Source organism: Coffea arabica, chromosome 2c, assembly GCF_036785885.1.
Source record: "Coffea arabica cultivar ET-39 chromosome 2c, Coffea Arabica ET-39 HiFi, whole genome shotgun sequence".
NCBI classification, from domain to species: Eukaryota; Viridiplantae; Streptophyta; class Magnoliopsida; order Gentianales; family Rubiaceae; genus Coffea; species Coffea arabica.
Window position 1 is genome coordinate 12,279,355 of NC_092312.1, and position 104,563 is coordinate 12,383,917.

The window sequence follows — 104,563 nt, forward strand, 5'->3', positions numbered from 1 at the left end:
GGTAAATTTATCAAATTATATTTTACATAATCTCATTTATAGTCCTCTACATTTTATAAAATAAATTTTTACGTCCCTCACATTTTATAAAATGATTTTTTTCATCCCTCACATTTCACAAAATGAATTTCTCCATCCCTCACATTTCAAAAAATGAATTTTTCATTTCTCACTAATTATGTGTGTGAATACATTTTTTTAAACACATGTATATGTTTATTTGATTTTGCTTAATAATAATAGCATAAACACATGTATGTAATTGGGCCCAACTTGTGGGCTATCTTCTCTTTTTGTATGATTATGACTAATATTTACCAATAGAACCTTAATTTGCATATTCTTATTGTATTTTGACCGAAAATAGCTTTATTGGCCAACTTGACAATGAATGCAAGATTATTTACTAGCTAATATCGGATGAAATCAAATGATCACGTATAATATATGGTATTCGTATTGTTAAGTGAAATCAAATAGACACATATATATTTATGCTATTTGTATTATTAAGCAAAATCAAATAGACATATACATGTGTTTAAACAAAATGTATTCACACACATTTTTTTAGGGTTTCCCTCACATATATAATTAGTGAGGGATGGAAATATTCATTTTTTGAAATGTGAGGGATGGAGAAATTCATTTTGTGAAATGTGAGGGATGAAAAAATCATTTTATAAAATGTGAGGGACGAAAAAATTTGTTTTATAAAATGTGGAGGACTATAGATCAGATTATGTAAAATATAATTTGACAAATTTACCCTTCAAAAATGATCACGTGCCTTGCACGTGATGGATTCCGGCCAAAAAATGATCGGAAACCTAGTTAGGGACTAAATTTGACCGATGTGAATATGTAAGAGATATAAAATTACAATTTTAAAAGTGAGGGACGAAAAAAGTCATTTTACAAAATGTGAGGGACGTTTTGGACGATTTTCCCTTGATTTAACTGAAATCCTCGATGATAAGCGTTGCTAAAGCTCTATAGGCCATAATTTAGCATTAATTTGTTCCATAATTGCTACTATTGGTTAAAGGAAATAGCCAATGGGTTTTATAATCCCAACCAAACAGGCCGCCATGCATGCATGTGGAAGCAAAATCTTACCATATGCTTCTGTGAGTGATAGTGAAATGCAGAGATTTGAATTGGAAAAAATATGATCATTACCACTATTTCAACTTTTTGTTTTTTAGGGTAAAAGCTTGAATAGGTAAAATTGAATTTAAATTCGTACAATTTTGACACCGCATATATACGTGTATATATATATATATATATATATATATATATATATATATTCGATAATTGTCTTTCTCAATACAGTGTGATGATAGTTGGATATTAGGCCCCATAGAGAAGAGAATTTTAGCAGTCCTCAACGCAAAAGGACGTGAACAGTACCATCTATTCCTTTCATCATAAGATGCCTTCTTAAATGCAATGCTACCACCGAAGCAAAATGGCGCGCTTTGCCATACAATAAATTTCTTCACTTTTTGGTTGGTGAAGTTAGACTGCCTTTAGATAAAGCATTGTGGATCATCATTAACTACACTTGTACATGATGGCCACTATTATATTCTTGTTTCTTTTCACTTTTTTTTCTTCATATATATATATATATAGTTCAAAAGATTTGTGTGTCTGACATTCGAATAAATGTGGACTATATATAAAGCCTTAAACTTGCGATTTGAATATTCCAATTAGTTTGGTATCTAAATTTGCCAAAGCCAACGGAATTTCTTTGATCCAAGGTTCACTTCAAGGTAATTAATGTACAATTTATTGAATTGCCCAATATCATGGCCAGTTACAGAATCATACTCCCACACTGTAGTTTTTTCAAAGCATGAAATTAACTATAGTAAAAAAAAAAAAAAGAAAACCCCATAAATAAATCTATAACAATGTAAACATTTTTATGCTAATTAGGCATAATTTAACTCTCAAAACACCACATGCAATGTAATCAAAATCATTCTCATCTTTGCTGACACAAGGCTGGGATATCTCAAGGCATGTCATCCTCGTCCTGGAAGTTCTGGTACTGCTCCTGGTCCTGATAATTGTTATAAGAATTCTGATTATCATTCCAATAGTATCCTCTGTTGTTTGCTCCATATAGGCCACGGTTCAAAAGCTGTTCCATGCTAATATCATAAAAGTACTTGCCATTTTCCAAAAACCTCGTATCACTCATCCCTTGCTTCTGCGCTCCACCGTTAGCATTTCCGCCATTGTAACTGTAGTAGTTGTTGCTGTTGGATCTTGTATCACTCAAACCTTGTTGCTCTCCATTGTAGTAACTGTTGCTAGCACCATAGTTGTTCTTGTTGTTTTGGTTGTTGTAGTAGTTGTTTCTGTTGTTGCTTGGATTGGTGTAGCTATTGCCCAACAATTTAGTCTCACCCAAACCTTGTTGCTCATTGTTGTAGTAAGTGCTTTCACCCAAACCTTGTTTCTCGTTGTTGTAGTAGGTATTTTCACCATTGTAGAAGTTGTTGCTGTTGTAGTTGCTGTTTTGTGGTCTGTAACCTTCCGGTTCAGTCACATAGGACTCGGTGTTGTAGTTCTTGGGCAAGTACTTGGGGTAGGATTCCCTTGGTTCTTTGTTTTGTGGTCTGTAACCTTCCGGTTCAGTCACATAGGACTCGGTGTTGTAGTTCTTGGGCAAGTACTTGGGGTAGGATTCTCTTGGTTCGTTGTTTTGTGGTCTGTAACCTTCTGGTTCAGTCACATAGGACTCAGTGTTGTAGTTCTTGGGCAAGTACTTGGGGTAGGAATCTCTTGGTTCATTGTTGTATGGAATGTTAGTGGTGGCTTTGTAGGGTTCACCACTGGGGTTGATGGTTGTGGTGGTGGACGGAGGGAGTTGGCCTGACTCATGGCCATAAAGACCATAGCCACCATTTTCGTTTTCGGGGATGAAGTTTGGCTCTTGTTCTTGTTTGTTGTTCAATGTCTCCTCACTTCTTGGTACTGCCACTTGGGTCTCTTTTGCACCATTGTTGCTGGGGATTTTGTTGAAAAGTTGTGGATCTCTGGCGTGAATCTGCAGAGAGGATAAGAGGGTGAGGAGGAAGAGGATGAAAAGATTTTTGGCCATGATGGGGAGCTAGGGATGGAGAGATGGAGGAAGAGAAGGTGCTGTGTAGTGAGTTAGTCTTGTGTGACTTGGTAATGGTTCACTTCTTATATAGGGAGGGTTTCTGCTTGAGGCTAAACCTAGTGCGTGAAAGAGAGTGTGAGAGATGGAATCGAGATTAACTATGTTTACTTTGATTCGCTAATTTTTTCCTAGACATTAGGTGAAGTTGGGACAGCAGAACAGGTGATTACAAGACTGTGGTCCTTTTCATTATATATATGTCACTTCTGCTAAAGAGTGCTTTCTCTTTCTATAGGGGTGCTTTCAACTCTTGTTTACTAATTTTCCACTGTTTAATTTCTGTCTCTTGATATTTTTTTTATTGTTAATAATGAAATTGTTAATTTTCCACTGTTTTCTGTCTCTTGATTTCCAAACCCCATTGATCTATGTGAAGGCAATTTCCAAAATTTGTATCCAAAGTAGAATGAATATATCATATCATTATTTGCTACGTTAATTTTTTTTGGCAAATTAAACCCGTGATTAAATGCTAGTTTTCCTAACGGATTGGATTAGCTTAGGATTGTGATTGAATCATCGATCAGTTCATCACCATTAGTGTGGTAGGTGGAAAGGTGAAACACATAAATCTTATTTATTGCTACCCTTTTCCCAATTCGGCATATATTTATATTCCATCCCTTTTTATTCGAACCTAGGCTCTAGGGAGACGGTAAAATACTAAAGGAAACTCCTCAATGACCGGAGGACCAAATTTTGGCATAAAAATAAATAAAAGGAGGACAAAATCAAAGAACTAAAGAAAAAGCGAATGAGAACAGAGATTTGATAAGGGCATACCAAAGGAGTAATTATGCGGGCGGGGATTGTGCAGCGAGTGGGGCATTGTGTATAATGGCATTCGGCACTAGCTGTGGCATGTGCCCCTAATTTTGTCTAACGTAATGGACACACGTTCCTTTTCGTTTCCTTTTTCTACTTCTTGTTCACTTCATAATTCATGTACATATATATTGCTGGACCATCAATATATTCTCGCTCTTTTTCTTTCTTCCATGCCTATCTTTTTCAGTCCTTCAATCGTAATATGGCAATTTCCAATTCCACCGCTCTTTCTCACTGTTGTTTTCTATCTTTCTCTTTCTTCTCAATCGCACAGGGTGTCCTCCAAAAGGGAAAAGCAATGCATTCATTGTCCCTTGGAAAGAAATTTCAACAAAATAACCTTACTGTGTATGCAGAAAGCATCGATCTCGACTCACCGTTTTGTTAGTTGGAGGGACCTGCACCGTCCCCCGTATTGGCCATGCCTAACTTTTCAAATTTGTCCAGTTTTAGCTCTGGCCTCTTCCAATTTAATAATTGAAAGACAGCATTTATTTATTTATTTATTTATTTTAAGCCCTTAAAGATAAATGATCAATTTTTTATGCACTGGCAACTACGATTGTATGTCATGAATTTCAAATTTGAATTTATATTAGGTGGAATAATCTAAATTCACTAATGTATAAATATATATATACACACACTGACAGTGTATAAAAAATTTACTCAAACAACGAACTTTTGAATTGGGATATGTTGAAATCATTTATTTGCGCCTTCTTTTCTTGTACATAAATACCTAAAATAAAGCAACATAGGCCTTGTTTTCATTTGGTCTAGATTTTATAAAATTTGATTGTAGAAATTGATTATAGAGAATAATGAAAATCAACAAAAACTACTCCTTAGGTGATTACAGGTTTAATTTTAAATCATTAAAAAAAATTTATAATCAGAATACAAGAGTAAAAACGAGAACATCGAGAACAAGCTCGCAAAAGTCTACGTAGTGTATTAACTAGTTAGACAATAGACTAAGATGAAAGGAAGAAATTAAAGTAATCTTAAACCAAGACGATTTTTCTACTTCAATAACATATGATAAAATCAGCTGATTGGTGATTTACTTGCGGTTTTTAACCGGGCAATGGGCATAGACCCGGTTGGAGAGGAAGGAAATTATACATACGTTTACAGACAAATTATACGTACCCTAGACGCGTTTTTCACCATTTAAGAAGAGACTCAAAAATTACCGTCCTTTGAAAAATTAATTTAAAAACTTCCACTTTTTGGAAATTTACTCAGAAAATTATACATACGTTTACAGACAAATTAACTGGAGTTGGTACCATCTGACAAACGTTGACAATACAAATGAATCTACTAAAATCAAAATGGCTCATCAGCGGCGTTGATTTGCCAAAGGACCCAAACCATCATATGACTCATCAGGGAAGAATACCGTCAACCATGGTGTTTGACCAATCAATTGCCTTTTGTTTTTGTCCTTCCTTGGATTGAGTTCAATTTGCTGCGCGATTAGCGGAAGGGAAGTTTCCGAGCCTTTCAAAAAATGCTAATCCCAGAGATTTATGAGGTTAAAAAAATGGAAAAAGATGGGCTTAAACTAAGTAAAAAAAAGTTGTCACCAAACAAAAGTAGAAATGATGGGAAAAGAAACAAAAGAAAAAGGACCAAAGGCTCCAATCTCTTTTGTCCTTTTTGACTCTGTGTAGAATGGGAAATTGGGAATATGGGAATGGGCGGCAATCCATCCTTCATTCGCTATTTTTACCGATCTTACAAATTACTTGCATTAGTGGGTACTTTTAATTTTTTTTTTTTTTAAAGTAGGGAAAGAGTGAAATTTAAGAAATCAAAAGGGAAGGGGAGATATGAATCTAAAACTTCTAATTTTTAAAATCTCAACTCATATACTGGACCAAAACTTCCTCGATTATTAGTGGACAATTTGTAATAACTTCAAAGGCTATAATAAAAACACCAACTTCTGTTTGTAATCAAGTGTGCCATGTGCTTATCTTTTATTATAACTCATTAAAAGAATAGAAAAACTCATACGGCATATTAGCAGTTAAACTATCTTTAAAAGGCAGAAAAATAATTTTAAATGGTAAAGCACACTTGTATCTAATTGAGAAACAACACTACTTGATGGAAGTCCGCATTTCTGACAAGGATTAACTATAAATCACTTACAAAGGTTAGGTACAATGGCCCATTCAAGTTTCATAAGCTTCATAGAGACGTTCTCCCACCTTTTTTGGTGCTAAAGATCATAGAATTCATTCTTCCGAACAAGGGTTAATAACATTTTGCCCCCTTCAAATTGGGAGCTATTGAAACTTTGACCCCCTTAATGAAAACAGTAGGCGTTTTACCCACTTGATAATATTTTATTTGGTATTTATGGCAAGTATTTTGTTTAAAAATGTACAAAAATGGACTGCTTAAATATTTTAATAATTCTATCCTAATACTGCTGATTAATTATATACCGTTATACTATTGATAAATAACAGTAATTTATAAAGGATATTTATGGAGGAATCCAATTCATATATATTACCAAAAGTTTTTTTTTTCAGAAACAACAGACATTTTGGGGTGTTCATACTTCCAAAAAAATTGAGAAATTGGTCTATCCAATCTAGATATAAGATATTAAAATTCGGATATTAAAATTTGATTACTGGATTCTCGATCATCGACCAAATTTTTGAATTATATATAGCATGGACTAATCTATTACACAAATGGTGCGCTAACTTATGCTTCTATGGGATCAATTTGACTAAAGATAAAATTACAAGATAAGAGTAGAAATATTAATATATTTAAGTAGTCTGTTTTTCTATTTTTTTGAAATAGAATACTTGACACAAATACCATACATAATCTTTTTCAAGTGAATAAAGTGCCTATTGTTTTTATTAAGGGGGGCAAAGTGTTATTTTTAGTGGGGCAAAATGTTACTAAACCTAACTAAAATAAGTTTACTAATGCCATCGTCCTCTAGGGCTACAAACGAGTTGAATTGAATCGAATCGAATCGAATTTTAGTTTAATTTGAGTATAAACTCAAATTTACCAAGTTTGAGTTTGAATTGAACTTTCAATGTAAAACTTGAATTCAAGTCTAACCTCAAATTTGAGTCTAGTCAAGTTCGAGTCTACTCGAACTTAAAAACTTAAAAATAATTATTTTTATTTAAAAAATGAATAAAATAGTAATTTTTCATCAATAAATAATAAAATATTATGAATATATATATATGTAATTTTACACACACACACACACACACACACACACACATATATATATATATAATCAAGTTGACTTGCAAATTAACGAGTTAAGTTTCTTTACGTTCGAACTCGACATGGTCAACTCAAACTCAATGTTAATTGAGTTCAAGTCGAGTTTTGATCCAATCAACTCACGAGCATTCTCGAGCGGGTTAATTGGTTTGTAATTCTAGTCACCTACAATAATATTCAAAGTCTAGCCACTTCATAAGGTTTACAAGTTAACAAAAACAAAAGATTCAAACAAAAAAAAATTCCAAAAACAGAAGAATCCATTTGTTTCGCCGCCCATCTTTGCAAAAGAATCAGCAAAATGGTTGTCTTGTCTATAAATATGCTTGATATTAACCTCTTGAAATTATTTATCAAGATCCTGCAATCATTATCTTCTAAAACTTCAGCATTAAGCCATTAAGTTCAACTTCTAAATTTTGCAAGGAATAGCCCATCTCGCGGAGCCCTAAGTTCTGCAACTAGATTACTGGCCCAGCCCACATGCTCGAGAATTCCAATCGCCTCTCCTCTGCGGGCCTGGTTTACCAAGAGAGAATGCATCAGAATTTCTGCTACAAGAATAGCAGAACCCCAACCCAATGGAAACAATTGTAGTACGACTTTGGTCCTCCTAATCATAAGTTCTTTGCATTTATCCTATGAACAATTTCATCAATTTTCGAGTTGGTTTCAACATAACATAAAAAATAGAAACTGTATTTCATGAGAAAGAGTACAATTCAAGAGTAAAAGAAATTCACAACAAGAAAGACATTCCGTTACATCTATAACTTATCTTCTAAGTTGTTACTGGGCACAATCCTGATCACACAATGGCTTCTCATAAAGAGATTTTTTTTTTTCCCAGTTCTTTATGTTTTGCCATTTTGGGCCATAGTATATGTGTATTTTTTAATCTTAGTTTAAGGGGCATTATATTGCAGGAAAAGGAGGAATTAAAGGATTTAAAAATTCATTAAAATCTTCTTGGTCACTGACGAGGTGATTTTTGGACAGACGAATCAAGTCGACAGCACAAATACACCTATCAAAATAGAGACACAGCCGAGGTCTTGTCATCCGATCTAGTTTCGATACTAAAGTCAGTTGTGTAAGAAATTACAAGTAAAAGCAAGACTAATTGGACTGGAGTTATGAACAAGAACCAAACTAAAGGACTCTATCTCCCCCCCTTTTCACAAAAAGGGAGGAGAGTATTTATAATAGAGAGACTTACAAGAGGAATGATGAAACCTACTTCCTATCACCTATAGGGCGTTAGCCTAGGACAATAGTGTCAGAAGTAAGTTTAGGCAAGACGACGGTGACGATCATGTCAACCTGCCTGACATTAATCAATTATGCCTGTAGGTGTTAAACGTTGAGTGATCAGACTTGGAGGTATAGCTGAGGAAGGAAACATCTAGTACTAACGAACCACACGCATGGCTCAGACGCCACCGGGCCTGGCAGTTCTTATTGCACAAGCAATCTACTCACGGCAAATCTAAGGTGTGCTACAGTGTAATCAGGAACAATTTCAAGCAAATTCTACAAATCCTTTTAAGCTGATGCTTACATTTATAGGCTGCTTTCTTGTCAACAGCAAATCCTCTGTTACGCAAGTGAGTATTACACTCCTTAAATTGATGTAAATCTTACACTACTTGTTACATTAGTGTATTGGATTGGTTTAAACTAATATTTGATGTAAATTAATGAATTTTTTGTCAATAATGTAAGTTAATGAATTGATACATCAAATGTTGCAAGATTTACAATGTAAAAAGAGTGTAACAAGTAATTATGTAACAAAAGATTGAATGTCCTTGTTGTCCCGAGTAAGTAATGACTTTAGATAGACCGTATTATATTGAATCTTGATACACAGATACACCTGGTATGACTTCTGAAATGTTGGGACAACTTGCAAGACACAGAGATGTACCTGTTGATACTTGACACTCACCTACTAAAAACTTAACTCCATATACAAGTAAAAGATTGTCTTACAAACATACTAATTAGAACCAATTGGCTTTCAGTGATAATTATGTAGTCTTTGGCCTTACTTATAGTCTGAATGAAGTCCCCGCGATTTGTTGGACCCCCGGTTTAGGCAAACGATAATCTTGTGTCTAATAAGCTCCTCTGAATTTTGTACATGAGGATGACCATCCCGGCTCAGTCATACCAAGCCAATCCTTTATTATTCGGGACGAGTCACTGCCAGTTTCGGTCACCTCGCGTGCGGATAACCAAGGTGACCCCCACATCTATTGGTACTTCGGATTGGTGCTATGCTTGACACGACATCTGACACGATATCTGAGGTATTATCAGAAAACCTGATATCTACATGGCAGACAAGACATCTGACAGAACCTGTCTACTGTTTTGTCCTGTCAAATCAGACTGGACACGCTCAGTCCCAGTCAGGTCTTAGGAAGTTGAAACCCACTATTCCTTCCTCCAATTTGCCCCCTATAAACGCTACTCCCCCTCATTTGAAGGAGGGAGAAAAAAAGATAGTAAGAATTCTACTGTTTCTATTTCCCATTACTCCTTTTCAGCAGACTAAATTTAGTCATCGGAGATGACTCGGGAAAAAAAGCCCCGTCTAATGTAGGAAAAGTACATTACAAAGTCACCCCATTCAGAAAGAGGACGTAACAGGTCAGGGCGGCTCGGCTGTCCAAAAACTACCTCTTCAGTATACATGAGTATAACTGCTGCGGATATCCAAATACAATCTTTTTTGTCAGATTAGTCATCCATGAATAATTATATTTGTTTGCATGCACAGTTTAGAGACATTCCTATGGCGTCCATTTGGAACTTGAGGCGCCCGAGACCCCTTCCGAGGACTACTACTCAAGCAAGATCGCATGCTTACAGTTCGAATGGCCTCATGACTACAGCACGCGGTTGGTATGAAGTAATTGACATCACCCTCTAACTAGCTAGATACTCTAACCTATAGTCGACCTGTAGTCGCACCCTACCTCATTAAAGCGGTCAGAAATCTAATAACCTACCAATCATCATACTATATATAAATACCTCCCTCGCGGATCCCTCAAGGTAACTGATCACAAAACCTAACTCCTACCTTTGCTAACTTAGGTATCGAAGTTGAACCGGGGACCAACCCCAGCCCTGCTTCGTTGTTTCATAAGAACCTCTGTCTCGGGAACCTTTTTTCCCTCCTTGGGAACCTCAATCCCGGGATTTCGTGCTCTTACAGAACCCAAAAAAAATGCAATGAAAAAGAGATCCGTTTTTCGTTTGTTTACCTATTGTTGACTTGAAGTTAAGTACTAGTTTAATGGGTTGTTTGCTACGAGTCTATAGTAAAGTGACCAAGAGGCCCCTTCCAGATTAGAGATGTAAAGAATTTCATTGTCATGTGTTGTGAGAGATAAATCAATCAGCACCATAAATAAAACTCTTCCTTTTATTAAGTTAATGGAGTAACAGATGAAAATTCATATCTATGGACATGGAAATTACAAATTTTTCTCCCTGGACAAGAACCAGCTCTTAGCTGACGAAAACAGCCTTTGCTTTCACTATATTTGAGTAACCACTCTCAAATATGTAGATAAACATCAAACGAACTTTTCCAGAATATTTATAACAAAATGTAAATACAAATTAAATCACCAATATTCATTTTGAACCTGGAACCCAGACCCACTCCAACCCTGGCTGTGAAATTCCAGTTCTGCCCTCATTCAAAACTCCCAATTTTACTTTGTCACCTTTTATGCTGACATGGCAACCATTGATGCTGGAGCTGGAGCTGCAAGCAGACGTGGACTCAAATACACTTTCAGACCATGCTTCATGAACAAGGTCAAAGACATCTTTTGTTCAACCCGGTGACCGGGGACCAGTGATAGCCGGTAACGAAGAAGCACTGCTGAAGCCACAGACTTCATTTGGAGGTAAGCCAAGTCCTTGCCTAAACAAGTTCTCGGTCCACCATTGAACGCGACAAATTTGTAAACATCCTTAGGTTGCTCGAACCGGTCTCCAGCGGTGGAGAGCCACCTCTCCGGTTTAAACTCCATGCAGTCCTCTCCCCATACAGTCTTCATCCTTCCCATCGAGTATATCGAATAAGTCACCGTTGAACCAGCCGGAACATGCGTCCCGTCCGGCAAGACATCGTCGGAGACTACATATTTGAAGTCTTCAGGCACTGAGGGGTATAAACGGAGGGTTTCAGCTAATGCAGCTTTAAGATAGACTAACCTGTCGGCTTCATCAAACACCAATGGCTCTTCAATCCACTTTTCTATGTCATCGCCTCGAGAATCTTGTAAAACGGTGGATAATTCGTTGACGATCTTTTGCTCAACTCGAGGGTTGTTCATGACAAGCCAGAAGAACCAGCTGAGAGCTACAGAGGAAGTGTCGCGGCCTGCAAGAACAAAGTTGAGCGCAATGCGTTTGAGGACTGAGCTTGGGAAGAGATTTCCGTCGACATCCCTCTTTTTCATGAAGCGGGATAAGAGATCATCGGACGGAGTTTCTTTACGTGCGTCTAAAGCATCAGTCATGTAGGTTTCCACGACCTCAAGGCTTTTCTTTAGTCTCATTTCAGCTCCAAAACCGAAGATTTTCTTCAACCTCCATAAAAAACCGGGGTAGAGCAATCTTTGCAGTGTTGCTTCAGTCGCTGAATCGAAGGCTATGGCGAAAGGATTTTCGGGTAATTCAGGGGAGAGGGTTTCGGGATCTTTACCGAAGGTAAGGCCACAAATGTTATCGAATGTCAAGCGTAGTAGCAAGTCCTGCAAGTCCACTGCAATGTGTTCTTTGGAAGCCTTCTCCAGAATAACCCACAACCGGGTTCTGATGGTCCGGTTCACCCACCTATTCATGGCTTGACGAAGAGTCCTGGTTGTAAACTCGAGGGCAGCAGTTTTTCTCTGTATAAGCCATGTTTCACCATCGCTGTTGAATATACCTTGCCCGAGAAGATCATGGAAGGCGGTTTGCCATGTGGGCCCTTTGGGATAGTTATCGAACCGGGTTCGGAGAATGTGTTCGATGTTTTTAGGGTGGCATGTGACCGTATAGAACCCTTGTCTACGTGCCAGAAATGGTATACAAATGGTGCTTGTTTGGTACGTGGCAGCTGCGCCGGTGGACCGGAGGTTTCCAGCTATCCAGTCGTGAAATCGTCTACGGTTCAAGAATAAAAATGGAAGGCTGCCAAAAAATGGCCAAACTTTTGGACCGGTAAGCTTTCGAGCTAGAAGATAGAACCATAGGAGATAAGTTGACGTACCAATGGCTATGGTAAAAAGTAACACTGTTTCCATATTATGATCCGTGATCTAAGTATATTGTTGATGATGATCAGTGAAGGATAGGACTTGAGGGAAGTAGAAGGAAAAAGATTGAGTTGGTCTCCCTTTTTTTGACAATGAAGGATTGGTAGTGAATGAGTAGTGAGATGGAGACCAGTGTTATATATAGAGAGTGATATTAAGAGAAAGATTAGGAGGGAGTTGTTAGGAAAATTGGTAATGGACAAAGAGGGTCACTGTTTAGGTGATAGCGGCAGTGCAATACAATGAGCCGATTTGTAGAAGAAAACCGTGGAAGCAGATTTTTTTGAAGGATGTAGACTGTAGAATACTTATGACTGAATGAGCTATACCAACTGTATAAAAATTACTAAAGATCTGGCAATGTCTCTATTGACACGTATAACAGCATTCTAGAAATTTTTAAGTGTACTTCTCTAAATTCTAACGCTCCAAAGTAGAAGTACTCATTATCATTGCGAATTGTAAGAAAAAAACTTATTCTATTGTTGATTTGATCCTAGACCAATTGTGTGTTCTTAACCTACATGACAATGGCATCTTGATTTCCATTACAGAACTCACATGAAGGCAATCTCAACATTTTTTCATATGCATCTTGTCATTTTTTAGTTCTTAGTTTCTTGGGCAACTTGTCATTATCATATATCTAGCATGTACTGCAAATCAAGGAGAGTTTTAATGTAAGACGTGCTTTTTACCTCTCTAATTGTGCATTTGTCTCATTTACTTATCATAGTTTAATTTCCACGAACTAGTAATTAGAATTGTATACTTTCGGTCAATAAGCTTTCAGTCAAGACTACTACTATACAAATTAGGCATAACGTGTTTGAACCTATGTTTATACTACAGTCTACCACATATTTTTTTGGGTGTTAGGCGTATGTTTTGAGTATGTTTTGTAGCTAATCGCTTCAATCAACTAGTTCGCAGACATTTATAATTTGATCAAGGGAGACAATAGATGTTGTTCGAGGGGCTAAATTAACATGTAGCCCCAAAACTGGTATAGGTGGTTTCTGTTTTCTCATTGGCTCTCATCGTTCTAAATTATGGGATTTTCTTTATATTTTCGCACCTGCAACCAAGAAGATTTTAGTTGCTTGAGCAATGGTTCATCAAATTCGGCAAGAATACGAATACAGCTGATACCTACGCTACAGCCGACTATCCTGTCTTGAGAGGTTAAGATGTGGCAATTTCCTCAAGATTTGTTGTGGTGAGAAACGAAGGGTTGGTTGGAACGGTTTAACCAAGTTGAGAAACTTTAGGGGCCTTGTTCCAAGACGGAGAAACTTTTGGGGCGCGTCATGTAGAAGGCTCAAGAAGCTGGAAGGCCACGAGTCAGACGACGTTTGACTCTGTCAATGAGTAGTTTTCAGTGCTAGAAATCTTTCAGCGGAAGAAAAGAAAATTAAGCACTATTACCGGTTTGGCCACGTTTTCTTTTGCACTTTCTTGAGGAAACAGAAAATTCACTTCAACCACCAAATATTTAAAGGTTAAATTCTTTCTTTTAGACTCACTGAAAATTAAGCACTATTACTGGTTTGGCCCCGTTTTCTTTTGCACTTTCTTGAGGAAACAGAAAATTCACCTCAACCACCAAATATTTAAAGGTTAAATTCTTTCTTTTAGACTCACTTCAACCACCATCTATATATATATAAATTTGAGAAGGGTTTTTTAGCAACAAGTCTCCACGCATCTGCTTACTACCAATTCAATTTTTCTAGCATTTCACATTTAATTTAATTTAATTTATAAAATATATTTCTCTTAACTTCCACATCTACTCTTCACATTTGATATTGTTGGTTACTTTTTAAAATCATTCCATTTTAAATCGTTGGTTAATGTGCATGTTATCCTATATGAACTTCAACCGATCACGTTTCCGATTGCCTTGCGTTATTTATGATTCTATAACAATTAAAACTTCTATAAGACCATAAGAAGAGATAACAAATATAATATCCTTTCATGCTTTCTTATTAATTTAAATAAGTATGATTATTTACACTCTATTTTTGTTATTCACACTTCAATAATCATTTTGATCATATAATTTTCAGTAATTAGACTATATGATAAAACAAATGATGGAATTGCAAATAATAAAAAATTAAGTGCAAATAACATTTTCTTAAGTAAGAAGTGGCTCCCATGCCTTTCTAATTTAAAAAAGTAGTGGGGCCGCCTATATAGAAATTTGGTTTGAAGTTTATTAGTGGGAGGGTAAATAAAAAGAAAACATTGCCAAACTTAGTAAAAGTAAAAAAGTAAATGATAATATTTTATCTTTAAACTTAGTAATCCTAAGTAAAAGGGCAAAATTAAATAGAAAACAAAAAGGAAATAATGTCATGGACTTAAAAAATCAATAATGGTACCATTCATGAAATCCAAATTATGAAATCACTAAATAAAAAACAAAGTACTTTTAGCCTTTTAATGTCGAAATTTTTTTAAAATATTCATTTTTGATTAAAAAATTATGATAATAACAACACCAATTCTACCAAAAATTTTTAAAAAAATAATATTATAGTTTAAGAGAAAGATATAGAACATTCAACCATAAAATGCTACTTAATTTGTATATATCTGGCCCAAATTTGACATTAGATTTGAATAAGAGTGCAAAACTCAAACACTAAAGATAACTTTTGGTATCATTAATTATTTTATGTATTCTTATTGCTCTCTTCATATGTAAATATGTATTTGCCATGTTAAAATATAAATATATATATATATATATATTGATTGCAGTACTTGAGAATATTATAGATATTATCAGTTTTTCATTTTCATTTTAAATACTAATAATTGCAACCATTGCAATTAATTTTTAATTTTATATTTGCATTATGATAGGTAAAGTTAAATATATTGGGTCGCAGAGATATGAATTTAAAAGTTAGGTATAGGGGGAGGAGCGAGGGAAGAAAATGGTGAGGTGTTGAAAAGTAGCAGGAAAGGTTGAAGAACAAATATGGGTTACAAGAATGGGCAAAAAAGGGAGAGAAGAAGAAAGGGGATTGCAGGAATATGACAGAGATGACAAAAAAAAAAAATAATAGAGAGGGTGGTACCATGATAGAAGATATGAAAGTCGTAGAAGGCATCTGATGACTAACTGGCGAATAAAAGAAGAGGGAAATGATGAATTTTTAATAATTTTGAAAACTCTAAAAGCACATATTACGGAGAATTTTTTTTTTAAAAAAATATACGTTAAAGTTTATGAAAAATGCTAATCTAAATGCAATCAATAATTTTAGGGGTACAAGATAGGAGAAAGATTTTTTTTTCTAAAAATGAAAGAAAATAAATTGGTTATAATTTATTTTTTTATATTATAAGTTTTGATATATGGGTATAATATAATATATTTTGTCGGATATTGGTAAATTGACTTTTTTTTAGAAAACTCTTCTCACCTTACCACCCAACCTAACCCTCTCATTAAATGCGTTAACAATTCTTTTATCATGTAAATCATTATATATTAATTTTTTTCCCAAGATATTAAGCATACACTTCTTTAAAATTTTTAGTCTATATATATTTATTATTTTGTACCACAATATATAAAATATTATTTTGATTTGAAATACAACCCGTACTAGTATATTTAAAGGTTAAACTTCTTTCTTTTAGACTTTGTAACCGGCAAGATAGAGGGGAAGGGTTGGGTTGGATGGTAAAAAAAGAAAAATTATGAGTAGGAGATTATGAATTCAAAATTAAACTTGTGTTTCACCAAAAAAAAAAAAAACCAAAAAGCAAAAAGGGTCTGATATCATCAAGGAACCAATTCTCGTGTTTCACTTTACACTTATGTTCAAGTCACTTTAGAAAATTCATCCAACTAATTGTGTCTATATAGTTCAATCATAGTAGTATTTATTAAGGTTATTTGGAAATTAAACTTGCTTTTTGTCGATATCAAAATCTAATAGTAGTTTAGTTATCTATATCTATATAAATTTGAAAAGGGATTTTTAGCAACAAACCTCCATGCATCTTCCCACTATCAATTTCATTTTTCTAGCATTTCACATTTAATTTAATTTATAAAATATATTCCTCTCAACTTCCACATCTACTTTTCACATTTGAAATTGTTTGTTACTTTTTAAAATAATTTCATTTCAAATTGTTGGTTAATGTACATGTTATCTTATTTGAACTTCAACCCATCACTTTTCCGATTGTCTTGCGTTATTTATGATTCTATAACAATTAAAACTTCTATAAGACTATAAGAAGAGATAACAAATATAACATCCTTTCATACTTTCTTATTAATTTAAATAAGTAAGATTATTTACACTCCAGTTTTGTTATTCACACTTCAATAATCATTTTGATCATATAATTTTCATTAATTAGACTATATGATAAAATAAATAGTGGAATTGCAAATAATAAAAAATGAAGTGCAAATAGCATTTTCTTAAGTAAGTAGTGGCTCCACTTATATAGGAGTTTGGTTTGAAATTTATTAGTGAGAGGGTAAATAAAAAGAAAACATTGCCAAACTTAGTAAAAGTAAAAAAGTAAATGATAATATTTTATCTTTTAACTTAGTAATCCTAAGTAAAAGGCTAAAATTAAATAAAAAATAAAAAGGAAATAATGTCGTGGATTTAAAAAATCAAGAATAGTACCATTCATGAAATCCAAATTATGAAATCACTAAATAAAAAACAAAGTACTACTAGCCTTTTAATGTGGATTTTTTTTAAATATTCATTTTTGATAAAAAAAATAATGATAATAACAACACCAATTCTACCAAAATTTTTTTAAAAAGTAACATCATAGTTTAAGAGAGAGATATAGAACATTCAACCCTAAAATACTACTTAATTTGTATACGTCTAGCCCAAATTTGACATTAGACTTGAATAAGAGTACAAAACCCAAACACTAAGGATAACTTTTGGTATTATTAATTATTTTATGTATTCTTATTGCTGTCTTCATATGTAAATATGTATTTGCTATGCTAAATATATATATATTGATTGTAATACTTGAGGAGAGAGAAGAATGGGGGAATGTAGGGATATGACAGAGATAATAAAAAAATAATAATAACAGAAAGAGTGGTACCATGATAGAAGATATGAAAGTCGTAGGAGGCATCTGATGATTAGCTGGCATATAAGAGAAGAGGGAAATGATGGTGATTTTTAATTATGAAGATTTTTTTTAAAATATACATTAAAATTTATGAGAAATGATAATCTAAATGCAGTCAACAATTTTAGGGGCACAAGATAGAAGAAAGATTTTTTTTTTCTAAAAATGGAAGAAAATAAATTGGCTATAATTTATTTTTTTATATTATAAGTTTTGATATATGTATATAACATAATATGTTTTGTCGGATATTGATAAATTGACTTTTTTTTAGAAAACTCTTCTTACCTTACCACCCAACCTAACCCTCTCATTAAATGCATTAACAATTCTTTTATCATGTAAATCATTATAGATTAATTTTTTTTTTCAAAATATTAAGCATACACTTCTTTAAAATTTTTAGTATATATATATATATATTATTCTATACCACAATATATAAATATATATAATATTATTTTCATTTGAAATATAATTCCGTCTATAGCAAGGGTCAAAATACTAGTATAACAAGTTTGTGAAACTTGAATGGGTCTTTTGGGAGTTGAGTTGACGACAGAAAAGAAAAGAAGAGAAATATTAGTTACCAGAGAAAATAAAAGATGAGAAAAAAAGTGAAGGTACTTTAATATTATTTGGGAGTTTATGAAAGAAATGAGATGATTTTGGATATAGATGTTATTAAAATTTTAGTTCATAAGTCATTCAAGGATAAAGTTGGTATTTTAAAAAATTATACAAAATTTTCTCTCAACTTTCCATCCAAATTCGGCCATAAATGGGCGGAAAACATTTTGGCTTTAGAAGGAAAACGAAATCTGTCCAACCCTTTTGTCTTCACGGTTTCTCCCAAACGACAGAAATTAAAAAGTATCCGTCCAAAACGACAGAAGATCACACTAGTGGTCTTGTTTTGAAAACAAAGCAAAAATTGATGCTGAACACATTTTTCAATTATTTTTTATCTCATATATATATCAAATTATTACATTAATTTTTTTATAAAAAATTCAGAAAATGCAATCCAAACATGGACCCTTCTTTTAGCCACAACCTTGACTAGTTCCGCTTATTTAGATAATAGGATGGTATTATTCTCAAGAAACCCAAAGAATGTGAAGGAGAAATCACAAGAGAATTTGGTGATTCTTCCGCTGTTCGAGGAAAAAAATAGAGAGAATCGCTTTTTATGATCTTGTACTGCGTTTTTTTTTAAGGAAAAAAAAAAGATTTTTATTGATGATAAGCACTAAGCAATGACAACTACACACAAGGGAACAACTGACTGTTCACAGACCATCCAAAAATCTAGCACAACTGATCCAGTGAGGGCCCTGTCGTAGTGCCAATCCACAATTCTCCTTGCATCCTGGAATTTTTGTCCCTAGTTCTGACCACATTCTACACCATATCAATGATGGAATTCATAATCCCAGTAGCAGTTGTATATTTAGCTTGAAAAACCTCACAGCATTCCTAGCACTCCACAGTTTATAGACTGTAATTGCAAAGGTTACCCTTTTAAACTGATGCCTAAATGAGTTGGATGCCCAAGTTATCTCTTCCTCCCACTTTCCCAAGCTTCTGGAAACTAAGCACATATCCAAACAGCTTTCAAAGGAAAATGAAGAATGGCAGACGCTCAACAGAGTTTAACAAATTTTCCTGCTGAATTTTCCAAAGGAAATACTTCCATTCAACTAAAGTAGATGATTGGCAAAAAATTGATCAAGTAATTGCAATTTCTTCGTTCCATAATACTATCTAGGGATTAACATAACAACTGCAAGTGACAGCACAAGCAAAGCCAGATGTTGCTGCTTGATAACAATTCCCAATTTCAAGTCCTGCTCAATATAGATTAGCGACAATAAAAGTCAAAATACACAATAACACCCAAAGGTACGTTGTTGGTCTCACAATATCCACAAATGATGATGATGATAAAACAGAAATTTACCTACAAAGTGTGCTCTGGTACAGGATCCCAGAACAGAAGGGCAAACAACAATAGATTTGGTACAAGAATTGGAATCAAGGGATGAACATTGCTCCCAAGTCGTTTCCTTCTCAATCTTTTCCTCACATATTCTCTCTTCTCAGCATCACCCCACTGAGCTTCCTCCACTCCTTTAGCAAGGATGATCGGTGGGGGCAGCTGAAACGGGCATTTGGACCTCCAAGAAGTCCGGGGAAGACCCAATCTGGAGACCTTGTTGAGGAAAAGAGAGATAGCCCATTTGAGATGCAGAGATGGGAAAGTGGAGGAGGGTTTGGTGCACAGAATTGGCGGGTAGTCCCAGTGGATGTAGCAGGGAACTTGGGTGGCTATGAAGAATTGAGAATGGAGGGGTGGTGTGGTTGTGGGGTCGGTTATGATATGGGTCAAAGCATGGATTCTTTGTTCCCATGTCGTGTCTTCTTCCATTTTCTTGGCATCATTGGGGTCCTCTCTGCGTTTGTTTGCTGGATCGTTTCTATCATCTGTTACTGATAGGCCTAGAAGAAGAAGACAGCAAATTAAAGGATTGAAGGGAGGGGAAAAACAGAAAAAAGAAAAATAAGAAAGATTGAGCGAGAGATGGATTCAGTGAAATTGCATACAAGGGTCTGAAAAATCAGAGTATCCATAATTTCTTCCCCCAATTCTTTGGATCTTCCTTTCTGGTTCAAGTGCAAAACGTCGCAAGGATGGAGTTAATCGTGCGAATCCATTTGTGCGAAGGATAAAAAGGCGAACAGAAGAGATGTTACTTGATATGATTGATAACTAGGATTAGACCAAACATATATTCTACTTTTTTTTTTTAAAAATTTTTTTTAATCCTCTCACCCCCCCCTCCTTACGTCGTTCTCATTTTTAATTGTGACAGAATTTGAATTCTGAGGCAAAAAATGATAATAATTAAAAACAAAATAGGCACGGTGGCCTTTTGTCAGCTCTTTCCTTCATTTATATGCGTATGTTCTCGTCATATCCCCAATCCTTGGCCCCAAAAATCCCTATTCATGCCCACATTTCCTCGTTCCTTGATTTTACAAAAGCAAAAATCTTTAATCTCCACGCGACATTAAAGTAAATGATAGCAGAAACAAGACAATGGCCACAAAAACCAGAATAACATTTGACACTTCCACATTTCTTCCAAGTGGATCTTTGACTCTGATGCCTAACGAATGAAAAACTTCGCAGACATACCAAATCTAAGAAGTCACTTTGTTAAACATTAGTGGAATTGACTTGATGCACCCCTGAAAAGAGGGTGGCATTACAGCGAGGAAACATATCCATTTAGCTGATGCACAGAAAGGGAAGTTATAATCGTTCCAACTCTTATGTTGATGCAGTAGCTACCACAACCCTTTCTGTCTGCAACTGTATCAGGAGAATTAAACTTTCTTGAGTAAGGATTTTGATGAAGAGCGTGCCAGCTCCCTTCAAGACTGAAGAGCATGCCAACTTGTGTTCAATAGAAGAGATTCATCCCAACTTATATAAAACGTGATGAAAATAACATGCAGATGCTTAATATTGGAAAGGTGACCAATGCTGAAGCCTGCATTGTTTCAGATGAGTAGATTAACAAATTACATGTCTACAACGCACCGTCAAACTTGAAAACATAGAAGCAAAATGAACTACCAGAAAAAACACCACTTCGTCGTTAGCAAGAACTGCAGTAAACTCATTCCTCAACATTGACTGCTTGATACAACCTTGCAACTAAATAATACACGTGTTAAGATCATCCAAAAATCCCTCCCAGTCAGTCTACTGCAAGAAATTAAGCCATTAGTCTGTCCAAAATGCGCCACTGTTCGTGTATAGCAAGTGGACATGAAAAGAGTACAAGCAGAAAATCAGCTTGAGAACCAGCCAAATCACTTGATTTCAAGCCACTTACATCAATCAAAGAGAATAAATGAAATCTTGTGAGGAAATGTCGATTGTAATGGTTTTTAACACAATTCATTTTGATAGTACTCCAAGTCCAAGTCACAGCAAGTTCACCACGTATACTTGAGCAAGAAAGCAGGCTTTGTACAAAACAGGATCAAAAGAAAAATAATTTACGATGAGTGATATCAAGAGAGCAAAAACTGTGTCTCAAGGTGCCAAACCATCCATTACTATCAGTAGCCGAATACTAAGAGGCAAAACAAAAGCAAAGATCCAACATTATTGGCCTGACTTGCAAGTTCGCAGGAAAAGAATTTTCTTTATGGTTGATTGATACTTCATTGGTAACCACCATCCAAAATCAGATCTAAAAAGAAAGGGAAAAGAAAAAAAAACCAGATAGCAGGGGGGGGGGGGGGGGAGGGGGGAGATCAGCAATCAGTATATGAAACACGAGACGGAAAAATAGAGGAAGAACTAGTTTCTTAGAAAATGCAAAGTGACAAATTATCTCATAAAAATTATAATTCTTCATTAATTTGAAAATTACTTAAAAGTTTTACCTCAAAAAATCTATAGGGAAGAAGGGGGCAGAGCATACCCAGTGATGGTAATATTCTACTGTTGAAAAGGTTCTCCGCAGATGATGTGGAGCCCTCTCCAAAACGGACCTTCCTGTGGCTATATATGGGTCTAGAATCCCCTTGAGCATTTCAAGGCGTTCAGCAAATAAACTTCTCACAAACTACAACAGTAAAGGTCATTAGGTTCTTGTATTGTTCAAAGTATGCAAGAAAATCATGAATAAGAGATCTTGCCAACATTCACTGGTTTGATAGTACATTATTCACTAGTAATAAATCAGAGCAAGGTGTAAAATATAGAATCGCAACCTTCACAAATGGACATCTTGCGGTCCTCAGCTGCCTTCTAACCTTCAATGCCCTCACCTGAATATAAAAGTTTGAAACAAGTCAAATATGAGTTGAGTAATTTGTCAACATTGGTACAAAACTTGAACTGCAGTGAGAGACACCTGTGTCATTTGAACAGCTTGTTCAAGTTGCTGAATTTGAATCCACTGTTCAGATACAATATCAGCCATCTGTACGCACAAAAGAAAAAGTTGAGAGTTAGTTATTTACACTTCTGATTAAATGAAACTGATGCTGAGCAACATAAACATTATCATCAAATACAAAACATGGGATAATCCAAGTTCGGAACTACATTTTTTCTCATAGTTAGATGTTGTTCCCTTTTCACTCTAATATTTCAACAAACAATCCTCTAAGAACTGGCATATCCTTTAGATGATACCACCATATAAGTCATAGCTGATAATGCCACACTCCACTAAAACATGCAAGAAACAAAACTTTAACAAACAGAAAAGGACCAGCTGCATACTCCACAGATATCTCAATAAGAAGACGAAATTTTTTTTCAGTATGAATACAACCAAAACAAATGATTACTCATCATTCTTCCTCTCAAGAAAGACATGAAAATACCAGCAACCAAAGACAAACCATGTACAACTTTTTCATTTTACTGCTGTAGTCAATTCCATCTAATCTCTTTGAAGGATGTTGTTACATTTCCACAGGGAAAATTAAAGACAAAAGTTTTAAAGTTTAATTTAGTTAATAAGACATATCTTTTTCCCCTAACAGACCAGAGAGATAGCTATCAGTAATGAGCATCAGATCTATGAATAAAAGTTCTCTGCCACAATCAGGCTTTACTTGATATTCATATCGAGCAACTTCTCTACTACTACTTTCTTTCTCTTACCTTATAGATCCTAAACTTCTACACCTAATAACGAGCCACCACAACTAGAGAGGAGGCCCTTCGTGTTATTACAAACTTACAACAAAATGAATTTTATGGTGCCAAAAAAGAACAGTTTGAGAAGGAAAGATACAGAGTATGTATGCTGACTATAAATACATTATTTTCAGATGGAACTCAGAAGTAATATTTTTTACGCCAGATGTTTTCTGTCTTCTAGACAATAAACATAACAAACTCACAAGTTTTGAAGAAAATAGGCATTATTTAGGTAATTCCTAGAGTAGTTCCCACAGTAAATCTTCAGTAAGTAACTAGATCATCAATGACATTACATACCACTGACCTTTTCCGCTTTTGATGTAACTGCATTTAATCTCTTTTCAGCATCATGTACTCTATGCTCAAGCGTGTGGATCTCAAAATTGTTTCTCCTTGAGACAGACCAAAGAAGTTTAAGCTGGAAAATCACCAATTCTACTCTTTATACATGTTCAACAATTGAACAAATTACTTATTTGGAAAACATAAGTGGATTTAAAATTCCATGCCTCTCCTTCAAGAGCAGAAAGCTTTTCCTTTGCATGTGAGGAAACATCCTGCAATCAAATCAGATATCTAATCATGTATTTATCATCATCTTTCAGCAAGTACTTTTCCCATTTTATTCAACGTTTCATTTAAAAGGGTAAGAAAAGTTTCTATTTTCTTCTGCCACAAATCATTATCTCAGTCTTGACAATCATGTGCAGTTTAACAACGTACAATGACTAGATGCATATTAACCACATCAACATCGTACTACCAAATGGATGAACAGCTAACAAGAACTATGCTCAGAACAAGAAAATTAACCTGTAAAAAACAACGGAAAATGTGCAGGCAGAAAAAAGAGACCATAGTTGCTGTCAACTACCTCATCATTCCCTATGACAGGTCTCTCCCTCAAACACAAATTTCTGCCCCGGGGGGGGGGGGGGGGAAGTGTTGTTCCATATAAAGAACTAAATGATTTTTGTCTGAGACCAACTAATTTGTTGATTACTAGCAAAAACACACTTGTCCGTTCAAAAAACACCGAGTGCAGCAACTTGTCAAGCTTGTAATAGAGGACCAACCTCAAAGCTTTTTAAAGCAGTCTTTAGAAGATCTATCTCAAGGTTCAAGTCCTCAATTTTCTTCTCACATTCTCTGGCATGTAGACCTTTAGCATTCAAATCCTGGGAGCTTTTCACAAGTGCAGACTCTGCATTGATACTACCACATTGTCAAGATTCTCTTTGTCCAATGAATGCGTCGCTGTCAGTCAATAAGAGTACTAGTACTAGAGACAAAATGCAAAAATCTATCCCATCCACATAATAATCTTATTTATCATGTTCCTCCTGACAGAAACAATGGTTAAAATTGTTCGAGCCACATATTTCAGAAGAAAGGAGAGAAATTCACAGGATTAAAATCTTATTAACACATCCTAAGATTGGTTCATTTAGCAAATACATAAAATCTAAAATGACTAAATTCAAATTCTTCGGAATACCGTCTGGTGATGAATAGAGTTTAAAGAAGTGACCTAATTGAGCGAGCTTAAACTGGGCTTCCTTGACTTCGCAGAATAGAGAGTCGCATGTCGTCGGCGAGTCTCCGGACAAAGCAGTCCGAGTGCTGACTTGAGAAGTCAAAGCCGTCGTTGATTCGAGGAATGAGACAAGAGGCGTGAACGTAGCCACAAACAAAGCTAAGAGAATCGACATTCCAATCCTACTACCGCTTTCAGCTTTTGCTCTTTAGAAGTTTGAGTCGTACGAGGAAAGATTTGATCGTCACTTGTCAGATGACCCCTCCCTAACTAAACTAACTACTACTTTCAACCGTTACAACGAGTCGGGTTATTTAGAGATAAAATATGAAAGAAAAGAACAAAATTTACGAAGCTAAGCCGAAGCGTATTAAAATATATCTGGGAGCATAATTCCATTTTTAGCATTTCTCTTTAAATATTGGACATCTTGTTGATCTTCAAATGCACAAAATTCACGCTAATTCCCCCTTCTTCTTCTTCTTCATTTTTTTTTGGGCACCTTGTTTTGGTAAATATGAAAGCTACTGTTTCTTTTCTTTAACAGTTTTAGAGGAAAATTCATTTCTTCATTTATATCTGCTTTTATTCCCCCTTTCTTTTTCATTTGAAACCCTGGCAGAGTTAGAACGTTGTTAGAAATTTATAAACTTCCTTTCCCCATTGAAATTGTACATTTTCAGGTCCAAGGTCAATAAGAATGGGAAGAAAATTAGCAACTATAAACAATTCTGCAGAAACAATAAAGTAGCAAACCCACTCAAATCTATAGATATCCATCTGCCTATTAGTAAACCTGGAGGTCCTTGACAAGGCTATTGCGAAACTGCATTGAGTTGGTGTTTGCTACTATCTAGTACCTGCCAAAGTTAAGGAGCTCGAGGCCTTACCCCCATCTGTTACCCAGGCTAACCGAGACCTTGCTCAATCAGGGGGCCGTCTTTTGACATTATCATCTATTGGGGTTCCATGGATAGTATCATAAAATCTATTAAGACAAAATGAGAGATAAAAGTTGCATCCCACATCATGGACGAAACCATTTATTGCAGCTTCTAACTTCAGCGATGAATTTATCTTGATGTAAGAGAGGGCGCACTTTATTGCATTTCTGATGCTGATGCAACCATTTCTGCAGCTTCTACCAGGGAATGAATAAATTTCCAGTGTCTAAAGCAACAGAGAAGAAGCATTGCGGTGATGTGATCACACACCCTTGCCACTGATTGTACTTTAGAGAGCATAGATCATGACAGGAAAGACAAGGTAGTACTTTGCCCATGCAAACAGGCTGCTTCTGCCTATCAATTCAGGACGGCTCTCTAGATACATTATTGCTGCTATTGGAACTCTCAATGTTTTGCATCAAAAAGGGCATTTACAAGGTTCAATTCCCCAGGTATGCTTTGCGTATTCTTCTATTGTTTTGTCACTGCTGAACTTTCCAGAGCCAGCCGTACTCAGGATGCTCATATGAATCCACTTCTCTGGATCAACAAATGTTCTATCAGCAGCAGCCTGCAACAATATCATGTTGATTTAGTCCTACCACAATTTTAAGGAAGCAAAACAATTGCCCAAGGCCAGAACACTACCTGAGCCTCTAAATAACTAGCAAAATCATATCCCAGGAGATAAAAATCTTTCCCATCCTCCAAAGTGTCGCATAATGACTTGAAATAGTCTTTGAAGCCAAAATAACCATCTCGGACCATTCTGCAAATCATGGACACACTGATTCAGTAAAAAGAAGTTTAATGATGAGTTTGAATAGTCATTGCACAAGCACATATTGGGACGGCAAGGCACAGAAGATATAATTCACAAAGAGGGTGAATATTAGGATTTGCAGCCAACCTCTTACATGGAAGTTTACAAATATGCATAATTTTTCAGATGCGCTATAGGAATTTATGGTTTTCCCCTCTAGTTGGAGCCAAAGGTTCTAACCATACATATGTCAGAACTCAGCAGGAAGGAAAGCAAAACACAGAACTACAACAACAGAGCAATCATTGATGAGAACAGTAAGATTGCTTAATGACTCTTTACCTTACAACTCTCAAAAACTGAAGGGGTGCTTTGAGTGAAGCTCCCTTCTCACGCAATGCTGGAACTTCATTCACTTTTGCACCAAATAAGAACTGCCAAATTTTGAGGAGTGAATTCATCATATAAGCACGAGTAAATGGCAAGACAAACAATAATTCAATGGTGAGGATGCCTTAAAGCTAGAGCACACCAGTAAAAATAAATTTGCATAAACACATATCCAAAGAACTGCAAACCCAATAAGGTTAAACTCCATATGCATTAACAACACATCTTTGGATATCAAGTCAAAGTTGCATTCTTCCTGCTAGCACATTCTCAGATTGTATTTTAGTAGCTTTCAGCATAACAGCTCATCAGCTTAATAGAGATCCATTACTTGCTATGGCCATACAGTGGCAACAGAACTGTTACTATTGTTACAATCGATATAAATAGGTGCCATGTCACAAAATACTGGTTTAAATGCTCAACATGCTGACTAAATTCAGTTGACAAACCACCATGCAAGTGCATTGCAACAATGTATACGCATCATATCAAATTAAAAGATAAGGCATACACACATGCGCACATACAAACACAAACAATCCAAGGACAAACAAATTACCATTTTCTTGCACTTCTAAAAGAACAACAAATTGCAAAACAAAGGAAACAAACGAAGGTATCTAGACCTTTGTTCTTTTATAAAGCCCGCTCTTCAGAGCATCATAACTTACATCCTAATGGAAGAAATCATTCTGAATGCATTAAGAAGCTTTTGGATGCTACAGTTGGACAAGGTTTTAAACCTTCATAAAACCAAAGCATAAAATGAGCAAAAAAAGTAACTCAATTCACATGGAATTTTCTTTTCTCATTTTATAACTTTTCACTAGCACATCAAAAACAACTGCTTTCCATCCTAGCATTTTCTTTATGGTGTTTTCACCACATGTCAAAAGCTGTCAGAATCTTCAGCATGCATGCATTTTTGCTAAGGCACTCACTCTTGAGCAAACTTCAAATGAAAATTGCCTTTCACCATGCAAAACTATCAAAAGAAAATCTTTTTAAAGCAGATCAATCATTTTAATGGTAATTACCATGTTATCTGCTCCTACTTCCTCCATTATTTCAACTATTGCCCCATCAGCAGTAGCCAGCAGCAAACAACCATTCATCAAAAATTTCATGCTCCCAGTTCCAGATGCCTCATGTCCAGCCGTACTTCAAAAATATAGAACAAATTATAGACACAGAAAGTAGCATAACATCCAAAAAACCATAGTGAATCATCCTAAATACACCGCATTTAGTTGGCAAGCTGCAGTTCAGGACTTTGTTCATCAAGCTAACAGTACAAACATTACATATAATCTTTATCCAAGCACACCTAAAATCCCAGTATGGACAGCCACATAAAGTCATCCCGGGGTCTTGATCATCAGTTGACATCAACAAGCTCTAAAAAATTTGTCAAGAACTAGTATGACGGTTTAGGTTTGAAACTTTATGGCTCTCGTTAAATTTCTTGGGTTTTACATTGTTCTGAATGACCTTATGGGCAATTAATGCTTTGATGCCATGATAATCCTAAAGGAATTGGATATACTACTAGTTGCTCAAAGCCTTTATCCACAGTCATAGAAAGGATAGATCACACTTTTTCTAAGTCATTTACATACCGTGAATGCTTGTAACAAGAAGAAACTGAATATAATTGCCAGAAAAGGATCAATTTAGGTATGCAGCTTCCCATGCAAAAGTTTGATTTGAATAGAAAACATGATATATCAGTAGCAGTCAACCACAATAAAGTAACGAAAAAGATTAAAGGCAACGAATGATCAACATAGACAGGAGAAAAGACCTACCTTAAGTGCTGCGAGAGGTCACTTCCTGGAATAACCAGTTCAGCCACAGAGACATTATAATCGGGTATAAAAACCTGTTGTACTAATGAATGAGCCAATAACTCCAGCTAGTTCATGTAGACTGAAGAGAATTTTAAAAAAATAATAATAAAGAATAATGTCTTTATATGTTCCGTAATTAGTGAAAAGAAATCACAGTAGGCTAGTTACATGGTCCCAGCCCTCCCACTACCAACCCAGTAAAAACTATAGTAGGTTTTTATGCATCATTTTCACTCATTCTTAATAGTTTTTATCTTACAGACTAAGAATAAGAGCACAGGCAAAGAAATGAGTTTTTTGCTCTACCAATTTCAGGAGATCCCCAATGTCAGCATCATTGTTAATTTTCTCTGCTACCACATGACAAAGTTTGATAATCTTCTTTGCAATATCGTAGCCAGGAGCAGCTTTCCCTCCTATTATGCAGACACGAGGTACAACCTTCCTTCTGTCACTTGTCTCCATATTCTATCAGAAATTGGGAGAAAGAAAAAAGAAAAAGAAAATATTACCCAGACTAGTATATCATCCCTCAGGATCTAGAAGTTCATTAGACTAAGGAATAAAACTATGCATCTACTTTCAAAACTGAAACATCTCTAGTCATCCTTTATTATTCTTTGAAGATAAAGATTAACCTTCGTAATGATGTAAAACATCGACAAAGTAATGATGTTAATCACCTATACTACACCTACAAGAAAGGGACACAGGGGAACCATCACCTAAACCATGTTCAAACTTAGGAGCTTTCAACTCCCTTCTAATAAAAGAACTTTTGGGGAAAGAAGCCGAATACGTTAGATTAAAGGTAAAGTAAAAACCAGTTTCAAGATGACAAAGAGCTGCATAAAATCTTATGGGCATCTTTCTGCTGGTTGAACATGAAATACAGAAATAACTAGTAGTCGCATTTTGTAGTAATACAATCCATCTATGACACATCCAAGTCTAATCAGGTTCCGCTACTCAAAAGGACATAAGGCACTTTGTGCAAGAGGAGCAGAATCCTTTCCATGATCTTAAACATCAGAGAACTCTAGAACAAATTAGGACAAAATAACTGTTTAATAGTCAGGACTGAAGTCTGCTTACCCCTGAAGTAAACTATCTAGTTCTGTTGCTTCACATAACATAATTAACGCAAAATATCCTAACAAGTAAAACAGAGTTAAAACCACTGCTATTTATGGTTATAACCTTCTCTCGAGCCATTTGATTCAAATGGCTCATTGGCTACAAGATTTTCAACTAACAGCAGTCATATCAAGACATGGTGCCCAATGTATCTATATATGGTTAAAAGCTTTAGATACCTTTATGCAGTCGTATCGATGGATGATCCCCAATATATTTAACAGTTGCCTTTTGTACTCATGAATTCGTTTTATCTGAACATCAAACATTGCATCTAAACTGACCTGCAAAGTAAAACAGCAAAAAACCTTTGCATGAAATACAAGCTTTCGAAAAATGCAAGAGTGTAAAGTTGGCAGTCAGCAAACAAAGAGACTTAACACTTCGAACAAATGTAGATATCAGTAAACCTTTATTCCACTAAGTGTTTCAATATATTCTGCGAGCCTCGCTTTATTAACCTTCTTCACCTACGCAAGTCAATGAACTAAAATTATTTCCAGCATTATACTCAAAATGCAATAGCAGCACCATAAATAGTTCTTTCTAGATCACTACAAAATGCAAATAAGTTCAATGTTTTACCATCTTCCATTCACGCTGTAGATCAGGATCTGAAACATGTTGTCGCAAACCAGCTAAGAGATCAACATTGCGTATCCAGGATTCTGTTCCAAGCCATTTTGAGATAAGTGAAGACAAATTTGGATTGCTCACCACTACCCATCGGCGCTGAAAAACAATGTACAGAAGTTAGAACATTTACTACCAGGACAAACTACTATGCCTTGTATAATCACATATTAGAAGTTTTAAAACAATGCAAATATCAATGTGTTTTGACAATACTACACAACAAATTCCTTTCCAAAATGACTAAGAAATCACAGATTGAGAAAGTAATACAAATCATCTTGTCTGAGTTCTTGGTGAGAAACCACAACTTCAAGAGAGGTATACATTAGGGGAAAACAATTTTATTTTGTTTACCTGGGTAACTCCATTTGTCTTGTACTGGAACTTCTGAGGCCATAACTCGTAAAAATCCTGCAAGACGTTATAACAAATATTAGTTTTCTGTTCCCTACATATGGCTTCTAAAGCAATCCTTGACATTAAAAGAAACAGAACAGTAGGTGTAGAACAAACAAAAAAGAAACTTCTATCTTGTCGTGCAAATCAAATTGATACAAATCTTGCTCCAATAATTAAGACCAAAGTCTTAGACAATCAGGATTAATGATGAAAATGTACTGGATTGAAGCACTAAGAAATGTCTACCAGTAAAATTTTTTAGTGAATGCGACCAGGATTTTGAGACAGAACAATATTTTGTAGACTTGCCATGTGGCTCAAATGTGCTCGGTGCTTTTGGCCAATTTGCAAACTATTTAACTATAAAGAGAGAGACTGACTACTACTTATTAAGCCTATCACTCAGCTTGTAAAAATAAATACCAAACTAAAGATCAAGATAAAATGGCTTGCACATCATTCTACGAAATGTACAAAGGTAAAATAGAAAACTGTGGAAGTTAAATATGACAGTGTACTCTCTGCGTTGGACGATTTTTTGATAAATTTGAGGAGCACAGAAACAGTATATGCAAGTTTCTTCTACAGGACCCTCATCATTTTACTGAATGCTCCCATGGGGAATATCCAATTTCCATTCTGGCAATCATTCATTGTCAATCCTTTCCATTTCTCCAGAAAGATGGGAAACAGAATCATGAAATCAATCACACTTCAATCTTCTGTCCTGTAATTTCATTATGCCTATTAAGGTGGATTGAATTTGTTTTCCAGTCATGAGATTTAGGTTGACTGATACAATAATAATATTTCAACTTCTTATGATTTATTTTGTATGGAAAAAAGATATACTTTGTGTGATCATAAAAATCTTACTGCTAGTGTGTTCTTGTCCACCAAGCACTTCATTCTAAAAGCTTTGTTTCGCCAATATAATGAGGATGGTGGATAAAATATGGGCAAAAAGAGGCCTAACTCAAATTTCAGCTTAACAACATCTGGTAATTTAAATACTGCTGAAGCAGCAGCTGTCTTAAGAGAACTTGAGAATCTCATCAAGCACTAACTCCTATGCATCTGAGGAGGTAAAAAATGAAAGATATGCTACTTGACAAATTAATTTGTTCAAAATTACCTTGAATACCCTCTCTTTAAGTAAATCAAGATGTACTTTGGAGACGCCATTCACAATTTGACAACAAACAATTGATAAGTTTGCCATTCGAATGCTCTGTCAACTCAAAGAAGATTATCATGAATAAGTTCCTGCACCATAATTTGTCAGGTAAAATCAAGCAAATACTGGCAAACCAAAGAGAAAGCCTTCAAGATAAAGACTAAAAATTCATGCTTTTCTCTTCTCCAAATTATTCAGCTAAAGACTAATCCACATATGGTCCAAAATACATAACCTGAAAACAAGCATCAGACCAAATGTAGAAGAGCAAACACAAAGAGTGGAGGGAGTCAAAAGGGAAGTGTAGATAAACATTAATAACAAGCCTACAAGAAGTGCTTCGCAAAAGATGAGCAAACAATCTGCTGGATGCAGTGAATGCAAGGTCCTAGTAAAAGGATTCTGTATAACTAGGCTAAAAATTCATAAAATCAGCAATTATCAAGCAACTTGCACAAGGGGTATTTCATTTTTGCGTTTATAATGTATAATTTCCTCCACCTCAGTTTGCACGTTTGATTTACTCAGTCAATTGAACTTTATTTGAAGCAATCCAACTTTAAGTCTTTTAAGTGTTTCGGAAGTCCACAAGAAGAAACAGGAAGCTAGATGGTCATGTAGAAACTTTAAATAACCAGACAGATTAGTATACGGAACTTTTTTGATAATAGCTTAACCAAAAGAAAAGGAAAAACAAAGAGGAATTTCAATTTGGAACCAAGAAAGCAACAGGCAATTATTGCAAACATCCGATAGAATTGGAGATTTTCTTTAGTACCTTCACTGCACCTTCTTCAACGATAGACATCCGAGAAAGGCGATCATAATCTTGGCCAATCATACTTTTCAACTCTTCCATGAACTTGTAGTTTATTTCATATATGATCTGCACCAAAAAGATAAATAATATCTGGTGAAATTTGGAGTCAATAAGTCACAAAGTATAATGTGCTTGAGTTTGAATGACATTTGACATATTATCCTTATTGCTCCTTTCACACTTTCACCCCACTGTTGAAAATTTCCCAAAAGAACAAAAGAAAACAAGCTTATGGTTGATCAACAAATCTTGTCATCAAGGACATGATTCAAGAATTGGAAGGGAAAAAACACAATAAAATAAAGTCATTGATGCATTTTAAAGGTTTCACCTTTGCATGTAATGTTAAAATTTAATTATGCCCAGAGCACAAGTAGCTGAAGGTGCATAGTATGTGAGTTCTGTGAAAGACAACTTACTTGTAAATGCCTTGGAAGAAGATTTCCTAGAAGATCAACAGGAATTTTCTCTAGTGCTTCAACATGAACGGTATGGGTAGTAAAGGAGAAAACTCTACTTGTGATATCCCATGCTCTACTCCAATCCAAGTGCTCTTCATCTACAAGCACTCTCATGACCTCAGCTATTGCAAGCGATGGATGGGTATCATTTATCTGAAGAGCAACCTGAGCGAAAATTCCAGAGAATAGGCTAAGTATATTAGAGAAAAGAAAAGATCCTAATCACAGAAGAGATTACAGATACTACATTTTATCAAAGCCTTTTCTTTTTTCCCTTCTAGTCTATGAGCATGTGCACGAGTATGTTTTGTGTGTATATATCATTGGCTGAAAGTGCTAAATGTGATCAGCCTTTGGCAGTTTAATTGATGATCCAGAGCCTATCTTATACGCACTTACGTTATTTTCTTTTTCTTTTTTTTTTTGGGGGGGGGGGGGGGGGGGGAGGGGGGTGAGGGAGCATGGTGTTGGGGAAAACTGTTCATTTATTTATGTTTTTTATTTAAACACCACCAGGTAAGTACAACCTTTTCAGGAAACTCATCAAAGTTATTGTGATCATCTCTAAACCTCCGAATGATATCTTGTAGTGATGCTGAGACAAAGAAATAATGTTGCTTCAATCGTAGTTCCTTCCCCTGAAGTATGACAATTATGATAAAGAGGATTATGTTTGAGCTTAAAAGAGAGAGAGAGAGATTATATTTGAGCTTAAAGACACACAGGATTATGTTTCCAACAATTTGTAGATGATAACCAAATATAGTTTCAAAGACCCTGATGATGATAAAAGATACCAGCCACATACAAGAAAAAGAGAAAAAGCTAGGTGATGGCATAAGATAAGCAGGTGCACCACCAAAAATATGTGACTGCCCAGTAGCATGATTACAAGTGAAGGTATAAGCCAAGCCAAGCAAACAAGTAGTGAGAACCTTTCATGCATTAAAAGAGGCATCTACACAAACTTGCACACGAGAAATGATAACTTCATCCAAGGTCCCACCTATCAATAGATAAGCAACAATTAATATAAAGCATTTAAAATTTCAATTGCATAATGTCAACCCATGATAGAAGCTCCAACCCAAATCAAAGTTTGTTCGCAGCTAATAGCCATGTATATGCTTTTGAGGACAATGTGGCTTGCCAGCTAAAATTATGTTCTCATAGATCAGGTAACGATGACTATCAGGAAATTAGTAGTAAGGTATCATAAGTACAAGTCATCACACTAACAAAGCAAAGCAGTCATTCAATCTATCCTGTCCTTAAAAGCAGTTTAGATTTACGTTGAATGATAGTCACAATAATTTTTAGCACCAATACAATGAATTGATTCCCAAATACAGTAAAACATAGGATGTACCTGATAGGAACGGTCATCTGGATAGAGTACATTGCTTATTGTTTCAGCCTTTTGTCTGTCCATAATTGCATTAATATAGTCACCAGTGTTATAAGACTCCTGAAAATACAAAGTTCAGAGCAGAAAACAAGGTGAAGGTTAGGAAACACACTAACCCATTGAATTATGAGAATCTAAAATCTGATAGTGTTCAAACATAAAAATCTGTTTTCAGGGATCCTGAGATGTAAAAGGTTACATAGTTGTAACATCTTACAAGGGAACAAAATACACTACCATATCATATTGATCACTTGGTTTAGCAGCCCATAATCGGAGGTTTATAGCATTCCGCGTTCCATAACCAGGTATGGGATTGTCATAAGCAACAGCCTCAACCTAGTGAGATAATAAAAATTAAGCGACACAAAAAACAACTTGAAAAAGTTACTTCTATTCAGCATTATGCAACACTAGAGCTTTCTAATGAGAAAAGACCCAGCCAAAACTAATATGTACATCAAAGACGTACTGTAATCTTGAATGTAATAATGGAATCATCAGCTTACTGTTTCTCCAGGTATCCAAACTTTAATTGTCTGTCCCTGAATACCTTCCTCTTCAACTGTTCCATAGAACTTGTTATTGAAGAGCATCGCCAGCAAAAGAACAGACGCAGACATTTTAGACAAGGATAGATAATATGACCAGCAACCAAGAAACCAACTTAAAAGATCTGGCAATGTTAGTAATTTCAAACCTTCACAGGATATGATACATGAACCCTCTCTATTTCCCAGGGGTTCCCAAAGTTCAACCAATAATCAGGTTCTTCAAGCTGGAACCCATCCAATATGATCTGTCGAAACAAACCATACTGATAGCGTAGCCCATAACTGGAGATTACAACGAAAAGAAATATATAAAATTTGTTAAGTTTCATGTATGCAAATATGTGGTTATGTACCTAGTCAGAAAAAAGGATATCAATGAAAAATTCTGGAAGAAGGGTGCCACCGCAGGCTTATCTTTTGCTCAACAAAAATATATATATTATATATATTTGCATCATTGTCTATTAAATTATCTTGAACATTTTTTATCCTTCCTCATTGCAATCCACATTACCCCTCCAACAACTAGTGGAGATAGTTCCAGATCAATTTAATCACTACTAAAACCGTTTCTGCTATATCATGAGCTTTATTACTATATTGGATGTTCCCGCATATATAGTTTTACTTCTCAAGAGAAATTAGAAGATATAAAAATAGATTGTGGGCTCTGACAACCTCTAACCAGAAAACAGGCTGCCATGAAGGCTCTGCTCTGTTTGACAGTCTCACAGTGCCTCTCAAAAGGCAAATCCTGAACAAGGTCCTGATCACCTAGAGATCTGGAATGGATTAGGGTATCTCCAGCTTTTCCCTAACAAGCAGAGAGGCTGTTTCTAAGGTTATGATTTCCATCGAGAAGCTAACCAATTTGCCTTGAGTTAAAAAGCAGTTCTAAAATTAAAGGTAATCGAAAGGGATTCGGAGGTTGACATTGAAAAAAATGATAATTAATTTTAAAGATGACATAATCATGAAAATCATACCCCCATGCTGGATAATCTAGAGTTGCTAAAGAATCCATTTGGCAAGCACAAAGGCGAGCTAGGCCACCGTTGCCAAGAGCTGCATCTCCTTCCTTTGGGGAGAAGGAAACAAGAAAAGCCTCAAATGAAAGTTAAGAATAAGCACAAGAGAAAGTAGAGACAAGGACCACATAGAAACAATTTACTCCAAATGCAGGAATCAAGGGTTAAAATGCAATTTGAGTAATTCTTTTCATCATAAACAATTGCCAAAACAATCTTCCCAACCAAAAATGCCTAAAATTTTTTGAGCAACCATCTTTATCTTCTTTTCATTTTTACAAAGTAAGACATCTAGTACATTTTGTACTTAGATAATGGACTAAAATGATGAACAGACAATGAAACAAGCAAACCTGCTCTGCCACAACTTCAAACTCAAAACCAAGCTGGTTCAAAGCATCAGCATATTGGTCACGGATACCGAGGTTTATGACACTATTTGACAATGATCGACCTGATAATCAAAGAAGCAATTGTCAGTCAAAAGAACAAAAATCTTACAGCTACGTAAGCATGCCAGTGTCAAGGTGAGTGGGTATGTGGGTGTGGGTGTGCTTGTGAGCGTGCGGGTGTCGGTGTAGGTGTATGTGTGTGTGCCTGCATGTGTGTGCCTGCATGTGTGTGTGTGTGAGAGAGAGAGTGTGTTTGTGTGTGTCATTTGCTTTCCTATTGCATGGCCTTTAGGCTTTACTAATACTTTTACTGAAAGATACATTCTACAATCAATGCAGCAACTAGTGAAGAAAAGTCTGTTATTCCATCTCCCAGTTTTAAAAAAGCACGAAACTTGTGGCATGTATGATAGGCTCAAGAGAAGATATGGCACATGTAGCACTAGCTAATTACTAAAGCACATGAAGAAATCAACCATCGCAGGGCGCAACTTAAAAACAGAATGTACCCATAAGAAACTCAAGTGAAAGAAAGTAAAGGCGCTTGGGATCCTTTTTCTTAAAATATCGGTGAGTGTCATGCCACCGTTCAATTAGTCGATCTCTTACACTGTAAGACAATCCCTGCGCATACCAGTACAAAATGAATGGTCATGAAATGTAATATGAGAACTCAAGAATCAAACAGCTTTAATTGCTCTTTAAATGTGCAAACTTGGTGATGGTGCATTACATCAAGTCAAACTAGAATGATATTTTCTTGGTCTTCTTCATTGATATAAGAGGAGTATTGAGTCTAAACTCCGCTCCTGACAAGAAGGCTGCATATAACCCTAAGCAAATATAAAAATTTATATGCAGAACCAGGATTTTTTTTTTTTTTTTTTTTTTTTGTTCAGTAGACTCGCATGGCATATGTTAATGAAAAAATAGAATTCATGTCGCTACTAACTGTAGAGGTGTGTGCTTAGATAGGTAAATCATCTCCTTTCCAACCATTTAACTGATTTTATGAGATGGTAATTCAACAAGGATCTGAACTTCAATGCACAGGACCACCAGTAAGGCGAAAGAATAGAATCCAACATTCCAACCAGTACCTAAGAGTTTTAGCGTTCATAATGATAAACAATCTTTCCATCACCAACAGGTTATGCTTCAAGCTTTTAGGATTCAAAAATTTGTGAAATTACACAAAGATCATTCATTTGAGCATGAACTTCTACTAGACTTGCAACAAATTCATATATTACGGAAAGAAGACACTTAAGACGCCTTCATTGTGCATCCCAATTCTCCATCTATCAGGGCACTGTGCATTATATTTGTGGCATCGACCACCAACCAATGAAAACTCTAATAGAACCACAGGAAGGGGAGGGAGGAGCGCTACCTGATAAGCCTCAAAATCATCAAAAATAAACCTTGACCTGGCCACAGTATACTCAACGTGATCAAGAATATCTTTCTGTAAACTAAATGAATCATTCTTTAGAAACGCATCCATGAACCCAAACATTTTCTCCACCTTGGCTTTCCTCTCCCCAGATTCCATCCCCAGCCCAGCTTTCCTCACCACCACCCCCCTTCCACTCACCAACCCCACTCCACCACTCCCACTCACGCTGCCATCACCGTCAATAGCGTCCGCTAATGCCTCCTTAATCCTCTCCAAGCTCTCAGTATCTTCAACCTTCTTCCCATCAGAATCAGTCACAAAAAAACTCTTAACAAAGTACTCTCCTTCCAATTCAACAGTGGCTCTTTCAATTGTGAGGCCAAGGATTTTGAAGGCCCGAGTAATGACCTGGAGAAGTCCAATCCTGTTCCGGGCTCTGATCAAGAAAAGGGTTGAATCCAAACTATCCTCGTTTTGCACAGTGATCATGGTCGACGAGTTTGAGGGTACAGCTGAAGGCGTGGTTTCAGTGAGTTGCCGGGGTTCATTAGTGTCATTGGAGGCTCGAGGTGGGATCAAGTGGCGACCATTGGAGGTGCGGAACCGAACTGAAAATGGGCTGCGTAGATTGCACGGTGGAAGAAGGGAAAAGGGTCTTTGCTGGAGTGATGGCGTGGTGAGAAAAGAGACTGAAATTGCTGCTGACATTACCGTTGTTGAGGTTTTAATGAAAATGGAGGATTTGTTCAATTTGTGATTGACAAATTGTCTAAATAAAGCCTACATTTGGTCTACGGTTGAGTAGAGAATAGGACTGAGGAACTAGTAGAAGCTGCATCCTCCGCTTCTTCCGTTTTCTTTCGTGAGACTGTTTTGGGAACTGGCAAGAAGGAAGGAAGTAGAGGTGGAAGTGAGTGAGATCTTTTTGGTTTTCCGAAGAAGAAACTTCTTTTAGTTAAAAAATCATGAAAAAGGAAGAGGTTTCACGAGAAACTACAAATCTCATCTCACGTGGAGCAAGCGTAACTACTCACCGAAAAGGCTTTTGACTATCGCTAAAAATCAATGAAAGGAAAAGATTAATTACCCTAAGGTCCCTGAACATGACCCGCAGTTGTACTTTGCCAGTTTGCCCCACTCAAGAAAAACTTTGGCACTTAGGTCCTATAGTAAGTGATTTTCATATTTTTTTTCAAGTGATTTCCATCAAAATACCTGATTTAGATATTATTTCACTCCAAGCTGCCCTCTGTTTGAATGTTAAAAGTTTAAAGACAAAATTTATCCTTCAAAATACGGTGTATTAGCAACTTCCAAGATCTTAATTTTTTTAATCTTGTTTCTTTATGGACAAGAAAAAATTTTTATTCTTATAATTTTATGCCATGACAAGTTTTCTATGGTAGTTACTTCATATTTCAATTTCTCAGTTATAGAAATACAATATGGAGTCTAATTTTAGCATCTAAAAATATTGATCAAAAGAAAATAAAATAGCGTAATATTATAGGATATACGCATAAAATAACGTATATTATAAAATAACATATATTATAAAATATCTTTTCATCAAAAATATACCTTCACCTCCTATACTATTGGTCTTCAAGTCCCCTCATTCCGGCTAATTGATTAAAATATAGATACTTGGCAAAAAGTTCTGTCAAATGTGGTCCATCAGCTCCGTGGTATCATTCTATGCCCGTCGCTCCTACATGGCGCGACGGGCAGCAAATTTTTTTTTTTTAAAGTTGTTCTGGCCGTCGCGCCATGTTGGAGCGACGGTCAGAGCTGTCAGAAATTTTCTGACCGTCGCGCAAATATGGCGCGACGGTCAGGAATTTTTTTTTTTTTAAATCTTCTGATATTATTTTGTTTTCGACGATGTTTTATATCTCATCCATTTAATGCATTTCACATGACATTTAATTTAATTTTGTTGTCTACTTTTTCTGTTTAATCCAATCACTTTTAATTTGAATAACATTAAACATTTTCAAAATAAAGAAGTACAAGTTATTTTATTAAACCCTATAATTGGATAGAAGGGTCCCTATACGATAATACCTACAAAACAAATAAATACTAGTTGTTTTACAGCTATTTTAATAGATTAAATTATTAAAACTAATTATCGTATATCAAATAATGACACGCAAATAATTCTTCATTTCTACAAATATGCTATTAATCGTTTTATACGATTACATTTTATATGAAAATTCAAATATATAAATCGTAATTCATATTATAATTTTTCATTTTTTGATACAATTACGGTTCCTTTAACATTCTGTGTGCATGATACATAATAAAGTTAAAATTAACAAATCATAATAATATTAAGCAATACTTTCATCCATTATGCAATCACTTCAATTTAAATCATATTATTAAATCATTTTTTAAATTTAACAAATCATAACAGTTACGCATGTTATATAACTTAAACTTGATAAAATGGTAAACATTAATTCTTTAAGAATTCCCTAAATCCTTTAACAAATGGATCAAATATTTTAAACCTAATCTCCTTTAAAATGCTCAAATTCTTGTGAGCCCAATGTTTGTTTTTAAAATTTTGTCAAACTGTATGCATTGTTTTTAAAACTTTTCATTTTAAATAATTTTTACAGAAAAATTTTTGTCGAATTCCCAATTGAATTGGACAAAGATTAAAAAAAAAGAATTTCTAAATCGCCTGGCTGAAGGATGTTTTATTAAAACAAATTCTAAATTATCTGTAACCGTAAACCCTAACCCCTAACCCCTAACCCTAACCGTAGATGTAACCGTACGAAAAATTTTTCTTTTTTACTGAGGAGGAGGATTTAAAAAAAAAAAAAAAAACATTTCTGACCGTCGCGCCATGTTGGACCGACGGTCAGGAGATTTTTTTTTTAAAAAAAATTCCGACGGTCGCTCCAACATGGCGCGACGGTCAGAACAACTTTAAAAAAAAAACATTTGCTGCCAGTCGAGCCATGTAGGAGCGACGGGCATAGAATGATACCACAGAGCTGATAGACTACGTTTGACGGAACTTTTTGCCAAGTATCTATATTTTAATCAATTAGCCCCTGATTCCCACCCTTCTAGTACTAGTCCTCAACTATCCTATGGCATCGCGAAGTTTTACGTCGATTCAAAGCAATTACTATGCATTGAAAAGTCTTATGTTGGTTTGGATCAATTATTAGACATGTTCGATGGTTAATTAAAGATCAGTAGAAAAGTTTCATGTGAAAATATATAAATACCTTTGTAAGTCACATTTAAATGGAATCCACCTGATACGTTATTATCTCCCCGTAAAACTCCTTCATTGGTTGGAAAGTAACCTTTTCTGCAGTTGCTCCGACTGACGTAAATTTTTCTAATTGTCAGAGCCGCAATACTCCGGCTGAAAAGACAGACTCCGCGTCTGGAAACTTCGATAACATTCTGGGCTTTTCCGGACTCGTCTCTCTCCTTCTTCTACCCTCCTCCTCACCTTTTAATTCCCCCATCAACTCCTACTGATATACTTGCAATGCAAAATACACCTACTGTCTGAAAGCAAAAGTTAATCATTCATACGCCAACCTTTTCTTCTCGTTCTTCACAAACACTTGTACACAGAACAAGGGAAGTGAAATGGGTGTGGACTATTACAAAATCTTGCAGGTGGATAAAAGTGCGAAGGATGAAGATTTAAAGAAAGCTTATAGAAAGCTGGCGATGAAATGGCATCCTGACAAGAACCCCAACAACAAGAAGGAAGCTGAGGCCAAATTCAAACAGATTTCAGAAGCCTATGAGGTAGTTTACCGACAACATGCAACACACTCCTCTGTTTAATTCCTCTTCAAATTTAATTTCTTTCTTTAGCTTACTAAAGGGCATCCGCACGACATTGGTGGTGTCTTTGAATTGTCTAATAATTTCATTCTCTTAGCTATACTTTTGTTACTGAATTCTGTCTATTTCATTTGGGTTTTAAATTTTAATGCTTCTTGATATGAATGTTCTCATTTCGGAGAAAAGTGCCAACATTTCTGTCTTCAGGATTGCTTTTGTTGACTAATTAATAATGCCACCTTCTTCAGAGTGCTCATGGCATTGAAATTTGATCATGTACCATAGGTTCAGGATTTGGCTCTCCGTTTGTTGAAGATTATTCACAACAATAATGACTCTAGACCACATAAAAATCTACTCTTGGCTGACGTCGATATGTCTGCTTTTCATTTCAAAGATAAGGATGCATCTGTGATTCTGTGTGATTGAATAAGATATTGATCTAGTTGATTCTTTGGGTTTAGGTATTAAGCGATCCTGAAAAGAGGGCCATCTATGATCAGTATGGGGAAGAAGGCCTAAAAGGGCAAGTGCCGCCACCTGGTGCTGGTGGGCCTGGCCGGGCGACGTTCTTCCAGACTGGAGATGGACCAAATGTGTTCAGATTCAATCCCAGAAATGCGAATGATATTTTTGATGAATTTTTCGGTTTTTCGACTCCATTTGGTGGGATGGGAGGTGCTGGTGGCATGAATGGTGGTGGTACAAGGTTTCCTAGTTCAATGTTTGGAGATGATATATTTAGTTCATTTGGAGAGGGTAGAACCATGAATTCGGTTCCTTGGAAAGCACCGCCAATCGAGCAAAATTTGCCTTGCAGTCTCGAAGAGCTTTCCAAGGGAACTACCAAGAAGATGAAGATTTCAAGAGAAATAGCTGATGCAAGTGGGTAAGTGTTAATCTAGGCATTCATCATAATGTTACTAAAAGTCATATTTTATGTTGCCAGCATATCTTTCGTGATCAACAACTCAGTTGCTTCTGTTGATGGTCGGGTCGGGGTTTATGTCATAGTAACTTAGGCTTATCCTATGGCTTATGCCTGAAGTTGTGCATCGCTAAAAGAGCATTGCATGGAAAAAACTCTCTATCTTGAATACTCTTGCAACAGATGTTCAGCTAGAATTGATGTTGTCGTAGTTTATAAGTGTGATTCCTCTCTGGTTGGGGCTATTGTGCGTCTTAACAGCTGATGTTATTCTTCTGCAGGAAGACGTTACCAGTACAGGAGATTCTGACCATTGACATCAAGCCTGGATGGAAGAAAGGAACTAAGATTACATTTCCAGAGAAGGGGAATGAACAACCAAATGTTATTCCTTCAGATCTGGTATTCATAATTGATGAAAAACCACACAGTGTGTTCAAAAGAGATGGCAATGATCTTGTTGTCACACAGAAGATATCACTTGCTGAAGCATTAACGGGGTGCACAGTCCATCTTACGACGTTGGATGGGAGGAAATTAACTGTACCTATCAACGCTCCCATTCATCCTGATTATGAAGAAGTCGTCCCAAGAGAAGGGATGCCTATTCCAAAAGAGCCCTCAAAGAGGGGTAATCTCAGGATCAAGTTCAACATCAAGTTCCCAACCGGGTTGACGGCTGAGCAAAAGTCGGGAATCAAGAAGTTGCTTTCTCCTTGAGGTTGCGCTCCACATCTTCCTTTTGTCCATTCTTCCTACCCCTGCCCTTCTCTCTTTGTACCTTTGTATGATTGCATTGCTTGCACGCTCCACTCGAGTTAAAAGGGAAAATGCAATGTATGAGGCAGAAGATAGTGTAATATATCTATCGGGTTTTTGGTATCTTTCTTAGCGGTAGTTTGAAAGGGTTGTGAGCTACCTTGTATTGAAAGACAATTCTAGGGTCATAGATGATGCCTTGATGTTATGCACAACGAATGTGTACATGAGGTGATGGCAGTCGACAGGTTAAAAGTGTAAAATGAGAGTCAATCATTGGCTACTAAATGTGCGTGTTGAACTACTAAATGTGCGTGTATGGTGCCACCTGATTGCTAGCTTTCGGTTAATTTGTTTCGCCTCGTGTCTTTCTTCCAAACTGTATTTGATGAAAGATGTGCAAAAGGTGATCTGACGATGATTTGGACGTCAAAGACATCAAATGCAGCAGCATTTCTGCATTCCTAGGTAGTACCACCTACAAAGCTGGACAAAGAAAATGGTGATTAGGAAAGCATCGAAACTTGCTCAGACCGATGCAACTGATCAGAGCAATCTATTCACCTCCTGAGAGGATGAACCACGCACGCCTAACTAAATTTTTTCATTGCTCTGACTTGTTTGAAGTAGCAGATTTTTAGTAGCATATATTTTTGTTCGATGACATGGTTAAGTTCCTCGAACTTTTTACATAGTTATGTTGACTTCAAATTCATCCACTAATAAATGAATTTTTACGCCTCTATGCATACGAGGATAAAAATGAAACCTCTGCGCATACGAGGATAAAAATGAATAGAAGAGAACATTTTCTCATTATGACCAACACGGTGGGATTTGGCAAATGCGGCCACAAAGAAAGAAAGAAAGAAAAGCTAATGGGCTGGCCAAACACTCGGGTACTAATTAAACTTTAGTATTGATGTACGTTCTTGTAACCAGACCGACACTCTCGGTTAGATTTACTATTGCTTTACGGTTATACACAATAGAACAAAAAAAACCTAAATCTGCCCTCATCAAAGAATACAAAAGAATTTAAAAGAATGTGACCGAGGAGGACCTTTCTGATCTACAACCGTCCGTCAGACTGGCCACCTCCCTAATTGGGTCACCAAAATTTGTTAACCTCAATCACTGTAATCTCCAGACACCAAGGAGTCGGAGCCTTCATCATCAACATTATCGTCGCCCTGTCTATCAGAATCATAATCATTTATGCCTATATCTCCTTCACCATCTTCATCACCGCCATTATCATCCTCACTATCATCCCCCTCCTCGTCACTCATTTCCATCATTTCACTGTTTCTGTGAGGAGCAACAGTAAAACCAGCGTCCCATTTTCCGAAATCATATGTAGTTTCAGGTGCATTGTCATCCGAATCAACACCGTCATCCGTGCTGTTACTGTTGTCTTCTGTCTCTCCGACGTTTTTATTTACAACTCTCTCTGCACCAGCTGTGTGTCTTGGTAATCCTGACACAATTCTAATGCTGCCCCTATCACCTAAACGACCTGGCAACGTCTCCTCAGAGAATTTTTTCTCAGTCCTCCTCTTCCTAACAGTTCTGCGACCTCGTCCATGTTTGTGTCCATATGATCTCTCTCCCTGCTGCATTAGAGCCTCGGTCAATGTCCCACCATGTTTTAAACTTCGTCTTCCGGATTCCGATACAGATCCAGCAAATCCTTTCGGCCACCTTCCACGAGGACGACCACTTCCCCGCCCACGAATGACTTGCTTATAATCAGAGCTGCCAGATGCATTGCCTGTATAGTCCCAAGTTTCTTCTTTCAGCTGCTGTTTATCCCGCTTCGAATCCGTTGTTGGAACTTTTTGAGTATCCCCTGTATTTGAATATTTTGAGGGAACCTTCTGTGCGTCGACAAAACACTACAAAAAGTGAGTATACAAAAACTTCCAGCAAACCGAGAACAAACTCTGACAAAATACTGACATGAATAGTTCAAAACATGAGGTAGTCCAATGCTCAAAAGGTAAAATGTGGAGGACGCAGAAAAGATGCAAGGGAAGATAACTCAACTATCAAATTCTCCACTTTCTTTTCATCAGGAAGCTTGGGCTTCTCATGTTGACCGTGTAAAATTGAAGTGTCAAGCTCCAATAACCTGAGAGCCACAGCAGAAGTGGTTTGCGGTATCCAAGGAAGTTGAGAAACTGATCCACGATGAGCAAAATCATAGCCAGAAACTTTTGATGAGGCACAATAACACAACAACTCCTCTGTTGTCTCAAAACTTGATGATAAATAATCACGTTTTATGGCACCCTCAAATTGTGTCAGAATCTGCACAAAAGATGTACCCTTTCAGAAACCATATTTATCCCACAGGGAATTTAAAATACCAAGCTTCAAAACTAAACATGACATGCCATACTGGCACTGCAACTTGCTATTGGTTAAACAGAGTACTATACGATGAAACTGCAACAAGACATTCACCGAATTAATAGCATCCAGAACTGCACATTGAATGATTCCTGGTTCAGTAGAATATCAGGACCAAAGATGAAATCAATTTTCAAAAAATAACTACTTTTTCTGGACAAATTCCAGTATCACATTTATGGATCCATCTACAAAGTTAAAAAAATCTGAACTTGATCTTTCATCTTTTGCTTCCAGGAATTTTAGTAGAAAGAATAAAGCAGATTCAACACTTAGCAATTAGTCAGCCTTGTTTGACTAAGTCCTCAAGTAGTTTAGATGAAGTTCTCAGCGGAAAGTTTTCAACAACCTGTAAGAGATCATCAGTGCGTGATGCATTTAGAAGCTTTGCGGCCCAGATCTTCCTCAAGTCTCCTGTCCAAGAAGATTGAAGGGCATTGTGTGGAACAGAAGCCTAACATAAAGAACATCAAATTTTTAATGCAATAAGAAAGACCTGTAAAAGAGTCAATCAACAATGCAGAGACTAACAAGAGCAAATTTGTACATGTTAAGACACACTAATCATTCTCACCTCAAGGGAATTTAACAACACCTTGATCAACCGGATTCTGAGAGGATGAGAAGAATTTGAACCACCAAAATTCAATGGCTCAACTTTCACTTTTTCTTCATGAATTGTCTGTTCGACTAAGCCTTCTTTATTACCAACCTTACTGGTTGTATGGCAGGAATGGCCATGGCACTCTACATTCATGTAAGAATCAAAACAGAGGTGGCATGTTCCTAATAGCGGTGTGCACCTATTCTTTCCATAAGTCAAGGAACGCAAAACAGAGGAATTGAAGCATTCCCTCCACATCCAAATTTGAAAATCTTCATACCTTTTCAGTGCATTCTCTCTCTCTGTTTCATTTCTCCCTAACTCAATTTTGAATGAGGATGACGGTTCCAATGAATCGGAGTTCATACCACACACTGTACTACTTGGACTGTCAAGACCAGAATTACAACCTGGACTAGAACTTACTTCAGCAAGTTCATCTCCAGTTTTCATTCCTTCTTTCCCTTCAATACAATTAAATGACAAATTCTTCCGGACACGTTCACGGAAAGGAACCTCAATCTTCTGCAACATTATATGCAGATGAGATTCCCTAATGCCACGCATATCCAACGATGTGGATAGTGCATCAAACGCCTGCGTATATCAGACAAATGTAAAAGTCAATCAATGGAAAAATGCTTTGCCTAAGGTGGCCAATTGCATAGGTGCTTAAAACGTAATTAACATAACAAAATATTATTAACCTCTCGCCTTCTAAGAAACCAGTCTTACAATAACACAAACAAATTTTTTTCCCCTTTTTGGGTAGGTATAACACAAACAAATTGACACAAAGCATTTCTTCTTTATACGATCTTTCCCTTAAAACTTGTCCCTATTCAATTAAATGTCATCATTTATGCCTGTGAACATGCAATGTAATGTACCAAAATGCAGTCTCAAAATCTCAAATACTGCTTTACACACAACAGATGCCACTCTCCTTTGTGATAATTAACAGAAAGGCATTCGGATATTTTGACTTATTATCACCACCAGAGATAATCCCACAAAATTGAGAATAACAGAATTCATGAAAAACATACATCATATTTCCCTGTTTGGCAAATGCTAAATCGCATTGCAAACCCACCCACCCAGCACCCCCCAAGAATCTAAAGAAAAAGAAACAAAGAGTAACGTGTGGGAGAGAAGTATGAAAAGCAATAGACAGGAAAATGGAAACTTCAAGTCAGAAGGTAAAAGCCCCTTACAATCTAGTATGTGCAAAAGACAGAAAATAGAATTAGCAACCCACTCCGACCAAAAGCAACATAACAACCAAGAGATAAGAATCCAAATGCTGAATAAACAAACAAGTTGGAAACACATTTCCCCACTCAGGAAGAAGAAGCGGTGGGGAAGAAGAAAATAACATTAATCCTACCTCTTCAGAATCCAATAGCCTCCAAAAGCCATCAGGAGATTCCACAAAAATCCTACCAGAACCAGGATCATGGCTTGAAGGAGACGCAACAAATAGCCAATAACGGTTACGCCTTCTATCTGAGCCAAGAGGTAGGGACCTGTAAACATACATCTCTTCTGCTATATGTCCAATAAAAGCTTTCATCTGCATGCGTGACCTCTCTGCTGTGAAATTGTTTTGCTGGATTGAGTTACTAATCTGGGCAAAAGAAGCGTCATTGGTGAAAGAACTCTTTTCTATGGCAAGAGTGTCAACGTGATTATGAGCATTGTCCAACCCACCAGCAGGCTCATCCTTCTCCATGAGATCTAGTGATGCTTCACCATTTCTATTATCGACTAAACCTAATGGGCTTTGGCTGCCCTCCATGGCAGTAGCACCATAATTAGATTCACTAAACTTAGTTATAATCTCTTCTTTCATGCGCCTCTTATCCAACTGTGCTTCAGTCCACATCTGCTTCTTGATCGCATTGGCTGCATCCAGTCGATCCTGCAAGATTATCATCAGCCAACATTAACCTCATTTCTTTCTATGAAGCTGCTAAGGATATTACAAAATGGTCAGATATATGACCTCAAGGATTACACGGATAGAATTCCCTTCGTTTGCAATGCCAACCAAGATAACAAGAGCATTGAGGCGCTCCTCCACAGATAATTCAGAGTATTCTCCTTCAGTAAGTCCTTGAACCCATGGCTCCCCAGACCTACTTTCATCAATCTCAGCTGCCTGGTCAGAATTACTTGCTCCTGCAGCTTTATCAAAAACCAGTAGATCATCAATATACTTAGTGGAGAATCCATGTTAACCAACAGAGAATACAGGAATATTACAAAGCATCAACAAGTAAAATAACAAATCTCTATTACCATCAGAACCAAATTCATTTTCTACAGCGATGTCATCCGAAAGGTTATCCTTTCCATTCCCAGAGCAAGTTCCAGCTTCATTGCAACCCTCACCAATTTTGTTTGCCTCGGATGGAGTACCCAAATCATCAACTTCTGGACCCTCAGCCACATCACAATCAGAATCATCATCTCTTTCTTCATCCTCAGCGTTTTGCCCGGTTAAAACACCATTCACAAATCTCTGTATCTTCTCCCTTGCTGCTGAAATTATAGCCTCAGCATCAGCAGGGTCCTTCCTATAAGCAGGTCGCACATTATAGGTTGAAGGAGCAATTCTTTCAAAAAGTATTGGGTCCCTTGACAGGGCAACGGAAATAGATGCCTCCGGTGTCTTGCTTGTTGTTAGATCACGAAGTCCAGATTTCTTCACACACATCAACAAAAATAATAATAATCAGCACCAGGAGACAAGGGCAAACAGAATAGGAAAACTTCCATAGCCCCATGGCAACACTTTAACAGCTTTAACTAACGTTTACCTGAATCTTGTCTGCAAGCTCTAAAACATTCAATCCCTTGCTTCCCTCAAGGGCAAGCACATGGTAAGCAGCAAATTTCACCGTTCCAGGAGTTAACCGATGCCTAGATTTGCGCTGAAGGGAAAACCCTTTTTCTTGCATAATTGCAACAGCATTTTCAGCTGCTGATCCATTTCGAAGAGCAGAAACTATGTCCTCACAACCTTTGGTCTGTTCGGAGAAAGAATCACAGAAAAATCTATAATACAATCCCAGAATTCATTAAAAAGCCAAAAAAGAAATTATTTGTAGCATTTAATATGACCCTTCGTTTTCTTCTCTTGTCATTGGGGTGGGGTGGCAGGGGAAGCCTGAAATTAGTGTTATTTCAGTTATGGCTACTCTCTGATGGTCATACATGGGGATAGGAAGGAAGCAAACACCTATATGCAAATAATACAGTCAACTAAACCTTCTCAGTGATTTACAGCCACAAGGAACGGAATTTACATGAGTTACAGACATAATAATGGGGATTTACTCTGTACAAATTCACTGTCTTGAACAAAAACTCCAATCCCCAAAAAGGGCTCAATCGATTCAAAACAATCATCTTTGGAGCTTGAACATTATCTTTACATGCATGCAAAAACTGTATAATAACGATAACAGGTAAGTTGTGAAGACATACCTCACTGTCATTCAAGCCCCCACGTTCTGTACTCTTTTTCTTGAGTTGTGGACCAAATCCAGCTGAAAGTGCAAATTGCCGCAAAATTTCAGGCCACGTAAGTGGATTCAAGTGCTTCTGCCAAGTACGTATGTCAAAACCCCAAACATATGCCTGCTTTGTGGAGAATCAAAATGAGACTCATCATTACAAATAAATATTCAAAATTGAGCTCAAGAAAATGCAAAGTTTAAGTCTCTGCAGCAGTAATTACCCCTTCAACTATGTGGGGATGTCCGCCTTCAGGATTAACAGCACTATACTGATTTGTTCCAGGCCCACCAGACGGTGTTCTTACAACATCTTCGATATCTTTTATGATCATTCTCAAAAGAGCAATGTGTATCTCACCCAGCAGCCTTGAATCCTGGAAGCGTAAAAGCAACACGAATTTATGAACAGACTTTCCCTCCCAGTGAGATGGTTAATGACCCAAAAAAAAACACTTGAAAAGTAAAACCTGAGAGAATTTAAGAAATTATCGCTTAACCAGGATTGCCTGCAGAAAACCAAAGGATTCAAAACTCACATAATCATGTAAAGCCTGGATAAATTCATCAAGGGTAAAGGGCCAAAGTCCTAGAACATCAGCAAAAGTAATGCAGAATCTCCAAACCTGCAAAGGAAAACAAAACATTAAAACTCAAAATAAAGTGTGCTACAGTGAACCAAAGACGAGATCCGGTTCAACCTTTACATATCTGAATTCTTCCCAAATACATTAAAAGAAAAACCAAAATATATTGTAAAAAATGCAAATATTAAATGGCCTAGAGAATAGTCTCACACAACCCAGATAAAATATCTAAGCTAACAAACTCAATCTATAAAGCTTTCAAAGCTCAAAAATCTACAGCATGCATAATGTCATTGATACAATACCAGCTTGAGCCAAATACACAGATATGCAGTAATACTAGGAGAATCCAAGGACAACAGACATACAATTTCAGCAGCAGCAGCAACAAGAGTGACATCATCCAATTATGCTTGATATTTAAGTAAAATAATGATCAAGTAAATAACAAACAAACCAACAAATCCCAACACTAAAAAGAAACGCAAAAACATCAAATAAGGATCAGAAAGTACATAATTACTGAAAGGTCTAAGAACAAAACATCAAGCTAAAATATAAAAAATATGAATTTAGGATAAAATCCCAATCATCATAGAAGGTAAAGGAAAACCAGTCACCAACACACACCATGAGTAGTTTCCCCACATTGTCCTCTGAATCAATCCAAGGTCGAACAGCAAAAGGCTTCTTCAATTTCACAGACTCAGGAGGAAATTTACATAAAGATTCTGAAACATAAAAACATTTATCTCAGCAGGTAAAATTTTCAAATTAACAACCCAGAAATGATAAGTGAAGAAAATTTTAACAAAGAAACAGAAACAAGTCATAGAATTAGCAAAAGTACGACTACATTCATCCAGTTAAGCCAAGGACCTATTGTAAGATTTCTACTAAAAAATTCAGCAGAGAGTTGCAAGATAAAACAAATATCCCATGGGACTTGTTCCTAGGAGGCACACCTCGGAATGACTCAAGGCCTTGCAACGTGTCATAATCAAGAGATACTATCGAGGATAATCCTTTGCTACTAGCAGCCAACTCCATTAATTCTAACCGCTCATCCTCAATTAGCTCCAGAGACTCTTTAGCAATTCTACGGGCTGCTGCCCTCTCCATTGCAGCTTTTTGTCTTGCTGCTTCCTTCTCTCTCCGAAGCTCTTCTTTCTGCTTCTTCCTCTCAGCCTAAAGAACATAATAAAGAACAGATGTTGGTTTTTCTATGCCTAATGTCATAAAAAGCTAATCTGGAAAGCATAATAAAACTTACCCGCAAAAGTTCCTTCTGCATAAACTTCTCTCTTCGTTCCATCTCACGTTTCTCTTCACGCTGACATCTTTCCTCCTTCCTTTGCTGCTCTCTCATCATCCTCAGTTCTTCTTTCTTTCTTTCACGGTCTTGTTTTTCCATTTCCTTCTTCATTTGTTCCTCTCTCTTGAAGAAAGCAATAAGTCAATTTTAAATGAATTACTCCATTATTTATACCTAACTTCCATCGGATTCTAGTGGAAAATAGTTGAAAATATTATTTAAAAAATTTTAAATTTGAAACCTTTCTCCTTAAAAGATCTTGCTTCTCTAGCTCTTTCCTGATCCTTTTTTCCTGGGCTTGAACTTCCCGTTCAATTCTGGCTTCATCACCCTGCAAGGGGTTATCATGCATTAAAAGTGTCTAAAGCCTTGGTCAAACAAAAGTTCTAAAGACTATAAAATACATAAACTTTACAGTACCTTGCGCTTCCGCTCCATCTGCATAACATCTTCATTATTTGAAATGAAGGCATCATGCGTCGGAGGCGAAGGCAAATGTCCCTGCCTGCCTTGCTGAGACAAGATGCTAGCACTTGATGCCTGACCTTCCAGACCATAATCCCTAGACAAATGTCCATTTCCTTGCATTAATGGCAAGGTTTTGCCAGCTGGACCAGCAACTGGTGAATCATAGAGGTAAGGAGGGGCAACTTGTCCATAAGCATCAGATCTAATCTTAGGCTCAGCAGATTCTTGATGACTACTGGGTACAGCCTGCAACATAGCCAATTCCAAAATTAACCAGACACTAGTAGTAAATTTGCTTTGTTCAACAGAAATAAAATCTGCAAAAAAGAAGTACTTCCCTCCCAACACACACCCCCCCCCCCCCAAAAAAATCCCAACAAAAAAAAAAGAGGATCTAATAATGATAACAAAACTACCTATCAAAATCTATTTCAGGTTGGAAATCATAAACTATTACTACTATTACGCCAATTTTGCAACTCTTAGAACCCCCAAAAGTACACATCTGGAAAGCTCATCTCAAGATAACATGACTCAATGGTTAGTCATTATAGATAATGTAAAACTTGAGTGCTGTTGATTCTACAACTTCTAAATGTACTCAAATCCACAAATCTGTGGCTAACACTCACAGAGGTATGAAACTAGATCTTCATGTGCAATGAGTTGTTTAAGCAAGGTATTATCGCTGCTCAGTCAATAACTCACAAAATCCAGATTTTTCAAGTATGTAATTATTCTGACATATTTTCTCATAGATAAAGAGCAAAATCATTGTTATTGGTAATAGAATTAGCAATGTAAAAAAGAAATAGCCACACAAACCAAACTGAGAGAAAATTTCTGAAAATAATGTGTTGAGAAGCAATCACGAAAGAGGAAACATTTGAGTCAATCAAGATCTACCACAAGTTCGAAATTTTTGTACAGAAGAGTGGAGAACCACATGAAATTCAGGTTTAATTGCAAATGCAATATGGAATTTGCAAAATAAAAGTTTCGAATAAAATGAAAGAGAGAACAAACTTTGATTTGCTTCGTGTCATATGACCCATATGGCTTGTTATCATAAGAATGCCTGTACCGCTCCCGATGCTCAGCTGTCACTGGTCCACATGTGACATCACAAGTTAGTATAACATGTTACAAACTGAAACTCAAGAAGCAAAGAATCTATCTTCCAAGTTATGCAACCCTCGCTGAGCAGTTTTAAATAATGAAGCATATTTTTCCCCCCCCAGATCGTACATATAATGGCCAGATGGAGACAAATATGCAGAGAAGCTTTGCACAAATTTATGCCACAGAGACACTCACAAATATATGGGCCAGCATCTTGCAATGCAATGTGTTACATTGTTTTCATTTAGCAGTATATCCATAACTTTTATAACAATAGATCCTTGGATGCCACCTCAAAGGAGAAATTTTTGGCTTTTCTTTAATACCTTGTGGATATGTGTGCATCATCTTATTCCCATTTTCAGATATACATATATACATATACATACAACCAACCATAAACATATGCAAAAATGCAGAACAAACATTGAGGCCAACCAATTCAGGAAACAAATCCCCAAAGTATTGACAGACTTGACAACTGCAGCATAATCAAACCCACTGAAAAATGTCAGGCCTAATTGTTCCAATCAAAACCACATGCATATAAGGCTCCGTGTCCTTGCAAAATACTACATATCAGCAAGTCACACCAAAAATGCATAAGGATTCATACCAATGGGTGCCCCAAAGGCACCAGGAGGCAATTCATCAAACTCCACGCCAAGAATTGGGCCATCTTCCCGTAATGGTTCTCCCAATTGTGCCTCTACACAAGCAATTACCCTGCGCTCCAATACAGTCCTAGGTGATTCAAAATATCTTATTGGCACCATTGGCATTTCATCCCCATTATCAAATTCGCTGGATCCTGACCCCGAACTTGACAAATGCTCACTACCGGGCTCAGCTATCATCATTTCATCCCGAGGTGAGTCCATCAAACCCCTTTTCCCAACTGAACCAGCGGCAGATCGCGGTTTCATTGCTGCCATTCCTGCTGCCTCCTTCTTGTCTTTCAATCTCCTGTGACAAAACCACATTTGCAACTGCCTGTCTGTTAAACCCAGCTTTTCCATTAGCACTGCTCTCGTCGCCTCTGATGGGTAAGTCTCATCTGCAGAGGCCAACAAATATAAGCAGCAAGCAACACCAATCCACAATTACAGAGTACAGCATCTATCCACTAACACCATAATTATACACCTCCCAACGCAAAGCAATTTCAAAATCCACCCCGAAGTTGACACACCTAAACACTCAATTTCAGAGCAAAGTACAAGTAACACGCTTAGAAACCAGAATTACCGTTCACTTCACAAAAAATTAGAAAATCTGAAAACTAAATCCACAAATTCACAGACACTCGATGAAGAAAAAGCAACCTTTATACACCTAGAGACACATAAACACCAACGCTGGCATCTGTTCCTACGCATAACCATAATTACTACTACATAGATATCAAGAAATTTAACAACATTAACAACAAATCAAAGAAAAAAAAATTGAAGAATCAAAATCAAAGAAAAAAACACATTCAAACAAAAGGAAAATTGCAAAATTTCTGGAAACAAATAAACAAAAGAAACATACTTTCATAGGTTTTCTCGAGGACTTCCAATTGAAAAGGGGTCTTCATCTGACGTTTAGGCTTCTTCTGCCCCTCGGATGGACTCTGATTCAAATTCCTAATACTATTACCCTCTCCATCGGAACCCGCATCCATTGCCGCTCAACCAAAAAGAAACAAAACCCTAGAAATCAATCGGCCGTCTCCTCCAAAAAAAAAAAAAAAAACTAGGGCTAATCCTAATCCTAATTCTTTATCCTTCTAAACAAAAATCTATACTTTTCTTGCTCTCTGAATCTAACAAGAGAGCGAAGGAAACAGGAAGAAGAAATCAGGGCGGAAATCAACCGAACCCATGAGATTGGGATGCATAAATATGGCAAGGATAACAACAACAAGAATAAAAATAAAAATTGCAAAATTGAAAAATAATCAAAACGGCAGGAATAATATAAGGATAGAGATAGAAACAGGGACGGGTGGGATTGCGGAGAATAAAGAGAGAGAAACAACAAACGAAGATAATTATGAGCGAAGAATGAGATTGAAGAAAGAAAGAATATTACTACTCCTCCTTCTACTACTACTCCTTCTACTGCTTCTAATAATAAAAAAGTAAAATCACAATCAATACTAAAAAGAGAAGAGGAATAGTAATAGTTGAAGAAGGTATCGTTAACGTTGTAGGCATAGTTGTTGGTTCTAACGTTGTCTAGAACAAATTCCATTGCGTTATTTTGGGGGGGTTTTTAATTTCCAACTCAACTCGGTGGTGTTTTTTTTCCCTTTTCTTTTTATTGATGCGTGGGAAAGTTTTAACTTGGGATTGATTTTGGGTTTGGGGGGTTTTCTTAATTTGTTACTAGTATTTTTGGTAGTTTGCGTCTCGAACAATGCAAGCAAGAAGCGGCAAATAAGAAGGGCGCTGTGGTGTTTTTCTTTTTTCTTTTTTTTTTTTTTTGCTGTAAAATTAATTTTGATTGAATTGATTTGATTTGATTCATGTGGGGGGGGGGGCGCGGGGGGTTTGTCAGCGGGTGTTTTGGTTTTGGATTTTTTTATTTTTATTTTTTTTGCTTTTAGTTAATTTTTGGGGAATTTTTTTTTGTTGGGTGTGATGAGAAAATGGGAAAAGCTTTAAATATGTTTATTTTTTTTCTGGGTTTTTTGGTACTTTTGAGTTTCTTATTTTGACTTGCGTGATCTTTCGTTTCTTGGCGTCGAATCTGTTTTTAGTGGAAACGATCTGATTGAAGGGTGTGTGGTTTTTGTTTAAGTGGGCTCCACTCCCTTTTGGGCTGCCCTTGACTCAGTCCTGATCGGGCTGGTTCGATTGACCCCAAATTGGGCTTCAATTGACCCTCCTGTTTTATGATGCTTTATTTGGTGTGCATTTTTCTTGTTTTTTTTTTTTATAAAAAAAATTACTATAACGATTTAATATATTTGAAGTAAAAAGGTGATTGAAAAATATGTTCACGAAAAATATATTCTAAGCTTAGTAACTGTTGGATAGTTTATCATTTATACAAATTTATTTGTTTGTATCATAAATACATTTTCAATTATTTTTTTATTCCAAATACATCACTAAAAAAAAATGATACAGTATTTTCTATCAAAAAATTATCCCAAATAATCTCTTTTCCGAACACACTCCTGGATACTTGAAATGCTTGTCCCACAAAAGTCTTTTGCAAAAATTTTCTTGAAAATGTAACAAAATTCATCTGTTACGAGGAGTCTGACCGTGTTGACCTTTAGAAGATGTCTACACAAAATTAATTTGAGGTGATATTTTTGGGACCATTGAGGTTATTTTTATAGGCATAACAAATGTCAATCGACGTCAATGTGACTTTTTCATCAACAAATTCAATACTGAATTTCCTGGTGAGTTCCTTTTTCTACGGAGGCAGTCGAAGGATGAAGATGTGGAAGATTAATAATCAAGCAATTGGGATTCAGGACCAACACTCATTCAGAGGCAGAAAATAACTAGTATAATAATTTACTCATTCAGAGGCAGAAAATAATTTATGCAATTCTCTAAAACATTTTACGAGAACATGTACTGTATCATGTGTCATTACGGAAGAGTTCTTCCTGCATGATTAGGGTATGCTTCATATTCATTTGTTAGAATTATTACAAATAAAAAATCTGGCCCACCCATTTTAATTTCCAAATCCTTATACTATATAAGAATGAGTTTCGGACTTGAATTTCAACCGCAAGGATGGGGCTTTTTTGAAAATGTGTGAGTGTTTGAAGTGCAATTAGAGTATTGAATATGAGTCATTATAACTAATTTAGTTTTGTTGTAATTACTTGGATGTCCTTTTAAACATTTAAAACTAGGGGTAAGTTTGATATGTGACATTGTTTGATATCCGATTAAATATTGGATACAACTGAATTCAGCTTGTGTTTTAGTGAAATTACATAAAAGCCCTTCTAATCATTTAATTGTATTAAGTCTTTTAATTTCTTAAAGTCTTTCTCATGCAAAGTTATGATATATAAATGTTAAGACACAATTAATGTCAATTAGTAGAGAAGTTTGGTTTTTTGACCGTTATCATAGATGTTAATTCAGATGTTGTTACATTGGCTATTCTTCTTCCCTATTTTGCAACACCTTTTTCAATGGATATGTTTTCTTTAATCAATTTACTTTTTGGTTGTAAAAAAACTGTAATATTGCAAGTTGTATGTGCAATAATTTTTTAGTATTTTAATTCAATTGCCCATGTTAAACAAGCTTGATAAGGAAGAGACCACATTTGTTAATTGTTATTTATGGTTTAAAATAAGTTTATCATCATAAATTTTCCCATTTATAGATTACATCTACTTCTTTTGTTGTTTTAACTATTAGTTAGGATAATTTTCAAATCGTTTGCTACTTTATTGACTATTCCATTTAGACAATTTTTCACTTCATCTGATTTGCCAATATGTTTAACTATCTACTTAAAGTTATTTGGCTACAAATCTAAAGCATGTACCTCATTACTTTTAATTATTTTTTTTAAATTGAGTGGATTGAGATGCTTTAGTACTTTTTTGACGTAATTATTCCTCTAAATTATCATGTTAGTTGTCGTATATCTTTGTAACTAACACAAAACTGATATTTCGTGATTATAACCCCTATCGAGAAAGAGATGCTTTGCTATATATCCTAAATCATACAATAAATTATAATTAATTGCTTGCTCAATGTGAAAGCCTCATGATCATAAGAACCGAAATTCTACTAGCAATGATTTTTTCAAGTATGCTAATTGTTCAAATCTCACTTATATGATAAGATAATGTGGTGAATTGCCCTCATAGCGAGATCAAATTCAAACTAAATAACAAATTTTAATATCCCTAAAGTGCATGAGCAGATATAAATAGGTCTTTTATTATACTAGGTTAGATGCAAAGTAGTTGATCGTATCTTATAATTATGTTTTATTGCATATTATATTTTTTTAACTCAAAATGTAACTTATGATTTTTTAAATTTAATATCACATAATAAAATTATCATACTTCAATTCTTATACTAGAAAACGCCAAATAATTATTATTAACCATCTTTAATTATAGGCATTAAACTCCCACGCGTGTGCTTTTCCCCCTAGTTCATACCTATATAATGGTAAGTAGTAATTGCATGGGCAATTACATGCCGATTAAGGCTCAACATATTGAAGAGTTAGTACTGAACTAAGCAGAAGATCAAAGTTTATCAGAAGCTAATTGATTTGATTCATGTGGGAGTTTTGCGAGTGCATGCTTTGGTTTTTGGTTTTTAACTATTTTTGGTGATTTGTTTTTTGGGGAATTTTGGCTTCTATGACATGAGAATGGGAAATTTTGAGAAACTTCCAAAAAAAAAAATTTTTGTACATATCTCAATTTCATTTTTTTTGGCTTATGAGATTTGTTTCTTCACATTTCAAAGCAATTTCTTGACCCCCTGTTGTCCTTTTTAGCATCCAAAGTCTATCCATGGTTGAAACAAGCACCATTAATTTAGGCAAGCTCCACTCTGGGAATTTTTGTGAAAAAATATAGTACAACACTTTTTTTTAGGATGCAAAGTCTATGAGTTAAAACAATAGTTGAGATCCGCATGAAAGGAATATTCTTCAAATGCCCATATAGTTCTTTCGTAGAAAAGAAGGCCTTGTACAAAATAGAACTCTATTAACATACAAATTCTGGCTTCCTTTCCGAGCTTGTCATCATAAGAGTTGGTAACAAGAGACAAAACGCATTATTCCCAGGTGATATCAAGTCAGCAATTGTCTGAACTCTAGATAAAAGATAATTGATTGGAAAACTAACTACGAACGATTGATGATTTCAGCTTTAGCAGTTTAGGTGAAAGAAGAAAATTATTCTACACCATCTTTTCTCCCATCTCCACATTCTTTGCTCCGCCGCTCCCTTTATGCCCGCTGCCCTCAAGCTGCTTTTCCTTTCTGAACATTGCAAACAACGAATAAGCATAGATAAACAATTATGTGCTTCCAGTAACCTTATTTTGTTCATATTCTGTAACAACAAAAAAAATTTATTTTCTGACTCAATCATTGTCTCTCGTATTGACCTTGGAATCATGAACGACCAAAGTTGTGAACTAAAAGATATATCAAAAGTTGTGCCAGTAGGAAATCAATCTGCACTTTCTAGCATGTATGCACGTATGTTCATCCTACTGATGCCTATGTTTGAATGGTACTGTTGGACTCACTCGTTTCTCTTCTTCCATCTGGGCCTTAATGTAGGAGTAAATCGCAACTCCAGTAATTGCAATTACAGTTCCAATACCAGTTTGTGTGGAAATCTTGTTACCTGCATTTACCCATCAAAGTTAAGTTTTGGCCATGACATTTACTTAAGAGGATCAAGTAAGGCCAAATTTGTGCTTATAAATTACCAAAGACCAAGATTGTGAAACCAATCACAAATACACGTTTCAACACATTTCCAACTGCATGAGTGAGCGGTGCCACTCTCTCAAGGGTATTTGTTGCTATCTGGAAGTGAAAAAGAAAACCAAACAGTTATTCCTCATCAGAGAAAGGATAATCGTAATACAGAGCAGAAAATCAATGGTTTGCTACTTGCTAGCTTGGACAGCCCAAAATCAGAATTTATACCTGATTGTATAGGTGGTAAAACATTCCCACCCAAAAGAGATCTGAGATGAACTTTGTCAGTCCCACTTTGGCAATTGCATCACTAAACCCAGTCTTAACCAGCGTAGGCCCCTCAAGCTGTTAACAATATAACAGGGTGAAGGGGAGCAAGAAAAGGGGTATATATGATGAAACAAATGCTTCCATTATTCTCTAGTTATAGATGAACTCACGATTATGGCTGGTGGTATGCAGCAAATAAGCGCAATGATGGAAATGTAGGCATACAAATTAGTACTGTCCATATCAGTCTGCAAAAAATGAAGCAGTTCTTATCAAACAACCCCAAGAAAAGAACACTAATTGGCTTCCTGCTTTACGAGCAAGTTGCCGTCTAAATTAGAGGCATAGCAAGAAACACAACCATAGCTTTCTTCGAATATATGCTCCTGTAGGTGAAGGAAATGTTAGAAATCATAGCACTGATGAACCCAGTCCAGTTGAAAGACAGCTCAGTCAGTGATGCCATTGACACACCTGCACCAAACCATAACTTAGATTTCAAGTGATAAGAAAAAGTTGCATAGCTCTAACCTCATATCTTTGAATATTCCAAGTCAAGAGACGGAACAAATTAAAGATTCTAAGGACAATATGATCCATTCCTAACCCATTTCAGAGACTTTAGTACTCTCTACTGAATCCATTTGCCTTAGTGTAATCTGTAACATTGACTTGGTTGGGAAAGAAGTGATAGTTGACCATTAAACAGGTTCAATGACCAGAACAACTCACACTAAACATCTGGCTTCCAAAGCACAGAATGACCATTCAAGTCAAGAGCAGGGCTTACCAAGGACAACTGGAGCCAATGACAGCCACAGCGTTAAGGGTATCTGTTGCCCAAGTACAAACTGAGAAGCAGCAGCATTGAAGAAAGGCTCAAGTGCTAAGACAAAATAAAACAAAACCGACAAAAAGAGATCAAAACAAAGAAATTCATTCAAGAAACAACTGAAAATCCCATGTAATATAATATGTGTTTAATATTAAATATCACCTTTAATGGTATGGGTAAAGGAGACAGCAACTGCTGCAAATGAAACATTGCTCGTTATGTGGCCTATTGCATGACAAATAGCAACAGGAATGAGGAGCTTCAGGAGGTTCGAGTCAATAGGCTGCAAGCACAGTGCAATACTTAATTATGAGAAAATTTGGAAGCAAAATTTACATTAAATTTATCTTCAATCAGTGGCAGCAAGTGTTCCATAATAAAAAATTTGAATGGAGATTGTGATAATACAACCATCCATAAACATGATCAAACAGTGCAAGATGGAAGCAGATTAATGAACATATGATCAAACAGTGCAAGATGGAATACAAATTGTGAATGCATTCAATTATTTTTGTTCCTGATAGGCTATCAAGAGAAAATAGCATCTTCTGTGGCATAGTTCTTAAACAAGTAGTTACTAGTTAGAGACACCAATATATCAATTCAATCCGTAGTCTAGCTAATTATGCCAATAAGAGTTAATTGGTTAAAGGACAAATTTTGATGCATTAACGAAACTCTATTTTAGTTTACACTTATCAACGTGAACCCAAAGATAAAATTTAAAACAAAAGACATGGGTAACGAGGACTTGTTTCCCATAAAAAAAATACGAAAACAACTAGAAATACCAAGAAATCACAGTAATTAAGGTTATAATCACAAATTCAATGAAATATACAAATATTATTGCTACTGTCAAAAAAATTACGAACCATATTACGTTCTTTCTATGAATATTTACATAAAGTGAGTAAAAAAGAGAGAACTTTCTTGAAAATGAGGACCAGTATGAATTTGTGAGCGACCCCGGATATTAAAATTTTTTTTTTTTAAAAACAAGAGTAACTAACAGAAAGAGACCATAGACTAAATTTTTCAATGCCATTTATAGTACGACAATATCAAAAAAATTAAATCAAGTTACTGGCAACAATTAATTTTTTTCTGGTCATAAATCAAAAACTTTAAACGGGTGGATCACTTACAGCTCTCTTAGGAAGTCCCACGCCCCAGCTCACCAAGCAGTACACCACCCCAACAAACAAATGTATAACCGAGACGAAACTGGTTAATTAAAAAATGTTAATGCCCAAATTAAATTTTTTTTAAAAAAAAAAAAAGAAGAAGAAAAGAAAAGAAATAAAGAACTGCTAGATCAATTAAATTATGCAGAAAGTAACTATTGAATAACAAAGTAATTCAAGCTACAAAATACTACGTACTAAGGATAAGGGAAGTAATTGTAGATCTTCTTGTTGAGAATATTGAATATCACGTTGAGGAGATACCTACAAAAGTCGAGGACAATTAAGCCATTTCACCAGGAGCAGTTGACAGTTAAAAAAATCACGGGCAGTTAGTTAAACATGCGCGGGCACTCCCGGCGCACGTTAGAGTAGCATACCACATGAAGAAGAAAAAACCGGTGACAAGAGCCGGGTATTTCTGCAAGAATCCCACCTTAGCTTCCCTGTAGGCGGTAAAATCGGGTCAGAATAGAAGCAACTGGACGCAATTCGGGTCGGGTTAACGGGTTTGGGGAAATATTATTAGGACAACGGACCTCACCCGCCGGAATCGCTGCCCTCGGCCGGAGAAGAAGCAGCAGTGCGACAAGGACGGAGGAGAGTCTCCCGTTTTGTCACCGGAGATAGTGCCGTCGCCGGCGAAGCTTCGAACAGAATACCTGGGCGGAGTTGTCTTCCCCAAACTAAGTTCCCGCCATCTGCAACTGCTCCGGTGGTGGGTCGAGTAGTGGGGAAGCAGGCGGCGACGGGGGAGGTAGTGGTGGTGGTGAGCCTCCGCAGCCGTGGAAGGCCGTGAATTGTGGTGGAGCCGGAGAGTACGCGAGACTCCATAACGTTTACAGTGAGAAAGAAAGAAAGAAAGAGAATGTATCCTTGTTGTCGAGTGATGGAAGATGATTAATGAGAGTTTTTTGTGAGTTGAAGTGTGTAAGGAGGGGCGGGGTCTAACATGCGCCGATGGGGTGCTATTTCGCGCGGGGAGAAGATGGAAGATGAGCGACACTTAAGTGGTTGCGGTCAGGTGACGAATGAGCGGTCCTCATAATTTGGATTTTCTCTTGGGCTTCAAAATTAAAATAGAATATTACTACAATAACAGCTGTCTTATTTTTATTGCTGTTTAAAGAACTTTTTTTTTCTATATATTAATAAAGTAGCCGGCTGCAGTTGTTTTTTAAAATCAATTGATTCTTTACGAGTACTTTTCTTTATTTAAAGGATTACCCTATAATTTTTAGACTTGTGCTATACTAGTACCATTTGTATGCCTTTAGAGTTTTTTCAATGACTGTCAATTGAACACTTGTTATTGTATTTAGTTCGCGTAAAGTTATTATATGAATGCATAGACTCAAATTCATTGTCTAGAATAGTATTTAAGCACTTTCCCTGTTTATTCAAAAAAAATTTCATAAGACTAAAAGCTTGAGACTTCTCTAAATGAGTAGCTATTTGGTACAAGTGAGAAGTTAAACCCTTCTTTTATTACTCTTTACTTCAAGATTTTTGATTTTTTTTACCTGAAAATAAAGTTGTTATTTTCTCCCACATTACCATCTATTACAGAGACAAATGTATTTGGTTTAACGAATTATTGGAAGGACAATTTTAGACTACAAATTTAGGAGCTGATTGTGAAAAGTGAATGTCATTATAGTCTGATGATGCTTTAGCAAGCTAAATAAATACACTTTGTCTTATACTTGTTCTATTTTTCATGACCACATTTTTCAATTATTTTTCTATCTCACATGTATTAAATTGTTACAGTACATTTTTCTATAAAAATTTCAAAATATAGCAATTCAAACTAGACCAATTTTATTGGCATAATCTTGTATAAGAAAGATACTCAATGAGCTCTAAATGTAGTATAAGAATTGAAGTATAACAATTTTATTATGTGATATTAAACAGAAAAATCATAAGTTACATATTAAGTTAAAAAGTATAATATGCAATGAAACAGAATTATAAGATACAACCAACTACTTTGCATCTAATCTAATAAAATAAAAAACTTACTTATATGTGCTCATGCACTTTATGGATATTAAAATATATTGTTTAGTTTGAATTTGATCTTGATATATGGGCAATCCACTACATTATCTTGTCATATAAGTGAGATTTGAACAATTAGCATACTTGAAGAAAATCATTGCTAGTGGAATTTCGCTTCTTGCAAATCAAATTATTGAATTTATATTGATTTCAAGGACATATCATTACGAGACCTCCACATTGACCAATCAATCAATAATGATTTATTGTATAATTTATAATATACATTAATTGTGTCTTAATATTTATATATCATAAGTTTGCAAATAACTAATGAGAAAGGCTTTAGAAAATTAAGAGACTTTGATGTTAATACAATTAAATGATTAGAAGGGCTTTTATGTAATTTCACTAAAATACAAGTTGAATTTAGTTGTACCCAATGTTCAATTGGGCATTGAACGCTGGCATGTGTCAAATTTGCCCATAGGTTTAAATATCTAAAAGGACATCTAAGTAATTACAACAAAACTAAATTAGCGATAATGACTTGTATTCAATGCTCTAATTGCACTTCAAATACTCCCATATTCCCAAAATAGCCACACCCTTGCGGTTGAAATTCAAAGAACATCTTTGCCTTAAACTCATTCTTATATAGTATAAGAAAATATGCATAATTTGGTAAAAATCATTGTATTTTTCAAACAATCCTACTTAAAACTCAAGAAACATATGTGGTGATTTAGCTTTCTAAATTTAGTCAGAATGCAAGTGGTGGTCGATGATTTAGGAATATATCTTTCATACAAAGTTAAAAATAAAAAAAAATACCGAGCAATAAATCTTTAAGGGGATAATTTCACAAATCTCCCCTGAGATATATGACAATTGCGGATAGTATCACCACGTTTAAAAAATTACACCTACCTCCCTTCATGATGTAAGATGACAAAAGTAACTTAATGACTTACTCAAATTAACACGTCTATGAAGTGATGCAATATTAAAAATAAAGTTAACAAATTGTTAAGAGAGAGAGAGAGAGAGAGAGAGAGAGAAAATAAAGAAGAGCAAGAGTGATAGATCCTTTCTTGTTCTAACCACTCAAATCACCTAAATCCAATATTACATAATATTGCATTAATTTGGAAAAGAATTGTAAATTCCTACAAAATTGGGGTTACTTACTCAATTGGTACACAATATATTTTTTGGTTCAACCATGTGAATGTTTTTTTCATCTAAAGGAAGAGATATGAATTTCATAGATAATTTTCTTAAAGTATGTAGCAATATATCAAGTTCAAAATTACACAAGAATTTTATTTATAAGGGGAAAAATTGCCTAAGGCCTATATAGGATTATCAATGAGGATATTTTGCTTACATCAGCAAAGTTAACCCAACCTATTTTTTAAGGGAGGTTTATTTGATATTTTATATCTAGAGGGTACTCTCTGTAATCTTTGTAAACCATAGGGGAGGTTTGTGAAATTATCCCATCTGTAAGAGATCGAGGGTATCAAATGGCCGTCCACAAGAGAGACGAATAATTGAAGGCATGGCCTAAAGTGTACATGCTTGGTTTATACAAAAAAATGACGAAATAGGAAGAGTAAAAGCTTGGACTTTCATTTCATGAATTTGCAAATTGAAATGAACGAGTAGGAGATTGGGTTAAGAACCAACAACTCTAGTGGCTATCAAAAAAGTTTTAAAACCCTACTTGAGTGTAGATCAAATGATCAAATTTCTTGACCTGAATTTTTTTGGAGATTTGGTCAGCATGTGCATAGGCACTCATTTGCATCGGTGATAGTTCAATTCCCTTTAGGACTGTTAATAAGGTCAGATCAGCCCGAATTCGGCTCGAGAAAGAGCTTGATGAACTCGATCTTTTAGTGAGTTAGTCTGAGTTTGAATCTAAAAAATAGGTCCGAATTAAATATGAGTCGAGCTTGAATCTCATTAGGTTCAAACCCGATATAGGTTCGACATTTAAATTACCTATATATATATAATGATATATATAATATTTATATTTTGATATTATATATAATTATATATCCAAATATATTATTACTAAATACTAAATATATACATATTATAAAATACAAAAAAACATTTCAAAACTCTTCTACTAGCTTTCTTAATAGTCAATATTGGTAATACATAACTAAACCTTTAACTTTTTTTATTAGTTAAATACATTGTTGTATTTGCATAATATTTGTTGATTTTTTTTTTGTCTAAAAATATAAATTATCAAACATATTTCGATTCAAGTCATAAAGTTAAGAAGAACTTCTAATATTTGAAGATTTATTAACTTATGATTGCATTTGTTATTACTATTTTTCATGTATTTTAAAAGAATTAGATATAAATATTATTGAAAAATACTTGATTTACATACTTTTTAAAACCTATTACTTGTTCATGTTTAGTTTTGTTTTGTAGTCTTGTGAATGTTAAATTAGTCATACAACTCAATAGTTATAGTAATTACATTAAGAAAATTGAGGAGTAAGAAGTGAATTTGGGCTAAACCCGAATAAGGTTCAAAATCCGAATATTTTGTGTGTTAAGTATGATTATTACATTTATTAACCTGAATCTGATGGCTTGAAATCCGAAAGTGTTACAAATTAAATGAGTTAAGTATGAACTTACGAAAGGCCGACTCATATGGGCTGATTGATAGGTCTAATTCCCTTCAAGTTCTTTTTGAATACATCTGTTTGGATCAGTGGTGGTTCAATTTTTTTCAATTTTTTTTTGAACTTTTTCAGGTCCCTCCTCTCCTAGTATAGAGTAGGAATGGGTCTAAAATAAATTCTAGCATGTTCGGAAAAAAAAAAAAAAAAAGAGAGAGAGAGTCGGAGATTGGGTTGAGGAGCTGGTTTTGGATTGTGGAGGGACCTTATCTTATCCTCAACCAAGAGCGAGAGGTTTGTATGGGAGGCCTCGTCCTGTCCAATCCTTTTTTAGCTCCCATTTTCAGCACCCTTATCAACACCTCCTCAAATTTTCCCCTTGGAATTGGAATTGTGATGCCCCACAACGCTCGCCGGTCACCATTAGCTGGGATGATGAAATTGTTCAGACTAGACTTTGTTAACAAAAGGAAATGGCTACTTCACGAACTAGTTCATGAAAATTCACCATTAGGACTACAGACCTGATTTTTTTTAAAAAAAATTTTCTGCGCGCCATTATCAATCTAATTGTTAGACACAGATTCGAAATGTGAATCTGACAGCGAGAAGGACTTTAAAAATCTCATTTGATCGTTGGTCCAACTCCAGTGATTATAAATTTGAAATACTTATTTCACAAGAGTTTGATATGTGAGGATAAGAAAACTGATTTTACAAGAGTTTCTGTTTTTTTTTTTTTAGCGCAAAGAACTATATCTATTTTCTTGTTTAGATCTAAATGGTTAGGAAAAAGTCCTTGTCTTTTTTTTATGTCATGTATTTCCTCCGAATACAGGCTTGCATCTACATTGATCTGGTCCATGAATTTGGTATCTTGTCAGATTTCTCTCGTTCAGCATTTACTGGATAAGATTTTGTGAGCCTCTCTTAGATTTTTCTTGACGTGATTTCCTATATTATAGACCACATGCTTATTGTCTTAACCTGTCAATATCTGATCGAGCTATATATGCGGTGCATTCCGATTAACTTGAGATCCTCGGTGACATGTTTTCTATGCCAATCCAATGTCACCAATAGTATTGTGCCAAGTGTCATGTTATTATTTACCCTTGTGTTAAATCAAGCCAAATTAAATTATTAGAAAATTAAAATGTAAATAATAACATGACACTTGGTACAACATTATTGGTGGCATTGGGTTGGCATAGAAAATATGTCACCGAGGATCTCAAGTGATTCCGATTTTACTGCATAAAGATCGGATGAAGTACATATGCATCTGAAAGATTTTACTTTTCTTTTTTTTTTTTTTTTTTGAGGTGGACTAAGGTTTTAATAATTGTTATCACATAAAGTGCATCCTGGGGAGAGTAACATTTATTATCTGCTAATATTGCAGATAAGAGCATGCTACCATACTGCAGCAAAGATATATGTGTGTGTATGTATATATATATATATATGTATATGTATATATATATATATATGTATGCGCGCGAGCCCGCGCGAGCCAACTTTTGTTTCCTTGGAAATACAAATTGAAAATATGGGGAAAAGTTAATTGATAAATTACAATTAAGCTGGAAAAAGGGGAAAGTCTTCAGCCATTGGATGATGGAGCTACTGAATCTAACGACCTTAGAACCTTCTCCCATGGTGCACCACTGCAGAAGCAATGTCGTAAAAAAAATTTCAAGCCCCCGTTCAGCCATGAAAATTTGCTAGACGCATCTTTCCATATGGCCACGAGTAAAAGTGACTGGGCCACTTTCTTTAAATTAACTGAAAGTATTTTAGAAGAAGAACAAAATAAGAAACTTTAGAAAGATTAGCCAATTCGGGAGAAGAGAAGAAAGAAAAAGGAGAAGAAACTCTTACTTGTTTTTATTTTTGACTAACTGACTATTAAGTTCCCCATTGGAGTGATTCAATCTTATGTTCTCCATTGGAGAAGATTCATCAGTTGTTGTTTGGATTACTTAATTAAAAGTGTTATAGTTTAATTAAAAGTGTGTTTAAATGTAACAGAAAACCTATTGCCTTTTCATATGAACTTATTCTTATTTTCAACAATGTTTGAGAAAATTATGGAATTGAACAAAAATTTGCAAAATCAAATTGCTTTGTTCAGAAATTTTGAGTTCACATGTAAGTTACTTCAAAAAACCAAAAAGATAAAAATTGAAGAATACCTATAGTTGAACTCATATCAGGGTGCAACTCTATGAAAAAGGATTACCATTTTAAAGTTAAAAATAGTAGTGTAATTGGCATACACAGAGAGAAGAGAAGAGGCTTGGGTTTTGGGCAGTTGGTAGTTTTCTTTGTTGCAAGAGACGATCTAGTGGAGGCGGATCGCGATCCATAACAAAATTCTCTTGCTACGTGCTACAGCGAAGATGAAATGCCCCAACATTCAACATTGTCATCAAAATTGCCTAATATGTTAGGCATTAAGCGCAAAAAATGCTTAATCAACTCGTCTTAAGCAAATCAACCACCAAAAAGGACTTAAAATACCTCTTGAATTGTAGGTTGGGGATTCAAATATTACAAAAATTAAAAAAAGGGTCGAGCCCAAAACGCTTGACAATAATAAATAAAAAAAAAACTAGAAACTTTTGTAATAATTAAGGTAAAATTGAGTTTTTTTTTTTAAATAGAAATGTGACGAAACGCCGTCGTGCAGCATTCGAAGTCCCGTAAGCGAAAATTGACAGGCTCGACGACGCCGTCCTCAACCTTTGCCTTGTTCTTCTCTATAAATAGTAAATCCAACATTCTTCTGAAGTAGTAAAACCGTCGGCTTTCTACCCCCTAAAGAATCCGTTACCGCCAGCCGTTCGTTTAAAAGCAGGTCTGCTTCCAACTTTCAATTTTTTTTTTTTGTTTTTTTATAAACAAAGCTGACAATGGAATAATTGTGCGCGCGTTACACAACAATGATCTGCCTTCCATTTGTTCGACAAAATGCCCGAGATAGCTGTCCGTAGAAAATCTATGACTAGTGGTAGTATTTCTACAATTAATTTTTGATCTCCTCTAGTATCTTTCAAATGGCTTCTTCTATGGATTTTCAAGTTTTGTATAGGGGTGAATTTTCATGTGGGCTTGAAAAAATTGGATTGTAAGTGACCAAGTTATTGCTGATAAAGTAATGCGCCTGAGGAGAAGAATATACAGGCTAAAAAACTTATAGTATTTGTCTTTCTCTTGATGAAATCTAGGATGCACTTTCTTCTCTTCCCTTTGAAAAATACGGTAGTAAGTATATGGTCGAATTACTTGTGATTAGATGATAGTGAATTTAAAATTTTCAAGTGGATGAAAGTGAATTGGAATTAGAGAAGTGCTGTACAGATTTTGAGTGAGCTGGTTTAAGATATTTGAGTTAGTATTCGTTTTATGGAATTGCTAAAGAAGCCCTTTATTTATCCCATTCATTACATAAATAATTCGATAACTTAATTATATTCAGCTCATACGGAATCATTGGTGATGATGTCAATTTGAAATAGGAAGCTCTTTAGTCAAGTCCATTGACTACATTGGTTAACAAATAATATTTTTTTTGTTAGGACCATCAGCTGTTGAGTCATGAATGAGCGTAATTTTCTTTCTATTGACAAAATCATCTTATTGCAAGGCAGTCTCTGCCAAAATGGTGGACTTCAGGCTTATCAGAAAAGAGATATGTTAGAGACATAAGGCAAGTGTCCAAAAGTATAGATTGCAGTTATGGGTACCAAGTTAATGATGAAATGGCCAAAGCAAATAACAGCATCCTTTGTTGAGCAGCTGATTCTAGCAGAAAAGGATTTACAGAAAGCAATAATGATATTTGATGCAGCAACTGCTGAGTACAGTCATGGATTTAAGCATGACAATAGTACTTTTGGCATCATGATTTCTAGATTACTCTCTTCTAACCACTTCAAGTCAGCAGAAGAAATGCTTGGTAGAATGAAGAATGAAAAGTGCAAGATTAGTGAAGATCTCTTCCTCAGCCTATTTCGAGCTTATGGTCGGGTGCACAAGCCTCTTGAGGTTATAAGGATTTTTGAAATGATGAAGGAGTATGATTGTGAGCCAACTGAAAAGTCTTATTTTACAGTGTTCTCCATTCTTGTTGATGAGAACCAGTTAAAGACAGCTTTAAGATTTTATAAGTATATGAGGAAAATGAGTATTCCTCCTACTGTTGCTTCACTAAATATCCTGATTAAAGCCCTTTGCAAGAACATTGGAACAATTGACTCTGCACTTAACATTTTCCTTGAGATGCCCAAGCGTGGATTCACTCCAGATTCATACACATATGGTACTCTGATCAATGGGTTTTGTCAGCTGGGGAAGATCAGTGAAGCAAAAGAACTTTTTGACGAGATGAATGCAAGTGGCTGTTCACCAAATGTTGTCACTTATAGTTGTTTAATTCGAGGCCTATGCCAGTCAAAGAAGATGGATGAAGCCATGTCATTGCTTGTGGAGATGAAGAGTAAAGGAATTGAGCCTAATTTGTTCACTTACGGTGCTCTCATGGATGGTCATTGTAAATCTGGACAGTCTTCAGATGCCATGAAGCTCCTTGAGATGATGATTAGCAAACGCCAGGCACCTAACATGGTAATTTACAGTACCTTAATACATGGTCTCTGTAAGGAAGGTAAACTTGGTGAAGCTTTGGAGATTTTTGATCGGATGAAACTTCAGGGGTTGAAACCTGATGCGGGTTTGTATTGGAAAATTATTAATGGTTTTTGTGATATCAGCAAGTTCCTGGACGCGGCAAACTTTCTTGATGAAATGGTTCTTGGTGGAATCTCTCCTAATAGAGTAACTTGGAGCCTTCATACCAAAATTCATAACACAGTTGTCCTGGGCCTTTGCAAGATTGATTTAAATCGAGCTTTTCAAATGTATCTAAGCATGCGCTCTAGAGGAATTTCGGTTGAGGCAAAAACCTTTGGGTCTCTTGTTGATTCTTTTTGCATGAAAAAGGACCTAAAGAAAGCTTCTCGAGTTCTTGATGAGATGGTGGTTGATGGATGCATACCTGAGGAAGCAACTTGGAGCGCTATATTAACTGGGTTTTGGGACAAAAAAAAGGTTCATGAAGCTGCTAAGTTGGTACAGACACAGATACTGGGAAACTTATAGTGGCAGGCATGTGATATCTAGTTCTTTTCATGCCAGGTAATGACTATATATGTCCTTCTTCCAACATTTAAATCTGCTTCAAAATAAAGGAATGATGTTCTTGGCACTACACTACCTCTGAAAGCAAATATTTAGTGAAATTGCACACATCAGTTATATCTTAACCCTCCATGCTTCATAGGCTTGTAGAACATGGTTGAACTCATACTTGGTAGCCCTGAATATCTCATTGATTTGCCTTTTCCTCCTTTTGTTCTTCTAGTGTCCATTATTAAACTTGAATATGGAATTCTGAACCACAAATCATGTGTCTTATCTGCTGAGTTGAGGATATGAATGAAACTGGGTGAAACTTAAAGAGGACAGACTTTCAATTGGCAAAAACTTTTACATTTGTAAATTGACTCTGGTGCTCAGAATATCAAGCAAAATGGGGAAGAAAGAAAAAGAGAATGCATCCCTGGGTTGTAAGTCGCCTTCATTTTAGTGGCTTTCCCTGTTTTATGTGCTCACGTTTTTCATTTGCATTTGTTATTAGTGAGAAGAAGAAAATGTGCATGCTTGGAATTTGATACTTTGGAATTTGAGAAAGCTACATCCTTGGAACTGGGCTATGAGTGGTTCCCTGCAATGCCATGACATAGCATTCCCATTATCAAATGTGCTTCATCTTTTTACTGGCATTACTCAGGGAGACAAGGTAATATTGCTAGGTGCAAATATTAGTTTTCTACAGTTGATTACAAGTTAACTACAAGGCAGATGCCCTGTTTCTTTGGTCATGCTTAATCACGATCAAGTAACCATGGCACCCTTTGTATAATAATTAAGGAAGAAAGATGTTCTTTTTGTTAAGCAAGTTTTTGCATAATAGTTGTATCAGAAGTGAAACATGTATTGTAGCTACTTAATGAACATTTACTTGGGGCGTATGAAATTTATAATTTGAATTACAGATGTCTATATGTTGCAGCAGTCCTGAGTTTCTTGCGACTATGATGGGACAAAATGGAATTAAGATTGATGCTTAGGACACCAGCTAGAAATACTGTCTGCTGTAGGCTCAAAAACTGTTAAAAGACTGGAATGAGTAATCCTGGCGTGTATGTCTAATAAATAAATGATGGTCTTCCTAGCAGTTGAGTTGGTTTCTCTTTCTTAGCATTGTGTCTTCTGTGGTGTTGAGTTACTTCTATATTGCGTTTTTTATTTACATCGAGCTTCTTTTAGTGTAATCACAAGATTGTGTTTGCACATCTAGTCTTCAGGGATATGTACTGCTAACATCTTCTTGCTATTTGGATGATCTTTGAAGTGGATTGCTCTGCTTTACGATGGGAAACAGAAGGAAGAAACATATACATTAAGAAAGCAAACTTCTAGACCTTCAACACAAATAATTTATATTTCCACCACTCGAAACAAACTATCTATTAATTTGCAGTGAGGGGGAAGCCAATTCCATGGCGCTTGGTGGGAAACACAACAAATAACATACTGCAAATAACTCCAATTCCAACTGGCATGGCTGTGAGGAGTTCTTTGGCTTCATCTGAGGGCATTGGATAGAAGCAGTTGACAACATTTTGATTAAATAATGCAACAGCTGCAAAAACCAATATCGACATAAAGGCATGCATGAAATCTATGAATTTGAGCCTGTAGGTAGCTGCAAGTTCTGGTGGTATGGTTGCTGAACCATCAATAACCCACAAGCCGTGAAGCGTGGCAAAGCCGTAGCATAAGTTTCCCTTTTGGTCCTTGAAGCTATCTGTAAAGCTGAAAAGAAAACATGACAGCCCACAGAGAGCTATGAGGACAGCGGTCATGGATCGGCTTACTGCATCACATTCTCCTTGGTTTGTGAAGATGGGTGATAGGAGCTGAAAAGCAAGAACGGATCCAGTTGGTAAAAGATTTGCCAGATGGGCTGTACTTTGAAATGTTTGACTTATAGCTTTCTGTACAAGGGTCTTTTCTACTTCTGGAACCAGGAGGGGAGCCCTTTCTTCAGCGAGATCCCTAGATGACTCATTTTCCACCTTAATCTCAACCATTATTTAGAATCTTTACTTACTCCTCCGTTGATGCTAGTCTGGCATCCATAGCAGGTTTTGGTTTAGGTTGATGCATTTATAAGTGATAGAAAGATGCAATTGAGTGGAAGAAAAGGGAGTAAATGTAGCGAAAGATGCCTTGCAAGAACAAGTAAACATTAACAGCTTCACCAAAATTCTGGAATTAGAGTTCTGCTTTCAAGTTTGGAATTAGAGTTACGAATATACGGTATATAAAAGTGGCTTCAGTTACAAGCATAAGCTTCCATAGCCGCCAAGGAATTGATATTTTAGAATTTTGGTCTGGTCTTCAGAAATTAGTCCGAGTGTGGTGTAAAAGTTTTGCTCTCTTCGCCCCCCCCCCCCCCACTTCTCTCTCTATAAATTGTATCAGGCATGCTAGACTTTCTCTTATTTGCACAAGAAGAAACGTTTAGAAAGTGCGTCGGGTACGGCTGAGGATTTTGTTGCTTGATTCCAACTTGAAAGTCTTCTTTAGTTAAAAGGAATGCTGTCGTGATTTATATGCTGCCTTTATCCACACTTCTTCTTCCTGTTATTGCGCAAGGAAATGCTGATACCTTTTACGTTACTCTGTTGGGCTGGTTCTTGCATGTTCAAGACTCAGCCAGCACATTATAAACGTCATCCTTCAAATATTCACGGCCTGGTCAGAACGAATTCATGATCTTTTATGCTTCTTAACACCCCAATTTATAGCAATTTTCTCGAAACGGGTTTTCTGATCTGACAACTGCCCGTGGCAGAAAGTTTTAAACTTGTCATGCTTTCTTTCTTTTTTGCGTTTCTGGTTTGAATTCTCAACTTCGGTATCTCAGGCAGTGTTTTGGCGACAGAAAGATCTCAAAGTCTTCCCCTTTTTTCTTTAGGAAAATGTCAGAGAGGAGGCCATGTAGTCCACTTCGAATACGGCAGGCCTTTAAAAATGCACTGTCAATTACAAAGGAACACAACTATCATTAAGTTAAAAATCCATTTATTGCTTTTTTGAGTATCCATTTATTGATAATTAACTAATTCCAACATAGTGTGTGCATTCTCCAGTAGAAAGTTGCAATTGTTGTCACTCATAGGTGCAAAAATTATAATGTTAGCTTATTAAACTTGTTCATCTTTTCGAGCATTTTTTTCACGGGCACTATTATTCACCATGTGATCAGAAAGTTGCCTTGTATAAATAGAAATATCAGATGCTTAAATTTTGATAAAATGAATTCTGATTTTAATTCAATATTCTTATCTTCAGCTTCTTCTTGTTCTAAATTTGGTGTCATTTCATTTTATAATCAGTCTTACAAGATAAGTAATTAAGTGTAATCAAACCGCAATTGAAATGAATAAAACTTTTGGAGTTGTGATGAGGAAAGATCATCAGCAAGAAGATTAAGAATCAATTTTGGTCACCAAAAAGTGAGCCTGTTAAATATGAACAGATGAAAGGTTAATTTAAAACCCACAAAGAGGCCCGATCCAGAGTCACTTAAATTCTGGAACATAAAACCAAAAAATTGGACCTTTCTAATTTGTTCAAGACTTTCAAGGAGCAGGCTTCAAATATGAGGGCTAAAGGCCCATCACTTGGAAAATGCAGTGCAAAGGTTCTGAAACCACGCGGTTTTGTATCAAGTCCTCTCTCCCTAAACCCTCTATGTTTATCTTAGAATGGCAACTACTAGATTAGTCTAGTGATTGGGGAAGAGCTCTTAAAATTCTCCCTGCTATCAAGTTCGAATTTTGATCCTGACAATTGGGAGTGAGAAAGGTGCAGGAGGGGATGGAAGAAAAAAAAATGTTAGTTTAATAATTAGGGGTGAGAAAGTCGCAAGAGGGGATGGGAGTAAAAAAAAAAGTTAGTTTAGTAATTAGGGAAGAGCTCTTAAAGCTCTCTCTGTCATCAGGTTTGAATCTTGATCCTGACAGTTGGAGGTGGGAAAGGTGCAGGGAGGGAAGGGTTAAAACAAAAAAAAAAAAAAAAAAAAGACTTAGATTGGCTCTTGATTTACTTGAGCATAAGAGGAAAACTGCATAGTACCTCAACCTAGTGTTTGATGGTCTGGTACAACCCAAGTTGGAATAAGCAGCTTTAAAATAAAAAAAAAAAAAAGTTGGAAAAAGCAATCATTAATCTTTTCCTTAGACTTGAGATTCTGTTGGAGCAGCATAGTTTGATTGGTGGGAACTATACATTGCCTATGGTCGTATGTCGTATTTTGATGGTGACGCAATTTATATGTCCACTATTTTAAATTTGGATCAACCAAAACTGAAAAAGATTGAATCATTTTTTACTTGCAAAAAGATAACAAACCTAAAGATGGATCGACAAAACTTGTGAGTTGCATCAATGGATAAGATATTTTTTAAGTAGGACCATTATTGAAACTAAAAATTGATAGGCTTCTCAGGAATCACTACCAAAAAATATATATATATATATATATATATATATATATATATATATTTGGTCAGTCGAAGACACAGACACGTATTAGTATATACTATATAGTGAGAGAAAATATAGAAATATTGTAGTCAGTAAAAATAAAATTAAATAGCATCTGAGTACTCATTTAAATCGGTGTTTTCTGGCCCTATTAAAAAAAAAGAATATTGACTGATGTTGTTATACTTTGCAGTTTTTTTTTTTTAATTAATTCAACTGGATATATTAAAAGGTTTTTCTTTTTAGCAGCAAATGAGGTGTAGAGACGTAGAGTATCGGTTGAAACCGTTCGTATATAAAAAGCATTATGGAAGAAAATAAAAAACGAGGCAGGTGGCAGTTCTATATTTAAGCCAAGTCAGAAAGTAGAGAAATGGTTGCAACAAATTTAACTAATATATTCCCCACAAGCATACGTTATAGCTTTTCTGCAAGTCATTCTAGGTTTTAGCAAAAGAAACCCCAAAAAATATGTAAAGGGCAATTCGTAGTATGATCCAGTTCTTGGCAAATCTTGCCATATAGCTGTTCGTTAAAAAACCAATTGGTTTTTCTCTTTTTTTTTTTTTCTGAACATAATAATGCATTTCATAGTTGAAAGAGTAATTCTTATGCATAAATAAACTGTTGCTGACGTTCTCTTTTGGGCTTCTTTCTAAAACGACTTTCTTGCAGACCAGGCTTTTTGCCCTCTGGAATGGAAGCTGACTCTGATTGGACATGATCCTAGAGATTGAGTTGGTAATAAGTGAAATTTCATTCTAGTGTGAATATCAAACAATTTGGGTAGATTTTGTAATATTAGCAGTACATCCAATGACAAAATACTAAGAATAATACACTGATTCTTTTTTTTTTTTCCCACCCACAACAATTCTTTTCTTTTTACTCTCTCTTTTTTTTTCATTTTTTTTTTGGTCAGCAACGATACATTTGTATAATATATTCTATCCTAATCTAGGGAGAGAGGGAGCCTAAGAAGGTTGTTGTAGGGGCTAGCGGGTATACAAATCCAACTAGATCAAGGGAGTGCTATGGCACAATTCTTAGATTTTTTTTCGCTGCTGGTGAGATTTTGAACCCTCATCAACAGCACAAGGAGGGACTTAAGTCCCTCCTTGCCATTAGGGACTTAGATTTTTTTTTTTTTCATTTGGGTACATCCTTTGTTTAAACTTACACCCATGAAAGTCATACTTCGGTTTGTCTTATTATATTGTACGTTTTTCCTTTGGTTTGGGGAATATAGCCGTACTAAACATTATTGTCGTTTCCGCCTTGTTCAGGGATTAAGATTCAATTACCATTCGGTCACCCAAGAAACTGCCAAGAACATTATTAACTTTTTATCTCTGTGTGCTCTCTAAGACTCGCACTGATCATCCAACATATTTATTTGCATGTCCATGTTTGACACTCTTTGTCTTCTCTCTATTTTCTTTACCTTCTAAGGCAAGAAATTAAGAGTGAAATTCATGCAGTTAATTTTACGTAAAAATGTTGTTGAGCATCTTTCTGATGATTTAAAACTCCATTCTCCCAGAGACTTTTAAACAGACGTGGTAACGCTTTCATCTTGAAGCAATTATTAAGAAAAAAAAGTGATTGAAGATTATTGTATTGATACCTAATGATGTTTTGATACAGTAAGTGATACCATTTGATTGGAATATTATTTTGTCTTCCAAAATTTTTTTTTTTTAATGGTGTCTTCTAAGAAACCACCGGCCTAGTGTAGAAAATAGAAATGGTACCTGGGCCAAGGTTAGGTGATTGATTGTTCACTAGTTTGGCAAGCTTATTCAGGAGCAGGTTAGCTGGAGGTGGAGCTGAACAAGATATGCACCGTTTATTTTAGTTGCCAGTTATGCTAACTGATTCAGACTAGTGATCAGAAATGTTGCTATTGGAGCACCACTATTTTTATTTTTTTTGTTGGCTGGATTCTGGAAAAAAAAAAAAAAAGACAGATAATGTAGATATGAGTATGGTGGCATCTATACATGATTAACAATTTGTTATTGTAGGCAGTTTTGTTTGGATAGAGTATTATTTGAAATAATTACTGTAACACTTTTTTGTGATGTGATATGATGTATGCGAGATAAAAAGGTGATTGGAAATATAAAAGGTGAGATTAAAAAATGTGTTGATGATGTAAGCGAAATATTATTTGAAAAAATTTGATATCCAAACAAAGCAGCAGGAAAATTTAAATGCGAACCAGCAAGAAAAGAAATTGTTAAGCAGTGTTATAATTTGGTTCTAATTGTTTTTTGGTTAGTGAACGACAAATTATAATTTGGGTATATAAGTTAACCTTCTTATACCGTCATTGTTTACATTTGTTGTTCGACAAGAGATTATTTGAAATATTAGTTGGAATAATTACTGCAGTACTTTTTTATAATGTGATGTAATGTATATGAGATAAAAAAAAAAGATTAAGAAGATCAAAATGTGTGTTGAAAAATGTGTTTGTGATATAAGGAAATAATTTTTTAGAAAAAAAATTAAAACAGAAACACAAGTATAATTTGACACTAGAGGTGTGGTGATTTGGAAAATTATTATGATTCGTTTATTTGTATAAATTTCACATAACAATGAAACTGAAATTTAAATAAGAACCTAGGGGGATGTTTATTAGTTGCACTCACGCCTTTTGGAATGTGCCTCCTTATCAATCTCAGACAATTTGGTTGCCGAAAAATTTCATAAACCTGTTCTTCTTTACTTTTTTTTTTTTTTGTTAATTAAATCAGGATTAACTTTCTTTTTTCTGCAGCTTTATCTTAACATTTCCCTGTTAATACAATTTTCGTGCATGTTAAGCGAAGGATTAGTCTATGCCTATGTTGGATTGTTAGTTTTTCTTTTTAAACAGCACTATGCCTACTTTAGTAGGTGAAAAATGTTGGATCAACAGTGTGAAAAATCAAAAGAACGAATCATTTACTTCCTGAAATTTAGAACATTCAGAAACAGTTAAGAACCACCACAATAATTGTGAATCCTTAGTAACACATTATTGTCTCTCATGACCTATGATTCCATTATCTCAAACAGCCCTACCAAAAGGGAAGAGATGTGATGATTTATTGTCCCACCAGCAAATAAAGGTTACGACAAAAACATGGACATACCCCCCCCCCCCGCCCTATTATTCTTCACTCCCACTGAAAATTAACACAATCGCACAAACAAATATGCTAAGATGAGCAAAGGGTGCTAACTCTAAAACAGTGGCCAGGTATATGTTGTCTCCATGCCTGAATTAGTAATGAGTGGCAGTCTGATTCCTGGTTCCAGTTGGTTCCCCATTTCCTTCTACTGGAAAATGAAAGTTGGTTCGCATATTAATTTCAGTTCTAGTGAAAAAAGCAAAAAGTTTGGTTGGTGACGAGGCTAATGATCATGTTCTTGCAATGGCTGCTGAAAGAGTCTAAAAACGTTAATCTGGTAAAATTAAGAGTCTGATTAATCAAAGCTATCCTTCTGGTCCCGGCCGGTCATCAAATGCATGAAATCAATCAGTTGAAAAATCAACTGGTCATAAATCTTTAAATCGACTAAAGTTAGTGGACTGAGGAAATACGTGCCAAAATATTTTGTTTGAAATCTTCAGAAATGCAGTTCTATATAGGGGTACGGTAGCAGTTCACCTGGACTGCGGGGCTCAGTGTTTTTGGCTCTTGTTACAACTATTTGATTGGTTGTGGTTACTGTGGATGAGAATATATACAGGCAGCGGCCTAGACTAGAGTCCCCAGGCTGAGATTTAAAGCTGGAGCGTCGTGCATTTTTCTGTTGCAAGATGCAACGTAACGCTGACAAGAAAGTAGCCAATGCAAAGCACACCTGAACAAGAAGAATTGATAACTCAAATTTCATGCAGATTAGCCGGTTGAATTGATGGTTTTCCCCTCTTCTTCTCTGTTTGTTTACCTTGTTTCGAAAACTAAGGTATTGCAATTTACATTTTTTTTTTCCAATTTGATCAATTCTCTAACTCTTTGTTTATTTTCTCTGGATATTCCCAGTTAATATTTCCTTGATTTCACGATCTTGACACACAATGACAAAAAAAAAAAAAAATGTGCCAGAAGAGATAAGGTTCCAAAACAGAAGCAACAAAAACTACACATGCAAGCCAAGCCCTAGCCATCAATCACTGTCCACGCATATAGGTTTTTTGTTGCACTTTCATTTTCTTTTGTCGCTTGGCCTCGAGGGCATTCAACTCTCTCTCATTCCAGGCATTATATATATATTCTGCGCGGTTTCTAAAGTGTTTGAATCCTTTGAGATAAAGCCAATTAAGAACCATGAATTGATATATTCTCATTTGGAAGCCCATTACTCGGTGGTTGACAAAATCCGTAATAGTGAACTTTAAAGATTACTTTGGATTCATGTGTGTCTACTGTCTAGCCAAGCCGAAAGGAACAAGAATTGAATAATGCATGGTTACTCGATAAATGCATCATCCTAGCTAAACGAATTTCAGCTTTATAGAGATTAATTATTTCACTATCATGATAGAATAATTAACACCATTATTGTGATGAGCGACCAAGTTTGATTTTCCAACCTAATGTAGCCTTCCTCGTTGTTAAGTAGCCCATTAGGTACTCCACTTTCAATAACTTATCTTTCTTGGGGTGGGTTGATAGCCATTAGGTGAGCTAGGGCCCCAAAACTCATCCATCTTCCCATATCCCTCTCCTTTATTCCATGCGAATGACAGTTGAATATATAGGTCTTCTATAGATTAACACCAAATATGGTCGTTCAACATTTGAACAAATAGGTTATTTGGTAAGCTACCCAAATTAACTAAAGATTAGCCAGTCAGCAAAGTGTTTAAAAGGATCCATTAAGTGACTTAAGAATGCCTATAGCATACTTGGTCATCTATTCCACAATACCTAATGTTTGTGAGTCAAATGCATATTTCTGTTTGCTCGTTAGATATTCTTAAGAGTATGCATTATAAAAATAAATAAAAGTCTTGGTGTCAAGGATCATCAATTTGCTAATTTTTCTTTATGTTGTAATCATTGGTTGCTAAACACGATAGAACAACTGTATTGCAACGACTGTAACTGAAACTTCCCTTTTCTAATTGCACTATAACAAATTAAATACAATTACTACCGGAAGTGTTAGTAAAGTTCATATCCTTTTTCTGATCGAAATTTTGGTAAAACCATGCACTTGAAATTTGCCAAAAGAAAAAAGTGACTTGAAAGGTACCCTTCACTAGCTTCTTTTAACTCCTCCTTTCGAAACAGGCTGTTAATCATGTGCTTAAGTACATCCATGAAATGACCACAAGAGAAGCCATGAGGGAATCTATTTCCAAGTCCAGACCACCACCAATTAATTAATAAGTAACAAAGTTGAGGGAAAAGAGGGAATTTCCCACAAAAGAAGAGAAAGTTGCCGGAGGATGCAAAAAAGAACATTTCCCACAAGAGCTTGCAGCGTTGCTTTTCCGCGCAAAAGGGGCTCAATTTTGAATCAAGAAGATGGTGGCATCCTTCAAAAAAAAAAAAAGAAGATGGTGGCATGGCAATTGGCCTTCAAGAGAGGTGGGGTTGAATGAAATCATAAGAGATGACACCTTTTAATTGAGATAGTGAAGAACAAACTCAATTGGTTGGTGAACACATTAGCTTTCTATTATATTTTCTTAGTGTCTATCTTTCTTCTATTATAATGAACTTGGGTATACTTTTGCCTCAAAGTTTGTAAAAGGCTTGATAATGGGGTCCCAAAGAGATCTCTGTGGGTGAGTTCCACCTGGTAGCTCCTAATCTTCCAAGATTGAAAAGGGGTGACAGCAGCCATATAAAAGTATCTCAGGCGTATAAAGAAATGTGAAAAAGAGTAGATCATCATTGGATTAGTCTGGTGATTGCTTTAGTCCTTTTATTTGGGCCACTACTAGGCTATTAGCATCAAAGCTACTATAAAAACCTCCATTTATCTTGTTCTACTTTCCCGTCCTTCTGATCTTCTTCATTTTTTCTTTCCCTATGCCGCCCATGTTTTACTTGAGAGAGAATAGAAGTATATTCTTGACCTCAACACAGCAATGACCTGGCTTCGCAAATTGAAAGGAAACAAAATTTTAAAAATTAGTTAAGTTATTCCCTAGCTAGGTTGAGTCTAGACCTGGTTCAAAAACAAACTTATGCAAATCTAGTATAGTATTAATTTATCATAGTTTTCTGTATATTATAGCATTCAAACCTTTTAGTTGCTTTTTCAACGATTAGATTTTTGTAATATGAAGTTAATGCTATTTTACATAGCACAAGGAAGTAGTATAAAAAAATGATGAGTAAAGTTGATTCATATTGATTATAGAATTGCAAATTCATTGATCGGGCTTAGATTAGAAATAGGACTCCCTACCTAGCGATCACTTATTGTTTGGATTGTGAGTTTTGCAGGAAATTTTGTAATATTCTCCTATCAAATTTTTTAATTACTTTTTTACCTTACAAATAATGTCAAATTGTTATCATATATATATATATATATATATATACAAAATTTTCCCTCTAATAGCCAGAGTGAGTATGAAGGCATAAGCCTACAAGGACATAATTCCTATCCCATAATCTATCACGGTTTGCATTCTTTAATAATGCTTATCTGTAGCACAAATGGTAGTTAGAGGATGTTTAACGGTTCTCATTCTAGTGCTAATGCCTTTAAAGATATGATCCACTGAGCATAATTGCTGAATAATATTCAGCTTCCTTGGGTTCTAAAGAATTCCCATTTCATATAGAATATTTCTCCGGTGATGGAACCGAGGGACGCCTAGCCTCGAACATGTTCCAAGCCAACTTTTTCTTTTCTTTTTTTTTTAAAAATTTTGTTCATTTCTTTTTTAGAATGTTAGTTTGAAGCCAACTTGCCATTTCATATGGCCAATACACGGTGGCCAAGCTTCACTCTCACTTTTGTGTCCTTCACAAAGGGATAGGTGCAAGGATCGTAGACAACTTAAGAGGGGAATGAATTAGGTTGATTAGAAAAATAATCAAGTTATGGGTATTTTTTGCTCGATATGAAATTTACCCTCTTTTCTAAATGATCACACAATGAATATTCAATCAATGAACAAAATCACTTGAGAGAAGTAGAAGATATAAGTAATTTAAAGATCACAAAATAACAATAAATAAATAAGAAGGGAAGAATTGCAAACCAATTGACTACCAAGCCCCTCTTGAGCTTGTAGATCAATTCAAATAAGATTCTTCAAATTAATGAAATACAACCAATCTTGTGTATAAAGGAAGGTTCACTTCCTCCTTGTCCCAAACTCCACTCGATCAAATTAGGAAGTTTTACTATCTCTCAGGACAATACTCACAGAGTTACATTATTGAAGTATTCACTTACAAATGAAAAACTTACAACGAATTTTAAACCATTAAAACTACAAATCTTTCTTGAAGAGTGTTTTCTCACTAAAACTACTCTATATTTTTTGTATCTTCAGTGTACAAAAGTTGTTTGGAGTTTCTGACCATACTCTATTTATACAAGACCAAGAAAGTGCTTCATTAATGCTTCCAACGAATAGAAAGTAGTTGAACAGTCAACTAGTCGTTGGGGTATCGGACGTCCGGTCTGTCTGAATTTCGTGTCCGACAGTAGACAGTGAGTGTGAGAGAAATTCTTTAATTCTATCGGACATCCGGTGCTTGCGTCCGAAAGCAGACAATGAGTTAGAAGGAATATCTCAATTCTATCGGACGTCCGGTATTGTCTTTGTGAGCGTCCGACAGTTTTCATCGAGTTTGAATGATCCTATCGGACGTCCGATATTTGCGTTCGATCGAGGTTAGTGAGCTAGGGAGAATGTCTTATTTCCTTCGGACATCCGGTATGGAATTCTTCATGCTTTCGAAGTTACGCAATGATTATCGGACGTCCGATCCTGTCTTCACAAGCGTTCGACAGCTTTCAGCAAACTTTGTTTCTTTCAATTGCACTTGATCTTTGAATCTGATTTGCTTCATAACTGAAAGGATCATTGAGAAGATATTAATATCATCCATTTGTTTTGTAAACATCAAAAACTAGTGACTAAGATTAACAATAAGCGGTCTCCAAATAATGGAGGTCATAATTGCCTAGACACATGGAGAATAAGATGTTGTCGCATAATAAGATCTTGTCACGTTCATAGATTATCCTGGAACGTACATAAACAATTCTAACCGCAAAGAATTAATCCTATACACACCAAAAAAAAAAAAATTAACAGCACCATCTTAGGTAATAACATGAATAGCCCTCTTGAAAGGGACAAAAAAAGAAGGGAAAAAAAAAGTTAGCATCCCTCTTGTGTATTATTGGAGACATTTTGGAAGCTTGAATCCTTATTCGTTATGTCGCCCAATGCCATGTCGAGGGCGACCGGAGTTTGAACCATTAAATTTAACACTACTTTCATAAGTAGAAACCACCACTCACATTGCACATTATATTACCAAAAAGGGTTAGTACAATTTTAGAGTTTCAATTATTCAAGATCTTACAAGGTGGCATAGTGCATATTCCACAGTTGTGTCGTAAGTGCATGATGCAATGAAATATATCTGCTTTGTACAAATACACTACTGTTTCATAACATTCAAACGCATGCATGAAAGACATAGAAGCATGGCTTCAACTAGAAAGCCTTCCAATGGCTTATACGGAAGAATGCAATGCTCGTTAAGTTTAGGCAGAACTCAGTAGGCGGAGAGAGGACGTTGGGGAATACTCTCAAATAATTCTAAAGAATGCATGAAAATCGAACCACTACTTTTAAGTGTACACATGAATTAATGAATGAACATACCGATTTGGGAGCCCGACGATAGAGTCCCCAACAATTTAGGATGTGGACAATCTGTAGATTTATTTGTTTATTTACATTGTTGTTCTTTTATTTTTTTTTTCCCTTTCGTTATGTTTCCTTATATTATATTCATGTGCAAAGAAAAGAATTAATAATCTTTTTTGCATTATTTGTGTGAAATTTTTATCATACTAGTAGTTTTAGATTTATGACAAATTGATGCACATTTGAAATGCATTTTTCATTAATTTAGACTCGAATATGTATATATGTATATATATATGTATATAATAATTTTACGCTAGAAGTATTGAAAACATTAATCTAACCTTAGAGTGAGCGAGCGGAGGCACTCCCCTCCCCCCTCCTCCTTCAAATTCTTGAAATTTACTTTTACATAATTATTGAAGAAAATTTGAATTATGCCATGCACAAAGATATTTTCCTAGAATTGAACTCGTCCTTCCCAAATCTTCCGTGTATACAGGTTCCCGCCCCCAACCCTCTTAATTGCTTGGCTTGGCTCCTCATATCTATTTTGTCTTTCATATTTTGTGGGTCAACTTGTCACTATCAAATCCAATTTCTAACACTATTGGGAATCCATGTATGTCTGATGGGAATGGATAGGGATAACAAATCTAGAGGCCTACACCATGACGACCTGAGAAAACGATGTCCCTCGTCTTAACTTACTACTACTATATATATATATATATGTGTGTGTGTGTGTGTGTGTGTGTGTGTATAAACTTACTGCTATATAACCAGGGACTTAATTCTCTTATACAGCACTTCCACTCCATGCAAGAATTTTCCCCTGCGGCCATCGTCTCCTCTCCTCATAGCTAGAGCGCCCTCCCACTACCAACCACCCACTTAACCCAGCCAGCGTTATGATTTTAGTGCCCATGATTTCTTGCAGTAAAAGCCATTATGGCCGTGGTAAATTGAAGGTTGGTTGTTAGTTACGACGAACACGGCACCACTTTAATCTTCTTCAATAATCTATGGCGGATCAGGAAAGTAACAATCTAACAATAATATAACTAAATTCACCACCGTATCAATAATGATGAATATTTTTCTCAATCATAACGATCATTTTACTTTAGCCCCATATTCTGCAGCAGGGTTAATTCACGCGCTGACTTTTTTGTACATTTTTTCTCCAGCACAAGCAAGACAAGTGGCATCGACAGCCATGCTCGATCTTTATAATTGCTAGAGACAAACTCGAGTGCCCATATTTTATTGCAAGTCAATATTTGATATCATTACGACAATTTTCTCTCAAAGGTTCTTCATGCCATGGATGGGCATGCAGGTGCATGCGTGCAGGAGCATGATCATAAGCTAACGTGCGTGCGCAACCAAGGACTTTTCTTTTCTATTTTATTTTTTGATTAAATGAAAAAAAAAAAACCCCTCACGAAATTCCAATTTCAGGTGACCGAAACATGACTAGTCAGAACCAAAAAAATTTACATGAGGTTTTTTTTTTTCTCTGGTTTTGGTTTATTTATATATAAGTATATGCTTCATGCATGCTTGTTTGAGCACGTAATAGCAACGAGATTTCTCAGTATCATGGGCACCAAGTAGAGTGATTTCTTCTTGATGCACAATAGTTCATTTCAGCATAATAGGAGGCAAAAAGTAATTTATCCCATCATTTCTCAATTACGTTATAACTTACTCACATCACATACTAAGCAGTACGTTATAACTTACGGTAATTTTTCTTCAAAAAAATACATTCCAAATACTAACTTCTTATATTTTAACTGTCATCGACTAATAAGTTACTCGAAACGTATGTGGCAATCCTAATCTTTACAAATTCTTTAAATTAAATTAGTTAAAGTTACTCTTACGTAGCTTGTCTACGACGGAGGCATGCTAGAAATAATCAATTAGTCCAGAAAAATCCAAAGATGGAATCATGGAGTGCGTGAAACAAACGCATCGCGCAGGCTATATTGGGGTTTTACAAGATAAATGTGATGCTAGAATGTAAATAAATTATCTCAATTATTTCGTCTCGTAAAGCGACCGGCCCACGTGGACGAACTGGTCGATCGGTTTGTCTCAAACCCGGTCCATGATTGATTATTTTTGAGAGAATTATCGACCGCTTGGGTAGAGTGGAGTGGAGTACGGATTCTGGACCACTTGGGCACATAAAATAGGAAATGTAAAACGGAAAAAAAAAAATCTTCAAATAATTCACATACATAAATGCTATGGTATTATTGCAAATAATATCTTCAAATAATGCAAACCCACTTTTGCAGGAAGGCTATTGGAACCTGCAAGGAAGAGGCCACTGGGGCTATTTTTTGAAACACGAAAAAGAATTATTCTCATTAATTATGGTTCCGTTCATCTATGATAGAAAAAGAAAATAATGACGTAAGCAAGTTTATATTAAATATTTGCAGTTAATCACTTAATTGGGGAAGTGCCTTTTCCTGATTGGATTTCTGAAAAATGCAATTTTGTTATCCAGTTGTGATATAATTTGCTGTACTTTTCTTAATAGCGCAAACCAGTTTCAGGTTCTCATAAAAGAAAAAGAATTTAAATAACCTCATGGATGCCTTTCTTTTTAAAGAATTTTTTTTTCCTTTTTTGGTTTTCTGTAGGACCAAGGTCTATGCCCACACAATTGGTGGACTTAAATTGAATTTTCACGCGACTGCAAGTGCAAAAGAACAAATCCATGAAGAGATGGTGTGCAGCCGCCAAGTCTGAAATCTTTAGTACATGGCCTGTCCGTAGCAAGCTTCACTATATCTGCTCTGTCTTCCTGCCTACTTAAAGAAAATCATCAATCATGCAACAAGGGACGCTATAAATTTTAAGGGAATTTAATTTAAAAAAAAAGAGATATATTTTATAAAAGGGGTCCTCTGTTTGTTTGGATTGAGCATTATTTTCTCAATTTTATTTACTTATATCATCATTACAATTTCTAATACATCTTTTTATCTTTTTAATTATCTTTTTATCTCACATACGTCACATCACAAAAAGTATTACAGTAGAAATATCCCAAATAACTTACAATTCAAACAAACCTAGTTAGACATGACTCAAAAACTGAGAATTTTCAAGAAGCATATCAGAAAATTCTGTACTCACAGTAGTGCAAGAATTTCCTTCAGCAATGGACCGGTCTGCCTTGTTTGGATTGTCATTCTTCAGTCAAAAATTTTTTACATTTTTTGTAAATGTATTTTTAAATTATTTTTTTAATCTCACATACATCAAATTACTGTTATATATATATTTTTAAAAAAAAAATAGCAATTCAAACGGGTAAATCAATTGACAGTCTTCGCGGGTAAGTAAATTGTAATGCAATCCATGAATTTTATGGTACAAACTTGCAAATTTGACAGTCAAATCAGTTTGGTAAAACATTTTGATCATATTCCTCGGTCTCCTGTGTAGCTTTTACGGAATAATTTGCTTGCACATACACGTGGCTATGTATCGAAGACAAAAGAATTAATTACCAAAACATGGCTCTAAATGTGCCGCCCACTGCCAATATCGCTTGTCCCATCAATCGGGCACTGAATGCTACAGGAAACCCTCGTTAATTAAAGACAACTAAAATTTGGCGCGAAAATGATGGTCCTAGTAAAAGAAAGAACAGGTTGACCGTAGAATTATTGCCTGATTTGTCTATCCCATGAAAATTCCGACAACAATATGATAAGGCGGTGGATTAATTAATGCATGTTTTCTTTACTCAAAACACTACTGTGCTAATTAGACAGATATATGGTACCAAATTTAATACGCATCGAAGCCTTTTTCATGAATCCAAGCCACCGGGGACAGGTCCGGAGTCAACATTCTCACCAGACAATAATAATACTAATAATAATGCATTTACTGACAAAATCACAATACCAAATCTCGCGTGCTTTGCAGTAGAATCTAAGGCAGTACTTGAATACTTTACAATTTTAACTAGTCTTAATCAACAAATTTCCTATCCCATTTCGTGTTAAATAACCTTGCCTTGTTCCCACATGATGTGGAAATGCTATGTAAGTAAATGTAGCACATGATAATTCAAAAAGAGGCTTATAAGATAGTATAAGGTGACAAATGGTAGAGTAGAGGCAGGGTTAAAAGTTTTTTTTTTATATATATATAATTTCGACCTTTACTAACTTGAAATAAAAAAAAAAGGTTGAAACTTCATTACCTCTGTGTTAATCAATAATAAATATATCATAATTATCTAGCCACGCATTATTAAGATATTAAAATTTCGTCCTAGTTCTAAGCATGAAATTACAAGATATTAGTCATACCAACGGTGCCTTTCACAGATAATAATAAACGCATTGCAGGTATTAATATGATTAAGCATTTATATTCACAATGTCGAATATAATTTTTCTGGTAATGAACTGTGTTTAACTATTTTTTTTAAAAAATTAATAGTAATTTTTCACGTACTCTCTTGATGATTTGAATCCATGATCTGTTATTTATAGATGAAACATATATAATCAATTAGACTGCACTTCACTGTCACGTCTTGATATTCTTTTAGAATTGGTAACCACATTTTATGTGTCATTTATAAGCAACATGCAAAATTTGCTGACTAAAAAGAAAGTTTTTGAATTTTAATCATATTTATCATTCTATATTTATCCTCATAAGCAAAGAAAGAGTTAAAAAATTGAACACGAAGGCCAATAGACACAAAGAACCTTTTGAAAAGATTTATGCAACACGCTTTAACCAAGGTTTAACTCCATTATGTAATTTGGTGACTTGGGAATTGTGAACGGTGCAATTTTACTGCTCCCAAAATATGAACATTGTAGACAAAACTGAAATTCAGCATATGTCCTTTTCTTTTTTTTAGAAATTAAGCATATGTCTGCATAGATAAATTTCCTAAATCTGGTTAAAAAATTACCCTGGAATTCAGAATCCCCGGGAATTGTAATCTTCGAGGATGTGTAGAGAAAAGGGAAATTTTGGAACAATGCGAACCATTTTAAATTTCACCGGTCACTTTGACTTCTTCGGTAAAACTGCAGAACGCTTTTTACTGTTCTCTGTCTCTCTTGTCCTTCCTAATGCTCAGAAGTCAGAATAATACAAAATTTATTTACTCTAATCCTCCTCTGTCTCAGACTCCCTCTGCCCACGGGATTTGAATCTTGGTCTCTAGATTTGAATCATTTGATCAGATGGCTAATCGGCAGCCTGGTGTTTGTACGTGAAGGTACTATCTCACAAACCGCCAAAAGGAGGTCACCAAGAAATCTTTACTTTTTTTGTTGCCACGTGTATGGATGAGGTTGCCTGCTGGGTTCAAAGGCTCACCACTTCCATAATCCTTGTCGCCGCTGTGGATCCAGGCTTGTCGACAGAGCATTTTTAATCTTTTTCCATGATTATTTTTTCTGATATTCTGTTTACTTAGGCATATTTTGATTTCTAAACTTTTCTTACCTCTTTTGTTACCTCTCTTCGTTAACACTTTGAATAGGAGATTATTTGAAATAATTTTTTAAAAAATTTACTACAACATTATTGTTTTTGATATATTATAAATAAGATAAAAATGTGATTGAAAAATATGTTTATAGTATAAAGAGATAAATTTGTGTAAATAATTTTCTATCCAAACACACTTGCTCAACATGATGTAATTTTTATTCAATAACATTTTATTTACCTATACTTTCAATAGCTAATATGTCCCACATCCTCTTAAAATTTTATAGTCACAATTTTGGAAATAATGAAATTAAGAGAAATACTGTTTGTTTGGATTGTAAATTATTAGAGATATTTTTACTGTAGCACTTTTTGTGATGTGATGTATGTGAGATAAAAAGGTAATTGGGAAGATAAAAAGGTGTATTGAAAATTATAATGATGATGTAAGTAAATAAAATTTGGGAAACAATGCTCAATCCAAACAACAATGGATTATTTGCAAAAATTTATTTATTTCCATTATCAATGTATTAAGCAACCTTTTTTTTATCCCACATATATTACATCAAAAGATATTTTTTTCCTTTTCCTTGATTTGAAAAGATTGGAAAACTGAAAATCTCAAAAGTTCCAGATCCACAGGAAAATTGAACAAAAGAAAGAATGCCAAAATGCTGAACTGTAGAGTGCTAAAAATTCCGAAATTCAATTTGCAAGTTATGCATAGAAAAATATCTAGAACTTAAATTATTTTAGATTCTGCTGAAGTTCCAACTTCCAAGAACAGATGTGATGCACACGTGACCTGCCAAGTCGGAAAATGACATCCATTGGTCGCTATCCTCATTTCAACACCAAATAACAAATTTTATCCGCTCCTTCTTTCCTTCTTTTTTCTTCTTCTTCCGAGAAAAAATTAGTTCACTACAGTGTCCTACTTGAAGTTGCCGCTGCCAAAGCCACCACCATATTGTCGGCGCCCAATTCTCTTCCTACTTCTATGTTCTAACATTTAGAATTTTTAAAATTTTTTTTTCTAACAATGAAGGATAAAGATCTAAGAAGGGGAGAGAGTAGGATATTTGAATTGCCATTTTTTCAAAGATAAATTATTACGTTTTTCATGAACACATTTTTTAATCATTTTTTAATCTCATATATATCAAATCGCTGAGATAAATTTTTTTTTTTTTATAAAAAATCCAAAAAATGCAATCCAAAGAAAATATCATTGATTATGATTCCAACATTTAGAATAGGTGATATAGTAGCTAAAATTCAATACACGATCGTTATTTAAAATTTTTTATTATTTGATAAACATATTTTTTAATTATTTCAATTACTTTTATATCCCGCTCAACCTATACAGTACTATTGTAAAAAACTTTTTGCAACAACTGAGAGTTATCCGAACTTTTGCTCTTTTAAGCTCTCCTTAAGAAAAAGGGTTCTTGAATCGTATACTCCCAAGCAGGACTGGGCAACACAGCAATATGTGTAAAAATGCAAGGGAAAAAAAAATTATATCTATACTTAGCAAATTTCGAAAGTTGTATACTACAATACAAAGGATTAATATACATACATAAATGATTTATTGGAGGATGCACCTATTGGCTCTACGTCGCTTTCTTTGTAAAAGTACACATGATTTAAGCCAAGGATGGGGGATAATTTTAAAATTTATACTGCAATTAACTCATGATTAGTTAATTAAGCGGTCAGCCCACCAAATTCCCACAAAAATAAAACCATTTCATTACAGGCAGAAGACACAGATCTCTCTTGAATGGCTTCCTCAAAATCTTCAACCTCGTAATTGCAACTGTTGGACTCCCAGCATCCTTTTGTCCGACATCTTAATCATCCTCTCCCCCCCCCCCCCCTCCTCCTCCTCTAAATTTAACATCGCATCTACTCTTTAATCAATTTGTAAGAAACTTAGGCCACGTTTGGATTGCATGTTTTGAATTTTTTTTTTAGAAAAATTGCTTTAACGATTTGATATATATGAGATAAAAAGATGATTGAAAAATGTGTTCACAGAGACGTAGCAATTTGAAAAATTGCTGTCCAAACAAGACCTTAATTGGTCGGTCCACCCGCATCCCACCAAAAAAAAAAAAAATCCAAACAAAAAATAAAAGATTATTTGAAATAATTGTTTTAACACTTTTTTGCGATACGATGTATATGACGTAAAAATATGATACAAAAATAAAAAAAAGTATGTTAAAAAATATATTTGTAATATAAGAAAATAATTTTTCAGTAAATAATACCCATTCAAAAATTCGACTTGTCTTCAAGCGATCAGCGGTGGATTTTAGTGTAAAAGTTTGAAGGAACTGAGCTGAGTCTTTGTCAGCTTGTCTCCGAACGATTGATTTTAGAGCCGAAGTGTAAGATGTCAATTTGTGAATAAGTTAGAGCTTGGGATGGCAGCAAAACGCTAAGGAGAAGACGCATGCTTTGTTGAAAGAATGAAGACAAGTGAGAAAATGATACAACTACGCTGCTTCTGTGCTAGACAAATTAATATAACACGATTGGAATTTTTTTTTAAAAAAAATTTTTTCAAAATAGAACTTTTATTATTCTGTCTCGTTTCATTTTGGGTCTAGCTAGCTGGTTTGGCGGACTTTAGGATTCAAAGGACATTTAGGGTTTCAGAATTTTAAGACTAAATAAAATTGTCTTATCCAGTTGGCTAGGCGATGCGGTGCTGCATTGAGTATTCCATCAGACTCATATTTATTGAAATTATTAATGTCTCCAACTAAAAAAAAAAAAATATGACACCTTAACTTTTCATTCCAAATTTATTATGTATTGGGATTTTAAAACTTCATTTCAAAATTTATTATGTACTGAAGCTATTATGGCTTTTGAAAATAGCAAAACTTGTAAACAACCCATAAAAGTAGTCCTAAATCAAAAAGAAAATAGTACTGCTAATATACTTGTTTTTCTTTTCTTTTTCTCCTCGAAGGAACTCCAAAAAAATAATTGTTGTGTTATTTTCACATTCATCTTTTTTTTTTTTTTAGCTATGGGAAAGTTCATTGAATCCAACAAATGGCCACCATGTAAGCCCAGACACTTCGGTTTGAGATTACACCATCTCAAGCTAAAAAAAGAAACAAACCATTTCGTAATTTTGCTACTACAAAATGTTTTCTTCGGGTAATACGACTCCTAAATTATTAAGACTACAGTTGGAATTAGAATTAAAATTTGTCTAACAATTATTTGGGATAATTTTACTATCCAAACAAACCTGTTGCGCGGTGGTTTTCTTGTTTGGACAAACATGCATGCGAGATAAAAATTGATTTTGCAATTTTCATAAAAATGTTATTGGGAAATACTTCCATCTGAAGATTTGTTTTTTTAGAAAATAAAATTAAATTGAAAATATATCTACCTTAGTGCTATGAAGATAAGAAACATCTTCATTATGTACCCTAGATTTCTTCTTTTAGTAAATTTGCCGCACCCTAATAACATAAATACATTTTTCAATTCATATTATTATATTTTTAATTATATTTTTTATTTTATATATATCATATTATATAAAAAATATTACAGTAATTATTTTAAAAAATAAAAGAAATACACCCATGGCCATGATTATTGTATGAAAATGAAATAGTATGAAAATACAAAAGAATGAATGATAGGCAATACTAACAAACAGAGCACACTCTGTCAGTGGCCTGTCTTCATACTCATTGTATGTGTGGGAGTTTCTCTCTCTCTCTCTCTTTGCCAGCCTCTGCTACGTCTTTGTTATCTTTATGCTTTCTTCTTCCTTCGTTTCGTTCTTTCTTTCTCTATATATATAAACAAACAAACTTCGCAGTCTCCATCCCACATGAAATATGTCTTAATCATCCCCTTTTTACTCACTCCCACTCGACTCAACAAAACTAAATCTACTTTCTGGTTTCTCCTCCTCCTGCCTTCACTCCCCTTCCTTTCTTCCCTCCCTCCCTCCCTCCCAATAAACTGAGAATAAAGCAGCAGGCAAATCACCACCATTTGCCACCTCCCACCACCTTCCCCTTCCCTCTTTCTTCCGCTGTTCTTTACCAAAACTATAAGAGTGCAAAGTACAGAGAAGCAAAATGCTTCTCCGCCTAGCTCTGCTCCTGATTCTTTTGGCTCCTTGCACTTTCTCCCTTAATCAAGAGGGCCTCATCCTCCAACAACTCAAGCTCGTTTTTGACGACCCGGATAATTTCTTCTCTGATTGGAATGACCGCGACATCACTCCATGCAAGTGGCGCGGTGTTACCTGCGACTCCCTGACTCACTCTGTTACTTCACTCGACTTCTCCAACGCCAATCTTGCTGGCCCTTTCCCGGCCTCTTTACTCTGTCGATTGCGAAACCTCACCTCCATTTCTTTCTACAATAATTCCGTCAACTCTACCCTGCCCGAAGCCGACCTTCCCTTGTGCCGAACAATTGTTCACCTCAACTTGGCTCAGAATCTTTTAACTGGGAAACTCCCGAGCTCCGTTGCCGAGCTTCCTAACCTCAAGTACCTTGATTTGACTGGGAATAACTTCTCCGGCGAGATTCCGGGGAGCTTCGGAACTTTCCGGCAGCTGGAGGTGCTGGGGTTAGTTGATAACTTGATTGAAGGGGCAATTCCAGCGTTCTTGGGGAACATTTCAACTCTGAAGCAGCTCAACTTGTCTTACAATCCATTTTTCCCCGGTCGTATCCCGCCGGAGCTCGGCAACTTGACGAATCTAGAGACCCTTTGGCTCACTCAGTGTAACTTGATTGGCGAAATCCCTGACTCGCTCGGTCGACTGAGTCGACTCACCGATTTGGACCTGGCGCTGAACGCTCTAGGCGGGCCGCTTCCGAGTTCACTCACCGAGTTGACCAGCGTGGTTCAAATCGAGCTCTACAACAACTCGTTAACGGGAGAGTTGCCCCCCAATGGCTGGTCAAAGATGACCGCCTTAAGGCGAATAGACGCTTCAATGAACGGGTTGACTGGGACGATTCCAACAGAGTTGTGCGAGTTGCCACTCGAGTCCCTCAATCTGTATGAAAACTCCTTCGAAGGTGAATTGCCAGAAAGCATAGCAAATTCGACAAATTTGTACGAATTGAGGATATTTCAGAACAACCTCACGGGAGCTTTGCCTAAAGATTTAGGTAAAAACTCGCCTTTATTATGGCTTGATGTTTCAAGTAACAATTTTTCCGGTGAAATTCCCGCCAATTTGTGTGAAAAGGGGGTTCTTCTGGAGCTTTTGATGATAGACAACTCATTTTCTGGTGAAATTCCGGCTAGTTTAGGCCAATGCCAGAGCTTGAACCGTGTCAGATTGGCTAACAATAATTTTTCCGGTGCCGTGCCGGATGGGCTCTGGGGCCTTCCCCATGTGTCTCTACTTGACCTCAAAAGCAACTCATTTTCAGGCGGGATTGCGAAAACTGTTGCCAGCGCGTCCAATTTATCGTCCTTAATTTTATCAAGTAACAAATTTTCTGGAGACATACCTGAGGAAATTGGATTTCTGGAGACTTTGTTGGAGTTTTCTGGCAATGACAACGTATTCTCGGGGTTTTTGCCCGGGAGTATAGTGAATCTTGGGCAATTAGGAAAGCTTGATCTTCATGATAATGCACTGTCTGGTGAGCTGCCAAAAGGGATTCATTCTTGGAAAAAATTGAATGAGTTGAATTTAGCTAATAACGATTTATCTGGGAATATTCCTCCACAAATTGGAAGCTTGTCTGTGTTGAACTATCTTGACCTATCAGGAAACAGGTTAACAGGAAAGATTCCGAATGAGTTGCAGAATTTGAAGCTCAATCAGCTTAATCTCTCGAATAATCGACTTTCTGGGGATATTCCTCCACTTTATGCTAAAGTCATGTATAGAAATAGTTTCCTGGGCAATCCTGGTTTGTGTGGAGACATAGATGGTCTATGTGATGGAAGAAGTGATAGGAATAATGGTTATGCTTGGTTATTGAAGTCCATTTTTGTCCTCGCTGGGGTGGTATTAATTATGGGTGTGCTTTGGTTCTATTGGAGGTACAGGAATTTCAGGAAGGTGAAACGGGCTATTGATAAGTCCAAATGGACCTTGATGTCATTTCACAAACTCGGGTTCAGTGAGTATGAGATATTGGATGCTCTCGATGAGGATAATGTTATTGGAAGTGGATCTTCTGGTAAAGTGTACAAGGTTGGGCTCAGCAGTGGTGAGGCTGTTGCTGTGAAAAAGCTCTGGGCTAGCACCAAAATTGCTGATGAGAGTAGTGATGTCGAGAAATGTAATGTTCAAGATGATGGATTTGCAGCAGAGGTGGAGACTTTAGGAAAGATTAGGCATAAGAACATTGTTAAGTTGTGGTGCTGTTGTACTACTAGGGACTGTAAACTCTTGGTTTATGAGTACATGCCTAATGGTAGTTTGGGAGATTTGCTTCACAGTAATAAAAGTGGCTTGTTGGATTGGCCAATTAGGTATAAGATTGCCATGGATGCTGCTGAGGGGCTTGCTTATTTGCATCACGATTGTGTTCCTCCTATTGTCCATAGGGATGTGAAGTCCAACAATATATTGTTGGATGGAGACTTCGGAGCTCGTGTTGCAGATTTTGGTGTGGCCAAGGTTGTCGATACAAATGGGAAGGGCACCAAGTCGATGTCTGTCATTGCAGGATCTTGCGGTTATATCGCACCAGGTTCGTCCTCCCAATCTCTCTCTGTTTTTGACTTATTTTGATCTGGTTGAGCTATGATTGCTAAGCCCCATGGGACATTGACCACAAATTCATTAGACGTTTGGTATCAAATTCATCTTGATCTTTAGAGAAGTCCAATTTCAATAGCCGGACATGTAGAACTCAAAACTAGAACGATGGAGCCATTTGTATCTACCTTGTTGTTTTCAGAATCTGAGTGAAATGCTTAGATGAGGAACTTATATAATAGACTGTCATTCAGTATGTCAAATATTGGTTATCCATGATGCCAATATGAACCATTTAGAGTCTATTATTAGTAGATGAAAATCATGCTAGTAAATCACTTGGGGTTGTTTTATTGTAATCTTTGGCTTGCATTATTTTCTCTTCTTAAAGATGCCTCGAGTCTGGTGAAAGGGTTTCTTGTCCAGGTCTAACTGTTGAATGCGTTCTATCAGACATTTCTGTAGTGGATTTCCAAATTCAAGAACTCCATGGGCTTTGATGTACGATAGTTAGTAGTACCAATGAGAAATAAAGGGATGCGGACTGTTGGCCCCTAACTCATTTTCAGGAGTTGTATATTAGAAACTGTGAGTGGTTTACTAATGTCTTCTTTCCTTCCTTTGGATTACTGATGAGCTGTTAGTTTCATTTTTCGCTGCAGAATATGCATATACCCTGAGGGTGAATGAGAAGAGTGACATATACAGCTTTGGTGTGGTTATACTAGAGTTGATCACAGGGAGGCTCCCAGTTGATCCCGAGTATGGTGAGAAGGATTTGGTTAAGTGGGTGTGCACCACTTTGGACCAAAAGGGCATTGATCATGTAATTGACACAAAACTGGATTCTTGGTTCAAGGAAGAGATATGTAAAGTCCTCAATGTAGGTCTCCTCTGCACCAGTCCCCTTCCTATAAATCGTCCTTCGATGAGACGAGTGGTAAAAATGTTGCAAGAAGTAGGAGGTGGAAACCAACTCAAAAATGGTAGGACAAAAGATGGCAAATTGACGCCTTATTACTATGAAGATGCCTCGGATCATGGAAGTGTAGCTTGAGGTGGTTTATACATTTGTTACAAGAGACTCAGAAACTGAAATCAGAAGAAGAAGAACCTTCCTCCTCTTCATCAGCTAAATATATGATGCGAGTTTTTACAGGTGTTTGTTTCCAAGAGGGACGAGGGTCCTGGCTCCCAAGGAATGGAGATGAGGGCTGGAGGTGAAACGGGGAGGACTTATGGGGGAATTGTTGTTTTTGGCTCAATGTAAATGAACACCCCGCCAAAGTTTTTGCTTCCAAGTTTGAAAAGTGATCAACATTCAATTTTATCTTGTTTAAGTTTGCTTACCTAAATCACTGCTATTTTTGATACCGACTTCCCCTTCCTTATATGCATTTCCCATGTGAAAATTCTTTGCATTAATGAAGAATTTTTAGTTGGTCGCCGAATGTTACTAAAAAGAAGCCAGCCTTTAATGGTGACTGACCTGCTAGAGACCCTTTTCTGTTCTGCCACAGAAATCTATTAAAAGAAGTAACCAAGAAAGGAAAGTTGTGGTCTCTTCCGTGGGTTTAGTTAGCCCTTACTTGGTCCTTTTAAAATTTGCTTTGCGGAAGGATTTTGGACCTTAGGTCTATCAATCAATTGATGAATCCATACGTGCGTGGTTGGCTCCATGATGGTGGCAGCGTTTGATTGTAGGGTCCCCCCCCCCCCTCCCTCCCTCCTTCGGTTTCTAGCAAATCTGGAATCACAGAATTGTTAGCAAGAACCATCATCCATGATACAAAAATGTCCAAAGAGGTGTCAATTGGTCTTTCTTAGGAAAAAGTATGCTCATGTCAATTGGTCTTTCATTATTTTGTTTCTTGGGGAAAGTCACGGAAATGAGAAAATTTACAGGGCAAAGATTGCCAGGCACTCTTGGAATAGAATACCCCAAAACTGCTGCACTTTCTTGAGAAAAGATGCCTCGTCAATTGTAACTTTATATTCGGATTAAAAGCTAGAACATTTAATCCTGCAATTTTGCCGCATATTATATTCGGATTAATCCAAATATGAAAGGAGAATATTTTCACACCGATTCTTTGATGAAAAATTTTCATTGGAGCATTCTTGTGAGGTAACAAAAGTTCAATTTCTTTGAAAAAAGAAAATATCTCATGCTTCCTCTTTGTTATCTTCATGGGAGAAGGTTGGTGGCAAATAGGGGACGCGCCTCCAGCATTCAACGGTCAAACTCGTGTTGTGGGCGCTCCCGCGCCTCCCTCTTGATGGCGGCCCAAAAATCTCTGAAACTCGTCCCACCTCCACACCCTGAAGAAGAGTACTTAAGACTGCTGGCTGTACAAGGACTGACTACCAGAAGCCTACAGAATTGTAGTAGATAAAAAGATGTACCTATATTGAATTGTACATTCAATTGTGCTTTATATTACACCCAACTGGGTCTGTTCAGTTGGTTGCCCTGAAGTAATAGGAATTCAATAATGTAAATGCATGTCTGGGCTTGTTTTCAGGTAATTTTTTTTTTTTTTCCAGTTGACTCTTCAGGCATCATATTTACTCCAAGAAACAGATGTAGGTGGTGTCCATTTACATGACTTAGCAACATTGGAAGAAATGAATACAGAGCACCAGCTACAAGTCAATTGATTGGCCAAATTCCAACTTCCGAAAGGACTACTCATTTTCTTCTCTGTCTCTTTTGTTTCACTACTTCAATTCCCCATTTATATCTAGCCCTAACCCCGTCTGCGTACTACAAAATATTGGTGCTTAATCACCACTCGAGTCAGAGGGTTTCTGTGCTAGCACATTTAAGTTTTAATTGTTTGGATTGTAATTTTCTTCAAACAAAAAAAAAATAAGAATTTTTTTTTTACGTTGTTCGTGAATACATTTTTCAACCATCTTTTTACTTTACTTACATTGAATTATTACAGTATATTTTTTAATAAAAATTTCAGAAAATAACAGTGTATAAACCGACTTAATTTTAGTGAGCAAAGTATTTTTGTTTGAATATAATTCTTGATATAATAATGCTTACTTGGCAAATCACGAGGTATCATCTATTGATTCGTCACGATAATGCAGACGAAAAGTCATACGTTCTAATTTCTAAATTCATACGTTGTATATGCTTCAATATTAATACAGTTCATCAGTACTAATCATACAAATTGTTAGTACATCAAAGGTGTGAATTATGATTTAGCTCTCAAATTTTATCATAATTACTACTTTAAATTTGAACGTAAACTAAATAAATGAATAACAATAGACGGTAGGGGTAGGGATTATTACTTAAATTTGTTTTTCTTGGTTCACCTCATTCATACTTTTTTTTTTTCTTTTTGAACGGACCTCAGTCGTACTTAAAGCCCAAAGGCCTGATGTGCTAGATTAAAAAGCCCAGTTGTGCAGTGGAGCAGTAAAGGTCCAATGGGGCCGAGGATTCCAACCTTGTAATTAATATTTCGGGCTCTACAACTTCTTTATGGACTGCAGACTGACTGGCCCATGCTTTTGCTGAATTTGGTTGTTGTACTTCTACTTGGGCTCGGACCTAAGTCTAAAATCATGCCCTTTTTTTGGAAAGAAAAATTATGCCTATAAATTCATTTTGAGAACGCTAAATTTTAATTTTGATATACAAAAGCTCATAATTTTCTCTCAGTACTTCTCAGGTTGAATTTTTTTCCGAATGGTCCACAATGCCTGGAAAGATGATAAACGGAAAAGGAAAAAGTTTAAAAAAGACTTTTTCAGATATTTACAAATGCAAAAAAGGGCAGAAGATGAGACATTGGAAAGACTTGAAAGGACTATTAATTCTTTTCACCTTCTACATAAGATTTTTTTTTTTTTTGGGTCATACTTTTTTCCCCTTCTACATAATTTTCTAACCATATGGGAAGAGCTACTCCAATCATAACAGATTGAGCCACACACACACACAAAAAAAAAAAAAAAAAAAAAAAATCAAATCAAAGAAAAATGGCTGATTGAAGCATTAATAGCTACCTGAATATTTGGTATTGCGAGGGAGCAATGTACCAGTGTTTAAATGTGAAAAATATATTAAATTGTGCAATAGTGTTAAAGTATCGTAACCCATGATATCATTCCTTATAATAGATGACATTTTCAAGGGTTACTTTGGATAATTAACAGCTCAAAAAAAAAGTGTAAGATATATATACAAGTCATAGTTACAAAATACAATTTAAAAATAATTAAACGATCTCTAAGCGTTTTGAAAAGTTCGTTTTGACTAACCACAATGAATCAGTGATGCCATAATACGTTTTGCAGATGACAGCTTAAATCACAACCTTGTCATCTTGGCAATTGGTTAGTTTATTTTACACCGACATAGTAGTGTATAGGAAATGACGTATATTGTAATTTCACAATCGTGTTGGAGACATGAAGGGTTTAATTTATTTTTCCATTTCACTATGCATCATTTTAGCAACCATTCGTCCAAAAGTTAAAATGCCTTAAACGTGCCCTTTAAATGTGAAATAATTAGAAATACCGTGAATGGCTTCAGTGTTATTGGCACCCAATTGATGTCATTTATTTTTTTCCCTTATGTTTTCTACTTGTCGCGTACAAGAGTTGTGTGGTCACATTTTGTGTGTGTGTGTGATTAGATTACATGTAACACCCAATTGTAGGAGCAATACAAGAAATTATAGCTAATTTAATGATAATTAACACCCACACTTTTGTAAGATATAAATTAGAATTAGACTTGAATCTAGGACCTTTGCTCCTCTTGCTCTTGGGAGTTCTACCTTGACCACTCCAATAGATCGACCCATAGTTATAAATTTTGGTCCGATTCGACGGTTGAACTGGTCAATTTGGTGAATCGATCATAAGGTTGAGCTGAGTTACTAATTAGATCAGTCAAGTAAAAATCTATTGACTAGTCAATGACTCGACAATTTAGTTGGTGAACTAGGAAAGATTCTCAGTTGAACTTTTAACTTAAAAATTTTATTATTTTTATAATTATATAACATAGCTATTGTCCAACTTGCAATTGAACCGTCTAACTCACAATTAAACTGATAACTCGGTGAACCGGTCATCTCTTCTGATTGAGTTTTAGACCGAGTTTAATAACTATGTATTGATTGACAAGAGTTGTATGGTTATTGGATACAAGTGCAATTTTGATGCAAATGTTAAATATGAATGCACTTAACAGCAATTAACTTCTGTATTATCAGCAAATTGTTTAAAAAGGGCAATTGGAAAAGCCTAGAGCATCTACCCACACAGGTAGGCATCTCTCTTTTTGAGCCTTTGCTTGCTGAGGTTGGTGGAAGACCACTGGGTTGCTTCAACTAAGCTTTAAGTTTTAACTTGATTCTATATTGCTACATCATTCACTTGTGACATTAATGTCTTTTTTCTCCTTACAACCCTGTCGCCTTTGTTCCCCTTTACCTTTAATTTTGGGACAGGATGGGCGTTCTCATAAACAATCTAACGAACAATATGCAATCAATATTAATTTATCAAGAAACTCAAAATGGGAAATATGGGCAAATTGCGTTGTCTGAAGAACATTTCTTTTAAAATTCTATGATTTCTAGTTTCAAAGGTTGATTTTTCTTAATTTTTGAGTTGATCTTTTATTAACTACGGCGAATTAAAAGCTCATAATTCGGCAGATTAGCATCTCATATCCAACCAATTAAATTCTTGAAAGAATTTCAACTTGCCTGTGATTAATGCACGGTCAATTTTGTTAATGGTGTTAGTTCAGAAGATAATTAATTTGGACACATCCAGAAAATTTGGACGAGTGGCTGACCAGCATGTTGAGTCAGAAATTGGAAATACAATTCACCAGTTTTCAAAGGACAGTTGACATTTTTACATATCTGGAGACTCCAACACACAACTTCTGAAAAATGTGCTTTTCAATTGAGTGTGTTTGGTCTATATATTGAAGTTGATATTTGACCAAAAAAAAAAAAGTGAGTGTGTTTGGATAGTAAATTATTTGAGATAATTTTGTAAAAAAAAAATACTGTAAACATAAACTGAAGCATTTTTTTGATATAATATGTAAGATAAAAACGTGATTGAAAAATGTGTCAATAATACAAGTAAATTATTGTGTGTAAATAAGGCGTAAATAAAATGTAATAATTTACAATCCAAACACACAGATTATTATCATGTTCATGTGCCCTTGATCTCCTTTTTACAATTTCATGCAAGGAAAAGCCCCTGGACTTTGTTTGGACAGCCATTTTTCGCCGAAAAATTGCGTCGTTTTCCGTAATCACATTTTCCTATTACCTTTTTTCCTTGCATACATCA

General features: G+C 35.7%; 11 protein-coding genes across 29 annotated transcripts; 3 read left to right on the forward strand and 8 right to left on the reverse strand.

Moving 5' to 3' along the window:
• Positions 1-1,773: 1,773 nt before the first annotated feature.
• On the reverse strand, positions 1,774-3,194 carry LOC140035045 (uncharacterized). Its single transcript, XM_072074406.1, has one exon. The coding sequence runs from the start codon at positions 3,122-3,124 to the stop codon at positions 2,030-2,032; it is 1,095 nt and encodes a 364-aa protein (XP_071930507.1). The 5' UTR covers positions 3,125-3,194; the 3' UTR covers positions 1,774-2,029.
• Positions 3,195-10,724: 7,530 nt separating this feature from the next.
• LOC113726067 (cytochrome P450 86A1) lies at positions 10,725-12,725 on the reverse strand. The gene has a single exon (XM_027249568.2). It carries the CDS (start codon positions 12,619-12,621, stop codon positions 11,053-11,055), a length of 1,569 nt encoding a protein of 522 aa, XP_027105369.1. The 5' UTR covers positions 12,622-12,725; the 3' UTR covers positions 10,725-11,052.
• A 6,424-nt stretch (positions 12,726-19,149) lies between these two features.
• On the reverse strand, positions 19,150-20,557 carry LOC140004506 (uncharacterized). Of its 2 annotated transcripts, none has more exons than XM_072074414.1 (3): positions 20,398-20,557; positions 19,754-20,292; positions 19,150-19,640 (listed from the first exon to the last, which is right to left on the reverse strand). In XM_072074414.1, exon 2 carries the CDS (start codon positions 20,219-20,221, stop codon positions 19,754-19,756), a length of 468 nt encoding a protein of 155 aa, XP_071930515.1. In that variant the 5' UTR covers positions 20,222-20,292; positions 20,398-20,557; the 3' UTR covers positions 19,150-19,640. The 2 variants fall into 2 exon arrangements, with proteins under 2 accessions (XP_071930515.1, XP_071930514.1); XM_072074413.1 differs by having other exon boundaries at positions 19,298-19,461; positions 20,398-20,532.
• Positions 20,558-20,894: 337 nt separating this feature from the next.
• On the reverse strand, positions 20,895-25,368 carry LOC113726068 (uncharacterized). 5 transcript variants are annotated; one of them, XM_072074410.1, is made up of 9 exons: positions 25,065-25,368; positions 24,610-24,737; positions 24,043-24,090; positions 23,838-23,951; positions 22,731-22,799; positions 22,588-22,644; positions 22,296-22,439; positions 21,437-21,517; positions 20,895-21,350 (listed from the first exon to the last, which is right to left on the reverse strand). In XM_072074410.1, the coding sequence occupies exons 1-9, from the start codon at positions 25,243-25,245 to the stop codon at positions 21,285-21,287; spliced, it is 888 nt and encodes a 295-aa protein (XP_071930511.1). In that variant the 5' UTR covers positions 25,246-25,368; the 3' UTR covers positions 20,895-21,284. The 5 variants fall into 5 exon arrangements, 4 of the variants coding, with proteins under 4 accessions (XP_071930511.1, XP_027105374.2, XP_071930512.1 ...); XR_011839004.1 differs by having other exon boundaries at positions 21,205-21,350; positions 22,258-22,439; XM_027249573.2 differs by lacking the exon at positions 21,437-21,517 and having other exon boundaries at positions 20,895-21,169.
• A 378-nt stretch (positions 25,369-25,746) lies between these two features.
• Positions 25,747-39,376, reverse strand: LOC140035046 (uncharacterized). Of its 2 annotated transcripts, XM_072074408.1 has the most exons (22): positions 38,429-39,376; positions 37,545-37,659; positions 36,997-37,097; positions 36,602-36,693; positions 35,762-35,897; positions 35,571-35,639; positions 35,299-35,400; positions 35,023-35,121; positions 34,181-34,291; positions 33,612-33,818; positions 33,151-33,258; positions 32,331-32,426; positions 31,151-31,207; positions 30,746-30,892; positions 30,571-30,630; positions 30,340-30,444; positions 29,330-29,491; positions 28,982-29,055; positions 28,211-28,334; positions 27,123-27,214; positions 26,666-26,786; positions 25,747-26,588 (listed from the first exon to the last, which is right to left on the reverse strand). In XM_072074408.1, exons 1-22 carry the CDS (start codon positions 39,140-39,142, stop codon positions 26,436-26,438), a joined length of 3,045 nt encoding a protein of 1,014 aa, XP_071930509.1. In that variant the 5' UTR covers positions 39,143-39,376; the 3' UTR covers positions 25,747-26,435. The 2 variants fall into 2 exon arrangements, with proteins under 2 accessions (XP_071930509.1, XP_071930510.1); XM_072074409.1 differs by lacking the exon at positions 34,181-34,291 and having other exon boundaries at positions 38,429-39,287.
• A 2,493-nt stretch (positions 39,377-41,869) lies between these two features.
• Positions 41,870-44,270, forward strand: LOC113726071 (uncharacterized). Its single transcript, XM_027249579.2, has 3 exons — positions 41,870-42,235; positions 42,739-43,163; positions 43,484-44,270. Exons 1-3 carry the CDS (start codon positions 42,071-42,073, stop codon positions 43,920-43,922), a joined length of 1,029 nt encoding a protein of 342 aa, XP_027105380.1. The 5' UTR covers positions 41,870-42,070; the 3' UTR covers positions 43,923-44,270.
• A 589-nt stretch (positions 44,271-44,859) lies between these two features.
• LOC113726073 (homeobox-DDT domain protein RLT1) lies at positions 44,860-56,292 on the reverse strand. 2 transcript variants are annotated; one of them, XM_027249581.2, is made up of 19 exons: positions 55,533-56,292; positions 54,613-55,053; positions 53,901-53,980; positions 52,827-53,120; positions 52,648-52,737; positions 52,365-52,529; positions 52,057-52,279; positions 51,722-51,822; positions 51,044-51,130; positions 50,729-50,881; positions 50,476-50,628; positions 49,806-50,015; positions 49,285-49,690; positions 48,989-49,164; positions 48,371-48,904; positions 46,951-47,577; positions 46,726-46,830; positions 46,011-46,274; positions 44,860-45,841 (listed from the first exon to the last, which is right to left on the reverse strand). In XM_027249581.2, the coding sequence occupies exons 1-19, from the start codon at positions 55,663-55,665 to the stop codon at positions 45,092-45,094; spliced, it is 4,992 nt and encodes a 1,663-aa protein (XP_027105382.2). In that variant the 5' UTR covers positions 55,666-56,292; the 3' UTR covers positions 44,860-45,091. The 2 variants fall into 2 exon arrangements, with proteins under 2 accessions (XP_027105382.2, XP_027105381.2); XM_027249580.2 differs by having other exon boundaries at positions 48,989-49,170.
• A 3,350-nt stretch (positions 56,293-59,642) lies between these two features.
• On the reverse strand, positions 59,643-63,757 carry LOC113726074 (triose phosphate/phosphate translocator, chloroplastic). 2 transcript variants are annotated; one of them, XM_027249582.2, is made up of 12 exons: positions 63,286-63,757; positions 63,122-63,187; positions 62,940-63,005; positions 62,703-62,781; positions 61,714-61,834; positions 61,507-61,602; positions 61,078-61,190; positions 60,887-60,964; positions 60,675-60,791; positions 60,452-60,551; positions 60,266-60,366; positions 59,643-59,993 (listed from the first exon to the last, which is right to left on the reverse strand). In XM_027249582.2, exons 1-12 carry the CDS (start codon positions 63,573-63,575, stop codon positions 59,976-59,978), a joined length of 1,245 nt encoding a protein of 414 aa, XP_027105383.1. In that variant the 5' UTR covers positions 63,576-63,757; the 3' UTR covers positions 59,643-59,975. The 2 variants fall into 2 exon arrangements, with proteins under 2 accessions (XP_027105383.1, XP_071930517.1); XM_072074416.1 differs by having other exon boundaries at positions 63,281-63,398.
• A 6,232-nt stretch (positions 63,758-69,989) lies between these two features.
• Positions 69,990-74,646, forward strand: LOC140004093 (pentatricopeptide repeat-containing protein At5g46100-like). Of its 11 annotated transcripts, none has more exons than XR_011839006.1 (4): positions 69,990-70,271; positions 70,993-72,610; positions 73,113-73,274; positions 73,836-74,646. XR_011839006.1 is itself a non-coding variant. In XM_072074418.1 (3 exons), exon 2 carries the CDS (start codon positions 71,153-71,155, stop codon positions 72,572-72,574), a length of 1,422 nt encoding a protein of 473 aa, XP_071930519.1. In that variant the 5' UTR covers positions 69,990-70,271; positions 70,993-71,152; the 3' UTR covers positions 72,575-72,610; positions 72,837-74,646. The 11 variants fall into 11 exon arrangements, 8 of the variants coding, with proteins under 8 accessions (XP_071930519.1, XP_071930518.1, XP_071930526.1 ...); XR_011839007.1 differs by having other exon boundaries at positions 73,890-74,646; XR_011839008.1 differs by having other exon boundaries at positions 74,019-74,646.
• Positions 73,878-74,631, reverse strand: LOC113726076 (protein DMP6). The gene has a single exon (XM_027249592.2). The coding sequence runs from the start codon at positions 74,629-74,631 to the stop codon at positions 74,008-74,010; it is 624 nt and encodes a 207-aa protein (XP_027105393.1). The 3' UTR covers positions 73,878-74,007.
• A 20,526-nt stretch (positions 74,647-95,172) lies between the features above and the next one.
• On the forward strand, positions 95,173-99,576 carry LOC113726078 (receptor-like protein kinase HSL1). The gene is made up of 2 exons (XM_027249593.2): positions 95,173-98,195; positions 98,866-99,576. The coding sequence occupies exons 1-2, from the start codon at positions 95,600-95,602 to the stop codon at positions 99,258-99,260; spliced, it is 2,991 nt and encodes a 996-aa protein (XP_027105394.1). The 5' UTR covers positions 95,173-95,599; the 3' UTR covers positions 99,261-99,576.
• The last annotated feature ends 4,987 nt before the right edge of the window (positions 99,577-104,563 follow it).

Bases quoted from the DNA above. Each gene is read 5' to 3' on its own strand.
- LOC113726073 (XM_027249580.2), bottom strand. From the start codon at position 55,665: ATGGATGCGGGTTCCGATGGAGAGGGTAATAGTATTAGGAATTTGAAT. The intron at 53,981-54,612 runs GTATGAATCCTT...CATGTGGACCAG, and splicing joins TGCCTTTGGGGCACCCATTG to TGACAGCTGAGCATCGGGAG. The intron at 53,121-53,900 runs GTTTGTTCTCTC...GCTATGTTGCAG, and splicing joins ATGACACGAAGCAAATCAAA to GCTGTACCCAGTAGTCATCA.
- LOC140004093 (XM_072074418.1), top strand. From the start codon at position 71,153: ATGGGTACCAAGTTAATGATGAAATGGCCAAAGCAAATAACAGCATCC.
- LOC113726068 (XM_072074410.1), bottom strand. From the start codon at position 25,245: ATGTCGATTCTCTTAGCTTTGTTTGTGGCTACGTTCACGCCTCTTGTC. The intron at 23,952-24,042 runs GCATGGAATTTT...GTGATTTTCCAG, and splicing joins TTTCTGCTCTTGAAGGAGAG to CTTAAACTTCTTTGGTCTGT. The intron at 21,351-21,436 runs GTAGTTCATTTT...GAAACAATGCAG, and splicing joins ACGAAGTGGTGTTTTTTCTG to GCTTCAGCATTGGTCACCTT.
- LOC113726078 (XM_027249593.2), top strand. From the start codon at position 95,600: ATGCTTCTCCGCCTAGCTCTGCTCCTGATTCTTTTGGCTCCTTGCACT. The intron at 98,196-98,865 runs GTTCGTCCTCCC...TTTTCGCTGCAG, and splicing joins TTGCGGTTATATCGCACCAG to AATATGCATATACCCTGAGG.
- LOC113726074 (XM_027249582.2), bottom strand. From the start codon at position 63,575: ATGGAGTCTCGCGTACTCTCCGGCTCCACCACAATTCACGGCCTTCCA. The intron at 61,603-61,713 runs GTGATATTTAAT...ATTTTGTCTTAG, and splicing joins CTTTACCCATACCATTAAAG to CACTTGAGCCTTTCTTCAAT. The intron at 60,965-61,077 runs GTTGTGTTTCTT...CATTTTTTGCAG, and splicing joins TATATTCGAAGAAAGCTATG to ACTGATATGGACAGTACTAA.
- LOC113726067 (XM_027249568.2), bottom strand. From the start codon at position 12,621: ATGGAAACAGTGTTACTTTTTACCATAGCCATTGGTACGTCAACTTAT.
- LOC113726071 (XM_027249579.2), top strand. From the start codon at position 42,071: ATGGGTGTGGACTATTACAAAATCTTGCAGGTGGATAAAAGTGCGAAG. The intron at 42,236-42,738 runs GTAGTTTACCGA...CTTTGGGTTTAG, and splicing joins AGATTTCAGAAGCCTATGAG to GTATTAAGCGATCCTGAAAA. The intron at 43,164-43,483 runs GTAAGTGTTAAT...ATTCTTCTGCAG, and splicing joins GAAATAGCTGATGCAAGTGG to GAAGACGTTACCAGTACAGG.
- LOC140035045 (XM_072074406.1), bottom strand. From the start codon at position 3,124: ATGGCCAAAAATCTTTTCATCCTCTTCCTCCTCACCCTCTTATCCTCT.
- LOC113726076 (XM_027249592.2), bottom strand. From the start codon at position 74,631: ATGGTTGAGATTAAGGTGGAAAATGAGTCATCTAGGGATCTCGCTGAA.
- LOC140035046 (XM_072074408.1), bottom strand. From the start codon at position 39,142: ATGTCAGCAGCAATTTCAGTCTCTTTTCTCACCACGCCATCACTCCAG. The intron at 35,401-35,570 runs GTAAGCTGATGA...TTATCTCACTAG, and splicing joins TTTGGATACCTGGAGAAACA to GTTGAGGCTGTTGCTTATGA. The intron at 33,819-34,180 runs GTTGTACTTACC...ATTTTCGCTCAG, and splicing joins TTGATGAGTTTCCTGAAAAG to GTTGCTCTTCAGATAAATGA.
- LOC140004506 (XM_072074414.1), bottom strand. From the start codon at position 20,221: ATGGAAGAAGACACGACATGGGAACAAAGAATCCATGCTTTGACCCAT.